We start from the raw sequence: 129,169 nt of genomic DNA, 5'->3' as shown, positions 1-129,169 counted from the left end.
GCTAAATGTCAAATATTGTCATAAATGTGATCAATAAAGCAATAATTCCTTAACGAAATGCTTTGCCCTTTTGATGGTCTTCTTCATCAACTTCTTCATTTTCTTTATCTTCTTCTTCTTATCATTATTATTATCATGATTAGTAGAAGTAGTAGTAGTAGTGGTAGTAATATTTAAAGGTTTGGAAATTTGGAGACCTCTCTCATGGACATGTGAAAATGTGTTCAACATGCAGAAGAACCTTTTGTCATGTGGGTCCTGCTTCGGACCCCTTCCCTAGGAAGATGAATCTGATGATTGTTAGTGTATTGAAAGAGTATTCAAAGAGAACCAAAGAGGATGATTTACTTATAAGGATATAAGTAAATCATCCACTATTGACATCATATCTTCATCAGTATATATTGATTATGCATTTGAGACCTAAATATCGAGCTCGGCCTTCACCTTGGCTCATCTGATGCAACACTCATATTGTATTTCGGGTCATTTTCTTTAACGTTTCTAAATACATAGCATAATTTTTTTGCTTCATATTTAATGACTTTTCCTAATTTAATGGGGACAGTGGTGTAAGCATAAAATTAACATGATGGTATGTTTTTACTGTCCTTTTGTACACACTGGTGTTCTTTGGGGTGAGTTTGACCTCAGGCTGAACACCAACATTTCATGCACACTTGTGTTGGTTGTTTTGGATGATATTGAGGTCACTATAACATGCAATTTTTCCAGTCTTCAAAAAACATCCCCTCTGCATTTGGGCCCAATTTAACATAACCACACCTGCAGTGTACGAGAACCACTGACATGGAGAATTCCCACCAGAACTTTAATATTTTCCAGAAGGGTTCATATATTGAGATGTTTTATGTGATCTGAAAAACTCCAAAATTCAACTCGACTCCTTTGACTTAAATTAATGAAATGAAATCATTATTTCAGGCTTTACAGGGGGACTCGCAGCAGCACACGCACTATATTTCAGTGTGTTTTTGTTGACTCAGTAATGCCCTTTTCAATTTTAGTAAAAAATGTCACATAGTGCAGTTTGAATGTCTGTCTATGGGCTCAAGCGTTTCTGTCGAGGTAAAGAAGAGGATAAACATACTGTGGCAATATTAGAACAGAGCGTCTAAATTAAAGCTGCTGTGGTGAAGGGCTGGGCAGATAAGGCTTGCTATTGCCCCTGGCCAAAAGTGTCCAAGCAACCCGCTCAGTTCAAGCGTAGGCTCGCAGTATTCTGACAAGCCAATACCCTTTGTCACCCACAATAATTTCCACAGTGAGCTCTGCATTGGAAGAAAGTTTAATAACTGCCTCTGGTAAGATAGAAAAATATGAATATAATAGACCATACATTGCAAATTGAAAATGGCTATTTTTGGTACCATCGGCGCTTTGAATATCGACAATTATTACAGTCCAGCCTATTCTACTGAGAGCGCCTTCCCGTGCCAAATTAAGTTAACTCTTTTTTTTTTAATGTCCTCAGGATACTTACATGTTATGCTGATAGTGTCTTCTTTTTTGAGGACAGCACAGATTCAACTGAAACAGGAATACCAAGTCATTTTGTTCAGAGGATTGAATGAATAATTTGCTTTGCAAATTGGTATAAACAAAGTCTGGGTTAACTCGGTGCTGGGGGTCAAATGATGCACAAACACAATGGTCTGTTTCTCTAGACAGAGGTGACGCTTGCTCTGGGACTTGGACTCTGCACCTGCCGATAGAGAATCCCTATTAGTATCAAACCCTTTATCCAAGAAGCTCATATTGAAACACGGCTCTACCAAACGGCAGAATTTTCCCTTCTTGAATGTGAGCATTTTAACCGTCTCTCAATTTGGAGGACAAGTACACTAAAATGAATTTCTAAGATGTGAAATTATGCGCATAACAAAATCTGAATTGAATAACGCAAACCCGTCCCGTTTCTCCTTCAGAGGAGCATGTGTGTGAAATACAGCATTTCAAAGCAATATTACCAAATTAAATGTCATAATTCGGTAGTTTATTCATAATGTTATTTAAATGGAGAGAGGCACATCCCTCCAGGCCCTTGTTTCAATGCTAATAAAAAGCGATTATGTCTATAGGCAAGGAAATATATCAGACTGCTTTATTTCCTGCAATTTATGATCTACTTGGAGTTTCTCACAACAGCATCATAATGAAAAATGCAGTGGTTTATCAAACCCCACTGACAGACTGTGGAATGTAGGGCATCAATATCTTTTTTTTTTTTCCAAGCTACGTTTAGAGTAAGCACTATTGCTCACATCAGGTTTTTTCAGATTATTTTTTTTTGCCTGATAGAATTTATGCATCTAGACTCTAGACAAGTTATTTGTATGTCACCACTTTCTGAAATGCCTGTAAAATAGCTCCACTGATGCAGTTTCCTGAGAGTAAAAACTTGTATAAAGCCTGTCTCCAAGTGGGAGTGTAGCATTTACTGTTATGCTACATTCACAGAGAATGCAATAGTTTTTAGTGGACACAATATGGTCAAAATTTCCATCTGTCTTACATGCTTAAATGCTGAGTGTGAGAAAAAGAGAGTGTGTTTTAGGTACATTAGTATGCAGGGCAGCTCCCAAAGACATCCTTGCTTTTCACAAACCAAAAGAATATTGAATTTTTTGCGAAAAAAAAAAAAGTATCAGTTGCAAAAATGAACTTGCTCTGTGCTACTGTATGGAAGAAAGCCAAAGATGACATATGATGAACAATATTCAAATTCTTGAATTAATTATTTGAGCTAACCCTCCAGCTAATTCATTTAAGATGCGGCGTACATCATGGGTCCATACTGGGCCCCATAATTTTCATTCTTACTGGCTTACTGTATCCATGTACAGAGAGGGTTTATTTGAAATCATTCTGCAACTGTGATTAATGTGGAGGATGAAAAATGATAGATGGCCATGATCAATAAGATGGCAATAAGAGAATACCCTCTGCTTAAATCAATGCTATGACTAGACCCTATTCACCATTATAGCTGGCCATTTTTCTCATTCTGTTGAAGAGAGGGAGGGGGTCCAATAAATTTAATTGCCACAAATGCACAACATACACAATGTTTGTTGGAATATATGCCATTGATCCTGTGGAACAAATGATTCTGGGGTGCAAATGAGTCGGTTAGAGCGGAGCAATACATCACACCGTATATACCTCCTCATACATCACAGGCTATACCTCTCCATACATCACTTGGTGTTGGGATGCAGCGAGTGGTTGGGAGGGTCCGGCATTAGCTCTGCTGCACTGCAGAGGAAATGAGTTCACCGTCACTTTCAGGGACAAACAGCAGCTTGTGTTACCTAACTCATTAGTTGCAAACCACATCTAAATAAAGAATCCATAGTTTAAGTGTTTGATCCCCCAGTTGCCCTCTTAAATGCATAAGGAATATGCAGATCAATGAATAAGGCCTACCAAGAGAAACGCGATGCTTTAATTCATCATTAGTCCTCCGAGATTGTGGTAGTGTGTATCCTCTGGACACTTGACTCCTGGAAGTACCTTTGCTTGCACTTTCCCTTCACTCCAAGCACCTTGTCCTCATCTCTGGGTCTTAAAGTCGAGGTCCAACTCATCAAAGCTTTTTGTGTATGAAAAGATACTGGAATAATCAATGGTCATTGATAATCAATAATCATCAACCTGTCAAAGATTTAAATAATTTCTTTACACCAGAAAGAAAATAGAACCTACATGCTTCAGATTGCTTTTATTGCTAAAGCCAGTCTATTCCAGTGTTCCGTCAGCTTTAATGTCTTTATCCAAGCGTTCGATAGGCATGATAATTCATAAGTATGTGCTATACTGTGAGAAAAATGGGTTACTGTATAGGTTATTTTTAGTCCCCCAATGTACAAACAATAAGATATACTCCCAAAGGTGCAACGTCATCCTTAAGGTTCGTTTACGTACCTGAAATGAACTTTAAAGGCACACTACATTAATTTTCCCAAGGAAAAAAGTGCATATTTATATATTTTCTTTTTTTTTTTTATTTTAACCATTTAAAATCCCAGGTTTATTACATACTGAGGTTTATTAATCAGTAATTACATCGTTCATTTGTGCATTTTTTTGTTCATCAAGGTAAAAACAATGTAAATGTACCCTAAACAGTTCAACAGCGGTTTTAAGGTCCAACTGTTTACCTTAAATACGTTTTTCATAGGTGAAAAGTATGTACTTGTACCTTTTCATAACCTAATGTTTTAAAACCAATAAAATAAAAAGCCTGAAGATGAGACGAGGTGTGTGGGGTCAGTACAACTTACATATATATATATATATACATATAAATTGATATATTATATTATATATATATAAACATATAATTTCAATGAATTATGGCACAGTTATGTCCCCTGACTAAAGGTACTGAGATGTACCCCTGAGGGTCCCGCCCCAGTCACAAGAGGTGTACTGCCCCAGTGACAGTTTACTACCTTTTTCATTCTGAGAGTGTACAGGGATTTCAGTGTAAACTGGCTGAGCTCTTCTTAGGCTATATGCCTGTGAAGTGTATGATCAACATGTGGGCCCGCTGCTGGGCCATTTAAGGGATTCAATTCAGAATTAAAATGAAAAAACCTGGAGTCTTGTATGGAGTCAATGCAACTATTATTATAAAATACTATTGAAATGCAATATGATGGTTGTGTTCATCAATGAAAGGTACTGTAGATGGACCATTGAGGGTGCCTGACAGGTTTGTACACAAGACCTGTTAAAATAATGGTCCTATATTTTGATTATACTCTTAACAGAAACAAAACACAACACTTTCACTAAAAATATTTCACTGAAACCCCTCAAAAATCAAGAGTTCTCTCAAATGTTTCTTTGTATGGAGATTTGTTGGAGAATGCGTTGTTTATGGTTCTACTTAGAACCTTTTTGAAAATGGTTCTATATAGCACCCAAAAAGATTGCGCTATTGGTACGATGTCAAGAACCCACTTTGGTGCTGTGTGGAATAATTTTCAAAACAATTTACAACACATTCTCCATCAGTCTGAAGAACCATTTCACTATGCAAAGTACCATTTTCATGATTCTCTCACACTATGGTTATAAACAGAGCAATTTATTAAAGAACCCTTCAAGAACCATCTTTTTTGAGTGTGTCTGATCAGATTGGTGAGTGTGACAATAATTAAATTTGCAAGCATTTGGCTGACGCTCTTACCCAGAGCGACTTACAGTTTGATTATTTTTACACAGGTAGGCGAAGGTGGTGTTAGGAGTCTTGCCCAAGGACTCTTATTGGTATAGTATAGGGTGCCTGCCAAGGTGGGGATTGAACCCCAGCCTACAGTGTAGAATGCAGATGTGTTAACCACTACACTAACCAACCATTTACTTGTTATTTGTGTGAAATAAACAAAACAAAACCTCTGTACCAAGACGATATGTAAGTACATGCCCATTGTAGAGAATATGTCGATAGGAGTAACATCCCCATCGGCTAAAACGAACACTTTTCAACCCTCTAAGCGTGCATCAAGTCAGGTTATCAGATAGGCCTGCTCAGTTCATACGGCTCCCTCTCTGCCTCTTTCTTCCTCAGTTATGAAATGATCTCAGTGGTCATGCAGGAACTGGTGAGGAATTCATGCTCTCATTTCCACTTCCAATCGATTTGACAGCTGAGACACCACTGTGGTTGGTGAAGATGGTGGAACTGGGCAGCCATAGGTGTTGTGTTTACAAACATGAGAAGGGCTTTATTAGTGCACTGCTGGTTCTATCTACATATCTCTAATATTTCTAGACGTATTCACACAGGCATATTTCTCATTCTCTCTTCAGTGAACTGGTTCAGCTGTTAGGCTTCCCAAATGCACTTATTTCTCACTTAGCAGGATAACTTTATCAAATCTGTCCATAGAAAATACCTACATATTCTATTTAGAAGGTAGAATTTATTGGCAACATATAACAATTTTATTTGCATACAGGCAATAATATCAGAGTAAGGCGGACAATCCTGCTGGGCAGTATTCCCTTCTGGTTAGCCAAAATTTATCCAGAGTAATTTACCCTGAAATTCAAAATACATGACCATGCATGGACCAATCAATGAACAAGTAGCCCGTATTCAAATTTACAGGGTCTTATTGGCTAGAGAACAACTTACGCAATGAGCTGATTGAGAGTCTATTGGTTAGTGAAGCATTTTTATTGGTATGTGAAAGCAGCCTGAGTTCAGAGGTCATATCTTTGACATTACTGCACAGCTGAAATCGTTTGGAGTGGACGCTGAGCAGTTGTTGTGGATTCCCGTGGCAAGTCTAGTCTCGTGGATAGTGGAAACCGTAAAAGGAGGTAAAGAAAAATGAAGTTTGCTTTTGCTTATAAGTTATGTAATCCAGATCAGAATGAGTGAGAGTGGCCGTGGCTGTGGTCTAGACAGCCCAGAGACACAATATCAGGAACTTCGGCTTAGTATCCACATGAATAAAATAAAGAGGAAAACAAACGTTTTCTCAAAGCAGCAATATTTCATCGAGCTCAGGCTCTTCTGAGGGCACAGTGCAGTGTAATGAGTCTCATTCTCACTGTGATGTATTATAATACCTCACACACATTTCTAACGTAATGCATGAATCATTTTTATTTTTTCTGTTTGTTTCCTTTCAGACAACATATTTAGTCTACAGTATGCTGGACATTTGGACAAGGCTTATGAAATGTGTGAGATTTTGAAAAATGAACATGTTTATTATCACCAGTGTTCACTGAATGTACAGCTGCATAAAGGAGTTTCTGAACTATCGGAGTCTTGAATGATTGTGTTTTGTAATGTGTGAGCCTATTACATATTATCAAAGCATAGTTGGCTACACCAAATTCAAATGTCCAGGTCATTAGACACTGAATTTTATCTGAACTTTTTATATGTAGAAATAAATATCTACAATTTCTTTATTTACTTCTTCACTTTGACCTTCTAAAGAGACATACATACATACAAGAACATTTCTGATGTAAAGACAGGATCATTCAGAAACATTGCTTCATTTAGTCTTGGAGGTGGTGAGTGTCCGTCTCTCTGTCTGTCTGTTTTTGTTCAGGACAAGAATAAAAAAAGAAAACATTCTACTAAACGATCAACCGATACAAAGAGTTCCTAAAAGTGAGTGTGCTGGTCTACATGCTTCTGTATAGAGCTAGAATCCCTGGGGAAAAAACTGTCCAGTATAGTGGACCTTTAGAATGAGAACGCTATATATTTAAGTATCCAGTGGGCTGAGATGCACTGGAGCAGCTGCACATGAGATTAAGGTCACTGTGACGGATACTAAGCGTCAGCAAAAGGGGTAGGGGGTATAAAGCTCCCCAGCATTGGGCTGTGGAGCAGTGCAGAGCTCCATCTAGTATATATGGGATGGGTTAAAGAGCCATTTATCATCCAGAACTAATCATCCAACATCAGCAGCTGATCTCACTAATACCCAATTGGCTGAATGCAACCAAATCCCACAGCAGCGTTCCATCATCTAAGCCTTCCCAGACAAGCTGCTACTGCAGCAAACTGGGTACAAGCTTCTTATTAATACCCTTGATTTCAGAAGAAAGTTTGGACAAGCTGGTGTCTACAAACTTTTGGACGTGTGAATTTGTTTAGTTGCTTAGAGAGGGAGGTAATTCTGTAGAATATGAGTGTGGATGAAGAGCAGACCAGGCAGGGCCAAACGAACAGGCCCTCACCTTAATGGAGCAGGTATAAACATGACAGCAGGCTGTCAGCCAGCGTCCTGTAAACAGGGCTTCCGCTGAGTTGAGCTGTGAGAGTTACATTAACCTGTTCTGTCAGTGCTCATCTGAATAATATATTACATATTACATAGCCCAAGGTCAGCGCATGGGAAAGTGTAACCTGGCTGTAATTTCTCTTCCCCTGACAGTGTGGGCTGTTTGTTTATCTGCTTCCTGCTGAAACCTGAGGATGAAGCCTGTGATTGTGGTGCACGGTGGAGCATGGGCCATACCAGATACATTAGCCGAGGCATCTGTGGCTGGGGTGAAGGCTGCCGCTCTGGCAGGGAGCGAGGTTCTGAAGAGAGGGGGCAGAGCGCTGGATGCTGTTGAAGCTGCTGTGAGGATGATGGAGGATGATCTGGTTTTTGATGCCGGTCAGTGGAGCAGACTAGACGTTTAACCTTTTTCAAATACTGATTTTGAACAGTGTTTTGTGCATTGTGCAATGCTTAATCAGCTTGGGCTGGAGGGGGGCTATTCCATGCTTCTCTCTGACCCATTGTTCAAAAGCGAACCTTTTCATTGGCATGTCATTGTGTGACCAGGCCTGATCCTGGAGGTCTGCCACCCTGCAGATTTTAGGTCTAACCCTAATCTAACACTCCTGATCCAGCAGTTGAAAGCTTTCAGGAGCAGGTATAGAGCTGTCATGATCATGAGATTTTAGCTGGCGATTAATCCCCATGTTGTGATATAAACGATTGCGATTAATGGTTTGTGGTTTGCAGCTATTAAAAAAAACAAGCCTACACTCTTCAAAATGATGGAGTTTTTTTTAATAAAACACAGTGGTTCTATGTAGAACAGTCAAAGAACCATTTGCAGGCATAAGGGGTTCTTTGCATGGTGAAATGGTTCTTCAGATTGAAGATATAAGTAGCACCACAAATGGTTCTTCTGTTGTTACAGGATTGACATTATAAAATCAGACCCCTTTTTGTTGCTGTATAGAACCCTTTTAACCATATACAACATGTTTTTCATCTGCAGAATTATGTTTAAGCGAAGCCATTTGTTCTTCACAAGAGTGAAAATATCAGCAAAACACTCCTTCTGCCAGCACACATTCTAAAAACATTAGAATTAACTATATAGCTTACAAATAAACAAATATTATTCAGTGCAGCCAATTCACATTTTGTTTGTCGCAGCATAATATGATTGTAAAATCTAACAATTGTGGAAAATGATTGCAATCAGCTTAAGTAATTGCAGGCATCTCAAACAATTGCTATTAATTCAAGGAATTGCAGTGAGGCGATTATGCAGTAATTGTGACCTTCTCATGCATATCTTAATATTAAAGCCGGGCATGTTAGATCTGATCTCTGGGGTGGTCGATCTTCAAGACTAGGATTAGGCACTCCTGGTGTGTTTTTTGGTAAGAATTATTATCCCTTTCTGTTTCATTAAAATACAAATGCTAACAAAGGCTTTCTGGGTAACACAGTCAGCTCAATGCAACCAAACTCCCTTCACCTCTCCTTAACCAATGAGGTCACTCTCTAAAAGCACTGACAAATAATCATAGCTTGTCTTTTGCCAGGCCTCACCAGTCACAAATGTTTTGCAGTTCAATTTGATCACACTCTTAATAATAAAGTTGCCAGAGAGGATTGATGCCATTGAAGAACCACTTCTGGTTCCCCAAAGAACCCTTCAGCACATGGATCCTTAAGGAACCATTTTTGAAAATGTTTTTAAGGTTAAGTGGGGAAATTCCACCTCCACATTTAACCCATCCGTGAAGTGAAACACCACATACACACTAGGAGGCAGTGAGCACACTTGCCCAGAGTGGTGGGCAGCCCTATCCACAGCACCTAGGGAGCAATTGGGGGTTAGGTGTCTTGCTCAAGAACACATCATGGACTGTCAGCACTGGGGATTGAACTGGCAACCTTCCGGTCACAGGGCCAGTTCCCTAACCTCCACCCCATGACTGCCCTGAAGTTATTTAGTTTAAAAGCTATTTAAAGACGTGTGAATTTATAGAATATAAAAATTCGGTACCCAGTTAAGAGTTTTCTTTCACTCTAACTATTATCTAAAATGTTTCTGAGTAGAATCAACAAGGGTTAACGGACTTGTAAGTGGAACACTTTTTGGTGCTATAGAGAACCGTTTAAAAAGATTCTTAGAAGAACCATTTCCAAGAGGTGTTCTATCATATAGAAGAACCATTTAACCAGGCAAAGAACAACTGATGCATTCAAACGGATCTTTAAATGTTTGGAGTTTGGAATTGAACCATTGTTCTTAGCAACTTTTTTTGAAGAAGCTAGAAATCTTCACTCTTAAAATCAACACCAACACAATTAACACCACTTAGCATTTAGTTTGTGCTGCCTTATTTTTCTAAGGTAAAACTGTCAGTGTCTTCTTTTCCCTTAAGTAAGGTAGTAACCTTTAAAGCTACTTAGCATTTTTTGTGGAGTCAACCTTTAAAACTAATCAAATGGTTCTTTAACCCAGTGGGGTCTGAGGGCATTTTCTTGATTTTTTTCATTAAAGGTACCTGCTTATAGCAGGATACCCATATGTTTCATATTAAAGCTCTCTTTTATCTTTCACGCAGCTTTCCAAAATGAGATGTGTCAATGAGAAAAATCGTTTAAAAAACCTCCACATATTGTAAAGGTTCTATACCGTTTACTTTTTCCTAAAAAAAACGTCCAAGCCAGGAACCATTAGGTTCTTTTATCGTAGACAAAACTGTCAGTGTCTAGTTTTCTCTTTCAGGTAGCAAAGTGACCATTAAAACTGCTCGGCACAGTGTGTCATTAGTGACTTGCTCTCAAGCTGGAACTTGGACTGTGTTTCACTGTACACCCCTGACACTTTGTTGTTAATGATTATCCCGAGAGCAAGGTGAGAGGTTCTTGAGTATTCATCAGATTACAGCGAGCCAGCAGGGACCGAACGAGACACTTCATTAACACAAGCTGCCTGTCAGGGTCTATCTCATTTGTGATGGCTAACTGCCACCATAGGTGAAATGGCAGATCGTCTTCATAGAAGAGCAGCAGAATCAGCACTTCATCAAGGGGGGGATCATTTTATACACTGGAGTAGCCCGAAGCACAGACTGATCAATAGCTGACTAATGCAGTGCTACTTAGAGAGGAGACAGGCACGGCTAGGTGTGAATGAGTGGAGCGCATATTTGGGAAGTAAGATGCTTCTCACTCAGCAAAAGAGATGAATATGAGAGTGTTATGGTGTCTGAATGGATATCTGATTATTCCTTAGCTGTTTCTGTTTGCTGTCCTAGTTGCTTCAAGTGTCACTTTGTTTTTATTGTTCTTCGATGGCCATAGTGAACGTGTGCATATTGTGCACTTACAATCTTGTAGAGATGTTTTTGCTCGAATCTTTTTGCTGCAGAATACAAAATAGGCCTGCACAAAATATTGTTTGTTCGTTTTTATCACAATACTGGCCTTTTTAATGGTGATATAAGCAAGGCTTTCAGTTTCTAATTAAAGGCCATAAAATCCATGCCAAATTGATTTTTTGTGTCAAGAAATCACTTTTTTGTCCTGCATAGATTCAATTACATATTGATCTTAATAAAAATTACCTCATTAAGCATTCATTTTAAATTAAATACAATTTTTTTGTGTGAAAAATAACATTGTCCCCATTATACTGAAGTTGTGACGAGGTGGAACATTTCTTGCAAAATCAACTACCGCTCTCCCTGGTATAAAAGCGTCTCATGTCAGTTTCCTAAAGCTGCACTATGTAGGAAATTTGTAGTACACAACATGCTGAAGAACATTCTGTAACGTCAGTTGTGTTTCAGACCATGCGTGGGACTATATTTTCATTCCCACTTATGCAAGATTTCATCCCGCTCTCGCAGAAATCGGGATCATTTGTCCCACTTCCGCCTGCAACTGATGCATTTTGTCCTGCTCCCGCCCACTAAGTTCCTTCAAGGTGACCTGACATCCAATATTTGACATAGTCTATTCACAAAGACATTATCCTCTTCTGGCAGTCAAGGTCATCAGGCACACTGTGAAGTAATCTCACCATATGCTATTTATTCCCTGTATACACAAAGCAAGAATCAGACCACAGAATGGTTATTTTGGTGTTTTGCTGGGCTCAGCAGCTGTGGGGAGACTAGAGGCTCCATAATCTCTGTAAGCTATGAGAATTTGTGTTGTTCATGTGCTCGGTTGCTTTGCAACTCTTTAGAATGACTTCGTGAAGTTTAATTGTTTTGCTGCTATCACTATACACTCACCGGCCAATTTATTATGTACCTAATAGTGCTAGTAAAAGGTTGGACCCCCTTTTGCCTTCAGAACTGCCTTCATTCTTCATGGCAGACTTTCAGCAAGGTGTTGGAAACATTCCTCAGAGATTCTGGTTGGTTATTTGAGTTCCTGTTGCCTTTCTATCATCTGGAGCCAGTCTGCCCATTCTCCTCTGACCTCTCACATCAACAAGGCATTTTCGTCCACACAACTGACCGCTCACTGGATGTTTCCTCTTTTCTGGGCCGTTCTCTGTAAACCCTAGAGATGGTTGTGCGTGAAAATCCCAGCAGATCAGCAGTTTCTGAAATACTCAGACCAGCCCGTCTGGCACCAACAACCACGCCACGTTCAAAGCCACTTAAATCCCCTTTCTTCCCCATTCTGATGCTCGGTCTGCACTTCAGCAAGTTGTCTTGACCACCTCTACAGCCTAAATGCATTGAGTTGCAGCCATGTGATTGGCTGATTAGCTATTTGTGTTAACAAGCAATTGAACAAGTGGCTGGTGAGTGTATATACATGATTAAGTGATTGTTCTACTTTATTTACTTTATTTAGTTCTGCTATTTTCATCATGCCTTCATCATGTGACATAAATACATATTATAAAGACATATGGGAGACAAAAACTCCCACAAGGTCTGATCCAACGCCGTTATTTCAGACGTTACAGGGAGACTTGCAGCATGTTTTTCCCCTCTGCCCTCAGTAATGCTACTTTTTTAGTTTAAACAAAAAAATTCTTACTACAGCTTTAAAAGTAAATGACATGACCTTTCTGTGGACATTCATAAATAGCTGTTTATTCTGTCTGTTTTGTGTGACAGGGTGGATATGTTATACTCGATGCAACTCATAAAAGCAGAAAACAATAAATTATCAATGTTAAATAAAAACAAATTTTTAAAACTTGCTCCCCTGAAGGCTGATGGGATATCACATACTCTTCATGATGCCACATCATGAGACAGTACATTATTTTTATGCCTAATGTGTAATGGAGCGGAAAGCAAAATTCAAGGACACAGATAAATTGTTTCATTTTTCTTGAAATTAATGTTTTTATATTTTATGTTAATGTGGAAACAGATATACATTTTAGCATGACAAAGGTTTGATGTTCAACTTTTATTAAGTAACATATGTGAGACGGAACTTCATTGGCTGCCCTAAGCAACATGCTCTTAATAAGATTATGAATACATACCTTTTTAGATTTTTTTAACCCAAAGCTCACACAGAGTGCACTAAATGAACACATGAAACATACTAGTATATTTCCTGTACTTTTAATTAGCCAGATATTACTTGCAGTATGAGCAGCATTATTTGCTCCTTAATTGGTCAAACTGACATTTTAAAGTTTCAGTTTTAAATAACTTGCCTATTTTAGTGACATGAATCATATAAAGTGCTACATAGAAAGTAAGAGGCAACTGGCTATTCAGCACATTGAGTCAAGCATAACTATGCTATGGCATTTAGCTAGAGGTTTAACAGCATTCAAATACATTCAGATAGCTACTTTACAGTATTTATGATATAAAATTGCCACTCAGATCTGCTGATTCTGATCTTGGTTGATTCTGATTGTGCATCTCTAATTAGCCCCTTTTTTCATCCCTTATACACTGCATCAGACACGCACTCAAATTTATGGACACTTTTTCATTGAATGACTCAGTGTTTTCATCATGCTGTGAGCATCCTGTTGAAAAGAGTAGTTGCTACACAGTTGCAGTCCCACCTGGAAGCAGATAATTTATATGAGCCTTTTCGTCTGTATGTAGCTATTCAGAATAATAAATCTTCTATGGCATCTTTCACTAAGGGTGTTCCACAGGGCTCAATTTTAGGTCCATTGCTCTTCACTATTTACATTTTGCCACTTGGCCAAATAATATGCCTTCATGGTTTAAGTTTTCAATGTTATGCAGATGACACTCAGATCTATGTTAGCATTAGCCCTGTTCAGACTACACCACCATCTGACTATCCATGACATAAAGTGATGGATGAGTTTGAACTTTTTAAAACTGAATGCTAGCAAAACTGAGTTGCTTTTAATTGGCTCTAAGTCACTGATATCTAGCTCATCTGTCCTTGGCATCAATATAGATGGGACTCTAGTAACACCTTCTCCCCACCTCCACAACCTTGGAGTTATCTTTGACCCTACACTCTATTTTGACATCCACATAAATTCTATTGTTAAGACAGCATTTTTCCATCTTCGCAATATTTCTCGTCTCCGACCATTTCTCAGTCAAGCTGATGTAGAAACTCTTGTGCATGCATTAGCGACATCACGACTGGACGACTGTCAAAACCCTCACTAAGGCTACAGAATGTTCAAAATGTGGCTGCTAGGACCATCACCCTTTCATAAAACAATGACCACATCACCTCTGTCCTTCACAGTCTTCACTGGTTGCCCATTACATTCCGTATTCTGTACAGAGTTCTCCTTTTAACATATAAAGCTCTGCACAGCCTGGCTCCTCAATACTTGACAGAGCTTCTTCATCTAGATGTCCCATCCCGTACTTTGAGATCGCAAAATCTAGGCCTCCTTCATGTTCCTTCATGAAACTGACTTCTATGGGTGGTTGATCATTTCCTGTAGCAGCTCCCAAGTTATGGAATACTCTCCCACAGTCTATTCGGGATGCAACCTCTCTGTCTTCATTCAAATCTCTGTTAAAGACGTACTTGTTTTCACTGTGTTTTCATTGTTCTGTTTATACTTGAATGTTTAACTGTATTGCCTTTTGTTTAATGTGTTGTTGTTTGATGTGTTGATGTTCTTTGATTGTAAAGCGTCCTTGAGCAGGGAAAGGCGCTATGTAAATAAAAGTAATGATGATAATGATGATCCTGACAAATTTGTGTCATCTAGCCAACGTAAATCATTTTAGTCAAAATAAAGCTGGCTTGTCTTTAAATGTCACATTAATGGTTGACCAGTACAGTTTGAATATTTAGGATATATATATGATATATAGGATATATAGGATATATATATATATATATATATATATATATATATATATATATATATATATATATATATATATATATATATATAGTACCCACTTAGGGGTGGGTAGTATAACGATATCTTATCGTTATTGTGATAAATTATGCCACAGTATGCTTTTCTGAGCATTTCATGGATATCAATAAAAAGAACACTGATTAATTACATATTTCATTACAGATTGATCATAATTAGGCCTATTTAAGTTGCAGTGCAGTTTGTAAAACTGTAAATAAACATAGTTGTAGGCTTAGTATTACTACTATTTACTTTTTGTGTCTCTACAGGTTCAATTTTGTCTGTTCTAACTTATTAAATCTCTGAAAAAGATGCATATTGTGTATCATAAAAATGTTTTAGAAATGAATAGTATTTTTTTTCCATATCACCCACCCCTAATCGCAACCACAAAAAGCAGAGGTTTAGTCACCATGTGGCATTTTGGCCATATTGTGTAGTTCTAGCAGAAAATCAGCCTTCAAGATCTGGCGCTCTCGATTTAGGCTTTCAGTGAGTGAACATACAGCAATGTTCCTGAACCATCCTCTTCACACTTCAGTCATTTCACACATACTACTTTTGGGCACTTCTCTCTCCTTAATCATTTCTGTAGAAATGCTATTTTGCCGCAGTAAGTTGACCAAGCTCTGAACAGGGAGACTACAAGCGTGAGACGGAGGATCCAGCCAGATTCCACCCGGATGATAGTAGTTAGACTTATTTCTCCCAGCATGCTTCCATTGGCTGAGTATGTCCACTCTCACACCAAGTGTTGTGAAGTTTTGGAGTAGAGTCCCTTATCAAGGTTAAAGGTCAAACTTTCCTCCCCCTGTGAGAAAATGTGCGTGGAGAGAGGGGTACGAGATGGAGCCTGCTGGAAGAATGCAGCAGGTGGAGGGGGGGCAGGGGGAGAGCAGTCATTCTCTTCAGCGTGATACTGTAAGAGTCTCCCGCGGTGCTGCCGCTGTGTTGCTGCAGGTCATGGAGCCGTGCTGAATACTGATGGAGAAGTGGAGCTGGACGCCATCATCATGGAGGGAGAAACACTGGCTGCCGGAGCTGTTTCCTCAGTGAGAAACATTGGCAATCCTGTTAGCCTCGCCCGTGCCGTGATGGAAAAGGTGCAACTTCCACCATTTCTACCCTTTCATGATTCTTCTGGTTCTTTGATGGATTAGCTGTTGTGTGACGCATTTGCCCTATTGATCAAGCTGAACTCACAGTTTCAGTTTCATGTAATTGTATTCACTCTTTCTTCTGTTGGATGTAGGACTGTGCAATATATAGTTTGTTAAAGAGCGATTCCACATATTTTACAAAATGTCTGTGTAATTAAGCAGTTTTATATACAGTGATGCATAAACAACCATTGAGAGTGGTTTAATGTGAAATGTTTTGTTGAAATTGACCAAGATTTCTCTATAGTGGTGGTGAAAGGAACCTGGTGTTACAATGCTGGCAATGCAAATATAGCTGTTTCATTTGTTATTCAAAATGACCAGTGAACTTACATGTCTTCTGAGTTATTATATGTAATGTTGGAAATGATAAAATAGTGGTAAGTCTGAAATAACTTTTCTTTGGGTGATATTTTCATTTCATTCATTATTGTTCATTTGTGCCGACTGCAACACCCTCAGTTACATCACTGTGCCATCCAGATGTACAAGCTTTGAGATAGGATGGGACCATTTCAGCTCACTCCCACTTTTCATAAAGACTCAGTCAGAGACCGCCTCAGTCAGAGACTGCCTCGGTCAGAGACCGCCTCAGTCAGAGACGGCCTCAGTCAGAGACCACCTCAGTCAGAGAACGCCTCAGTCAGAGACGGCCTCAGTCAGAGACCACCTCAGTCAGAGAACGCCTCAGTCAGAGACGGCCTCAGTCAGAGAACGCCTCAGTCAGAGACGGCCTCAGTCAGAGAACGCCTCAGTCAGAGACCGCCTCAGTCAGAGACCGCCTCTACCAGTGCAGTTTCTAAAGCTTTACCATCCAGTCTTCAAACAGAGATCCTCTTAGCTTTTATTTGGTATTTATTTTGGTATTTGGTATTTAGTAATTGTATTTTAATAATACAATTATTAAATTGTAAATACTGTTTGACCAGAGGAGGACGGGTCTCCCCTTGTGAGTCTTGGTTCCTCCCAAGGTTTCTTCCTCCAGACTGAGGGAGTTTTTCCTTGTCACCGTCGCCTCTGGCTCGCTCACTGGGGGATATATGATGTAACTGTGTGTTTTCAAACTTCTGTAAAACAGCTTTGTTTCAACATTGTTGTAAAAAGCGCTATACAAATAAACTTGACTTGACTTATTTTGCTTTATGAAACCCTGCATTTACCACCACTATGAACAATTCTGACTATAATTTTCTCCACAATGGAGCATCATTTACATTAAACCACTCTGAATGGCTTTGTTTGCTTAATGACTGAGCAGAATTTTTGGGCAAAAAATGGGAATACCTGTGCAGTTCTGATATCACAGAGGACTGTAATGTGGAAATGAGCCACTAAGAAACCTTTCCTTTTATCAATTATGTGCATCTTGACTGATAACAGACTGAGGGGATGGATGAATCAGTGCATTCATACGATCCAACAAACTTTGGTGAATTTTTGGTCAAAATAAATGTATTCTTTCCAGGCCGACCTTTAATCCTCTCATCTCAAGGTTCGCCAGCATGTTTTAATATATTGTATGACATACAATGATCGGAATTTGTTGCAGTATAATCACAATATAATATTTATTCCTTCTCATGCAGCCATTTATTATAAACCTCACTGGCATGTATGTCTGGCTCTGATATCTGCTTAGGCTGATTTGCCTGCTGTATTTCACCATGGAAATGTGGAATTATAAGAATCAGCACTTGATGTCCTACCAGTTACCTATTATATGAAAGCCTTCTTTGGAGATCCTGTCCAGATGCTGCTGAACAAAGTTAGACAACATGAATGAAACACACAGCGGATCAGCCTACATTTCTTAAACATACGTCAATGTTTCCCAAGAAGCCTGGCATTTAGATCAGAAGCTAGAATATCACAACTCTTCCTGGCTCCTTAAAGTTAAGATGTTATTTCATCTGCAGCTTGGAGATGACAGTCAGAGGGAGATCAATGCTGGCTGATTTTCAGATTGATTTCAATCAGCACTCTTTGTAATAGTGAAAATGGAAGTCTTATAATATGAATTTGCTCAGATGGAGCTCAATGATTCAAGCCATCCAATGTGCAGCTCTTCTCTTCTCTTTTTTCAGACAGCTTTGTAAGAGAAACGTGTCTTTAGCAAGTCGGCCCTAGCTCATTTCAGCAATTCTGAGAGAATCGAGCAGGGGAATGTAAAGGTCTCTTGTACTAACAGTAAGGAATTGTCGACTCAAATGTGGAAGCGATTTGAGTGGTGTGGCCAATGGGTGTCTGACTTAAGATGTTCTACTTAAGGAGTTTTCTTGTTTCCATTAAAAACAAAACATATAGGTGATCCAGTTATTGTGATATTTCGTGGCATTTTCAGGGCATCTGTTGTGAAATGAAAGAAACATTTAAAAAAAAAAACTCATTTTAAGCTCAGGGAAGACAGCAGAGAGCTCATTAACAGGAGACTAACAGCATGTCATTCTGCAATAGCTTTTGCCTTGATTTATTCATCAGACTAAGACGCTCAATGTATCTGACAGAGTTTATAATTACTTGTTACAAATAGCAGATTTCTCTCGCAGCAGCATAAATTCCACATCAATCTTTATTTATGAAAGTCAATAACAGAAGAATTAGTCAAAAATTAGAGCACTAGGATCATTAATTTTTATCCTGTGTCTCAGGAATGTTGTACCTGTTTCAGTGATTTTTCTCCTGATGTCTTTTTTGGTGCTGATTAGGATTCTGTTATTGAAATGTTTGTCAATAGAACCTCTATGAAGTGGTTTTCACACCTCTTATACACCAATTTCACCTTCCAAGGCTGCAGACACAGGGGAAACACAAAAAGCCCAGATTACATGAGAATTGATTTGGTACAGCACCTGTCTTGACTGCCCCAGAAGACCTTGGCCTTACCAGGGATTGGCAGGTCTGTATAATAGGCAGTATTAAAAATTCATCAGACCGTGATCAATGCAGCGATCGAGCTTCAGTGACCTCATGCTCTTGCCTATGATCTAAAATGCACTACATCTGACACAGAAAAATGACATTAATAACCACTTTAATATTTAAAAGTTCACCAAGCTGGACTTCATCTGTCTCCATTTTATTTCAAACTCGGATCTAAATAGGACATTGAAAATTATATTCTTTGGTATTATGGCAGTGTCGGTGCTATGGCAGTGCATTCCTTTGCGTGCCAAATACATGCATCTACATGCATATCGCTGTTGTCGAAATGTTGTCGTATCTCTAAAATAGGAACTTTACAGGAGAAGGAAAAAACCTGCTTTAATTTTAATGTAAGTCAATGGAACCAGACGTCTTTCCAAGTCATTTTGGGCCGTCTCCTTTCATCCATGCATCATGAAACTTACACACAATGTAAAAGTTTGGTTTGCATGCCGTAAATCAATAAGTACACAATGCATTTTTACAGTCACTTGGGTTTGTTACCATGTTAGCTGAGTTAAGCATGGGCAGCCAGTTGTTTTGTGCTCCAGTGTTGAAGGATGCCCTCCAAAAATGATCAGCACCCCATTCTTGGCATCATTTTTAAATGAATGTAATCATATTTGCATGCACTTAAAACCCATTTCTGCCATGGTGAGGCAATCACAGGGAAAAACGTAAAGGTCTCTGTGCTGCATGTTCTCTTAAGGGAGTTTTCCGTAATGCTTTATATGTATATATCTAAAATACTAGTTTTATAGTTCTCTTTAGATGCTTTCTAGATCTTTAACTTACATTACGAGTTTCACCAGATAGTTTATTACAATTTGAACTTCAGTAGATAATCTGTAGGAGGCTATAGCACAGGGGTGTCCAGTCTTATCCACAGAGGGCCGGTGTGGCTGCAGGTTTTCATGCCAAGTGAGCTTGAGTTCACCTGATTCCACTTATTTAGATAGATAGATAGATAGATAGATAGATAGATAGATAGATAGATAGATAGATAGATAGATAGATAGATAGATAGATAGATAGATAGATAGATAGATAGATAGATAGATAGATAGATAGATACTTTATTGATCCTGAAGGAAATTTAGGCATCCAGCAGCAACAACACAATACAGTAGGAAACATATTTGACATCTATCAAACACAGAACAATAGAAAATATATAAGGGTATAAGAACTTTTACCCTTTTATAAGAATTTTATAAGAATTTAATCAGCATCTTCAGCAGTTGATCATGTGAGTCCCTGCCCTGTTGGAATGTAAACCTGCAGCCACACCGGCCCTTTGTGGATAAGTTTGGACACCCCTGCTATAGCAGAAGGTGAGACCGAATTGACTAATATTTTAGTCAATTAAAATATGCCTTTATAGCTCAGTAAAGAGAGCAGAAAGCTCAGTTAACCATCACTGGGTACAGACCTGTGTTGTTTTTTGCCGCAGTGGTGAAGCTTGTGGAGTCACAAAATGACTGGCACTCATTATCAGCACATTTTAAAATGAATATTATCGTGTTTACATGTACCTACAAAAAGTCCTCTTTGTTGTTCATCAGCTTGGTGTTACACTCACAGTGTGAGAGAGACTTTGAAGTAAAATGTGCAAATGCTCAAATGATGGATTTGGATATGGATTTTCATATCCATGGAAAAACATGGATATGGATATTCTTTTCTGTGACGAAGTACTTAAGGTTTAGAGTGCTCTTATTTTGAGCTTACAATCAAACTGATATAGAAGAAAGAACAAACATTTCAGAGCCTTCTTTTCTCAGATTACCACTGTTTCTGGAAGACTCTTGAGATCTTTTTTTGCCGTTTGTATTTGTCATTGGGCATTAGGTGGCAACAACGGGAAATACAAGTGAAGAAAAAAAGTCCCTCGGTAGGCTTTTCAAAGAGTCTCGCTGCACTTATTTTGTGAATACTGACCTTCAGTCGAGATTCACAGCAATAGTGATGATACAGCTATGAAATTACCTGCATAGTTGACCATGAGTTGAAGTGCACATCATCCATTTTTTTGGGGTCATTTGCAGAGTTCTGATCTGCTGCTCATTATCCGAGCACCAGCCGTAGGTGCCGTGTTTTTCAGTCGGCTTGTATCAGCAAGAATGCTGGCAATTGCTTCATTTGATGTGATTTGATAGCTCCCTCCAAGCCGTACACTAGGCCACTAAAGCCCGCAGCTTGGGAATGTACAGACAAGGTAGACTGAACCGCAGCTGTGACTCAAGAGCTAATTGGAGCTGTTAGCATGCTGAGTGCGCAGGTCAAGGTGGTACATCAGTCTTATTTGTCTGTTCAGGTGATGAGGTTTGAAAGCCGGAGCTGACTTTTACAAAACCTTGTCTTGCTGCAGTCTAGGTAATTACATCACACGGAACAGCTTGCAGAATAGTGATGGCATTTTCTGGGAAATGTCGTTATTCAATTATAACACATATAGCAGTTAAAATGTTTGAAACACTTTAGATAAATGTCATGTGTCTATGTATTTTCTTTTGCTCTTTGACGTTTTAGATCATTACTGATGTTTTCTTGTTTTTTTGTGTTTTAATTTTTGTTTATTCAGACTGATCATGTCATGTTGACAGGCAGAGGGGCAAACCTGTTTGCAGAAAGCATCGGGGTGCCTACACTGCCCACAGACGCACTGGTGACAGAGGAGGAGAGGAAAGAATGGGAACATCGTTATAAGAGATATACTGTTGGTGTCAAAGAGCTCTTTAACTCACAATGGTAGGTACTTGGCCATCTTAAATTATGCCATTTCAGCTTGTTGTCGTGGTACTGACCTGTGTCAATGAATTACAGTAACATTGCTAGGGTTAAAGGGTAGTGTTAGTGTAACGCTGGGGAGCGATAAGGCGGACTCATGTGCTGAGAAAAGCAAGATTTAATTGGGGCAAATTCAGGGTTGTAGTCCAAACAGTCCAGGGTCATTGAGCCAACACGGATTGATCAATAGGCAGACATGATAAACAAGAATCAGACAACCCGAGAACATACAGCCATCAAACAAAGACCAACATCCATTGGGTAGAGGGAGGACAACAAATTGTAAACATACAAGCAAACAAAAATTACAAGGGGGAATAAAGGAGGAAAGAAAATGGTACAAATTGGGAGAAAAATAAATAAATAAATAAATAATAATAATAAATAAAAGAATGCAAATACAATACATGAAAAGGAAAAGAGAAAATAAAAATTATTATATTTGTACCCTCAGAGAATGAATTGAGCTTTAGCTATTTGTTACACCTGCCACATAAATTTAGTTTTGTGTGTGTGTGTGTGTGTGTGTATGTGTGTGTGTGTGTGTGTGTGTGTGTGTGTGTGTGTGTGTGTGTGAGACCTGGAACATTCGGGTAGAGGCACTATAGGTCGGTCTAAAAGCCGTTGGAAGTTAAGGTGGCTGTAGAATGCTGTTAAGTGTTGACCATGTTTTTCCGTCTTCCTGAGATCCGTGTTTGCGAGATGCTGAGATTTTTCCATTGCTATGTGTTCTATTAGAAGGTTTTTCCGCTGATTGATGGTGATCTTTTTTCTTGTTTTCCAGTTTGTCAGAATAGTCATTTTAGCAATGGTTAGCGCCACCAAGAGAATTCTGTTTTCTTCCTTGTTTAGATTCACTGATGATGTGTCGCCTAACAGACAGAGTGATGGGGGTGGGGAGATGGGCTGTTTTAACTATGGAGTTAGTTGATTTATAACAAGTTTTATAACAAGAAGTTACTGACTGGTGTGCAGTACCACAAAGCATGTATGTAATTGTCAGGAGTGTTTAGTGAACAGTGCTTCAGATTTCAGACTCTATTATTCCCATGTTATTGAGTCTTTGCCCAGTGTAGTGAACCCTGTGAATGACCTTATATTGTATGAGGTGGAGGTTAGTATTGTTAATCATTCTAAATGTGTTTTCAAGAATGTTTGTCCAGAGGTCAGTAGAGGGAATAACCAAGAGATCTTCTTCCCACTTTTTCTTTGGTACATAAATTGTTTGGTATAACTCAGATAGGAATTTATACAGTTTAGATAATATTTTTTTTTTGAGGAGATGTTTAGGAATTCTGAAATTAGTGGACTTTTGAAATTAGTGGATTTTTAGATATCTTTTTTGTTTTTAATTTTTGAGTTTAATATGGATCTAAGTGATGATATTCTAGATACTCTCAATGCCGTATACTTGGATTAGATGCGAAATGGTTACAAAGTTTTTTATTCTGTAGATTGTGATGTAAGTGTGTAATACCTTTGTCTTTCCATTTATGTAAAGTTGTTGTGTTTTTAGTGGCAGGAAAGTTGGGGTTGTACCATATGGGTGAATGTTTGGAGGGTGAAATTATAGCGTCAGTGATCTTGTGCAGTTTCCATCAAGCTGTCAGTGTTATATAAAAGGAAAAATACAACGGAGAGCAAATAACTCAAATTGAAAGCAAAAAAAACCAAAAAAACCAAGAATACAGAAGCAGGATTTGGTTTTAGCGGTACACAGTAACAGACCGCAGTGCGTTTTGTTGTTCTGAGTACAGCCTAGGATGTTACAGATATATTTTACAGGGTGTGTGGGTCATTGTGGGATCATGCATACATCTTGGATATCTAGAGAGGTAGAGAGATTTTCCACTGTATAAGTGTGTGTTTGTGAGAAAGAGAGAAAGAGAGAGAAAGAAAGAGAGAAAGAGAGAGAGAGAGAGAGAAAGAAAGAGAGAGAGAGAGAGAGAGAGAGAGAGAGAGAGAGGGAGAACGGGATCAGGAACAGATTTCTCCGTCTGTCCAGTATTTCCCATGGAAACTGGTCATTGATCCTGAAGTCTGTGCCTCGGAATTCTCTGCCTTTGTGTTTCTAGTGTTCAACTTTAGGGCCGATGGGTCGCATTCAATTGTTTATCTATTTTTTCCCGCCTAATCAGTGCGCAGGGTGAAATGTGATAGATGAGGCCAATTCCGGTGAGATTTTGAGTTTAGTGATCATGAAATCCTGTAGGAGATCTTTGTGGTTTTCCTTTGTGTGTTCGGAATGCCAGAAAAGACAATGTCTCATACTGCGCATCTGTAAATCCAAGATTGTTTCTTTCATTTGTTTGTTGTCTTTGATGACAGATATTTGGGTGGTGGTTTCACTGACGGTCTGCTGCAGTGTTTTGCTTTCTTTAGTTAGAGTCAGGATTTGTTCCTGGCTGAACTCTAAACTTTCACGGATTGCTTGGAATTCTTTGTGAAGCATTTTGACTAGGGATAGTTTCGCATCTAGTGCTGTTAATGGAGAGCAGGATAGGACTGACCTCTGTGCAGCAGCCTGGTGAAGTTGGCTCTTCTGTGTCTCCAGGTGAGCTGGGTGGTCAGGGTCGCTTACCGGTGGGTGTTTGGAGCTGTTGACCTTTATTTTTATCTTCTTTGTTGGGAGTGGTGGCACATTAACAGAATTCTTAACGTACCCCGACAAAAAAAGTTGCACGGCATGAAATCTGGTGATGCTGATGACCTTTTTCGTTGACCTGTTGGTACTAATGACGAATGCTCTGAGCTGTTGGAGGTTCACTGCTATACTGACAGAAACTCTATGACCCCCTCTTTCAATTGGTATGTGATTGGTACCTAGGCGCCTCACGATTCTAAAAATATGGTGTTTTGAAATCAAATTAATCTTTTTGAATCATTATGTATTTATTATATTAGCCTTGATTCAACCTGTAAATCCATTTGCTTAGTTTTTTTCAGTAGCTCATATGGAATCACAATATAAAAAAAATGAAGATGTTAATATAGTCTAGACTTTATGATAAACTATTATTGTTTACTCTAGTTTCTGAGAGAGAACTCTTTGTAAGACATTTTGTTCAATAAGCATTTTAGGTCAGCCCAGTGGTGGATCAGTTTATCACGCAGTGCTGCGTATATGTTTATTTTTAGCCCTCTTTGAACCTATTTTGTTTGACAGATTTGAATTGGCCTTGCATTCTTAACCTGTCCCATTTAGATACTTTCATGTATAGTTCTTCTTTTATCAATGGGAGTTGCTTTAGGGCCCTTGTAAGGTTCTGTGGTCAACAGGCCTGCCAGTGTGTTGGCTTCTTCAGACGTGAATGGCCTAGGAGAAGCCCAGTGACCCTGTTCTGCCTCGCAGCAATGAGCTGCACCTGTGCTGGGGCTCAAGGCTTTCCCAGCGGCCTTAAGGCTCTGCAGCCACTCCCGCAGAGTTGCTCCAGTCTGTCACCTCTGCTTCCCTGTGCCAAGAACTGAGGAGTGGGGGAGGCTGGGCCGAGGCAAGGTGTAACCCCAGCCCCGCTGGGAGCCGGTAAAAATAGTGCCGTGGGGGTGCTAAGTGACAGCTGGCTGAGCTACGGCCTTTCATCCTGCCCTGCCGCCGCACCTTCATTATTGATGGCCTCCCTGCACTCAGCCACACACCACTGTCAGTGAGCTCTTTATACGAAGCCCTTGGAACGCAATTACCCTCCACCCTTCATTTAGGATGATTATACAGCAGCTCCCACTGCCCAGTCTGCCTGACCCTGCTCATATATAACACCAGGCTGCATGTGACAGCGCTCACAAAGGGCGGGGAGCCAAATTAAAACACACACTGATTTAAATGCAGTTATAATTAAAGTCACTGCCCTGTTTCCGAGGTCAAAAAGTGGAGTCAAATACACTGTACTATGTTTGCCAATCGTTCATTGCACTTCGCTTAGTGGAGTAAGCATTTGTGTGGCCAGTACGGCCTGACTAATCTTGTGGTGGAGACCGATACCAATTTTAAGGGGCTAAAAATTCCAATAACTGATAATAAACCTGTGACTAGGCTTAATCTCTGTGTGGGAAACCAGCTCTAATAGTTTTGGTAAAACATGGCTTTTGGACTTGGTCTTGTCTCGGTCTTGGACAGTGTCCTCAAGACCAGTTGAGTGCAGTGCCTCCATCTAAAGTGATTAAAAGCAGAACTTTTTTCTGTTACTGAATTCAATGAAACTTTCAGATAGAATAAAATAGTGCTTTGTGTTCAAATCTGTTTACTGCCTGATGAAGATCGTATTGGTCCTTTCCATTATGACTTAGCTGGGTATCATTTGTTTGTTGATGATCAATCATTCCAGAATACAGACATTCCCTGAGGGCAGATCAGAATGTTGTTATTACTTATTATTATGTTTTTCTTTAATGATAAAAATGGATACATATTGGTTGGTTTATGTTCAGTTGACTTTAGGTAGTGATTCTGAGTGACGTGTCCACGTCTCTGTCTTAACTCTGAATAGACTCTAGTGGTCTTGACACTGATGTCTTTACCCACTACTTTGTGGGTACATTCTAATCCCACATGGAACAAGCAATATAATACAACCCCAATTCCAGGGAAGTTGGGACGTTGCGTAAAACATAAATAAAAACAGAATACGATGATTTGCAAATCCTTTTCAACCTATATTCAATTGAATACACTATGAATACAAGATATTTAATGTTCAAACAGATGAATTTTATTGTTTTTTGTAAATATTCACTCATTTTGAATTTGATGCCTGCAACACATTCCAAAGAAGTTGGGACAGGGGCGTGTTTACCACTGTGTTACATCACCTTTCCTTTTAACAACACTCAATAAGCGTTTGGGAACTGAGGACACTAATTGTTGAAACTTTGTAGGTGGAATTCTTTCCCATTCTTGCTTGATGTACAACTTCAGTTGTTCAACACTCCGGGGTCTCCGTTCCCAAAATCCCTAAATTCCTTGCAGTTGCACATTGAGAAACGTTGTGCTTAAACTGTTGGACTATTTGCTCATGCAGTTGTTCACAAAGTGGTGAACCTCGCCCCGTCCTTGCTTGTGAATGACTGAGCCTTTCAGGGATGCTCCCTTTATACCCAATCATGACACTCCCCTGTTTCCAATTAACCTGTTCACCTGTGGAACGTTCCAAACAGGTGTTTTTTGAGCATTCCTCAACTTTCCCAGTCTTTTGTTGCCCCTGTCCCAACTTCTTTGGAACGTGTTGCAGGCATCAAATTCAAAATGAGTGAATATTTGCAAAAAACAATATTTTATTTATTTAAGTTTATCCATTCGAACATTAAATATATTGTCTTTGTAGTGTATTCAATTGAATATAGGCTGAAAAGAATTTTCAAATCATCGTATTCTGTTTTTATTTATGTTTTACACGATGTCCCAACTTCATTGGAACTGGGGTTGTAGAACCATCAAAGCTATACCATGGTCCATAATGTCCATGTATACTATAAATGAGTTAATAATTTCCCAGAGGAAGCGTATGTACATATTTATAACTTTTTTTAACGTAGAAAAATAAGTCTGGGATCAAAACAAGAAACTCAATACAACAAAAATGTAACTGCAGTGGAATATGATACAATTGTGTTCCACCACTGTTCCACATTTGTACCCTGAAAGGTACTGATTTTTCAGAGTGTACAGTCAATCAATAGTTGTTAGGGTTAATAGCTGTAAGTTAATTACACTGAAGTGTTAATCACTTTGTCACATTTTGTCACCTACAGTTTTACCATGACTGCTCTATAAATTATATAAACTATAAAAATTCTACCTTAGAACACAATTTTCCCATGATGCACAGAGTTTGGAGCAAAGTCTGACCACCTGTGGCTCAGGATAGATAAGGAACAGCTCTGTAATTTGAATGTCTGCATGCCCCATTAGGTTGTTTATGGATATTAAAAGATTTACTGCATAATTCTGTGATTACCTGAAAGTGTGAAATACAGTCCATCATCAGGCAGCTTTAAAATGCAGTTTTCACCTGAGCTGCTGAGCTAGATCTAGCCATCACTGGTGCAATCAAGCGCCTGTCAAAAGTGATTGATGCTCCGCTTCAGAAGCCTGACAAGTGATTCCTCGCCACCTGCTTCAGACAAATATTCTTCATAAAGAGTTTGTTTGCTCTCCTTTTTCTCCCAAAGAGCATTCCGCTTCCTAATTTCACCTTGGATTGTCCTTCATGTTGCTTGGTCATAACATGCACTTGTCTTGCGATGCACAAACAATAGCACAGTCATTAAAGAGTGACATTTCTTTTTTTGGGTGTTTTGACTCTGTTCTTCAGCACAAACATTGAAACAATAACTTTGAGTTTGAGGTGCAAGATGTCCTTTAATTTAAGAGTCTTGTTCATCTGTATCAGGCAAATTATGTAGAAACCGTAGCTGTTTTTTATATATACTGCTGAGCATAGCAGTTGCAAACAGCTCAGCAGACCATGAGAGACCATATGAGTGGATGATAGAAGAGTACTTTCATGATGAAAAGCTGTTGAATAGATCAAGAACATTATATGAGTCAAAAAACATTAAAGCAACAGATATGTCAGTGTGACAGCAGCAAGTAAGGTTCACAGGCACATGCAAACCAGGTTGCTGCTTGCTAGAAGGTACATTGAAAAGCTTCTCAGACATTTGGACAGGTGAAGATTAATCAGGGTGATGGACTGAGAAAAGTGTGGAGAAAAAGGAAACTGCTCATGATTGAAAGCACACCACCTTATTTTAGAAACATGATGGCCTGAGCATTAAGGGTCTAATAGTTTCAGTAAGGGCGGTTGGGCTTATGCACACACCCGTGCTCAAATGACTGACCTTTTTTTCTTCTGAAGTCACTTATAAATTCTGAGTGTTGCAATTTTGTCGGAGGCTCATTTCACTTGACCTCAGAATCGAAAATCCAGGCAAACCTGGTTACACCTTCAGCATGCATGGTCGTCTTTACTGATGTTGTGACTGCTGATAATGAATTCTAAAGTGTATAGAAGCAACTTAACTGCAAAACTCAGTGGTTGAGACTTCACCTTGAAGCACAACAATGACTCAAGGCATGCCGCTATGGCTGCATGGAGTTGTTCAGGGCCAAAAAGTGGACTCCTCTTGACTGTCCAAGTCATTCACCCAAGCTGAACTCCAATGAGGAGGTATTTCTGGTGGTGGAGACCACACTGAAGCCAAAAAGTCCCTGAAACATGTAGAACTGCATTGCAGAACATCACTAGGGAAGGTATCCAGTGTCTGTTATTGTCTGTAGGTAGGAAACTTCAGATAGTGATTGATTGCAAAGCGTTTGAAACCAAGTACTAAACATTTAACCTCTCCGTTATTGTTTCATTCCAAGTCCCAGGTGCTGGAACACAGAGTCAATACAGCAAATTGTATTACTTTCTGGTTACTTACAGACTGCACTGTATGGTTTCAGAATAAGAAAAAACAGTTGGGTTCTTAGATGCTTCTTATCCAGCAGATGGATGTATTTTTATCATTTTTTTAAAGTGAAATGGAATATAAGCATTTTATTTTTGTGTCTGTGAGAATTACACCATAGCACACTCTTGTGACTGATGTAGTTTTTAGTTTTGTAAGGTATCCAGTGGTGAACTGTGACTGTTCGAGCTAGGCCCTAGCAAGAAAACCCACCTCTTTGATAACGCAAAATTCTGGTAGTATGTTAGCAGTGGTGGACAGTAACTAAGTAAATGTAATTAGTTACTGTACTTAAGTAGTTTTTTTCGTGTATCTGTACTTTACTTAAGTTTTTCCATTTTGGGTGACTTTTTACTTTTTACTCCACTACATTTCAGAGTCTAATATCTCACTTTTTACTCCACTACATTGCAAGAAATCTGTTGTTCCTTTTGGTTTTTGTGTGTATAAAAATGCAACATGTCAAAACGAAAGAAGCGCAAAGCATCATACCGACCCAGTGCAGCACACGGTTCAACGTCAGCGCAGCAGCTTAAAAATTTGGGAGCACATGCGTCACCTAAATGATGAACTAACCTAACTTCGTGTAAATAGAGCACAATATAGAAATATGTCCACATATGCAGTCGTGACTGGCCTGTTCCTTTTTCTCTGAATTCATACAAACACTTTCATTTTATAGTAAATTAGTTTGGGCTGGTTTATGTTTATGAACAGACGCCTACAGATCAACACAGTAAAGGAGCTCATCTGTGATCCTGAGTTTAAAGCCAGTTTTTATTCAGCTTGTAACTAATTTACAAAGTAAACATAAACTGAAACTTTGCTTGTGTGTAAAAAGTGATTTCAGAGCCACTCGGTTCTCCCTGATGGAGTGTTTTGTGCTTATGATCATTTTAATAGACGTCAGCGTCACTAATTAATGACTTTCTACTAAAAGACTGGTTTACCAAGAGAGACGCTGGAGGACTTTCACCTGAAATGAGTTCATGAAGCCAGTCTGGTTATAAAAATGAGAAAAACAGGACATCAGAGCCAGAATTACTCTTTTAGTACTTTTACTTTATACTTAAGTACATTTGAAGCCAAATACATTTGTACTTTTACTCAAGTTAGGTCTAGAGTAAGGACTTCTACTGTTACTGGAGTAATATTTTACCTTGGGTATCTCTACTTTAACTCATGTACATGATTTCTGTACTTCGTCCACCTCTGTATGTTAGTGCTAATCTAAATTCACATGAACGTTTTCTGGCCATTCTAGATTAAATATGAACATTTGAAGCCTGTAAAATACATGTTAATATAAATTCTACTTTATTTCTTGTGGCTTTACAGTTCCTCTTTCAGTAAAGACTGCTGGTAGAGGACTTCCACTGATGTTTTCCATTTCTTTCATGGTCACTGACATATCTAGGACTTTCAGAAGTGATCTAGTGATGTGTTTTCGTCACAAAATTGATCCCATCTATCATAAATGAAACCATGATTGATTCATTTCACAGTTTCGTTCATCAGTTTTTAGTTTTGTCAGTGCTTAATCTGATATATTAAGCCACCAGAGAGAGCTCACTGTTTATATCTAGATACCACAAATAAAAAAAATCTTTTTTTCAAAAATGCTGTTTGCTGTTACAATAATTTTATTTATTTTTTCAATTTCACAGAAATCATTAGGCCTATTCTGAAGGCCTAGAAGGCCCTAAAGGCTTCACTGCTGGATATATGTGGGTGTTTTTGCAGCGCTAGAATATACTGAGGTCCTCTGCAGTGTCTTTGATTAGGCATAAATGCGGCAGGAGCAGTGTCTGTAGAACTGTACAACACTTACACCCATGTTCTTTGTTGACAGATGATGAGAGGTCATTTTCAAGTATGCTGTTCGTGTCAAGAAGACTTGAGAAAATGCTAGAAGTTTCATCTCTCACATCTTTCATATATCTCCAGCAAGATCACGGTGTGCTTTTCTTGGACTCCAAACTCGAAAAAGACAATAAGAGAATGCACAAAGGCTCCGTTGGAAAGATAATAAACCTTTTTTTTCTGCTAGATTATAAATGGACCATGCTTGGCAGGATATGGAGGAGAAATCTCTGTGAAGTACAAAGGAGGTGCATTTGAATGAAAGAGTGATTAATAATTCACTCTCTTCAGCGGACTTTGGCAATGCCTCGTCAAATAGTATAAATTACAGATCTGAAAGAAAATCTGACATCGACTTATTCAAACTTACCAGATGTCTGTAATTACGCAGGGGCCACGACACAGTTGGAGCTGTGGCACTGGATTCCTTCGGTAATGTCGCCTGTGCGACTTCAACTGGAGGGATCAGGAACAAAATGGTGGGAAGAGTCGGAGATTCTCCAGTTATAGGTGAGTTACCTTGTTGTAAAATTCAGTAGCATGATATTTTCCAAATATACCAAGTGATAGTTGCCAGCTGACAAGGAGTAGCTCCTTTTAACTGGACTGTTTTGTTCTGCTTTTCTTCAGTAGATACAAAATGGAAACTATGCAGCATTGTAAGCATTAACCAGAAAGAAATCACATTTGCTAAAGTAAACTTACTATTATTTAGCTTACATGTGTTTGTACTGTTGTTTTACATCGGTAGCTCTCAGCAAATGGCACATCCTGCAGTTAACTTTGTTTTTTGTTATCTATCAATACAATTAAAGCTAAACATCAGTACTATGGTGGGTGACCCCAGTACTGACACAGTGCCGTGAAAAGGTCATAGACCACTATTCATTTCATTTCCAGGCAGAGCAGCCTTTAAGTACACATTCATTTTTCATAGAGATTTTTGAAGAGATCAGATGTAAGATGATCCACTTGTATTGAAATAAGTGAAAAAACAGGAGTTTCCTCTCAGAAATTCAAAAAATGGGACTCTTTAACATTTGTGAAAGACGTGGTAGACCACTTGACCTGCTCCCTTCAGATAAACAGTACTTAAGGCTATCATTTATTTATCGCTTATTTGAGAGAGAGGAGAAAATCAATACTCATGCTTCAGATGTTAAAAAAATGAGAAGACGACATAATGGCTCTGAAAAGATGTGTAGCTATTATGAAATCTTTACTGAGAAAATAAGAGCTAAGAGAGAAAATAATGAGCTATGGACTGCCCACCCGAGCCCAGACCGTAATGTGACTGAATGCGTTTGGGATTTTTTAGATCATGAGAAGCAGAAAATGCACAAAACTTCTAAGACTGAACTTTGGAGGTGTGCAACATATAAGTGTACCAAAATAGAATGAAAGCTGTAGTGAGTAACTTATACTTAATGGTTGTTTTGACTGGAAATTAAATAAGCAAAGGATGGTCTCTGACTTTTGCACAGCACTGTATATTGAAATAGATGAATGTTTCTCAACCCTGGTCCTGGAGATCCACTGCTCTGCTGTTCAGCGCTTTCTCTGCTTTAACAAACTCACTCCAGCTCAGTAAGGGGGCTGTTAATGAACTGATTATTTGGATCAGGTGTGTTGGAAGCAGAGAAAACAATAAAATGTGCAGAGCAGGGGGTTCCCCAGTGGTATAGATGATGCATCAGCCATGGCTTAATCCTGATTTGAGCTGGACCAGTTTTATCTGCAGATACTGTGTAATTTAATTCATTACTGACAAGAGGAGTGATTTTAACCCAGTACAAATCTGCAGTGTCTGACAGTAAGAATTCTGAATGGCCTTCTATAATAGACTGAACATGGCGTTCCCTCAGTAATAGCAGTCCTCTTCATGGAAATGTAATAACAGAACCTGCTGCTAGACATGGCCATGCACCGTGTTGTTATTGTTATTAATTAACACGGCACCTGCAGCGTAATGCTGACCTTTTAGTCTGGACTTGTAAAGATAAAACTAAAGTCTTACAGTAAAATCCCTTACAAGTAACAGAACCTACTCTGGTAAAATTAATCCAGCTCTATCATTTTGTTCCTGTCTCTAGAAAATTAGGCATTGGGTTTTAAAATGATGTAGTTGAAAACTGCAATGTTTAGCCAAAAATGGCATTTTCCTCAAAGAGATGAGCACAGTTTTGATCGATACTGGCTTGACAGAGAGCTTTCTCTTGAGGTACAATAGGTTAAGGCTGGGTATTATTGTGCTGTCTCTGTGTGATAAGGATCAGGTGGATATGCAGACAATAAGACTGGCGCAGTGTCCTGCACTGGTCATGGCGAGTCTATTCTCAAAGTCACCTTAGCCAGGCTCATCCTCTTTCACATGGACCAAGGTACAGTATGAGCCGTTTCCTTCAGTATCTCCATTTTGCTGCTCAGCAATGCCAATCACAGATGAAACTGCCTTTGTCATGCTGTTGATCTGTCAAACCAAGGTTTATCAAGCCAGCACGTTCATGCACTGGACTGATGGACATGCAGTAAAGATTACACATCGAGGAAGATGAAATGAAACACCTGACATGAGGCAGAAGCTAAATCCACATAGTAGATGTCATGGAACCTGATCTGAGGCCCAGATAGAGGAAGCGATAGATCAGTGTAGATTATTCTCCTTGTGCAGCTAGCCTAGATAAATGGCTTTGGTAATTTGCTCGCAGCAGTTGTTGTGTTTATTGATGTCAAGGAATTAATAAATTATAAAGCTGGAGGTAAAAGGGAACAGATCCAAAACATTCCCCCCCATCTCATAATTACAGTTTTAATTTTTGGCAGCTGTCAGCAAAGCAGGAGCAGCTCATGAGCACCTTGTTATTTGCACAGTTCTCTAGTGTAATTATATTGATAAGGAGGCCAATCCATAGGAAATCACCGTTTACTATTCAAATAGAGAGCATTTTTCTTTGCCCTTTATTTAATGTATTATATTTTACAGCCATAAATTACAAATCTCATCTCACAAATACATTGTGTGTTTTTTCCCCTTTCACATTTAAAAACCAGTTCAAAATACATTCCATATATGAAGTGTAGTGCAAATAAGACTCTAATGATCACACATCTGCACTTTATATTACACATCCTTGTGTTTTATTATATCCTTATAGTTTTATATTTTATATTTTCTTCCGTTTTTTCTGTTCTTATATTGTTCTACTAGCCTATATATTCTGTTTCTCCTGGCAATGGCCAGTCATTATACTGAGCGTAGCTGTGTACTCACTATGGGGTTGTTAATGAGCTGATTAGTTGGATCAGGTGTGATGGAAGTAGAGAAAACATTAAACGTGCAGAGCTGGGGGCTCTCCAGTGGTATAGATGATAAATCGACGATGGCTTAATCCCAATTTGAGCTGGACCAGTTTAATCTGCACATGTTCTGTAATTGCTGTCATTACTGACAAGAGGAGTGATTTAAATCCAGTATGAATCTGCAGTGTCTGCAGTTTTCAGTCTGTCAGTAATACTTTTGAAGTGAATGGCCTTCTGTAATTGGCTAAACATGGAGTTCCCTCAGTAGTGTTGAGATGGAGAGCATTGTTCATATAATAATATATATACATATATATATATATATATATAATACATTTATAAAATGTATTATAATTTACAGACATAAAGTACACACCTCTTCCAAGTTTTTTACTTCTTTGCATTCTGAAACGTACAAAGTACATTCAGTGTATGAAGTGCAAATAAGACTAAACACTATACACTATACACACACATCTGCGCTCTATGTTACTCGTGTAATAAAACTTGTTTTATTAATAAATGCCTATATTTTTCTATTTTTTATTTATCTTCCCATTTTTCTATTCTTATATTGTTCTTCTGTATATTCTGTTTTTCATGGCAACGGACAGTCGTATAAGCATTTCGCTGTACATTATACTGTGGATGGCTGTGTGCACAGCTACAGTAGTGGTCAATAGTTTGGAATCAATGTTTTCAATAATATAATATTTTAAAAATGGAATCAAATCTCAAGGCAGATAACCTGACCAAAAAAAAAGATTATAGAAATGTAAAGGGGGCAGTCGTGGGCTGGAGGTTAGGGATCTGGCCCTGTGACCGGAAGGTTGCCGGTTCGATCCCCGGGGCCGACAGTCCATGACTGAGGTGTCCTTGAGCAAGACACCTAACCCCCAACTGCTGCCTGGATGCCGTGGATAGGGCTGCCCACCGCTCTGGGCAAGTGTGCTTACTGCCCCCTAGTGTGTGTGTTCACTAGTGTGTATGTGGTGTTTCACTTCACGGATGGGTTAAATGCGGAGGTGGAATTTCCCCGGTTGTGGGATCAAAAAAGTATCACTTAACTTAAACAGCTAATAGTTTACCATTTTCTTCACTTCTGGTTCCGCTAGGGAGTTCTGATTATATTTTGTATACCTTTTGTTGAATAATATGTAACATTTGTAAACAAATTGGTTTGCACAAAAAAAGATTTTTGAAAAAACACAAATGTGGCACTTGTTTCCAAAGTTTTAAACAGAAATGTAAATGAGTCATGATAACATTAAGGGTGGCTGATGTGCCAGAATGTATGATTAATGTGATACATTATGTCACAGCACATGTTTAAGGATGTCATGGATGTCGTCGGTTCTTATCGATCGACCTTTATTTTGACTCGGAAGTACATTGAGGGCAGCCCTCATTTTCAATGTAGCCGAGCATTTACAAAAACAGGGCTTGACATGACAAAGAAAATAATAACTACATTTAATCATTTTAAATTAAAAGAAAATTTTAAATAACAGTGAATAAAAGATAAAAGTAGATAAAAATAGAACTTGAGATTTAAATGGTAAGAAATTAAGGATAGGAAATTAGTAAGGTAATAATACAATATCACAAATTAAGAAATGTAATGATAAAAAAAACCACTTAAAAATAAAATGAGAGGAAATAAATAAATAAATAAAAAAAAAGAGATAAAGAACCAAGGAGAACTAACACAAAAATAAAAGATACGAATAAATATGGTTAAGTAAAACAGGTGCAGGCTCTCTGTAGGTGGTTTGATATTAAAAGTTTAAAATGACTGAGTGGCACCAGTGAGCCGAGTTTTAGTGTGTCCTGTAGTGAATTCCAGTTCACTGGTGCTGTGACTAAAAGCAGATTTTCCCAGTTCAGTAAAAACTCTTGGTACCTGGCAGCTGATCCAATTACTAGAGCGAGTCTGATAATTACTGTTATTTGTATTCATCAATGAAGTCTTAAAGAGCTCTTCTTGAATCTTCTTGAATCTTAAAGAAGAGCTGCGTGTTTCAGCACAAAGATCAACAACAGTTCAACATTAGTCCTGTTTAATTGGAACTAGTGCAGCTCAGTGTTTGACACGTTGAATCAAAAACATTTTTTGGCTGTGTAAACTTAGCAAACTGTGAAAAATGAAACATTGTGAATCATATTGTGTGTTGAGAAAATGTGTCGGGGTGGTATATTTTTTCCAAATTGCACGCCTCATGTAAACATTTACAAATCGAGCACAGGCTGTTATCCGTATTATGCACCCCATATGATAGCAGTTCACAATCCATCCAGAGGAGTGAAGCGGACTCACTGGCTGCTGCTCTTGCCTGCTGGGCATTATTGATTATTGTGGGTTTTCACAGCTTGCCTTTCACTGCCATGTTCCTTACGTTGTGCATGCGACGGGCTGTGAAATCTCTGTGATAATATTCTGTTTTTGTCCCACTCTCCCACATGCCGTAATCAGATTTTGCTTGACTGTGCTGTATTAACATAAGTGGCTTGGAGATCTGACAGTGCTGTTGCCAATCATTTTAATTGGTGTGTATGAGGGGAGGGGACGGGCCAGGCTGCCGTTGTTGACGGAGGATAATGAGGCAGAGTGTGTGGAGGGGTCAGCGGGCTATTGTTTGCTTGCAACTTCTGTGGTAATGACTGCAGAAGCGCCGCTTCACTTTTTTTTGCTGTGTCTGTTCGCTGTTATGCTTTAAACACCAGCCTCTCCACAGCAACACAGCTTCTCTGCCATCCTGGAAGCATCAGTGAGTCTTCGGTTTAAGAGAAACTGCCCCTTTTTGATTAAAACATGCATCCTCGGCTTTCTCGCCACGCACAGCTGTGTCAACCCCCGTTAGATTTTTTTTTCAAGCAGAAGAAACCTTTAGACAGAGAGTCTACCATTATTCTTTTTTTTCTGACAGTCCTTTGCTCTGCCCCAGCAGTGAATGAATGCACACAGCAGCTGTGTGAGCAGCCTGCCTTATCCTGTTCCCTGAGTGACCTATGCTGCGCCCAAGGACTGTAGCAGGCCACGCTGCTTTATCATACAGCACAAGGAAATAGAAATCCTCACACTCTATTTCTGTTGCACGGCCTTCTGCGGGGAACTGACACAGTAATAAGAACAAAGAAGTCGAACTTTCAGGCCTTTAAAATTTGAATTTCTACAAAAATGGATCAGAAGAAAAATAATGTGGTGTATGTACATTATGGGCTTGCAATGCCGTAGAGGCTGCAGAGGCATGGCCATGCAGAGGATCATGCAAAGAGACTCATGGGAGCCACGCACCATGTTTTATTTTGTCTAGGTTTTGGGCATTTTGTGTTGGGCTGGTAGCCTGTGGCTGATGGTGACCTCCCACATCGTTTCAGAGCAATGTTATGTCCCTTTCTGCTGGTGTTTCAGTGAAACAGCACTACTCACAGCAAAATCACAGCCCACTCCCATGTTTCCTTCTACATTGACACCACAATAATCTGCTCTAACTGTGCTCTACAGTTCATTTCGTTCAGAATAGTCTAAATACAGCATTACATTATTTCCAGTTTGTCTGAAGTTGTTTTCCCCCTGCCATTAAAAACATGGATACCTGTTCATTTCCGTTTTTTTTATTATTCCCATAACTGTGCACTATAGTTAGCTTTGTCTCTTATGATAATCAGTTGAGCTGGTTTGCACAGAATATTCATAATAGAATATTATATAATTCCTGTTGAGTCTTGTGGACATTAATGACTCACCATTGTCACTGCCAGTAAGTGGACCTGCACTGGGAAGAATGATTCTGTAAATTTACAGCAATTTACTAGCAGCAGGGTTGCCAAGTACTTAGTGTAATTAATAGTTGCAGCACTCATACTCTGTTTGTTTATAGTAATGACATGGTGTACTGTGTAGTACAAAACGAAAAATGTGAACAGCGGGTTGAACCATTTCATTTCAGTTTTGTCAATGCAAACAGCTGTTCTTCCGAAAGGCTAACAGACTCCTCTAATAACACTCACAGTTACAGGCTTTGTGTTTTTACAGTTAGGTTTAAATATGTACTGTTCGCATATACAAAGAATACACATCTAAAAGCAAGCTCCAAAAGCCAGTATTTAAGCTAGAGCTGTAGAGTGATAAACTCTACAGTGTGGGAAAGAATCCCCTTAGCTAGCTGAAATGAACATGATAACAGTCACAGATTAAGTCCCTTATTAGTCCCACAAACGGGGAAATTTCACCTCCGCATTTAACCCATCCGTGAAGTGAAACACCACATACACTCTAGTGAGCACACACACACTAGAGGGCAGTGAGCACACTTGCCCGGAGCGGTGGGCAGCCCAATCCGCGGCGCCCGGGGAGCAGTTGGGGGTTAGGTGTCTCGCTCAAGGACACCTCAGTCATGTGCCGTCGGCTCTGGGAATCAAACCGGTGACCTTCCGGTCACGAGGCTGGATCCCTAACCTCCAGCCCACGAATGCCCTCTAATACTTATAATATACTTACAAGATACTTACAACACTGACACTGACTAATTGAACGTTTCTACATTCAATTTTGTTATATAATGACATATTTTACAAAAATATTAGGTTCACAAACTCACCTGAATATCTTTGTTACATGTTGGTACTGTACTAGGTAAGCTAGCATGATAAATAGCTTTACCATTAGTTAAGTATAAATTTGTTACAGTTTACAGAAACGAATGCAGGTCAGGAAGCTCTTTTTAATTAATTGATTCTGAGAGTGGTTTTCCTGTGGCAGGACGGACAGCTTCGGAAGCAGCTAAATCCTCTCTGCAGTTCATGCGCAAGCGTGTGCAGGGCTGCGGGGGGGCTATAGTTGTGTCCCCCAAGGGAGACTGGAGCGCCACATTCACCACAGAGCGCATGGCCTGGGCAGCCGTCGACGAGAACGTTCTCTGCTACGGTTTGAATCCTAAAGAAGAATTAAAGGAATCATTGAAATAACACATTTATGATAGTTTTATATTTTTACTTCAACAGTACGAATTTGTTTATCAAGAATCATAATGCATAGTTCTTATTTACTGTGCAGTGTAAATCTGTCACACATTTACATCAGCTGTGTTTAGTTATTTTGATTGAGGCTCTATATGTAGCTTAACCCAAGCTATGAATCCATCGTCCTTATTCTAAAACATGTTTATTCTGATTATGCTAAATTCTGTGGTGACAGTGATGCCTATGAAATGCCTGCTACAACAAAGCTCAAAGAGAATAATGAATGTTAATAAAACACAACATAATTTACTGCTGTATTAATCTTTAATACTACCCTACTAAATGGGGTGGTTTGTTATTCTGGGCAGTATCCTGTAGTCTTGGTTAAGAATTACAATGATGTTCCATCCATCCATCCATCCATCCATCCATCCATCCATCCATCCATCCACCCAACCATCCATCTTCTAAGGACACCTCAGTCATGTACTGTCGGCTCTGGGAATCGAACCGGCGACCTTCCGGTCACAAGGTTGGTTCCCTAACCTCCAACCCACGAATGCCCTCTAATACTTATAATATACTTACAAGATACTTACAACACTGACACTGACTAATTGAAAGTTTCTACATTCAACTTTGTTATATAATGACATATTTTACAAAAATACTAGGTTCACAAACTCACCTGAATATCTTTGTTACATGTTGGTACTGTACTAGGTAAGCTAGTACAGTACCAATGCGGGGGGGTGCTGGAGCCTATCCCAGCAGTCTTCGGGCGAAAGGCAGGATACACCCTGGACAGGTCGGCAGTCCATCGCAGGGCACAATGATGTTCAGAAAAGATATTGAGAATAAACATTGAACTGCACGTGTAGAAATACAGCTAACACAGCTAGCACAGACTGAGCGGCGCTGTTTCAGGACAGATTTGTTACAGGACTGCATCAGATTTTGTTCCTCTCATATCCAATCCAGCATTTTGTACATGGATTATTCTACTGAACTGGTTCAAAGTCATAGTTCAGAACACATTTTGGCCCTTCAACTGACTGGGTCTTTAGACTGAACACCTTTTTCTGAGTGACCTTATACCTTTATTACGTTTATTCTATTAATAAATGATTGAACATTTCACTTTGTCTTTGTTTCTACAGTGACTGCTTTGGCTGTGACAGTTTTAGTTCATTTTGAGCATAATTTTAAAAATGCTCCCAAGTTCATGACTAGCAAATTTATCTTTTAACAGTTAAGATAAGACAGACTTTTATTATCCCACTGAGGGAAATTTGCATTGGTACAGCAGAATACACGGAAAGCAGATAAAGAGTAGTAAGTAGACAAAGATGTGCATCATACAAAATACAAAATATAAGATATACTGTAGAAATAAATAAACAAGGCGTCTGTTAGCAGAACAATATAAAAAATAAAAATAGAATTAAGAAACTATACAAATTTACAGTTTACACATGCAGTTGTATGGATACTGCACATTCCTGAGCAGGTAATGACTGGATATTGCACAGAAATTGTAGATATTGCACAGTAATAATTATAGATGTTGCACAGAAGTTGTGTATGTATTGCACTTGTACCAATCAGCAGCTGATATTGCACATTAATTAGAGGTAGGATGAGATAACAGTTGTATACATTCATTATTTTATTAAAAGACAAAAGGTTTACATAATTGACGTGTTTTGGTAATGACAATTCTTAATGTTCCACACTCATTTTCAGACTTTGGGACACATTTACTTCAATGAGATGTAAGTGCTCACCATGTGGCCATGAGGGACAGGGATAAAATAAAATAAGGCTCGGCATGTGGAGTAAAACTGTGTCTTGGTAGTGACACGAATCCTTGGGACAGCCTTTTTTTAAATTATTTTTTTATTTAATTTAAATTCATGTTGGATCTAAAAAAGTTGGATCTAAGAAAAAAAACACAAGTATTGTTTTCAAGTTGAAATTTAGGGGTTAGGGTTTGGGACAGACACCTCCCAATAGAAAGTACCCTGTAAATTATGATTGTGATTTGTGTATAGTTATTATTGTCAAAATGAAGGCATTGGTTTTAATAGATCATAATATAATTCTTGTAAATATCTTGTAAATATCTAATATCTAATATAGATATTAACTAATATTAGATATTTATCTAATGAATACTTACATGTTTAAAGGTTTTTTTTACTCTGGAAAAACAGTTACTAAGTCAGTAGAATGGTCCAAATGTAAGTACTATACAGTCGTATGCAAAAGTTTGAACACTCCTGGTCAGATGACATGTTTTGATGATTTTCTATGGGAAAATAAGTTAACACACTTTACAGGAAACTTTTTTTTTTCTACTAATTGTAGTGCACCGTTTTTATGTATTTGAACATGTTAAATGTGCCATTACTTTTTAACACATTTTTTATTTAATAAATTTATATCATTTTTTTTTAATATGTCAAATTCAGCAAACAAACAGCTTTAAAAATATGTATATTCTCTGTTGGGGATGTGTTCAATTATTTTCACTTAGAAAATAAACAAAACATGTAATTTGACCAGGATTGTTCAAACTTTTTCATATGACTGCAGGTCTGAGACTAATACCTGGCCCTGGGTTGATGTTGTTGCTAGTTCACCTGAATATTTTTGTCCCATGTTTATTAAACATTAACACATCGGTAATAATAATATATGACTGTGGATGCATCAGTGAAAACTTAAAAAAACCAGAAAGGGATGATAATTAAAAGCTGTTATTAAAAAGCTTCAGTTGCGTACTTCGAGAAATCTTTCTGAACTTTATGAAACTTCCTTCTGCCTCAGTGAAAAAGTTGTGTTGCTTTACTGGCATAACGGCTGCTGAAGGCACAGACGTCCCTAGAGCAGCATAGCAACATCACTCGTCCAGTAAAGGGGACGTTCACTGTAGCGTCCCAGAGCCAGCAAACTTTGTACAAGTAAAACTGAATGTGCTATGGCTGCCAGGATTGAGAAACAGGACTTTGAAATGATTTCCTGTGATGTTTCGCTCTTAAAACTTGTTTCGAAAAACAGCTAAGAAATAAAACTAACTGCTAAACTATTCCAACTGGGGAAACAGGGGAATGAATAATTATAATACCCTCTTTCCAGAAAAGCTGGTTTTGCATCACCCAAAAATGCTATAAAAATGTAGGAAACCATTCTGACTCCCCAGTGGCCCGTCTCTCATCTCCTGCTCTCCCCAGAAACTGAGGCAGAACTGAAATCGAACATGCTGACACTTTGCGCAATGTGCTTGCACAGAATGAACGCTTCACATGTTTATGTCCTGAACATTTGCATAGTTGTTCAGTATAAAATCACAATCATATCATGAAGGATAGACGGTGGCGTATTTCTTGTCACGGAACAGGCTTGTAGTCAGGCTGCACATGCAGAGTGGCTTTAATAGGGACAATCCAAACTGACATCAGGCAGGGGTCAGAGGACAGGCAGGCAGGTACACAGCAGCGTTATTATACACTCTTAAAAAGAAGGCTTTTCAAGGGTTCTTTAGTAAAAAAAGGGTCTATATAGCACCAAAAAGGGTTCTTCCACTGTTAAAAGCTTCGTAACAACGGCAGAACCCTTTTTGGTGCTATATAGAACCATAAACATCACATTCTCCATCAATCTGAAGAACCATTTCATCATGCAAAGAGCCAAAGGAGAGAATCCACTGCTGTTCTTCATCTGGATTACATCTTGTTTTGATATATAATTGTATATTATGTTAATTTTCAAAAATGAAAGTAAGTCGACTAATTATCTGTAGTAAACGTTTAAAAATGCTAATTTTATGCAAATTTTGTGTGTAATTTCTGTATAATTGCTGAATTTAACGGGGGGGGCGGGGGGATAAAACAACATATTAAATGTGCCATAAACTTTATACAGCCCATATTTAGTTTTATTTTCCCCAGTATGTTAAATTCAGCAAATAAGCAGTAAATGTGCATTAAAATGCACAGAAGTGTGTTCTCATTGATGGATGTGTAACATGGAATTTGACCAGGGGTGTCTAAACTTATGCCTTTGACTGAATATCAACCAGATTTTGTTTTAACATCATATTAACTACTCCCAGAGCACTCAATTCCTTGTTTCTGTTCAAACGGCCGCTTTTATGTGTGCTACATTTTGTACAACGATGAACATTTTTTTGTGTTTAATCAGTTGTTTGTTCAGTGAGAGGAAAAAAAAAAATCAATCAAATGTTGGCTAAGACGCTGCAGCTAATTCAGATCAGCGCTGTGATCAAAGCTGGGTGTTCCACCATCACGCCTGCATAAACAATATGCAGCAAGCGACTAAAGGGTACGATCTTGAGTCAAAGGGAGTAAACAGCATGCAAAATTAATCGCTCTGTGGTGGAAGAAAATAAACAATTCTAACATTAGAATAAACACATGAAGTAGGTCATGAGCTTGCTTTCCCTCTAGGATACGATGGTTAGCAAACTGGCAAACTGAAATGGGATGAGGCCCCAGAAAGCTCTTTAGGCTGTTACACAGTCCATGGCTTTGGACTGTGAAAGGCCTACTAAGTGGAAAGCCTGTCATAAATATCAAGGGTGTGAGTTAATGATGCACACTTATCGTGTTCTGTGGCCTCCTGTCTCTCTGTCAGTGCGGGTCCTTTCTCCTGGCATGATTTTTGACTCCTCATGACACGTTTATACATTTTTAGCTTTCTGTCATTTGCAGAAGGAAAAAAATCTAAACTTTAAATGGAAGTGGCACAACATGAAAGGCAGCGGCTGTAATTAAATTATGACAATAAAATTTAAAAAATACCAAAACTGAAGGAGTGGTGAAGGTTGGAAGTGAGTTTGGAGGTGAAATGAAGGTTTTGTCTTAATAGTGATGATGTACTCACTCCCGTATACACCGTATACACTGTATACACCGCAGTCACCAAGTATTTGGCCTCTTGTGTTTATTCTTTTCCACATACATAATAAAAGTATTATGCAGTAGTTTCTAGTACTTATTTAATTGTAAGTACAGTGGTATGCATCTATAGGTTGAGCACCCATGGCCAAATTACACTTTGTTGACTTTGTTGAAAATAAGGTAACTTAAATATGGCTTTTTTGCTCATTTTAATACACAATTTCTATTCATTTGCTGGGTTTAACATATTGGAAAAAATAAAATGTGCCATAATGTTTTCATAGGCCATGTTTTATGTTTTATATTTTTTCCTAATATGTTCAATTAAGCAAATAAATAGTAACGGTGTATTAAAATGTGCAGATGTGTGTTCCCTGAGGATGTGCTTGCTTACTTATACTTGATAAAGTCGACAAAACTATATTTGACCAAGGGTGCACAAACTTCTGCATTCGACTGTGTGTATACGGGAGTGAGTACATCATCACTATTGAGACAAAACCTTCATTTCACCTTCAAACTCACTTCCAACCTTCACCACTCCTTCAGTTTTGGCATTTCTTTTTAATTTTATTGTCATAATTTGATTACAGTCGCTGCCTTTTATGTTGTGCCACTCTCAAGTTTTGATTTTTTTCCTTCTGCAGACTTACAGCTTAACCTTAACTAACTTTTATTCCGATGGCAAAAATATGTTCATGTGTTTAACAACTTGACTAAAGCACTTGAAGCTGTACAGGCTGTAAAGGCTGAGTGTGTAAGGGGTTCATAATCTTACTCCACACAGAACCTCTCACACATACACATCAGGAAAGTTTGTTAAACATCTCATTCTAAAGTCATAAGCATTCAAATCAAAATCATTAGGCATAATCTACAATACAGACATAGTCAGCTTTTTCTTTATTGAAGGCTTTCTGTGTAAAATGATGTGCTTTTTTTGTGATCACCTCCTCCGGTGGCACTCCGCAGTTCTTTTTCCAGACAAACCGCATGGTGAGGACTGAAGCTTTCAGTTTCTGTACGTTCAGCTTTTTTTATGCGCCAAGATAAAAACAAACAATTACTGTTTCTTTTTCAGAAATAAAACCAGTTTAGATGCTAGCACTTTATATAAAATTGTACAATATAACTTGCAACAACTGGAATCTGCATTGTATAGAATGGGAGAAAATCAATCCATTTCCAGTGGATGCTGCTATTTCTGCAACTTTTTTACACTGGAAGTTGATCTTTTATTGTTATAAGTATTTTCATGTTTTCCTGAATTCTTGAAACATTTATGCACATACGGATTTTTTGGCATGCCTGCATGATGAATGTGGTAGTGTCCTATTGCAGAGTACTGTTTTACTCCCATTGCAAATTGCAGACTGCATACATACAGCAACAAAATGCAAAGTACCTAAACAAAAATTTCTATTAATTACACCATTTTCACCAAAGAAAATTCATGAACTTTCTCATAGCTGTAGGGATTTGCTTCCATTCAGCCACAACAGTATTAGTGAGGTTGGGAACTTACATTGGGTGATTTGGCATTCCAGTTTAGTGCTTTACATCACTCATGTCAGCGCTTGGCATTACGTGTGATGGCCCTGGGCTTATGTGCAGCTGCTCAGCATGGATGCCCAATCCATGAAGCTCCTGACAAACAGTTCTTGTGCTGATGTCCAGAAGCAGTTTGGAACATGGCAGTGGATGTTGCAGCCATGGACAGACTCTTCACAACTGAACCGAATGTGTCCACTGCACAATAAAAGCACTTACGGTTGACTGGGACAGCTCTAGCAGGGCAGAAATTTGACAAATGAACATGTTGGAAGGCATCCTATGACAGTGCCATGTTCAAATTCTACTGCTAATGGTTGTTCATGGAGGCTGCATGGCTGTGTGCTTTATTTTATGTACCAGTTAGCAGTGCATAGGCATTCAAATCAAAATCATTAAGCATGAACTACAATACAAAAACATTCGCTTTTTCAGAGGTCAGTAGCATTTCTACAGTTATTGCTACGGCTGAAGCAGCCAAACCCACTGATTAGAATTGGAGTGCACATTCTTTTAGGCATAGAGTGTGTATGTAATTTGTCACAGTTCAGTTCAGAGTCTGTAATTACCAAATCTTTTGTGCTTTATTATGTGGTATGTGGTATTAAATAGAAGTCTAGAGAGTCAGCGGCTCATCTGTGCCGTCATTAGAGTTCTCTCACTATTAAGCCATGCTTTTGACCTCTCAGCAGTGTATTAAATATCCCAACTTGAGTCTGTATTCCATTAGAAATTGTCCTTTTAGGATAATGAGGAACATCTATTTAATTATATTAGTTTTTCTCATGAAAGACTCGGTTGCTCTTTTGTGCATGAAATGTAGAATGCTGTCCTCATCTGTGACTGTCTGCACTTAGTGAAACTATTTTCTGACCTGTGCTGCCCTCGTGTGGACATACTGCGATACTGCAGTAGTTAAAGCCAGCAGTTTACTGCAATGGTGAGACTGTACCCACATGTCAGAGACTGCATGCTTGAACCATCAGCTGCATGAAGCATTACGGAACTTTGTGTTCCATAGGTGATTCGGATAATGGAAATCGTTAAAAGGACCTATATCTTAAAAAATCTAATTTTCTTCACTTTTTTTCCTTTAAAATAGCAATTTGGTGTACTATGCAAGCATTATTAGAACATGCCACTCACTCCTCAGAACATACCACTCACTCCTCAGCCCATGTATGGAAACTAAATAGCAAAATGGTCTGTTTCAATTTCCTTGTTATTGTGATGCCAAGTAAACCAGCTCATTTGCATATGTCCACCTATTCAGCTTACAGCAGCTTAGCCCCACCCATCGACAGTGAAGTTATAAGAACCGTTTCAGCCTGGACTGATTTTTGAGTGAGGCACAACTCAGGGCAGCCAGTCACAACAGAGGGTCATTTACACATATCAGTAAGGGATAGTAATAAAAACGGCCTGTTTAATTATAAGGGATAAAGAGAGGTTGGAAAAAGGTCATGCAAATCCAGCAAGTGAAAATGAAAGAGAGCACTACAAATAAGCTTTAACTTAAGCCATAATATAGGCCCAAAAAACATTTCATTTGAACTTAAGTCCAATTCAGAAACTGCTGGAACCGCAGCACCACAGCCTGAGGAGTGCCTTTGGATTTCCTTAAAGAGAGTGCGGCAAACTTAAACACTCTTGGATGTGTATTTATTTGAATGGCTACCGTACTAAAAGAGGCTTACAAAATGAGTGTTTACCTTCATAATAAGAGCGCGGCAATGAAGACACTCCTTTTTAGTCTTGTAGCTGCTGTGCATAAAGATTTTACAGCAGCAAAAAGACAAGCATCTCGTTTCCTTTAAAGCTGAAGGGGGATGTTCAGCATCGGCCTCAGATTTATGTGGAGCGCAAGGCTTTGGATCCAATTTTTACCCGATTCTAAAGTTCCATGTTGGAAAACGATCAGATAAAAGGCACTCATTGTCATGTAAAAGCGCTTGAATGAGAAAAACTCAAGAAATGTGTGACAGTTGGAACAACTTAAAAGAACACGAAACAGTGTGGCTTAATGCTGAGGCACAAACTTCAAGACAGTGTCTGAATGTCTGCTTGAGAAAGTGTCTCTGGGAAAAGTCAGACCAAGAGTGAGTCCAAAGCTGTAATATAGTTTATTAAATATTGCATAATAACGAAATCACAGCAGTAAATAGTGTTTTAAATCCAATAGTGTACTGTAACAGCACTGCAAAAAAAAAAAAAAAAGAAAACAACAACAACTGCAAGGTGAGCCTCTGCATGTGGAAGATCACATCGTCATCATTATGCACTACAGGCATTATGTCACACGCTTTATTAATAAACTGTTGCGTTCGCAGTCAGGATCTCGGTAACTGTTTTCCATGTGCTGAAACAATCATCATATCCTTCAAAGGAACATTGGTTTACTTAAGAACGAATCAAGGCAAAATAAAAATGAGGCACAGTTAAATGAAGCTATGAGACAAAAGGCATCTCAGTCCTAGCACAGTGTCAGATATTCTCACTCGTTCATTCGGGTTAGAGCACCTGTGCCAAGCAACTCTGTGCTTTCTCAAAAGTCTTCATGTGGTATAAACTGCTATGTTCATAGAGGCTGTTGTGACTTCAAACACTTTCATTCATTCATTTAATATTATACATATTTACAATTATGAAAGGAGAAAACTAATTCGCTTCTTTGCTCATATCCAAAGCACAGGTTTCTCAAGACACTATATTCTTATGCTTATGCTGTATATTGCATGACATTATGTGGAGCCAAACAGAATAAAGGCATGGCAAATTTATGTTATGTAGGGTAAAAACCTAAAAATGAATGAGGATGAAATCATCGTCTTAAGCTGCTGAAACCTTTGGTGATAATAGCGTATCAAATACAATCCAAACAAGGGCGCACACCGACCGGCCACTTCATTAAGTACACCACCTTGTACCAGCTCCACTTACCATATGGGTGCAGCTGTTTGTAGTTCTACAATTACAGACTATAGTCCATCTGTTTGTCTGGATACTTTGTTAGCTCCCTTTTACCCTGTTCTTCAATGGACAGCACCACCACAGAGCAGATATTACTTGAGTGGTGGATCATTCTGACACCGACATGGTGGTTAGGTTAGGTTAGGTTAGGTATGAAATGGACAAATAGTGTAGAAACAAGGAGATATGTTTAATGAAGTGGTCAGCGATTGTATCTTCAGTCCTACTGCATTCAACTGATGAATGGCCTTTCTTATGCATTTGTATCAGACAGAAGGCTCACACACAGATTAACATCCCTCTGATGAGACGCTCGTCTCATGCTCACCAGCGACACACTCTGGTATGGCTGCACAATACCTCAGAGAGCAGAAGCATTCAATCTTCCATAAGCTCAAACTCTGCATGGCTGTCAGAGAACACCAGCAACCCATGCATATGTCTTTACCACAGTTCTACACAGTAATGGATTAGTTTACCTTCATTTCTATTGAAACCACACCGAAAACGCAGCTATAGCAGAGAAAACTAATCTTGTGTGAAATTATAAATAGTTTGTCGAGCATCCTGCATCCCGATTTGGAGCATTTGTAGCTTACTCATATAAATGGCACTTCAAGATTGGAACTGGAAGGAGGTACGGCTTTTCATTACCTATCACACATTCCCAACACAGCCGTGTATCACACATTCACTGTCTGATGTACCACCAGGCACGTCACTGTCTGATGTAGCTGGCAATGATAGTATAAATTTTGTTAATGCATGCTGTCCTTCATTCTCACAACATTCTCTTAAAAAAAAAGTCTAATATCTCACATAGGTCTACAGTGCAACAGTATTTTAGGGCAGTCCATTGGGCCACTTTCCAAGTAACTTAACCTCCATATTTCCAGGACATAAATATTACAACATTAAGTCATGTTTTGCAAGATTATAAGAATGAAAATAAACTTTTTTAAACTTTTCAGATCAGATCTATTCATTTTTCCTGGATCTGATACTCCAGGTTCACTACATCTGCCACACGTCTGGCCCTAAAACACTGTCACAGTGTATGAGCTACTGGAATAAACAGTATTTGGTTGCTATACTTACATTTCCTAACTGCAAGTATAATATGCAACGTTAGTCACACTACTAAGTGCTAAGTGTTTCAAAATTATCAGCCGTTGGACACCAAAATAAAGCATAGTCTTCCCTTAATTATCAACAGAAAAATTAAATCATTCTTTATGTCTAGTAACAGATGCGCTTCAAAATGCTGCCATCACTATAATCAAAACGCGAGATGCCACAAGGGATAATAACATACCTCCATTATTCTGTTTATATGGAAAGAAAGCCAGTCAGGATGGTTTTAGAGCAAATCAGAATGTTTCTAGAGCAGAATTCTGGGACCAGTGCTGGTGCATTCAGTTTATATTTCAATGAAAAAGCACTGTCATCAAAAATATGACGTTCTAAAATATGGAGATTAGGGAGTTTGTAACAGATTCCATCCGTTATTCAACCAAGCCCACAGAATCAGTTCTAAAAACGTCCTGACTGTAGGGGTTGCATGACTACTCATTTTTACTAGACAACCTTTACCCTGAAGACACACCACTTTGTGTCACTGTATGCCTACATATCGCTGTCGTCCGAAGAAAACCTTGTATCTCCATTTTTGACGTTTTCAGTTTTTGACATTATTTAAAAATGCCTGTTGCCCTTTGCACTGCGTGTGAATTTCATGATGAATGGACCAAAACAAACGACCCAAAATGACTTGGACAGAGCTCTGGTTCCACTGACTTACATTAAAAGTAAAGTATGTTTTTTCCTTCTCCTGTAAAGTCACCATTTTGGATATAAAAGCTTTTCTTCTGAGAACAGCGATATGGTTGAAAAGACAAATGAAGAAGTCATAGACCACTGTCCTCCCTCAATTAGTTGCCAACAGCAGTGAGTAGTGGATATGATTCTGAAACCAGTCCTCTGGGAGTCCATGTTCTTGTTCTATTTCTGTGTTGCAAGTTAAATTGCAGCAAAAAATCTGGACAGTCTGGGGGTCCCTGAGGGCTGTTATGAGAATCACTGATGTAGTTAGACTAGTCAACTAGTCTGCGCAGCCCCTACTTGATTTGGTTCTCTAAACACTAAAACATTAGGGTCTCTGTTTCAGTGCATTTGAAAGCCATGTCTGTACAGAAGCTGTGACCACACAAACATTTCAAAATTGCTGTCAAAGGCAGGGTGTAGACAGGAAGTCCAAATTGATTTTCAATACTGAAGTATTTCTTAGATCCGCATGGGGCTTTGCTGACCTTTGTCCGGTCCGTTAACCTTCAATGGTGCCAAACTCCTTTAACTGCCTTCAGTCCCCCTCCGACACCTTACAACACACTGCAAGGCCCTTATACATTCAAAGCAGAGGAACTGGGAGTCTTCCATGTTTTTAGTCTGTTTTGTGTACTTCAGAGTTACTAGTCTCTAGTGTGTTAATGTCAGGTATGTGATGCAGTAAAAACATGCGCCATAGTTTAGTACTTTCATCGATGAAAATGTAAAATTAAATAACTTAAATATATTGCAAAGTATTAAGGACTGTTAAAGGAGCCTTTATCTTACCAAATAAATCAGCAAGAATTAAACAGAAGAAATGTAAACACTGAAATGCGATCTGCCATTGCAGTTGAGTTGTCCTCGCCGACATGCCGCAAACCTTACTGATCACATACCTGGACATTCACCTGGGCAAAATACAATACTGAAGGGGAGCAAAATCAAACACTTGAGCTCATCTGTAATGGTGTCCAATCGAGGCTGTTAGAATCTCTACATACAGACCATATGTCACATGTTACAAATGAACGGCTTTCACGTAGTTCCCTGGGAAAGTGCCGAACTGTTTAGTCCTCTTGGATGTACCTGCAGAGACAAACACACAAACACATGCAGAAGAGTAATGAGTCCGAGTCACGGAAGGATGATAGGGCAATGTGTTGCTGGGCTGTGGTTGCTGTGCTAAGGGCTCTGCAGACAGACTGATTTAGTAGCACTGTAACTCTATAAGGCTCAGTCTGTAAGTCATCCAGCTCTGTGACTAATGACATACCGACAAACCAGCCGTCATCGCATTTCTCCATGACGTTCACAAGGTCTCCCTCCTGCAGCTCCAGCTCATCGTCATTCTGTGGCACGTAGCTGTACAGGGCCTGGAATCTGCATGGCCCCACAACACATCACACACATGGGGCACAAGTGTGTTTTAAAGTTATTACACATCTTGTATTAGGTCAAGGAAACAAGCAGGCAGCTTCTTTTGGACTTCAAATATTGAGCTCTTGTTCTAACTATCTGAGACAGGACAGATGTAAAAATGTTCAAAGTTAAGTTTAATATACACTTTACACAATATTCAGAAACACACTACTGGTCTATAAAGACTTAGAAAAATAATATCAGCAAAAACAAGATTGATAGTTTTGTCTGCTGACTGGAGTGGTCGCTTCATCAGAAGCCATGATGCATAGTTGGAAGAGAGCTAGTACACATAGTTGGACAATGAAAAGTTTGGATTGTACGTTATTCCCATGATGAGATCAGCCCACCTAAAAGTCTTCACTGCTGAACAGTTACATAAGACTATGGAAGTGTGTGTTTTGAGTTTCTTTTTCTAGAAGAGCTTTTATTTTTAACAGGTTAGTTTTAAGATGAATCCTGGCATTTAGCATCAGTGCTTTTTAACTTCACTTACTGTCCTTGTTTTTAGTCTACGTTAACCCTTAGAAGTCACGTCAAAATGGACCAATTTTGTTGCAGAAAAAAAAAAAGATTCAAATATGTCAGTCCTGTCACCAACCCTGGTCTTTGAAATCTACTTTCCTGCCGAGTCTCGTTCCGATCACAATCTGCCACACCTGCTAGAGCTAATTTGCTTCGATATTGGCTATATCAGATACAGGTTGCAACTAAATTCTTCAGGAAAATAGATCTCCAGAACCAGCGCTGGTGATGACTGATGTAGATGATTCTGAAATGACTTGGAATGAAGTTAAAATAAACAATCAAATCTCATTATGATCAAATCTGAAGGCAGAAAACCCGACACTAAACAGAGAGTTACAGTTTATGATTTATCATGTACTCAAGTCCCAAGGACGTGGCTCTGTAGTGTCAGAGTGCTTAATTCCTGCACTGTTTGGTGATCTAATATGCTGTAACACACGATTCATTATTATGGCATGATAAGTGTTGTGCACAGATGGTATACAGATTGTGACGCAATACTCACATGCCGCAGCTCAGGCGTCCAGGTTCAGGACTGCTACTTTGTGACTGGGGTTGCTGGGAAATGATGAGAGAGTGTTTACTGAGGAGGGGCATCAGTCTGTGGGCGGAGTCTAATGGACGGGACAAAGTGCTGCAGTACCTCACTGAGGTCTCTGCTATATTCATGATCTCATTACACACTGCCTCCTTTTGGAGGAGAGTCAGCAGGAAGAGGGTCCACAGAGGAAAGGTCAGAAAGGGTCAGTCAGTCAGATGGAGATTGAGTGTGAGGAAGGGGCGGGCAGGTTAGAGAAGACAGCAATGGAAGTCCAGTGAGTAACAAGGCAGAAAAGAAGGGTTGTCCATTAATACCACGAAAGCCAGATGTGGTGAGAAGGATCCACGGAACAGGCATGGAAGAGTAAGACAGTAGAGTGAGTCCATACAGATAGAATGAAGGATTAGATAGATTTATTTTACAGAGTTTTGGCGTGCATTAAAGGAAGGAGTTTTAAGTATTAGAAAACTTTCAAAAGAAAGAGATGAAAGATGGGTTCAGGTGCTTCACAGTGATTTGATTTAGATCATGAATTCCTCATTTTACAGTTTGCACTGTTTTCCTCAAATATAACAACAACAATCCATCTATGCATGAATTATTAAATGGCTTTGTTTTTGCACATGTGGATGTGTTACCGTGAATGAGTTGGCATTCATGTTGTTATCCTGGATGTCGAATAACATGACCGGACTTCTTGAGGATCGCTCATGGTAGTCTCCTTCATTCTTCAGAGGCTGAGGAAAATGACACTAATGGTCAGCTACAAAAGTCAAAGAGTTTAAACTGGACTTCACATGAATCTTGGTTTAGAACTTCACATGAGGGAGCTGCGGAGTGTGAGTTAGTAACAGCCACCACATTTCTTGTTGCAGTCACACGAAAATAACAACAACCTGCAAGTCACACCCACATACACTAACCAATACGAAACGGAAAAGCTTATTCCAATACTACGAATACTAGTGAGCACTTAAGGGTATATATTATATTGGAATTGGAACCCCGATGATGTTAAAGCAAATTATAAAAAGGAAGCTTATTTTGAACACAGACAAGTTTTCACAGATCACATCTGAATCTCTGTAACTGTCTGCGGTTGGCTTGATTTCCATCTGCAGGTATAACGTTCAATTCCCTTTAGATATTGAGATCCAAACTCCCCATGCAAAGTTTCAAAAGAAAGCACTGTAACTGTTTTCTGTATATTTGTGTTAAACAAACAGCTCTCAAATGTCTCCATGCAGCCATTTCTTCCTCAAACGTGTTTTCTCGCCTTGCATGTGTGTACATAAGCTCTCATCACATCTCATTTCAGTCACAACACTGTTTCTTTAAAGGGCCCATATCTAATGTTTGTTTTGTTGTTGTTTTCCCCCACTTTTGCCTAGCTTTGTATACCAAAACAGCAGTAATTTATTTTCACATGACAATTTTCCAACCTCTCTTTATCCCTTAGAATTAAACTAGGCAAGATTTCTTGCTTTGTTTTTAAAACTGATATATGTAAATTACCTCTGTTCTGATTGCCTCACTAAAAAAGCAGTCCAAGTTGAAATTCATGGAACAAACTGTTCAAAAGGTTCAGAGTGAAATCCTCAGGGACACTGAAATAATCAACTTCAGTCACTCCTTTCAAATATCTTGATCCTTCAGAAGCCGGAAATATTTTATTTGCTTCCCATCAGCCGTGAACAAAACAACATTTTATTGTTTTCTGACCACTTCCACACTCCAACAACTAAGTGGCAGACTGTGGCAGTAACAACACTCTTCGTTTCGATATGAATTTGTTGTTTTATATTTGTACATGTGGTTCATGGTGGTGACATCACAACCAAGATTAATTAAAAACAGTTTGCATTAAATTTGCTGTGATTTTCATATATGGACTGTGTGGACCAGAAACTTAACGGAAGGTTCTGAAACTTCAAGTATGTAGAATACAATCAAACTAAAAAAGAACAGAAAATGGGATTCTCTGTGATATGGGCCCTTTAATGTAAACATTAGGTCTGAAGTCGATGTTAGTGACTTAAGCTTAGCTACAACACTGGTTGCACCTGGAGTAAGCATTTCACACCATGCAGGAGATACCTCTGCTGGGCTATTGCTCCAGCTGCATGGAGCCTTGTGGAGGCCGCCAACCCTGTCTAGCTCCACCCTTTCCCCCTGCTGCAGCTCGTGCTCCAGCCTGCTGCTACCCCCACCACCCAGCCAACCCTCCAGGCCAGCACCTTTGCATGGACTCAGGCTTCGGGACAGGCGGGGCGAGGGGGGGCATAGAAGGAAGTCCTCGCCCTGCGGCGGGGTGAAGGTGAGGAAAGGAGTGGCTGAGCTAGGCCTTGGTGGATAGGGTGGGGGCAGGGGCGAGGTGGACGGCGAGGCTGCAGGGGAGACGTAGTAGGGACTGCTGGTGATCGGAGGCACAGGGCTGGCAGAGTGGGATGGCGGCAGATACTCGCCCAGGCGGTAAGTGCCGCTGGGTAGGGGCGGGAGTGGAGGTGTGGGGGCGGCTGGGGGGCTGCAGCTCACCCCCTCCACAGTGAGAGAGATCCACTCGCTGGACACGGCATGGACCTCAGGTGACACAGAACGGGAAGGAGGGCGGGGAAGGGGCAGGGGAGAGGTGGTGAGACGATTACGGGGCGGCTTTGAGTCCACATAGATCAGGGTCAGGAAGACGGATACGAAGAAGAGAAGGAAGAAAAGTGTGAAGATCAAGTTGGGAACAGACAGTGAACCATCAAACAATGAAAACAATAATGGATGCAACTAGAAAATAAAATATAACTTTTAACTTGTTTTTTTAATCTTTCCTCAAAAAAAAACGATTCGCTATAGCAGTTCACATTTTTCCTTGCTCTAACATTCTCAAGTCAAAAGATCAATTTATTAACAAATTCTTCGTGAGCTGAAGGAGGTGCATTAGAGCAAGGAAAACACTACAATGTGCAGGGCAGTGGTACTCCAGAATCAGGGCTGGGAACCACAGCACTAGAGTAGCAGAGCAGCCTGAGTGTTGCTCACCTGTGGCGAGGCATTAGTGCTGCGATGAGGGGAATGGCTAATGGGAGGGTCAGGATAGTCCACTCCATTTTTAACACGAGGTCTTTTGTGCACCTCTACGTAAGTGACGGGGAAGATGCCTTGCCGGTTGGTGCCTGAGATTTTGCCCTCATACCAATTCTCATCCACCCTACGAATCAATGTGATGCGCTCTCCCTGCAGGCAAAGAGAAGGTTAAACAGAGCACTTTAAAACAGCCTCTAAAAGAGAAATAGTACTTAAACAGAAAAGAACAGACTTTTGAGTCTTAGGCCAAATGCTGTTTGTTTGTTTTTTTACTCCAGCAGCTATAGATTTCTCATTTTAAATAGAGCTTTTAAATGGCAAAGTCCCTGAGCGCTCGCCTGATAAAACCAAAACTACTACCACTCTTGCTCTCAATGGACATTAGTGATAAACACAGGAAACAGTATCCACCCTACTATCATGTTCACTTCACGTTTATGTGAGTTTTATGTTTGGTTTGTGTAAATTCCATGTTCACACAATAAAAATGTTATTGCTGAATATTACTGAAATTAATAAAATCATAATCAAATGCACTAATTTTAAATTGAAAAATAACTCTTTAAGGAACATTTTGTGCAAGAAGTGGGGGAATGTGATGAACTGCAATTATCTACACAGATGTAGGCAATCATCATTAATTATTTTAACTGTTTAACAACCCTAATATATGTATATACAATATATGTCTCCAAACATACACATTCTTACAAGAGAAGAAATGGAAAGGATAGATGCTTTGTAACAGTTATGTACAACCCCATTTCCAAAACAGTTGAGAAGCTGTGCAAAATATAAAGAAAAATAAAATGCAATGATATGCAAATCATTTAAATCATATATGTAATTGAAAATAGTACAAAAACAACATATCAAATGTTGAAACTGAGAAATTAAAAAAAATATTTGCCCATTTTGAATTTGATGCAAACAACACATTCCAAAAAAGTCGGGACGGAGGCAACAAAAGCCTGGTAAAGTTATGCAGCGCTAAAAAAATCAGCAAGAGATCAGTACCATGACTGGCTGAGTCTTTCACAAGTAAAGATGAGGAGGGGTTCACCTCTCTGTGAAAGACTAAGTGGGCAAATAGTGCAACAATTCAAGAATAACGTTTCTCAATGTGAAATACTGCAGCATAGAACGTTTGCTTTTCATCATCTACAGTACATAATATCATTACCAGATTCTGAGAATCTGAAGAAATCTCTATATGCAAGGGACAAGGCCAAATACAGTATTTGCTGGCTGTGATCTTTTGGGCCCTGAGACATGACTCTGTAGTGGAAATGACTGCAGCTCAGGAACACTTCTGAAAACCAATGTCTGCTTCCACAAATGCAAATTAAAACTCAAGTTAAAACAGAATCCAGAAATGCTGCCGCCTTCTCTGGGCCTGAGCTAATTTAAAATGGAATGAGGGAAAGTGGAAAAGTGTCCTGTGGTCCCACAAATCAACATTTGAAATTCTTTTTGGAAATCATGGACATGGTGTCCTCTACCTGTCCAGGCTAAAGACAACTCAGCTTGCACAGTTCAAAAGCCAGCATTCATGATAGTACAGGGGTACATTTGTGCATATGGGTGACTTACACATCTGTGAAGGCATCATCAATGCTGAATGATACATACATGATTTGGCAACATATGCTCACATCCAGATGACATTTTTTAGGGAAGGTCCTGCTTATTTCAGGAAGACAATGTCAAATCACACTCTGCACGTATAACAGCAGCACTGCTCCATATTAAAAGAGTCCAGGTGCTAAACTGACCTGTCTGCAGTCCAGACCTGTCACCTACTGAAAAAATTTGGTGCATTATGAATTGAAAAATATGATAAATGAGACCAAAAGTGTTGAGCAGCTGAAATCCTGTATCAATCAAGAATAAACATTTCACTTTCAAAACTGCAGCAACCGGTCTCCTCAATTTCCAAACATGTAGAGTGTGGTTAAAAGGGCAGGTAGTGAAACACAGTGGTAAACATCTGTCTCAGCTTATTTGGAAAGTGTTGTTGGCATCAAATCCAAAATGGATATATATTTTCCAAAAAATACTCAAGTTTCAACATTTGATATGTTATTTTAGTATTTTCCTTTAAAATATGGTTTACATGATTTGTATTTCATTGCATTCTGTTGTTATTTACATTGTGCAGAGTGTCCGAACTTTTTCGGAAATGGGGTTGTGCTTCTAAAATTAAACTAGATTATAAACTAAAACGTATCACAGATGATATAAATAAATATTCCGTTTAATCACTGTCCATACACTGATTTCTGTCATTTCTACCTTTCTGAAAGACATCTCAACAGCAGTGTCACCAGTGAAATTAAAGCGGGCGAGGGCCTCTCCATACTCCAGCACTTGAACGGGAGCGCTCTTCTTGGGCTGTGCTTTTTCTGTAGGGGGCAGAAGCTAGAAAAATCCAGCACACAAAACAGAAACGAGAATGATTAGCATGAGATGAATATAGTCTGACCAGACCGAAATCTTATTTTATACATGTGAAAACTAAATATTAGCGCAAGCAAATGTGCACACCTCAACGTAGTTGCGAGGGAAGATTCCAACTCTACCATGATGCTCTCCTTCATACCAGTTCTGATCCACTTGCCGATAGATGTACACAATATCTCCCTTTTGAAATGGCAGCTCTCTGACAGTGAGAAAAGTCCAGTTAAATATTGTATTATTCTCATATTATATAAACATTTTAAATGATTTATTATCAATAATCAATACATCTTATGCATTATCTTGCCACAATTATCTTGCAATTATCTTGCTACAAATATATGATGTATTACACTCACTTTACAGTCTCTGCTTTGAAGTTAAACAGGGCCAAGGCAGGTGTTCTCTGTAAACATACGTCATACAGATGCTTAAAACTGGAACATGATGCCCGGCACCAATGCGGTCAAAAATAATACAAGCAATACATCATGGCTGTCATGTAGCTATGTGTCTCACGGTGGTTGTACGCCCTATTGGGGAAAATATAAGCCATACTTCCTCAAAAAAGTCATCCTGCTAATTAGTCAGTCAGTCGGTCACCTCTGGTCCAGATTTCCTTTTCTCTGTGTCACTGATGGTAAGCAGGTCCCCAAAGCGGTCATTGGTGATGAACTGCTGATGGGTCAGCACCAGGCCTGCGTGTCTCCGGGATGCTATATCCGCTTCTTCCTGCTCTCGCTTCAGGCGCCTCTGCTCCTCTAGAATTTTCTGGAAATACATTGCTGCTGTCATGTAACTTTTTTAACCTATTTGAAAATGCCAGCTGCCTTTTATACTATATGAAAGCTTAATGAGAAAAAAAAAAACAAAAACACTAAACAAAAAAAAATTCTAACATACATTTAATTAACAATATCAGATGTTAAGAAATGTGTTAAGAATGTTCTCTCCTATAAAAATGAGTCTGACAAAGTAAAATTTTCTCATGATAGCAATGTTACCTGGCTTACAAAAGACATTTTGTGTCCACTCACAAAATGAATGTAACAATTAACAAAGTTGATACAACACAGTCAACTTTATATGCATATACAATTATAACATACAAATGGTTCCAATACCTTTATATCAAAGTGTTCTTCCAGCACTGAAACAACAGCCAGTTTATCCAAATTCACTGTCCGATATTATGAATAATTTTCAAGCATTTAAAAAATGAATGTGGAGAATAACTGGACAATATTTTCCATGTTTTAACAAAACAGTCAGTATGTTCAATACAAACACCAAAACATAACCTGTACCTCTTTGTCTCCATAGCGTCTGCGGACCACCTCATCTGTGCTTTCTCCCTGGTCTCCTTGACTTAATGGGTGTGAGGATTCGGAATCTGTTTGAGACAAACAAGAGTAACTTACAAAATAAAATTTATGGAATACGTTTTCAGCATGATGGCTAAAAAATGTACGGAATCAAGAGAACTCTCATGCTAATTCACCACAGTCTAAACACTACCACCACACAACAATAAACCAAAAAGTTAATGAGGGTAATTAATGAAGGATCTGGCATGGATAATGCAGTTGGAAAGAACACACAAGTAAACAGATCACCAAACTAATGTGAACACACAATGGTCTCCATGCTTGATTCAGCACTGCAAACATCCGTTTATATAAAAAATGTTTGAATGTTAGTCATGGTGTGTCCAAATAAAAGAAGGTATTAGAAACTATAAAACATTACATATGTGAGAATATACATTCACATTTACAGTGTGCAAATGTATAATACAAAGAGATCACAATGGCAAATGTAAAACAGTATGTATTCATAAGGTGCAACGAGATCAAAACAAACAAACATTTCAGTCGAACTCTATGGGTGTGCAGGATTAAGCTATTTTAAACTATGAGTCATGGCAAGGAACGTGTTTCATTAAAATAATAGTGTTAAATATTAGGTGTAGTTTTATGATTGAAGCTTGTAAAGAACTAATCTTATTTATATTAGCTCTTTTCTTTGTTCAGTAAGGCAGAAAACTCTATAACAGCTGTAGTTGTTAATATCTGTGTTATTATATTCGGCTGACATTCAAAAATGTTAAAGATTTGGAATCGAAGGTTGCCACAGCTCAGTTCTGAGGACTGCACTGACAGATCAATGTCCATTCAAGATTGCTTAAGATTGCTTAAGTGAAAAACAAACTGACCACAAAAAAGGTCATATAAATAAATCACATTACTGATATGAAATGACACACTTTCAGACAAAACCAGCACAACTGAAAACAGAGATGACTGTGATATCTTTGCCACATACCAAACAAAGTAGAATGGATATCATGTCATTTTGTCACAAGAGCACACAAAGTTGGCCACACACTGCACACCACTGAGATGGAGAAAGTAAAGTCATTTGGTGGTGAAGGGATAGCGGACAGGAGAGGGGGATCAGAGGGAGATGAGTGATCACAGACAGCCATGGCGGAGAGTGAATGTGGAGAGAGTAGACTCAGTAGAGTCGCAGCATAGCCACCTCCACAGTGGTTTTTATTGGCGTCTGAGCATTCCCCGTCCGTGAGCTGATGGGCTTCCCTCCCTTGGCACGGCGAGCTATCGCCGTTACTGAGCCTCTCCAGGACCTCCAGAGAAGAAAGACGTTGAGGGATAACAGGCTTGGGCCTGGACGAGAAGATTCGACCATCTGCCATGTCTCCGGCCAGGGCTTTGGTGGCTGAGAGAGTCTTTTTGGCCTGGTGAGTGTGCAGCGTTCTACGTAAGGAAAACGGTGCTGGGCCCATCAATAATAAGTTTGTGGGAGGGGTTGCTCTTCTTTCCGGGACAAAGATACTGCTGGCTTGCTGGCGCTCATGCCTGCGGATGGTGGTGAAGCGGGTGTAGGAGGCAGGACAGGAGCCTTTACACTTACTGGGTTTGAGGTGGAGAGGGTGGAAGGGAAGATGGTCATGATGATGGTGGTGATGATGGTGCTCTGATGTTGGGGTGCTGGCCACTGACGGACCACTTAAAGTATTCTCAGCTGCAGCACTTTGAACACAGCTGTTTTCCAGTTCTGCTCCTTTGCCATCTGTGTGAGAGTGTGAGTCAGTTCTTGAGGTATGGTTCTGATTAGAGGGGTCCATGCATTCTACTGCTTCTCCACCTGAGAAAGAAGCTTCCTCTCCGGACAATTTGTCCTCTACAGGCACTAGCGGACAGTCATCTGTTTGTGTCGGCCCTGGCACGACCAAAGACTCAGCAGAGAGAGCCGACTGGAGGAAGCAGGATCCAGGGGCTGGACTGTGGGCTGGGCTTGGGCCACTGGGTAGGGTGGGCATGGAGGCAGAGCGAGTGGGTGCCGTACTGGAGCGCTGAATGATGCGTTCAAACTCCATCACCCGAAATGTCACAGCATCCCGTGGAACGTTTCCTGACCGCTCCGGACCACTGAGCTCGTCCCCCGGCTTCTCAAAGAGAGAGGCCAGGCTGCGGACGCTGCCATGTGGGCTGGAGCCCAGTGAGCTGGGCCTTTGGATGTGGTGCATGTTCCTGTACAGGGCAGAGAACTCCGCTGTGCTCCTCAGAGCAACACTGAGAGGACCATTTTTCGGAGATGTCCTGCTCTCAGGCAAACAGTTGGAGGCTTTGGAGTGAGAAGCTAACCCATGATCACTGTCTGTTGCATCACCGTTGCCCAATACACTGCAGGGCTCCTGGTGCAGATCCTCGCAGCTGTGCGCTTTTGGCCGAGATGCAGGCTCAGCCCTCCTTTCCTGGCCCTCATCAGCAGAAGAAGAAAGCTTAGGCTTGAACTTGGAGGGAAGGATTTGAGGGATGCAGGCTTTGGCAGCAGACAGAGACTTTTTACTCTTATTCTGATTACCTAGTGCGTTACTGGCAAGAACTGAGCGACTATTTACAAAGGAGCATGGTGAAATCATACAGCCATTCCCACCTTTATAATCCACTGGCAGGCATGCAGGGTAACAGAACAAAAAGCAGGTTAGATTACTCTTGAACTAACTTAAAAACACAAAAACACATTTCATTGTTTCATTCATCAGTAATAGAAAATTTTCTCTGAAGAATATACAACAGTAGAAATAAGGTATCTAGAGCAAACCAGAACTATTACAGTAAAATATCTTAAACCACTGGTTATACCTAACCTTTTTCAGGAGTATGATGAGCACATAAAAATAAAATAAACTGTCATGCAATGATCATAAAAGATGTAATGATACAAATAAACACATTTTACTTAAATTATGCAACTAACAGAACTAACTGGTTCAGAGAGCACTAGAAAATCTCTGGCATCTTAAATATAAAAAAAGAGCTGAATAGTTCTCCTCTATAAAATACCAGAGTCCCCCTTGAGAACACTAGAACACAACCAGCACATCCTCTTTCCTTATTTAACCCATATTGTTGTGTAGTTTCTTAACTGAAGCTGCAGCAAATACAACACAAATCCTATTCCTTCAGTCAGAACATCAGATCTAAATGTATAGAGAAGTAATGTGTCAGTAGTCCTGGAACAATGGTATTTGCTATTTCTAATGAGTTTCACTTGAAATAAATCATATCGTTTTTGACCCTGTCAAATAAAATAAAATAAAGTTTTCCCTTATTACTTCACTTACATATTTACTTCATCACTTCAATCACAATGGGAACTTGGCAACAAGGTCTATAAGTAGACCAGATGTGGTTATTTCTTATTCTGAAGTCTTTTCCAGCTTGAGCTGCCATGGGTCATCCTATGACCTCTTACACAGTCTGCACCAAGGCACTGACACAGAGGTTACTGTTAAAATAAATAAAGAAAACTCAGATTTACATTGGCGTAAAATGTGAGGAAGGCAGTTCCTTCAGGTATATGTGCTAATCCTGGGGAAGAATCTGAAGATTACATGCTGCAGAAGGCATGAATGCTTCTGACTCCAATCCACAGATTTTTACAGAGTGCTTAAGTCAACTAATGATGGCAAGAGACAGATGAGTTTGGAAGTGTGTGGGAAATTCCTTTCTGATGACGTATCTGACCTAAACTCTACTGACCTAATGTCTGTACTTCCTTACAAGAGCTTCTGAAACATACTGCAGATGTGCCTCACAATCCAAATGGCTCCGTTTATACCTAACGTGTATGTGTTACTTATTGTGTATTGCACACTTATTGTAAAATAGACAGTAAAATGATCACAGAGTACAGCACAAATACTTGAAACCACAATTTGATGGACATCAATCTCAAATGGATCTCTTTGATGGATCTCAATCACAAAAGCCAACAGTCAACTAAATTAGGCAAGACAAACTAATATCACGTCTACATCTGCGTCTTAAAGTTCAGGCTGTGTTAACTATTAGCGGAAACAGGCCTCATACCGCCCCCCCCGCGTACCCCCTTCCAAACTCCCTTAAAAAAAAACACCCCAACTTCCCCCAGGTCATGTGTGCTGGCATTCCATGAGTCTGACAGCTGACTTCCTTATGCTTGGCCACCCCTGCATGCCCTACATGTTGATCCCACCCCCACAGGTCCAGCCACAAACACTATATCCCTGCATTTATCTACAGTGGCAGCCCCTTTCCTCACACCCCAAGCAACAGAGCCGGGCGCCAGCCTCCAAAGCCCCCTTTCAGCCAGTACCACAGACGCCCAGCCGGCCCTGACCACCATCCTCGTCTGGCGCGGCTGGACCTTCTGGCCAAAAGCAGCCAGCCTCCAGTGAAGACAGAGGTGACTAAAGGTCAGGCCAGACATCTGTTATGTGTCAAGTGTGAAAAAAAAACAACAACAAAAAAAAACAGGCACCTTCAACAGAACACAGGAAGACAAATGACTGGTGTTGCTCTAGTGATACTGTGGCAGGAGGAATGTGCTGATGACAAGATGAGCAGGGTTAAAAGGACAAGTCATCTGCTGCAGCTTAGCAGACCATTAATGTGAGCACTAACACATACAAACCTGATGCAGCCCTACTCGAAATACATGCAGTAAAGTCTAGTTCACAAGAGACTCTCATAAGCTTGAGTATTCAGTATTCCTGGCCACAGGTTTAACCATGACGGAGAGTGAAGGCTGCCTACCTTTAGAGGAAGTGCTGGGATGGCGTTTGTTAAGCGCACGCAGGCCCTGCAGTGGGATGTCGCCGCCCTCCAGGACACTCTTGTAAATGTGCCGGTCGCATTCTGGGGCCGCATGCTCAGTGGAAGCCGGGCCGCCCTCCTTCCCCGCCACACCAGCACTTGCTTTGCAGGCCGAGCTGACAACAAACAGAGAAGGAAATGATCAGATTCACCCCATAAGCCTGATTAGCACAGAGTGAGTTATTACTTTAAGAGGATCACAGAGAGGATTCTCAGAAAGGTCTGGAAAATAGAGAGAGTTTCTTCAAGTATTCTTGACCATGTTCATATGACCGCCCCTTCATTTCTGTTAAATTGTTGACCTTATCAATGGAGTTCCAATTTAATCACAAATAAATGTCTATATATATATCCAGCACTGGGCAATGCTGGGAATTACTTTCAGACCTTCAACAGCTAAACTGTTTTCTGGGCATGAATACAAAGCGAAACACTTTGGGTCTGCAGCCAGCCTTAGCCTGAGTGCTCGCACCTTGATATTGATGAGACAGAAACAGCTGCATTAACCCTTATCAGAGCATTCCTGAAAGGCCAGAGAGACAGCTTTTTAAAAACACAGCTGAATCTCCCTACATGGAGCTCATGATAGAAATGTGGACTCTTACAGTGAATGTTATTTTTGATGTAAGTTCCACAAGCACACACTGCTTTGAATGTGATTTTACCATGGTATAAACTATAAACAACCCTAGTAGTAAAACCACACAGTAAACGGGTAAATATGTCAAAATGTGACATGCCTTATATAATAATAGAGTGCTGCACAACAGAGAATAAATCAATAATAGCATATGCCTGGAGGCAAAAAAGCCATACTATAATTAACCTGCAAACAAACAAAACAGTGGGCCTCATGTAGGCCATAATCCAACAAGTGATTTGGGAAGGGATTTTAGGCATGAAGAGGATTTCAAGCATTAAGTTAGAGTGAATGGTCTCAAACATGTGCTCTTCCCTCCCTGAAGGCTGCTTATTCACCCGCTGTAATCAGCGCAATATTTAGACCACATCCCTTGAACACACCCTCCTTTCATTGCTGGACACATGCTAAAATGTTCCAGGGTAAAACTGTTTTGCACATTGAAATTTCCCTGAACTACTCACTATTCAACAAAGGTGTTACTGTGTCCAAAACACAGCTTTTCTGAGATCTGTCCTGTGATGGTCAAAAACGTCCTAAATTATTCCATAAAAGCCCAGCTGGGTAGTAAAAGATTGCAGATTGTCTGGATTACATAATTACATTGCGAACATAAAACAAAGCTGCAGTTTTCAGAAGATTTCGTAAATATAATTTGGATATTTTGGCTGAACTGCACATTTGGAAATTTTGTTATACTAATAATTTAAACCCTCATAACATCCGCCTATCAAAATGTACATATGTGTATGTGCATTTAAAGTATAATACAATTACAAAGCATGTTTTACTCCAACAAACTCAATATAAATAAGTAATTATAGCCACACAATCTCAAAATAATACAGTTTTACTTTTTAGCAACAGCGTTCAGTAAAAATTACTGGGCATTTCCAGTCAGCCAATTTGTAACGACTGCCTCATTACATGTTGTGTGTAATCCACCAGGCACTAAAAGTGACACAGCCACATAAGTGACACTAGTGACAACTCCTGGAATGCAGATGCTTTCCGGTGAAGCTGTGTACAGTGATCTGTGTCACAGCAGACGCCAGGGGCTTCAAATGCGGGAACCTGAGCGGCTGCTGACCAGCTGCTGGATTGGAGATGATCTTACCAGATTTACCTTTGCATTAGATATCGCTCACAGTCCATTGTAGATACATATATCAGAGGAAAACTACTTTCCATACAGGTAAGGGTCCAATCTACTTTTATGAACAGTCTGCTATACAGAAATATAGCATTGTCTGGAGAAAAGAAACTCCTGCAAAATTAAGGGTTTCTGTCTCGAGGCCATGGGAGCATTCTTTCACCATGTTTAGCACAGAGTGCTAGCCGGCCTCATAGTTTATAACAGGGAAACAGCTCTGAATCATGTGGCTTTAGAAAAAAAAACACAAAACAATAAAGCCTTTAAAAAGCTAAACATCCTCTTGCCATCAAAGGGAAAGCAAAAGATGAAAACCAAATGCCACAGATTCTTAAGAGACAGTCTCAGAACATCTCTCAAAATCGTTGTGCTGAAAGCTGTACCTCTTGTAAATAATATTTCAGAGACATTTCTGTGATTTGTAAGAAGTAACAGTGATACTTTGTTTCTATAACTGATGTAAATTAACACAATCACTGAATCTTCAAACCAAAAAAGGCTTGAAACAATCTTGGCAAGCAAACTGTAGACTTTATTGATCTAGCTTGACTACTGCAGGTTTTTCACCCAGGAATGGAATGTTCTCCTCACAGCTTTTAAAAGATGCTTGGAGAACTTTCTAACATTGGGCCATGAAACCATAAAAGCACTGACTGTGGCATACCAAGGATTCACTGAAATTTGTCCCAATGAAAGCAACAACAACATAAATCAGCATAGGCATAAACAAAGCCATGTGATGTAGGAATGTGCCCGGTGATGTGGCTGCTACCTAAAAACCCTGTCGCACGGAAAACATTAGTCTAATAAAAAGCCCTTAGTGCACTCCCCCGACAGATGAGACTGAGGGAAATTCTGTGGAAGCGATGGGTGGGAGGGAGCGCTCTCTTATCTTTCCACAAAAGACATCCAGGTTTTATTTTCAGACACTGGTTTCAGCATGGAATAAATCATCACATACTGTCCATTCCCTCTCTTCCAGCAAACCCCCTTGCTCACACACATGCTTCACACCCACTCAGACACACACACCCACAGGACAGACTGTACTGGTATTGCGAACAGGCGTTCAGGAAACAGGAGGGGAAGCAGGGGATGTCTCCACAGCCCCAGTGACAGCGCTGAGAACACACAGCTATTCAACATCAGCACTGAAAAATGGTGGCGAAGAAGATGAATATGCGAAACATAACGAAAAAGAAGGACGCAGAATATGGACTTACTATTGCTGCAGGTCGGAGGGTGTTTCCAAGGGGCTGAAAGAGGGGGCACTCTGCAACAAACCAAACAAAGAAGTCATTGATAGCTCCACAGGCTCAACTCTCTGGCAGTTAGAAAAGGAGAGGGCACATTAGAGTCGGTCAAAGCTGCTGAACGCCACGGACTGGTCTCCTAAGGTCAAAGCTGAAACTCCGAGGTCCTCCGTACGAAGTGTAGCGTGGAGGAGCAAGCGAGTATTTTGGCCTGCATGCAAGTTAGGGGGGGGAAAACAAGCGGCTGGAAGCAAGGGGCGGGGTTAGTGGGGGCTCTGAGGGGAGCCCATGTTGGGAGGGGGCTGTCAGCGGCTCAGCCAATCAGCTCCTGTCTCTCTGTGTAGCCTCTCTTTTGTCTGCTATTGAGTCACTCTCATTACTAGCCGAGCAGACCAGCAGACAATTAACCAGCTGGTGTGGGAAGCAGGCCAAATTACACAGGCATAGACGCACACACACACACACACACACACACACAGAACACACACTCGCATTTTCAGAATAGCATGCATTGCGTACAGCCATATCCGCCATCCGCACAGAGGTGACATTAATAGTATGCGAGAGGAAGTTTTCATTTGGTCGTGCTTTGGCGGCTCATGCACCGGGCCAATAAGGAGAGCGGCTGTTATTACCAGGCAGCAACTCCAAACGGAAGAGTAGAGGGCTGCTGTGCTTTGAATGGTTTAGAGTCGGCTAATTTTAGGTCACTGTTTCTGTTGCTTTTCCCCAAGTGGTGGTCACAGAGTACAAAAATAACAGAGCACCTCAGAATAAAAGCACAAGTGTAGTTTGCGAATAAGATTGCACAATCACGACCATCCCTTTTGAGGAAAGTGGCCCGTGTGTCCACTCCCCCCGAGCCAAGGGATAAAGAGATGGGCCCTATGCTCCTGACCACAACATGTCCCATTGGTTGCTAGGGGGAAAAAAGGATCACAAATAACCTTTGGACATGAATGTCAAGCTTTGTATTAGAATTTCAATCTGGCAGGTCTAAAGACTCTTCTATTTATAAACCCTCATGTTCCAGAAGCTTCATTCTTCAAGGGTAACTGACACATGAAGCTACTTTTATCAGTGGAAAATGGCCCTTCTGTTCCCATCCTGTCTGCCTGTTGTGGAACTTGTGAAGGAGAAGGCAGTGTGCGTTTGTAGGTCTTAAGGCCTGAGCGGTTAAGTGAGCCTGGCACTGGTGCAGCAACAGGAAGCACGCGTGAGGGCCTTATCTGAAGCAGCACACATCTAGCACCTAGATACTGAGATAGCACAAACGCACCGGTAATGATGACTGAGTGAGGGGAAACAGCAAGAAAGTGAAAGCCACACTTTGTAATCCCACCCTTGCTATAATAATAGTAAATATAAACCCACTTTGACTCCTCTGTATCTACAGCCATTGCTGCTGACCAAAAAGCTTGTTGGAACCAGAACATCCAGAATGCATCTTATTTCAAAATCGGTGGTCAAATCTCAAAGCATACACACAAAAAAACTGTAAATAGATAATTAAATAATCATAATAGATTATGTACAATTATTTATCATTATAATAGCTTCTTTTTCATCAAATACTGAATAAATAACTAAAAAGCTTTTAGCGTCTAATTTACAATACTTAAATCTACATTTCTTGTTTATAAAATGATGAAAATGAATAATATCACAAGTGATGACAGTTTGGTAAAATGTCAAATGTACAACGATGTATAAAACTACAGAAAAAAGCCTTAAGCTACTATTTTCAGGTGTAAAGTCCAGCATGTAATCAGACTGAATTCCTTACTTCATCTTTAGCTAGCCACAGTTAAAATGAGAGTTTCTATGTTGCAGGACCTACAAATGTAGATCCAATGACCTTACAGCCAATGAAAATTTAATCAATGAAAGGAAAAATGCAGCCTTTGAGATTTAAACCACTAAACCATCACTTAAAATGCCGACCTAACATTTTACATGTCTGGAGTCTTGGCTAAGATGGGAGTACCTCATCCTCCCTCTATATTAGGATTTAAGGTGATAAGAACAGAATGTTACTCCCTGATAAACATTTAAGTCTGCTATGAAACATGTAATATCTCCCTTATTGCATAAGCCAAAGACTGACCGTGCTGCCAGCAGTGACCTAACACTGGCTAAAGTCAGTATGGGCAAGGCCCAATGCCATTCTCTCTGGAGCTTTCACCACAGCCTGCTGCTACCAGGCAGCACAAACAGTGTTTCTCCTATTCCTCTCCTTCTCCATGCAATTGTGGATGCAGCAGCACCAAACAGGGAAATTACTGTTGCCATGGTTGGTTTAAAAAGACAGATTCAGATTAAAATTAAGTATTTTTAGCTGGTGAACAATCAATCAAGAGTCTTTTTTACTAACCAGAATTGCAATGTCTATGAAGATCGACTGAATACTGTGCTGAATCAACTCAAGCATAGTTCAGCAGCTTTTCATGCACAGCCATGGCCTACATAGCTGCTCCTTTCCTTGTAGCCTAAAAGTCCATCTTCATGACTACAAAAACACTTGTTTTCACCAACTTTATAGCTGAAATCTTACTTTTTAAAGAAAAGAAAGAACAAACTGAGAATCTAATAAACATGTATTGAACTTTGGCCTTTTCCTCCAACTAATATTGTAAGTTAATGACATCACGTATTATTTAGTATTAAAATGTTTTTCATATGTAATATGTGGTTCTTATGGAAGATTAGTCACTACTGGACACTCAACATCTGGGAGATAAATTCCTTTGCTCTGACTATCAAAGCGAGTCAAGGGAACACTGTGTTAACAATGTTTGCCTGTTTTCATGCGCTAGTTTCCTAACAGGTGTTGGAGATGACTCAACAAAATTTACTACTTTTCTGCTGTATAAATAGCATGTAAGTCAGAGTGCTATGCTGCAGCCTCACACACAAATAGGAGCCAAGGCTCTCTCTCTGAAACGTGGCGCTTAAAATCACACATTTTGCTTTTTCTTTTCTTCTCAATAAAATAAGGCGTTACTCCCAGAAAACTGTACCTTCCCTCTGTGTGCTGCCAGTGTGATTTAAAACAAATGTAAACAAACAACAAGATGGGAAAAACAGGCCGCATATGTAATAAAGGTGGTATACCAGATGATGGTGAACATGATGAGTAGCCTCAGGTGGCACGCTATGTTGGTGGTGGTGGGGTGGGGGGGGGGGGGGGGGGGTGTTTACAGTAAGGGTCAGTTCATAGATCTCTTAAATAAGTCCCTCCTCCACATGCATATACAAGGGCTACTTCCTAAGCGGGGTATCTTCAGAGATTAAAAATCTGTCACATTTGTTTAAACTGACCAGACTGCTGGTTAACATAGGTGCCTGTGCCAGAAAGCTATTTGCACATTGTCTTACAATCATGTTCTAATAATCTGTTCTGTACTCAGCTGTCATCTAAGATGGCTTTTCTAGTTGTGGTCCTGCACATAGTAGATTTCCCTGCTCATACGTATCCCCTCTTAGGTTTAAAATGGGTGTGTTAGAGCAGAAAACACAAAAAGTGCAGGGACAGAAAACAGCTTTATTGGTCTGGAATAATTTGTTCGTATGAAACTGTTACGGAAAAAGTTAAAGTGCCTTGAAATTATACAGCTGCTGAAGTGCCTCCTTTTGTCATATCGTTGTGTGATACCTTAAAAAAGCCTGACACTATTCCTCATAATGTGGGACTAATTTGGTATAGACTTGCTAATGATGTCACTGACTGTGCAGGGAAATCTTCACAAGCTCCCACCATGGCACATGCTGCAGGGAAGAACTGCCCTCAGGATTCTGACATCATACGGAAGGCTGGACTCTGACTCAGGCCTGCAATTACTCATGACTACTGAGCATATAAGAGGAAAATGTTCCGTCCAGTTGCACCAAGGCATCATTCAGCCATTCGCCCCATGTAAGGCATGTTTGGCATCTTAAGTTTGCATCTGAAATTTGCACTGAAGCTATAAGAGTTTTGTACCTTACACATTACAGTGTCTTATAGCAATCTCAATCAATCTATTTGAGTCAATCTCAATTAGAGATGCTTGTGTGGTTTCTGACACACATCGATATACTATCTTACTAATTACTACATTTGGGAGCAAAAAACAAAAGAAGCACACTTTAGACACCAAATAATGTCACACATTTTTCTTTTTCTACACTTCTTTATGAAATGAACTGCTGCATTGACAGAAGCTGCTTTTGTCTTCCTTCTGTCATCTGTCATTGAGGTCTAAAATAGGTGTAAACGTCTAAATAGGAAAAATGGAGCCTCCATCTATAATAGAGGTGGCATACCAGATGATGATTAACATGACAAGTGGCCTTAGGTTGCACACCATGTACTCTGTGAAGGGTCAGTCTACAGCAGCCTCAAATAAGCACTTCCCTACACACAAACACATATACACTACATACAAACAAGGCCTTTTCCCCTAAGCAAGGAGTCATCTGACATTAAAATATCGGTCACTACATTTGGGGCGTTATGTTTTTTGCCAAACTCTCACTTTGACATTTCTGAATAACACTTTTTTTTTCCTTTAGTGTTTAACCTCAGTGTGTAAACAGAAGCTCCTTTATCAAAAATTGCACTGACCTGATCAGTTTGGGGGGGTACTGTGTCCTTGAGCAGAAGTGCAGATCAGTTTGCTATTTACTCACAGGTGCTGAGTTGCTGACAACACTGCGCAGGCACACTGCCACTGATTGCATAGTGACAGCCATTCCTCCTGCATCATATGCACTGACTTCAAATGTCAAACATGCTTTTGCTGGGCCTGAAAGTTTACCTGTATCTGCCTTCAAGGACAGATGAAAGTTAACAGTGCATACTAGAAACTAATGATTACATTACAGTGCTATTACATAGAGTATAGCACACAGAACCAAAACCAACATGGCTGTAAATTAAAGATTCCAGACAAATGGTTCTCGTTTCCGACTTTCACATTGATGTTCTTACGTCACACCAGAGAACAAAACTGCTCTAGAGAGTTTGCTTTACATTTTAAAATACATAGAAGATTGAAGTCTGTAATGTGATGCCAAATACAACTAGACAAGACAATGAAATGGAGAGGGCAAGTAAAAAAGAGAGAGGGTAAAGTCTGAAACTGAAATCCTGAAAAGCCACACTGTGCTCCCTGATATAGCACATGTGATTCAACTTACCAGCAAATTACCAACTCCTTTAAAAGTTCATTTGGGCTGTGTTACAGTGGATTAAACACCAATCTCTGCAGGGTTTTCCCTGCTCTAACATATCTGAGCGAAACAATGAGGCCTTCCAGGACTGGAGTTTAGGACACTTGTTTGTATGAAAATGTGGAGGTGGAGTTCTCAATTTTTAAAAACAGACATTTTTATCATAGATCCAAACAGAATTTCCAAAGATCACTAATAGGTATTTCTGCTATTTCCACACATTTTTCACTAAACATTCACCCTAAAATTCTGATTATTGATAAAACCACACCTCCTAATTGCACAAACTGTGCAAAAATGTCTCAGCCTTGAGAGTGAGAGATAACATCAAGCAACGTGGACGAGACAGGGCTGATGAAATGAGGAATTTTGTCGATGGGGTGAAGCTGAAATCAGGTAGAGGCAGAGGCTGTCCTCACAGGCAGACGCAGGGATGTTTAGGGTGCCAAATTAAAAAGGTATGACATGCATTTGCTCAAATATGGGTCACTTTAACTTGGACAACTTACCGCTTTGCCAAACTCCATCTCTGAAAAGAATCTATACCATGGTTCATTCTCTAAATCTACATCTTCGGGGCTTAAGTCCTGAGTTTACAAAGGCATGGCCACGAGGAATGGAGGACAAAGAAAGAGAAAGAGAAAGAGGACAGTTCAGAAATACAAAGATCATGAAACCGAATGATGCATTCTAAATGAGACACTTGTGAAAGATCCTATTTCTGGGATCTTTATATATCATACCAGGCAGAAGGTTTCTAAGAAGATGAGGCTCACACAGCTAATGCTGAATTGGATTAGGTTTCTGCTTGATAACTGATTGAATGTCTGGCTTCTGTCAGTAGCCATGAGAACAGGAAACAGGAAATGAATTGCTTCTTTAGACAATACAGTAGTGACGGAAAGAGGCCCTTTGAAAACTCCTTATGGAGTTTACACTATGTAGGCAATTAGAAAGATATGAGTACTAAGCATACATCTGTTCTCACAAAGTGCATCAAAAATCTTTTTTGGTGTTGCTTCTTTGATTAAAATACACTGTTTGGCACTTTTAGTGCAACTATGGCACTTTTCTGCGCTGTTCAGAGCCGCATTATTAAAGAAAACAGAAAAGACTGTGTTGTGCCCTAGATAGAAGCTGACCAGAAGCCATTATAATTACCTTTCTGATAATTAGACACTAAAGAACCTCAAAGGCTCTTTCTCTGCCTCTAATGTGAGCACTGTGAATGAAGAGACTCAGAGCTGTGTTGTGAAAGACTTGTGTTGTACTGTCTCCAGAAAGAAACTCTTATTGCAGCTCTATGTCATCAGAGGTATTACATAAAAACATCCATTCGCACTCTGAGTCACGCTTGCAAAGGCCTGAATGGCAGAAAGCACAGCCTAAAAAATGCACAAAAGCCCTGGCAAGCTCAGGGAGGGAGGTGCTCGTTTTCACAGAAAGCTGACTCCCCTACTACGCCTCCTCTGCATTATTTATTCATGATTTCCCTCAGCGCTGAATAAAGTGTAATTTTATGTCTGCAGAATCCTTTCTTAAACACAGAATAAGGGTTGTTGGGAAAAGCCACAGTGGTTTGTGCAGATCTGAACAAAAACACATCAAAAGTAATGTATGAATCTTATTTGACTTGTTCATGTAACCCACTGGAGGCAATTAACCCTTTCAACTCTAAAGGACCTGTTGAAAAGTCCAGAAGTCCATTTCTGACTTTTGTGGCTACAAGATTTTTTGTTGCAAAAATAATAAAAATATAAATTGTGGACACTATGTAACATGGTTAAAACCTTCCTTGTAGTATTTAACCTAAATAATCATGCGAGTGCCTTGATTCCTCAAAAGCACTGTGACTGGTCAGGATTCTCACTGCAATTAAATATTTTTGATAATGGCTAGGCTAATTTACATATTGTAGGCCTCTACAATATCAATATTGTAAAGGCTGATGCTGAGATTACAGTTAACAAATGATTTTGTGCAGCCCTAGTGGCCATAGTGGTTACTGAATAATTCATGGTCATTACTGAATGAGATTAATAACAAGCCCAGAGTTCAAGGGGTTAAGACTTTTAGAAACGGCTACCAAAGCATAAACCACATCCCTGTAGCTGACAAGGTCGTGACTCATTCAAACAAGATTACTGATAGGACTGGGGAACGGCCTCAACCTGTGTGGACGCGGCCGTGTGCACTGCCCTTGTAAGCAAATCAGGCAAAAACATCAGCTCTCATAGCGTCACACAGCATGCACACACACTCCCCCACCAGGTCGAGCACACGTACGACATGCACGGACACAGAAGCATCGTACCGGTCTCTCCACCCTCAGGACGGAAGACTTCCCCGGCTCGTAGTCGAATATGCTTCTGGGCTCGGCCCGGTACTTCCTGGTGTCTACTTTCTTGTCAGGGGGCTCCCACTCACTCCTGCAGGGAAGCACAGAAGAGAGGGCCAATCCTGCGTGAGGAGGAGAGTTGCCATGGCGACCAACAAGGGCAAGTTATGGTTGAGCATCCTTCTCACTGAGGCTTATGGCTTCATAGCTCTGATTTCTCTGAGAACAGAGCTTAATAGAATAAAATAGCTACCTTCACATCATGCAAATGAAGCACAGAAGTGTTCCCGTGTAACAGCTTCATTGTGGTTTTTATGAATACTTTAAATGCCTGTTCATGCTTCTACTTTGGTTTGCTTTTTAAATGAGCTGTTCTTGTCTTTATTGGTATGTTATGGACACAACAACGGTGGCATGAAATTCAACTTTCTCCAGAAGAGAAAACTTGTAAACAAGGTCTTGGTCTAGAAGGACGAACCTCTCTGGCCGCAGCGAAGACGTTCGAGTTGGCACAGGGACCCTTCGGCCTGATTGGGAAGTGCCCATATCCACTGCACTTTTAGACCGTGGAACACTTCGTCCTGGAAAATAAGACACAATAATCAAAAGACTCACACTCAACAAATACGCGAATACAAATACCTAGATTTAGATCACCAGATGACAGCTGCATCATTAAACCCTATTTTTTCTGCATTTTTTCCCCCTTGGGTTCTGCCAAAGTGTATAATGTATAAAGACAAGTGTGTAGGTTATTGTACAAATAACATTCAAAATTTATTCTTACATGACTATTTTCCAACCTCTGTTTATCCTTCAGGATTAAACTGGTCTTTTTTGTTACTGGACCTTTACAAGTGATATATGCAAATAATGTATGTTCTGACTGGCTGCCCTATACACTGTTAATAAGGGTACTGTGCAGGTATACTTTTTTATTAAAGTACAAACAGTGTAAATGTACAAAGTTACAACAGTGGTTTTAAGGTTCAGTTGTGTGCCTTAAATATTTTTTCCCATGTGAAAAGTACGTATTTGTATCTTTTCATAACCTCATTTTTTAAAACAGAAAAATAAAAAGCTTGGAGATAAGATGGGGAGTGTGGAGTCAATACAACTTATGGTACAGTTATGTTCCTTAACTAAAGGTACTGGCCCAGTGACAGTTTCATACCTTTTTTCTGAGAGTGTATGTGCCTCATTCAAAACACAATACAGGTTGAAACAATCCTTTTAATTTTAACGTAAACAGATGGGGCTATCCTATAAGCTGAATAGGTGAATATACGTAAATGCGTTAATTTTCAGGACATTACAAAAAGTACAATTCAAAACAGACATGGGCCGTTTAAGTAATGACTTTCTCCACTCTGGCCATCAGCCTGCCATCCAGACTGCATGTTATCCTTTGGGCTACACAGGTAAACACAGCACACTCACCATCAACACCATGTGAAGGGCTTTCATCTGAAAAAGAGACGAAGATCAATTAGAATCACTGCCTCCAGTTTCTTTCTACTATTCAATTAAGTGCTGAGTAGCTGTGGTGATTTTAATAGAAACACTGAGAAAGAAAGGTGTCAATTATTGCTCATTTATGTGATTACAAAAAAATAACACCACAAAAAAGATATCATGTTTCACAATTATTTGTTAACAGGCCTGAAAGCAACATCTCACATATCCACTAAAGCTCAATCGTATGCAGAATACATATACAGTGCACCTAATTTACAGTAGGTGGAAACGGCATGGATTAGCATGGCATGTAGCAGTCATTAGCAGCTAATCAGCACCTACAGGATGCAGCTCTTATATTTCAAGTCCAGTCCAGCCAGCAGATGGCACTCCTGCAGCAGTGATGGTCTGCAACAAGCACTGCCTTGCCTGGATGTTAATAAGAAAGTGCTGTGGGCATGTTTGCCCTGTTTGGTTTAAAAGGCTCATATCCTATATTTCTTTCACTGGGGTCCACTTTCTGTGTGCACAAGTTCGTAGGTTTATTGACCAAAACCAGAAAAATCTAAATTCACTCATTTTTTCAATGACTTAAAACGGGCTGTTTTGTTACTGTGTATGATATATGTAAATGAGCTCTGTTCTGATTGGCTGCCCTGTACAGCATCCTATTCAAAAAGCAGTCCAGGCACTCCTGAAACACTCCTCGCAACTTCAGTGTAAAAGAGCAGGGCTAAACTGCTTTAGACTGAATAGGAAGACGTATGGAAGTGTGATGGATTTCATGACATTACAGAAACAATGATTTCAAAACAGGCCATTTTTGCAGCTTACTTTCAAAGTACAGGCTGTATAGGCTGGAGAGTTAATTCTCTGTTTCTAAATTCTAACACTACTTACACATAACATGAAATGATTTCATTTAATATAAGCAAGGTTTTAAAAACATTATATTTCCTTAAAGGCTGTGAAGATGGGAGACAGTATCAGCAAAGTCAAACAAGACACTTCATAAATCTGCACCAGAGGAATGCAGACCAGTGCATATCCTACCGCTGCATGCCACTTCAGACACACATTCAGTTCACTTACTTTACTTTGTTTAGAGTGCAACAGTTACTCTGAATCCATTAGGTCTGTCCTGTTTCAATAATTTAACAGAATGCTTCACTAAAAGCAGAGCTATCTAAAGCACTCCATATGCATTAGAGCTCTAGGAATGGAAGCAATAATCAATGAATGACTTTTAAATACAGCGGTCTCCTTGGAAGCCTTTAGTAATTAAAACTTGACAGACTTATGTTTTGATCAATAATTGAAATGTCATTTGATTGACAGGAGTGGGCATTATTCACAATGGATTCCATATACAGCATCGGTTTTTGATCAGACTTGAAAGGCTGTGTCCGCAAGGAGGAGCCATGCAAAACTTCAGACCTACAGACGAGGTCAACATTAAAGTCAACAGTGCCATCTCGCCTCCTTCTGCCTAGCAAGAGCAATAATGCCAATTTTTTTCCTGTGGCAAATTTCAGTGACTTTTTAGGATAGAGTGCTGACAGTGTACAGTACAATGTAAAGCAAGAAAACAATAATACAAAGGCAATGTTTATCAGTGCTGATAAGTATAGGTTTGCATTGACAAATTCACTGGCAGGGGGAGAGGCTACTTAAATTAAGCCACCAGTACAAGAATGTCCTGGGAAATGCTTTTCCCATTTCTGTGCTGGAACACATGCAACAGAAGACAACAGAACTGAAAAAAGTTGCACTGTGGCTGAAACTGGAAAGCCATGAGACAAAACTCTGACAAAACTGCATGTGAAGGAGAGTTTAGGATGAGCAGATGAGGCTGACTTTAACTAGTGGTACCTCTGGTTTTCAGTGGCCTGTCATTGCTCTCAGGGAATATGTAGGTGGGACGGTATGGGTTTTCCTCAACAGCCTCTGAATAAGGTGGATGACAGACAGAACACACACTGAACAGCATGAATGCACACAAAGAAACAGATGCAGTACAAGTCTGATCTCACTCAATACACAACGGTACATGGGAAAAAAAAAGCAGCAGTCATGGTCATGGGAAGAGCTGTTTACCTGGGACTCTGTGGATTTGTTTGAACATGTTTTTGTACCAGTCCTTGGACTTCTCTGTATTCTGTAAAACATTATGCAATGAGGGTCACACATACACCTGGTGGTATCAAAATTACAACCTGAACTGGACATAAGGGTATGAAGGTCACCACCACAGCAGGTCTACTATCACTTAAAAATTCTGCTAAAATTCTCAACAAACAAGTTCTGATAAAATATCTAATAAAATTATAAGGTAATTCCATTCATTTTCAAGAATTCTGCATAATTTTAGGTTAAGATGTAAACAAAGTCATTCAGAGTGGCTTGATGTGAAATGGTGTAGAGAAACTTAACAAGCCAGAATGGGTGAAAGGCAGCAGGCATCCACCTCTAAAAGCTCTCTCAGAGTTCTTAAAAGAAATGGTTATGAATAAGCCGCCTAAAGTGTCCGTGACACTATTTTACAATAGTTTTTTATGACCTAAAACATCATTCGTAAAGTACATTCATGGTGTAAATACAAGGAGATACATGGAGTGCACCATGAGGTAAAATAGCTACTGAATAAAATTTATTTTTTAAGATTTTCCACTACATCTAAAAACCACAGAAGACACAAAAGTTCAGTGGCGGTTTAGGTTTAAGATAGTAAATAAAATGGCTATATTTGTGTTGACACCTGGTTCCTATCACCACCTCTGTAAAGAAATCAGTCAGTTACTCTACAACCAACCATTTCACATCAAACCACTCAAGTGATGAATGCATTTTGATGACCTCTGTGAACATCTATTCTGAATGATGTAAAAACTATTATTATCACAAGTTATTCCAAATTTGCGAAGGGTAGTGTACAGGTAAACCTGGCCATCCAGCACGTATCGAACAAAGCGCTACTGGGGAAAAAAGCAAACAAACAAATCCAGTGTGTTATGAGAAATACTTCACATCTCTGATGACTTCAAAAGGTTTGATAAACCTGAACTGAAAACTCATCCCTACTGAAGCATTACATGCCGGCAAAAGCCCTCTTCTCTCTTACCCGTACAGGGACTATAGGCTTCTCTGGTGGGGCAGGGCACGGTGAGTGCATGGTCATCCTCATTCTCTTGCCCTCCATCTGGCCGGAGGGGCTGTTAGGGCCTTCAGGTTGTGGCCTGAGCTGGTTCTGAGTGGAGCTCTGATCACACACTCTGCTCTGCTCCACTGCAGCGTCTGCAAACCAACACTGCACACTGTCACACTCAGAATAAAACCACAACTAATACAGACCAATCTGGATTCACGAAAGGGTCTTAAGAAAAAAAAACTTCTTAAATGTGTGTTATTTCTTAACATCATTTCTTAACATCATCTAAGTTTTCTTAGAATAATTCTCAGAACAAGTGGTATTCTTGAAAATATTATATTGTTAATTGTTTTTTTAAGCTTACACACTTGTCTTGTCACTTGTCACACATGGCTATAAGAGTTAACAAGGTCAGCATCTAAATTTAACACGGACACCACCTACCGCTACTCCTGCCCATCCTCGCCCGTCAGCCCACAATTATCATATTTTTCAATGAGAACTTTTTCCCGTTGACTATTTCTTCCACCATTACTTTTAGTTCTTGTTTGCACAAATTTTTTAAAAGCTTGGTTTGATGTTTAACCCTCCCTTTTGCTGTCCTCTCTGTGGATTAAACTAAATAACAGCAATAACAGCTAATACAAATTCAAAATGTACCTTGTGTTGTTTATGGTACATGGTAAAATGCAACGTGGCCAACATAAGAAAACCTAAGACAATAATTAAGAATTTCTTAAGAGAATATTTGAGAACATTAAGATTTTATATAAGAACTGCATTGAACTGCACTGAGTGTTTGTTTTAAGAACCTTCACCATTTTTTTATTAAGAAAGCTTTCATGAATCTGGCCCCTGTAGCTTACCACCAGACTCCTATTGGTCTGATTAATCGTTGGGTCTTTAATATGCCTCTTTGACTGACGTGTGGTGAACAGTTACCTACTTGAAGTGTGATTTTCTAACTATTTGATGCTGATACAATATGATTGATAGGACACAGCCCTCAAAGCTACAATTCTGTATTCATTTAATATTGATTAAATGCTCCATTTGCGTAACTACACAGTATATCTACTGTATTATTAGCTACCATATAAATAACAAAAACATCAGAATACTGGACAGCAAAATGACAAATTAACGCCGATACGCATATCAAATATCACAATGAATTCTGACAATAAACTTTGTGTTATGTTTGCTTCAACAGATATCTAACATCTGCTAGATGTATATTTTGAGTAGATTGGCCTTTACCTCCGCTGTGCTGCAGCAGCACGATGGTTGGGTTTACGCTGCTGGTGGGTGGGTATGAGGAAGACCCCCTGACTGCTGATGTGAGAGCACTCGGAGGATCTGAGCTGGAGGAAAGGTGAGACTGATCCGAGCTTTCAGGACACTCAACCTGAATAGATTGTTACAAGATGAGATGAGTATAAACAACCACATCTTTACATCCCAAACTGTTCCTGAGTATTTTTTTTAATGTCCAGTTGCTTTTTACAGGACACACACAAAATAGACCAAAGACAAAATATTGCTTTTTTCCATATTTTAAATGCACTTCACCTTAAAAAGAAATAAACCACACAAAACAGAGAAAACTTATTCTAACATTTATCCAGCCAAGTGAATGTGCAAAGAATATCATATCTGGAGTACACTCATTACATTTATAAAATATAAATCATTTCCTTATAATTATTTGACATTAAATCTAGTTCAGTTCTCTTACACAAGTGACATCTTTATAGAAACAGCTCAACTAAAAAGAACAATGTTTTGACAGAGTGACTTACCTGTTTTGGAGCCTTATTGACCTGCGCTGAATTTAAATTAGTTCTGATGCCTTTTAGCTCTTCCTCTGCCAAATTGGTTTCTGTGGCATCTCCGTTGACTGCCTCAAGCCACCCACCTGTAACCAGTCCAAACAGCTTGGAGTCTAAAAGAGTCCATAAATCTCCCCAGAGCCTCTTTACACTTAACAAGGCACAAACATGAAACACTGCTGTCTCCACTTGGCAGTAAACCTGTTTGTTTTCAATGTTAACCACAAAACTACCCCAGAACAAAACTGTTAATCCTCAGTTGAAACGAATCACCAGTCCCGTCTGCCAGTATGGACTACTTCCCTGAAAAGGTCTTCATTCTCAGAGATGCAAATTTCCCGTGGCTGGGAACAACGATTCTCTCACAATCTGTGAACTCTGTCATCAGAACAAGAAGACCATTGACTCCACTGTAAGAAGTGTTTGTTTCACTGGCCTTTTTATTCTGGCACAATAATTAAAGCATCTCCCCCATGTCCTGGCAAAAGGCCAGCATAGCTCTAATGCTATGATCACCAATAACTCCATGCTGCGGTCCCAGCACCCAATGTGGGAGTTCTAGACAAAAGCTTTCTGTGACAGATCCCGGTAAATATGAGCTCTCATAGAAAGTTATTTGCGCTGCCGAGCAACCAAGCCACCCATCAAATGTTGCTGAGTGTGTCCTATCAAAACACTCGGGCACTTTTAACTTGGGTGCTCAGAGATGAATTCAATGGACCAAATTATTGACTGTCCTTATTATTGATCAAATTAATTACTAATACACACACACACACACACATATACATATATATGTATGCATATGTGTGTGTGTATTAGTAATTAATTTGATAAATAATCAATAACACACACACACATATACACACACAAGAAAACCTCGTATTTCCAAAATGAGAACTTTACAGCAGAAGGAAAAAACCTACTTTACTTTTAATGGAAGTCAATAGAACCAGACATTTTTCCAAGTCATTTTGGGTTGTTTCTGTTGGTCCATTCATCATAAAATTTACACACAATATATAATATCATGAGTACTTTCAAATTAGTTAAAAACTGAAAAAACATCAAAGGTGGAGATACAAGGTTTTTTTCCCGACAACAGCGATATATATATATATATATATATATATATATATATATATATATATATATATATATATATAGAGGTTAAACAGAACCACTGAACACAACACTGCATCAGGCACAATATTATGCACATCATTCATCATTCAGAAAAAAGAACTAAAACATGGACGGAAACCCCTTCCAACTCACACTTGACTGGGTTTGTGGCTGACTCTTGGGGGATACAGTCTTCATCGTCAATGTGGACTAGTGTGGCTCTCAGGGTTACAGCACCCTTCCCCTTACACACACGCGTGGGATCCAACTCTATGGGGCAACAGCACAGAGGAACCAGTAAAAGGCAAACAAATGAGATGATGAGATAAACTGACTGTTAAAACAAGCTTATTCATTATCTCTAATACCATATCAGGACTGTGTGTCACTCAACATGCTTTATTGAGTGTGACTTCAGACATAAACTCTGTGTTTGTGGAGTGTGAGAAATAACAAATGCTCTTACCAGTGGGCATAAGGTCAGGGGAGCTCTTCATGTTCCTCAGAGGAGTGACCCGCACAGCAGAGAGGCTGCGTGGACTCGTAAGGAGTGGACGTGCTGCTAGATACAAGCAACCAATGCGTGAGCATAAATGAGAATCTTCAGACAATTAGTATTACTCAAAACTGATTATGCACTATATTGTCAAAAGTATCCATTCGTCCGCATTCGTCCTCCACGCATATGAACTTGAGTGACATCACATTCTTAATCCATAGGGTTTAATATGATGTCGGCCCACCCTTTGCAGCTATAACAGCTTCAACTCTTCTGGGAAGGCTTTTCCACACACAAAAAAAAAAAATAATAATAATTTTTGACCGTTCTTTCAGAAGCGCATTTGTGAGGTCAGACACTGATGTTGGATGAGAAGGCCTGGCTCGCAGTCTCCGCTCTAATTCATCCCAAAGGTGGGTTGGAACAGGAAGGGGCCGTCCCCAAACTGTTTCCACAAAGTTGGGAGCATGACATTGTCTTGGTTTGCTGAAGTATTAAGAGTTCCTTTCACTGGAACGGAGGGGCCGAGCCCAACTCCTGAAAAACAACCCCACACCATAATCCCCCCTCCACCAAACTTTACACTTGGCACAATGCAATCAGACAAGTATCGTTCTCCTGGCAACCGCTAAACCCAGACTCGTCCATCGGATTGCTAGTTGGAGAAGCGTGATTGGTCACTCCAGAGAACATGTCTCCACTGCTCTAGAGTCCAGTGGCGGCGCTTTACACCACTGCATTCCACGCTTTGCATTGCGCTTGGTGATGTACGGCTTGGATGCAGCTACTCAGCCATGGAAACCCATTCCATGAAGCTCTCTACGTTGTTCTTGAGCTGATCTGATGGCAGAAAGTTACCGACCTCTGCGCACTCTGCCCCTCAGCATCCGTTGACACTACTATCATTTTACATCACCGACCACTTCATGGCCAAGTTGCTGTCATTCCCAATCGCTTCCACTTTGTTATAATCCCACTGACAGTTGACTGTGGAATATTTAGTAGTGAGGAAATTTCACGACTGGACTTGTTGGCGTCCGATCACGGCACCACACTGGAACTCACTGAGCTCCTGTGAGCGACCCATTCTTTCACTAATGTCTGTAGAAGCAGTCTGCAGGCCTAGGTACTTGATTTTATACACCTGTGGCCATGGAAGTGATTGGAACACCTGAATTCAATGATTTGGATGGGTGACTGAATACTTTTGGCAACATAGTGTATGCCATTTACCATTGCATTACATCATCTCATAACGTACACTGGAAGTAAATAAAGTGTAAAAGAATATTTAAAGGAATTTAAAAAGTGAATTTTAGCTGTTGCAGCGTCTACTTGGATCATTTCTTATGTTGCTGTTTAGATCTGACCAATACTTAAATGACTCTGATGACGTATGTATTTATGGTGTTAAAAAGGCCTGATTTTTATTAATATTGCTGCACTAATAACCCTACAGAAATCTATTTTTCCATTATGCTAATTCATGTGGGTTTAGCTCCAATTTTTACACTTTCAAAATGTTTATGTATCAGCAACAACAGATATGTTCATGAAAAATACAGCACATCCCAACCGTTGTACACCTAATATTCTTTCTAAGTTTTTAATCTGTTTGCATTTCCATTCTAACCCCTCTCTTATTCAGTACAAAGTACTACAAAGAACAAATAAACACCCCCACTGTCAAGGGAAAAAAGCTAAGACATGAGAATGAGCAAGGAAAGATAGATGAGTTGAAGGAAGCAGCGGTCCAGGCAAAGCGGAACACAAACTCAACAATACTGTAATGCAGCAGGGAGCACAGAGAGAGCCTGTGTGTGTTTTCTTGCTCTAGAGCCTTCCTACAGCAAGAAATCAACTCTGTGTCAGAAAGGATGGGTGATTAAAAGCACTGTGAACAGACTGTATGTATTGACCAGAATGCAGACAGTGAATTACAATGGGCAAGCACTGAAAGACTTCAGACAGCACAAGTTTACCCATTAATAATAATATACATTAATATATAAATAGTTCTTCATTTAGAACAGTCAGTGGAACAGATATCTAACATTTTCAGCAGGAACACTAAATTTCAATTAAGAATTTTAATGTTTCAACTCTACACTGGTGGAAAATTATCCATAGGCCAAGCTACACTCCTAAAATAAAAAGAATTATACACGGATTGTTAGGAATTCTTCTGATTGTTCCTACAGAAGAATTATCAATGTATTATTCTAGCAAGTGGGATGAGCACGTGGTCCATCTCAGCTAATTCGGTTAGTGGTTGGTTAGTGTAGTGGGTAACACCTCTGCCTTCTACACTGTAGACTGGGGTTCAATCCCCACCTGGGCAAGCACCCTACACTATACCAATAAGAGTCCTTGGGCAAGACTCCTAACGCTGCCTTCGCCTACCTGTGTAAAATGATCCAATTGTAAGTCGCTCTGGATAATAATTTACTACTACTTCTGCTGTCATTGGTATTGTGAGCCTTCAGCCAGTAAAAGCATTTGAGGAGCTGCTTAGGAGGTCTGTGTTCATGGTTAAATGTTGCTGCTCCCAAAACTCAGAAACCTTATGAATAAAATCCAGTAACATACAGGCAGAGATGAAACAAAGTATGAAAGACTCACCAGGGGTGGCATCAAATCTCACTGTGCCCCCTACTGGAGAGCCCTGTGAAGAGGGAAAGGAGATCAGACATGGGAACAAAGATGCAGAAGGGGTTCTTCTCTTCCTTGAAACTAGACGTGACAAAACTGAACACTGGACATGATAAAGCTTTAGAAAGACTTTGCCATAATCTCTGCATGTATTATAAGACCATGGGAGCTGTTCAGAACTAGCCTGGCTAAATGTACAATTTGAAACAAATAATTTAACCCAAGTTATTTAACCCAAAACAGATTTAAATCTTAATGCTCCACCTTCAGCTCCTGGCTTTAATGTTACTAATTATCAAACTAGCCAGTGAATACTGAGGTTCGTTGATGGACAATGAATGATCAACCATCCAGTCAACTGATTTGCATGTACAGATTGTTGCTGATGAATGTTTTTCATATTGCAACAAGATACACATCAGCTACCTAATAACCACTGTAAATGAGACACATGATTAAACTGCTATAAGCCACACCAAATTATATATATATACCATTATATATATCCTATATATATATATATATATATATATATATATATATGTATATCCACCACGTCAGTTTCACTGCAGTGCTAGGAATGATCTACCACCCAAAAATACAAAGTGCACCTTTATGGTATGTGGAGCTGATAAAATGGACAATATGTGAATACATATTTGACCATATGTGAGACATACTTGACCACTGAATCACTCTCACCCTGTTCTTCTTCAGAAACGCAACAGTGGCCTTATATGTGTGTTTTGGATCATCGTCATACTGGAAAAGTGCACGACAACCAAGGGCATGGTGTGATGGTGACATCTTCTTATACAATATAGAGCAATACATCTGTGATTTCATGACACCATCAATGAGACACCATCAGCTCACCGACACCAGCAACACTTATGCAGCCCCACATAAGGACACTGCCCCACCATGTTTCACTGTAGGGACCATGCATTTTTCTTTGTACTCCTCACCTTTGCGACGCCATACAGTTTGGAAGCCATCAGTTCCAAAAACATTTATCTTGGTCTCATCACCCCAGAGTCCCAGTAGTCTTCATCTTTTTGACTATGGGCCTTGGCAAAATCTAGGTAGGCTTTTTTATGCATGGGCTTTAGCAGAGGCTTCCTTCGTGGACGACACCCATGCATGTCATTCCTGTGCAGCGTATGCCGTATTGTGTCACAGGAAACAGTCACCCCAGATTGCCTTTCTACTTCTTTAGCTAACTTTTCATCAAGGCTTCTCATCAGAAGACGCTCCTGTTTAGGTGATAACTTCCGTGGACGGCCTGGACGTCTTTGTGAGATGGTTGCAGTTCCATCTTTGTTAGAATTTTGTAGTCTAAACTTTAGCTGTGCTCCTAAGACTTTCATTGGGGTGTACTCATTTCTGCAGCATGGTCTTCAATGAATTTGTTAGGAAAATGACTTTTTTTGTGTGTGCAAATTAGCATATCTTGTTTGCAATCAATGACCCACATTTGTGTAGTATAGCATTCCATAGAAAATGTTGATTCTGAAAGGAAACTATAGGTTTTCTGACAAATCTGTTGGGGTGTACTCATTTATGCTGAGCATATATATATACACACATACATATACACACACACACACACACACACCCACACACCTGTCACTCAAAATCTGAAATAACATTGAATTATAAAGCTACACTCACAAAAATGATTACCAAAATAAATAAACCAGCGAAGTTAATTTATTCTTACCACAACAAAGGGTCTACAGGCACTTGAAATATTAAGCCTTTAGAATGAATATTAACAGCAGAGCTCTGATTAGCACAGTCACTGCTTTGCATAATCCTAAATGGAAATGGTCCTCAGTCACTGTCTCAGACAACCAAATATATAACAGCAATTTATAATGCAGTGAAGGAAAAAAGGGTGTATCAAACTGAAGTAGAGGGATAAACATTTTATTAATCTTCCCACCATTTACCAAATATCTATAACACAACAGCGATTAATGTTATGTGCATATACATTTACTGAGCACAGTTACCTATCCTCATGCCGTCTGCTATGAAAAGATCTAGTTAAATTCATAATTTGCTTCTCCTGATCCCTTACAGTGGGTTTTCCTTAGTGCAACACTCATAAGGTCCTTGTCCAAAGAGAGAAACACTATTTTAAATGGTCCCTGTTTGGTGAGGCTTGGATGGGAGACGGCCTTACTTTTCTCTTCCAAGGACTCAACCTTGACCATGCTTTGATTGTTTCCACACCCCGACCACCAAGATGGACCTGTCACCACTTGCCACCTGGGAATGTAGCACCTACTTAACATGTCTAGACCAAATTACAGCATCAAACTCCTCATCCCCACCTAACATACCAGGCATCCGCGTGATAGATAGCAAAGATCTCATACCTTCTCAGCATTCAAATGTTCATCGTGTAGACAGCCAAACTGCTGTTCAGGAGAGTCTGGAGGTTGGGGAACAAGGCACAGCCCAGACTGGGCACAAACCATGGCGTTATTCTACAGTCAACACCAGCATGAGCTCTTTTGTTAGGATCACAGGCACCCGATCAAGAGCACCAAGGGATAGCTCATCATATTTGCCACTCACTCGTTAGAGGCAGTTAGGGAGATTTCAGTCCCCAGCCGGTCTGCCACATTCCAGACTGACATACGCATAAAACAAGTGGGCCTGACAGGCATGCCACAGATAGAAACCTAGTGATGTCAACAGTAGGATGAATAAAGGTTTTCCAAATATGAAAATGACAGAGCATAACACAATACATACGCTTGAACGTCAGAATGTAAAACTAGAAAAGAACCCTGGTACTAACATTCCCGATTTCCTACTTTAACCTTATTTTGAAGGTCTAAAATCAGCCTGCAACAGCACAGACTTTAGAGCAGTCCAGAAATGTCCTCTAACATTCAGCACAAGCTTAAGGAAAATCATTTAGTTTTGGGTTTATTTCTAATATTTATACTGAATTTTTGCTCAATAGCATTACTTGATGATAGTCTAATTACATTATATGCAGAAACAAATACATGCTCAGGCCACCTTTATGCTTATGTTTCAGAGGGATAAGCATGATCTATAACCAATGGCCCTTATTTAAACATAATCAGGAGACTGTCCTTAAACTGGGTGTCATATATGGTGTCATGTCTGTGATCATGTACCACAAAAAAAGCAGCAAAATCGCTCCATGCTAATCCAGAAGCCTCTAGAATGTCACTGTAGAGCACTGTCTGCATCCCTGCTTGCTTCTTCATCTACCATCAACATCTCAAAAGGAGGCACATGGACAAATTTACTATGATATTCAATCCAGGAGTCTCTAGAGGATTACCTCACTCTGAAAAAGAGCACTGCATTAGCACTCAAAAGAGCTGTAGAAGCAGGTGTATGCTGTACGCAAAGAGAGAGAGAGAGAGAGAGAGAGAGAGAGAGAGAGAGAGAGAGAGAGACTAGTTACGTAAGTCAGCGTTTGGCTTTTGCTTTGTCAACAAATGGCAGTGGGGGGTAGAGATAAAGCAGGGCCACGCTGGATCACAGCACACAGCTCCAAACATGGCTCTAGAGGAGTGCTGGAGACCAGCAGCCGGACCGCTTTAATTAAGAAGACCTCCTCAGTACCGTAAACATCTTCAGCAGACACGCTGGCCCGCAGCCTGCACTGACGCGCTCCAACTGTTCCAGCTTCTCAGCTCATCCACTCTCCCAGCAGTAACGTTTAAACAACTGCAGCGTAAAAGGAAATGTATGCACCTCCTGCATTTTCCTCAGCTAGCCTGGATCTGTACATGCCTTATTTTAGCACACCACAGTCACTGTCAGCCCAGTGAAAGATAACAAAACTAAAGACTAAAGATACTGGATGCAAAGCTGTCTCTTCAGTTCTATTTAAATTCTCCTTTAATCCCTTACATCCAAAGGGCCTGTACAGGAGCCCAATTCCTCACTCCAGCTCCAGAATTCACATATTACTTTCATACTAGTCACTGAATAACACAGTAGTTACTAATTCATAGGTCTTAAAATTGATAACTGAGTGTAGCCTGCAGCTTGATAGGTTAAATTAGATATGGCCAGTGCATCCATATTCATCCTAACTATTATTCCTATTTATTCCATATTTATCCTGACTCTCTATTTGCATTTCTCATTTGAGCTCCTCTGGCTGATCTTTCATAATTGTAATCTTCTACAGTACTACACAAAAGTCAGAAACCACCCTTCATTTATTTTGCAGTCAAAGCGACCCGAGTCAGAGTTTCAGTGCTAGAAAAAAAGAAAACATATGTCAACTACACAGAAGCCTCAAAAATGTAATATAATGTCGTTTAATGAGTGTTTAGTGTGTTCAGTGGTTGCCTTATTTACGACTTTGACTTTGTTTAGGTGACTTGCTTTCAGTTTTTCAAAGAAATCCGCCGGAATATTTTCCTATTTTCTACCAAAGCTGGTTGTATTTTCTGCCCCTCACGATCCGAGCAATACCAAACACACTCAGAGCTGTTGAGCTGTGGTCTGTGGGGCAGTCAGTCCACTGTTCTGACAACACCAGCAGCTTCTTTGTTTGATCTGCAAATGTTCTTCTTTTATCTATTTATCTATACACATCCTTTCAGACTCATGGCGCTGAGTTTTCTTCTCACAATGGAAGGATGGACAGAAACACCAGTGGAGTTTTTCAGATCTACAGCAACACTGGAACTTGATTTTCTCTTCTCTCTCAAGGATAAAAGCTAGTGCTGTTTATCTGATGGAGCGTTGTTAGCAGTCCCACTTTCTCTATCGCTTTTAATGTTTGCTTCTTGTAATAAGTTTCGAATCATACGTTTCCCTTCCTTGTGCAAACTTATACATCTTGAAAAATGAAGAACCTGTACTTAATGGCTGTTTTGACTGCAAATCAAGTAAATGGAGGGTGGTCTCTGATATTGTCTACTCCATTTTTGTGAAACCAATGGCATTTTATAATTTACACTCTCTGACATATTAGCCAGGAGAAAGTGCCCTCTGTAAACAGTCCCTGATGTCATTAACCACACATCAGTGCTGACCGCCAGACCAATGCTGATCTCTCAGTGACCAAAGCAAAGCACAAAGGCTATTGAGGTCTACCAAAGAAACCAGATCAAATGATACGGCCACGAACCACAGACTTACTATGCAGTTCTTAACATTAACACTTATTATTCAGCCACTACTATGGAACTGAAACAAGCTTAAATTTAGTGAGAGAGAGAGCGAGAAACTGAAGTGTGGGCTCACATACAGGGAGGCTTCATTGAGAGTTCATAGAAACATGCATGCGTGGTGAGTAAACAGCAGCAGAGACGAGTCAAAGGTTCCTGGCATGGCTCTGGTCAGCCCGGGGAGGCACGGCAAGGACAACAGGCATTCATACAGCAGAGCGGGTGTCTGAGCATGCGCAGCTGTATCACTGTCCAGCCCTGACAAACAGCCTTTATCTACGATGTAGATATCTCACAAAGTCGACCAGGCCAAAATGCCACAGCCCAACAAGGTTTAAAGACACTTCTTGATTAAAGGCAAAACTGCATTCGATGAGTTTTAATTATGGATGATGGAGTAAAATCAATCAAGCAAGCAACCTTTATCAGTACACTGAGGGTGACTCTCATTTACAATGTAGCTGAGCATTTTAAGCAAAACAGAGGACTGAAAAGAGAAAATATAATTTCATAAACTAAAAGTACAGCATAGAAAATAAAATTAGGCCAAAAATTCTTATTTAAAAATAGTAAATAGAACAAATAAAAAATTTAGGTTTACTATTAGTATACAAGAATAAAAATGTCATCCTTAATGATTTATAGTTTCAAAAACTTTTGACATATATAAATCTATGGACCATTCATAGCTAAGATTTTTTTCCTTCTCCTGTGAAATTCATTTTGGAGATATGAGGTTTAGCTCTGGCAAAAGTGATATATTTGTATTAGTAGTATCAAAGTTAATGCATGAATAATGTGATAAATGACTGACTAAACCCCCTTTTTTAACGCTGTTAACGCAGTATCCTAGTTTGACTCTTCAAACCATCCTTAGTTCTGTTCTGAAGCACAGCTGCTTTTGCTAATACTCTGTGACTGTAGTCCTTCTGTTCAAATACAGCAATTAAGCAGCAAATTGGGGCAGTCGTGGGCTGGAGGTTAGGGAACTGACCCTGTAACCCGGAAGGTCGCCTGTTCGATCCCCAGTACCGACAGTCCATGACTTATTAGTGTCCTTGAGCAAGACACCTAACCCCCAACTGCTCCCCGGGCACCATGGATAGGGCTGCCCGCCGCTCCAGGCAAGTGTGCTCACTGCCCCCTAGTGTGTGTGTTCACTAGAGTGTATGTGGTGTTTCACTTTACGGATGGGTTAAATGCGGAGGTGGAATTTCCCAGTTTGTGGGATTAAAAAGTATCACTTAACTTAAAATGTTCCGAGACCGTTATCTGGACCTCGGTAGTTTAGAAGGGGTTTTAAAACTTTCGTATATTCATGAGATTAAATGTAGAAATGCTATTATGATGAAAGAGTCTAGAGTAACTTTACCACAGTAACTTTGACTTTTTGAGACGTTCAGGTACGCAGGACATATGCTATATGCTAACATACAACACAGCTATGGTAAAAATGGTACAATTGGTAAAAATATCACTAAATTTAATGGTGTCAAAGTGTATTTTCAGCTGAAAATAAACATATAACAAGTAGTTAAATTATTCATTAAATACACTCAAACAGGTTAGGAGTCAAATCAGTTGGAACAGTAATAGCAGTTAATGGAAGAATGGAGGGATGGTGAAGGAGAAACTTACAGTTGGTGTCCTTCTCATATTTGACAGTTTCTTATGTAGGTAATCTTTTTGCAAAATGAACCTCATTAAATTAAAGCTATGACCCTGCCTGTAAAGCCTGCAATAATCTTTTAAAGGCGTCAGGTCCATTTTTGCAGGATTTCTTTCGAACCATGTCATATGTCTTTATGTTTTCATGTCACAAGCGCAGACACAGAAAGACTGTCCGACTGAATGTCCAGGTCTCAAACCCAAAATTGTCATTATACAGATAAAGGTATGACGACAAAAGACAGTAGATGATTCACTAACATACTCAGATGACGTTGCTGTGTAGAAGCAGTCAAAAGAGGCAAATAACTACTAACCCCCTTTATTCTTTCACTCCAGAAGAGTGTGGAAGAACAGAACTCCTGCAAGAACTAATGTACTTAATAGTACATTAAGGATGTACTACATGCAACTGCACTGAATTTACCATGCAAACAGAATAATGTACATGATATTGCTACCTCTATGGTACTCTAACAGAATGGTTTACATTATACATTAATAATATTTAGAAATATAGATTTAAAAATATCCTTGGTCTAATAAACTGATCCTAATGGAGGGGAATGCTCAGGGCACTGCAGACTGTAATTTGGTAAAAACTGCATCCTAAAGGGGGCATCCACAGAGTAAGTCACAAGCTATAAATATTTAGGCATTTGGATTAATGACTAGGATTCTGAATGCCTCACTTTGGTGACAATTGTTTATATGAATGTTTCAGCCTCAGTGTTAGAACCGAATGACGCAGTTAACCATACCACTCTAACCCTAAGTGAAGAAGGTGACTCGTTCCTCACATCACTGAGGAACAAATGTTTCGCATAACGGTTGTAACAGCATAACTTGCTTTTCGTTTACAAGGCCTTTGAGAAAAAATGACTGGGCCACATTCCAATTCTCTTAACATTTAGAGATCAATCTTACTTTCTAGCATCGGGTAATGTTGGTAGTGGCATCTACTAACAAAAATATGTAGAATGTTTTTGCCGTTCACAGTTAGAACAGCTAAAACATGGAAAAGAGTGTATCCAAATTTATCCTCATTGTTCTCATCTTTAGCAGGAGTACACGTAATAACACACAAAAAACTTTTTTTAAAAAAAGAAATAATGAAAAATAAGAAAAATCTAAAGTAACAGAAACCAAAAACAGCCAGGAATTCTGTGTAGCTCCACCCATAGAGCTATAATACTTATTTTATCTCAATAAGTTATTTTAGACTGTGAGTTTTTGCTGTGACAGTTCAGAACTTACAATCATATCCATCAGCAAAGAGCAGTTTAACTAAAGGTACTGAAGTATAATATTAAAATCTAAAATACACGATACAACTACAAAATTATATTGGCTTACATAATCAGTTACCGGAATTTTAACCTCTTTAAAAACGTATCATATCAGCAATAAAATTCTGACATCATTCGGGCTCTAGCCACATGCGTTGTTTCACAGTAGGGCTTGGCAATATGACAATATAAATCACTATCATGAACAATTATGTCACACTAAAATACAGTATGGTTTTCTAAATATATTCTGCATAATCATCATTACTTGTAGAGCACTGACCAACTGCATGTTTCATTATAAAGAGAGCAAAATTAGTCCCATTTCACTGGATTTAGTGCAACACAATATGGCAAATATTGAACAGAAATCATTGTGTTCAGAGTTTTATATAGATATAGATAGCATTTTTGAAAATATAGAAGTGCTGGTTCTTTTCTCTCTGTCCCAACTGATCAGATGTCTGAAAACATATTATGATGACATATCGTGTCTTGTGAAAATCTGTGAAAAAATCACGATGTTAGACTTCTGCCATGTCACCCACCTCCATTTCACAGTAAACAGCACTTGGGTCTTTACTAAACTCTTCTGTGCTACAGTAAAAGCAACAAAAACACCCACAAAAGCTCATTCAGCTCTCTCAAAATAGAATAATGATCCTGACAAAATCCATTCTGATATGATAATTAGATCTCACTACTGCCCTGCTATGATAGCCGTGATGCCAGATTGCTATCGCAGGAGCCTCTACAGTAGACATTTCTGAGTTAATGTGTGGAATGCAGACTGTGACAACTGTTTCGGAGCCTTCTGTTATGCGAGCGAGGACCGATAAGTTGGTCGAGGGGATGCAGACTGTTCCGTCACGCCTAAAAACAGCTCTGTGATAATCCGGCCATTTCAAGTGCCTCCACAGCACCATGACAGAAGACTCTAAAGCTCACTATTGAGTAATGCTGCCACTACGCTACCTTTATAAAGAACGACAGCACACTTATGCAACTATGTGAGGCAGGCACACACAAACACCCTTGTGAGCCAGTGTGAACTACCAGCACCCTGAGAAGACTCTGAGAAAATCAAACTGCTTACTGAACTACTGAATCAACTTGACCCTTCACAAAGTGTCAGCTGTGGGTTGGATAATAAAATAAACTGAACAAAGCAACTCCATATAAGCACATGATAAGGACTGGGAGCGGTCAGTGTGATCTGCGTCTTTAAGCAGAGGACTTCCGAGCCAAACAGCCCTCCGCCATCTCTGCCAGCTGCTCTACAATCTGCTAGGCCAGCAAGAAGTGAAAGGAGAATTCTGTCAGCGCAGTCCAAACTCAACCATAAATTGTCTGTTCGATGTCGTGTTTACTTTAATTCATTAGCATGCTGCTTTGTGCGCAAAGACCTTGAAACGCATAGCACTAACAAAAACACGCTCGCACATAGACAAACATGTTGAGTACCACTCTCACATCTACCGCGGCCAATCGGGGCGAAGGAGGGTGAGGGGGAGACGGACGGTTGCTAGGCAACGTGGGGTAACATTAACACACTGTGGACAGAGAGAGTCAGGTATCTGTGGTAGAAACATCCGGTGGACGACTCCTCAATCATTGCAGTGCTGATGGGTGTTTATAGTGAAACGTACGTGCCATTACCAGATTGTTCTCAGCCCTGTTCACGCTACATAAGCAGGATCAAACAATGGGTTTCGACCATCAAACCATTAATATGAATGAGGAAAGGAAACCAACTACTATACGTCAAAAATCTAACTTATTTGATTCGTAGAGAAAAACGGCATCTGATCTGAGCATGTTTGTTCATCTTTTCCCTCATGCAACCTGCTCTCATGCGTTATTACCTATTTGTAAACATACCCTATTCAGATAACGCCCATGTTTATAACTTGATAGTAAATGCTAAAATTCCCATGCTCTCAGAAATAAATATTGACATGTAGGGGTGGCCTATTTTATGATACACAATGTATATTTTTGGTTTGAGAAGTTGGAACAGAGAAAAAGAAAACAAAAATTCAAAGATTGTTACTGTATTCACAAACATCACCACATTGCGCTTCCTGTTTGCAAATAAATTAAGGCTGAGAAAATATCTTCACATCTTCACATCTTCATTGATGTTCTATTCCTCTGGAGTTCTGTTAAAACCCCACTTAAATCCTGAAACATCAACGACAGCAGGACAGCTTGATCACACTGCCTGTCTGGCATTATTTAAAATTTTTATCACCCATAAATTTTGCGAACACACATACAGACTCTGTCACGCTAGTAAACAGCTGTCACAAAAAATCTGTCGCAAAAAACTGAAACTATAACGAATGGTACTACAGGCTGTCAATGCCGAATCCTTGAAGCTGCATTTCAAGACGTTTCTGACTGTCTCCTCAGAACACTGGACACACGTAACATGATTCTACACAACGGTTATAAAAAATTAACCAACCAACACAAATTATTCATCAATCAGACGAAGGGGACGTTAGCCAGGTAGGCTAACATTGGAATTTCACCCAAATGCTGGAATCTCTCACACTCTGTCTATGACACATGGTTTAACCTGAGCCTATGAGAGCCCATGTCCACAACACATGCACGGATGAACTGTCTATTTTGAAAGATACTCTCCACTGTAACATAACAATTAAATAATATTAAAATACAAAAACAAAAATAATAAAATATAGAAAGTCAAAGTTACATAAGAGTTTTCTGACTGGCATACATGCGATCATCAGAACTGTTCACTCACTACAGAACTGAAGGAATTTGTCCTCCAGCACTACAGATACAGGTCAATACCACCGTTTCTGTGTTTGCTTTAGAGCCAGATTACAAAGCTCAGAAGATGTTTTACCAAAGAGCATCTAACACCTTCAGTGAAGGGTGAAATGAAGCATGAAGAGTGCAAAATGATGTCTAAATGAAGTTTCAGGGGCTATCTCAGAGAGGCACCATCCACAGATACTCTGAATATAAGCTCCATCAAATTACAATGACGTTTAAAGCTTCAGCATTTCCCAGTGGTCCACCTGAGCGAAACTTAAATCACCCCTTTAGCCCCGCTGACATTCCAGAATTACCATATTACGTGCAAATACAAGTTTATCCACTAGGTGCCAATTACTAGAGCTGCTCGACTCTCAGATGCTGCACAGAAATGATCTCGCAGCCATCCGTTCATCAGCTCCCTCACCACATCTGGGAAGTTCCTCTGTCCCATGGACCCAACTGGAGTGATATTTTAACATTTTTAAACAAATGTGTTATTGAGATAATCCAAGATTTCCCAAGACATGCTTAAAAATATCCCACCACAGCAGGTATGTGACAGACCAAAATGTTTTCCAAGCCATGTCCATACAAGGTGTAGCACTTCAACAACTTCTCACATTGCTGGCCAAACACATGACAGCAAATCATTCAAAGGTATTAAAGGAGCGGTGAGCTGAAAACTCTAATTTACAATGTTTTCCCCTTACACCAAACAGAATTCATCAGCCAAGACATGTTTGAGGTTCACGGTTTCCTTCTTTAACTTCGCTCCAGAGTTAAGAGAATATAATATAATAAGATATAATAATAATAATAATAATAATAATAATAATAATAATAAGGCTAATATAAGTCTTCCATTGCCTGTTAGTTGCATTAACCTCATATTTGCCATTACAGTTGGGTACTATGACAATACATCCTGTTATCACAATATATTAAATCACAATATGTGACAATATGCTTTCCTGAGCACATCTTGGATATTATTACCTATCAACTGCATGGATAGAGAAAAAACAGAGCACAATTAGCCCTGTTTACCTGGATTAATGAAGCACTGTGTAAAATGTTGAATGCAAGTAACTGGACTCAAACATTTTTGTAGTATTTTTGAAATGTGGCACCACTTTTTCAGTTCTAACTTACTCTCTGTCAGAAATAATAAATATTTTGACATGAAACATTATGTATCATAAAAAACCCTGATGTATCATGATAGTGCATTCTGCCATATCGCCCATCCACAGCTCCAGTGCCAAACTAAAGAATCAAACTTCAGACAGCAAGTATGTTGTGCATCCGTGATTTTCGACATTCAGAAGATACATAAAGTGAGTGAAACTCCAACAGCATTTCATTTTTGCTCCACCTTGCCTTTTGCAAACTGCCTTTACTGGTGATCCGTGTTTTTGCTTCATAATGTACAAGAATGATACCATCTACTTGTGCTTGGCAGGCAGATCCCACAGGCAGCCTACAAGTGTAAGCCAGAGTCGGCACATGATTTATTCAGGCAAGGGTGATGAGGCCACATTGTCCAGGATTAACAGAAGCACGTGTAGACACTGCTACACCCATTAAAATTTCAGTTTATAGTCATTTTCTTAAAAGTTGGCCCATATATGGCTGCAAGTTCACGCCAGATGCTCCGCTCAGCCCATGCCGCAGTGTCTGCATCCCATTAGAGACAAACCAGGTTCCTGTAACACATCCAAAGGCCACTTCTCATTCAGCACTAACGAGCAGGAATGCACACGGGCCTATAGGCAAAGGGGCTGACTCAGTCCAGGAGCAGCCTCACAGGTAAAGGCCTATGAAGTGTCTTAGTTCTCTCAGTCAAGCTGGGTCTCAAGCATCTTAGCTGTGCCTGCCTTACCTAAGACGTGGCTCTGCTACTCCTTATTTGGCTGCATGAGAGCTGCTTAAGGATGAGCACATTTCTGGGCCCTTTTTTCTGCAGAATACAAACTAGCCAGCCTCTGTCTACTCTACTGACGTCAGCAATCGCTCCCTCTCTCCTCAGAGACACACACACACACACACACACACACAAACACGCTGAATAATAGTTTCACACTCGGTCTACATCACTTATAGTCAAGACAGCAGTAACTACAACTGAAGAAAACTACCAGTAGAGGAACATTTCGAGGCTGTCGGTCGTGTTTAGAGTCCTCTGGAAGCCCAAAGTAGCCCCAAGCCCAGCACTGTGAGGACGCTGCCGTACTGCACTTTGCAGACGCTGCACATTCGCCGCAGAGCACCAGCAGAGAGAGAGAGAGAGGAGAGTGGGGTTCACGCTAATGAAGCCACCCGTCTACAATGTTCAGACGTCCGTCGTTTTCAGTCGCACTGTAATTGTTCATGACCGTACTGACCTGCCCGCGGAAACACTCCAGCTTTCCCGCTGTACCGTCGCACGTTTCTCGCAGCGCTGCGCGCACCAGCGGCTCATTTAAACACGCTCTGCCCGCCGCTATTTATCCCCCCCCCACCCGTATTCGGACAAGCCCCGCCCCCTGAGCTCGGATTGGGGGCTAAGGTCCTGCCTCCTGCGCTGGGATTGGCTGAGCCTAAAGCTCTAATCAGCTTGACTTTCAATTGAAGATCTGCAGCAACCTTGAAGAACAGAGCAGATGTACAGTCATCAGAGTTATATCAGAGTTTAAACAGGCCGAGGTGGGTAAAAGAAGCCTAAAATAGGAAAAACAGTAAATCAACCAATGAAATAAATGATCAAATAAAAACTCGAGCGCTGAGTTCACAGCAGAGCTGCAGCGCATTCAGCATCTGTCAGCACAGAGACTGAAGTTTAGGAGGCCCTGTTCTTCTGCTTGGGATCATTTTGGACCAACTGTCTTTAATAAAGAACCCTTGAAGAACCTTGTTTTTTCAGGGCGTACATTTACTTGAATTTGCTCTTTCCTCAGTATAAGTAAATCATTTAGAGTACTCAGAACAAATTCATCAGGCAAATGTATGCTGTTAAAAAGATGATTTTCCAAGGATTCTTTAGTAAAGACAGTAGGTTGATACAGAATGCTCAAAGAACCATTTGCTTAAATGTTTCTTTGCATGGTGCAAAGTGAAATGGTTTAAGATTGAGTGACCCTTATTAGTCCAACAACAGGGAAATTTCACCTCCGCATTTAACCCATCTGTGAAGTGAAACACCACATACACACTAGTGAGCACACACACACTAGGGGGCAGTGAGCACACTTGCCCGGAGCGGTGGTCAGCCCAATCCGCAGCACCCTGGGAGCAGTTGGGGGTTAGGTGTCTTGCTCAAGGACACCTCAGTCACATGCTGTCGGCTCTGGGGATCAAACCGTCAACCTTCCGGTCACAAGGCTGGTTCCCTAACCTCCAGCCCATGACTGCCCCCAGTTCTTCAGACCGATGGAGAATGTGTTATATAGAACCTTCGAAAAGGTCCTATATCTAAAATGGTTCTTCTATTGTTTTTGGTGCTCTATAGAACGATTTTCAAAAAAGGTCTATATAGAACCATATACAACACATTCTCCACCAATCTGAAGAAACATTTCACCATGCAGAGAGCCATTTCAGCATGCAAAGGAGGGTTCATGGTTCTGGAACTACTGTCTTCACAAAAGAACCACTTGAAGGACCATCTTTTAAAAGAGTGTAGTCACTATGCAACTCTAGCCATTACAATCTTTCTCAGCATATCTTCCTAAACAAATTATGAAGCTGTTTTTATGACATGTAACATTTCCATAATGTTCCATTGTTGATATCATTGGTCACATACTGCTGAGGTCACTGGGCTTTAAAAGTTCACTGCAGTGTAGCACTATTGGCACAAGATTGCTATATCCCCACTGTACGCATACCTACATTCTCTAGGCCCTTTGTTTTTCATTTAAAAACACATTTCTGCCAGTGTTCTGGGATATTCTTGTGAAATATGGCCCTCTAAAGTAAGCTATAGTGCAAAATTGCCTCCCATAACAATAAAATCATTCTTAATGACTGTGATGTTTAAAATATTTTTTGGAGGAAAAACCTTGGACTATTCTTTTAAGACTCAGCAAAGCTGGCCCATTGTATCTCAGTGGCACTGACTACTAATTAAGTCCAGAAGCTGGAAACAATGACACGAACAACAAGTACCCTTAAAATTATGAATAAACCATCCATAAACCAGTGACTTAGGGTTAGACAGCCAGAGGGCTGGATTCATGTTTCTCCTTTCTCTCTTTCTATTGTTCCTCTTGCAATTATATCAAGTTCAGTTCAGTCTGAATGCCACTGCACGGAACAAACAGCTTGGTTTTCTTACCAGCTCCCAAATCTGCACATTATTCTTACATTTATTAAGTCTCACTGTCTTTTTCAAGCTCCACTCAGTTTTACTTCTACTTTTCACCACACTGAGCCAAAAGTGATTTGATTTGTGAATAAATACAAACAAAAAAATGATTTTCTGATAAAGTTAATATTGATTGGACTGTATTAATCATGACACAATTCCCATCAGGCCAAAAACATTTAAAAGGCTTGGCTTAATAATTGTTAATATGTGCAGAAGGACTTAACCACAGACAGAACCTGTGATCAGTTTATCAGTGAGTTAATATATGGACTTAACCACAGACAGAACCAGTGATCAGTTTATCAGTGAGTTAATATATGGACTTAACCACAGACAGAACCAGTGATCAGTTTATCAGTGAGTTAATATATGGACTTAACCACAGACAGAACCAGTGATCAGTTTATCAGTGAGTTAATATATGGACTTAACCACAGACAGAACCAGTGATCAGTTTATCAGTGAGTTAATATATGGACTTAACCACAGACAGAACCAGTGATCAGTTTATCAGTGAGTTAATATATGGACTTAACCACAGACAGAACCAGTGATCAGTTTATCAGTGAGTTAATATATGGACTTAACCACAGACAGAACCAGTGATCAGTTTATCAGTGAGTTAATATATGGACTTAACCACAGACAGAACCAGTGATCAGTTTATCAGTGAGTTAATATATGGACTTAACCACAGACAGAACCAGTGATCAGTTTATCAGTGAGTTAATATATGGACTTAACCACAGACAGAACCAGTGATCAGTTTATCAGTGAGTTAATATATGGACTTAACCACAGACAGAACCAGTGATCAGTTTATCAGTGAGTTAATATATGGACTTAACCACAGACAGAACCAGTGATCAGTTTATCAGTGAGTTAATATATGGACTTAACCACAGACAGAACCAGTGATCAGTTTATCAGTGAGTTAATATATGGACTTAACCACAGACAGAACCAGTGATCAGTTTATCAGTGAGTTAATATATGGACTTAACCACAGACAGAACCAGTGATCAGTTTATCAGTGAGTTAATATATGGACTTAAATAGAGACAGAACCAGTGATCAGTTTATCAGTGAGTTAATATATGGACTTAACCACAGACAGAACCAGTGATCAGTTTATCAGTGAGTTAATATATGGACTTAACCACACACAGAACCAGTGATCAGTTTATCAGTGAGTTAATATATGGACTTAACCACACACAGAACCAGTGATCAATTTATCAGTGAGTTAATATATGGACTTAACCACAGACAGAACCAGTGATCAGTTTATCAGTGAGTTAATATATGGACTTAAATAGAGACAGAACCAGTGATCAGTTTATCAGTGAGTTAACATATGGACTTAACCACAGACAGAACCAGTGATCAGTTTATCAGTGAGTTAATATATGGACTAAAATAGAGACAGAACCAGTGATCAGTTTATCAGTGAGTCAAGAAATTGATTTTTCAATTTTGTAATTAATATTGCTTCATTTTCAAGTGCTTCTCATTTTATAATGTTCTATTTCTGTTTTAAATTGTAAAATGTGCTAAAATCTCATTCATGTTGCTGAAGAAAACCTCAAAAGCGCCATAATACTTGTCATGCGTTGCGGTAGTCCTTTACAGTTGTCCATTCAAAGTTGTGGCCACTAGAGGGCAGTCATGAAGAGAAGTCTATGTTCCATGGCTTTCTGCTTCTCTCATTGTGAAAAGTCCTTTTTTTTCACAAATCCACAAGCTTGTTATAATTGACATGAAAGCAAGGATGATGTGGCGGTCACCGTGGCCGCCGTGGTACAGGTGGTGGAGGGATGGGCCTCTGTGGAGGGACTTGGTTTAGAACACGAGCCGGACTTGATACGTAACGCTCATGTAGCATGCTCTCTGGAAATCTGGAGGAAAAATGGGCAACAGGTCAAATCAGCTCTGATGATCTGGAAATAAAACTTATCAGAGCTTTTTCCTACTCAGACAGTCCTTCTACCACAGCGCGGCTCACTGTGAAATGTGAGGCTCTTGAGGTGTCACTCACAAATGTCAACCTATCCAACTTACCTGTGTAAAATGTGGCCACATCTGGAGTGTAACTTACTTAAAAATGCATTAGCAAAGATACATTTGCACCTCAATCCCTCCTTACAGAAGATACAACACCATCAGACTTTCTCTTCTCAGGATGTAGCCTGGCTCTGCTCTCTGTCTTCGTCTGTCTTTCTTTCTGACTGCCTTTAATCGTGTTTGGATGTATCTTTAACTGTGTGACAGATTGTTTATCTGTAATTTTTACTGCTAAATTAAGTAATAATACATTTTTGATTCTGTGTGATGTACAATTCCAATTTCAAAAATGTTGGGACGTTAGGAAAAATGTAAGTAAACACAAACAACAATGATTTACTAAATATTTTTACATGTATTTAAGTGAAAACCACATTTATATATACATATATATATATATATATATATATATATATATATATATATATATACAAATACAAAATATTTGTGACAGGAGCATGTTTGCCACTGTCTGACATCACCTTTCCTTTTAACAATGTTCAGTAATCGTTTGGGAACTGAGGATACCAATTATTGTAGTTGTTAAAGTGGAATTTTTTCCCATTCTGCTTGATATAACTTGAGCTGCTCAGCAGCCCAGTGTCTCTGCTGTCATATTTCATGCTTCAAATTGCGCCACACGTTTTCAGATGTCGAAAAGATGTCATCTAGATAGCAACATATGTTGCAAAATGTATATATACCCCTAAGCATTGATAAAGCCTTCACAGATGTGCAAATTACCCACTGACACACCCCTACTATGACAGACTCTGGCTTTTGAGCTTTGCGTTAGTAATGATCGGGATGGTACATTTCCTCTGTGCCCCGGAGAACACGACATCCATTTTTACAAGAACAATTTGAAAGGTGGACTCATCAGACCAGAGCACACACTTTGCATCAGTCCATCTCAGAGGCCCAGTCCATCTCTTTAGCCCAGAAAAGTTGGCGGTGTTTCTGAATGTTGCTGATATACAGCTTAGTGTATACTTCAGCTTTGTGTGTTTGAATCTTAGAAGATGTTGCTTTAAACTGTGTCTACTGGCAAGGGTTTTCCGAAGTACTTCTGAGTCCATGAGGTTACATTCGTTATAGAATCATGTTGGTTTTTTACTGCAGAGCCGTCTGATGGATCGAAGATCTTGGGCATTCAATATTGGTTTCTATATTGGAATCTCCGGATTCTCTGAATTTTTCAATCAAGTTATGAACTGTAGATGGTAAATTCCTTGCGGTCATGTGTTGAGAAGCAGTGGGTGTCATTCACCTCTAGTTTCATTAGTTTTTTTCTTAAATTTGTTCTTGAGAAAAGTCCTGAGAAAAAGTCTACGTCAGATTCATGGCATGCATTTATACTCCAGAATTGTTTGCACCATTGTGTACTTGAGTGTGTGTAGATGACCTAAACACAAATCTGAAATAAGAAAGCATTGGTAAATGTCAGGATCTTTGTGAAAACTGCGTGGATTCTAAGAAGAATTTTCTTAAGAATTTCTTTATTATTATTATTATTATTTGAAGATATCTCCATCATATTAATTAAATATAAGAAAACAGTTAAATATATCATAGATCTACACTAAGTTGATTTCAAACCTATTATATCCTGACTCAGTCTCAAATACAGAAATTCCTTTGTGTTAGCAATCACCACCCACCTGATGGAGAACCCGTGCTCATTAAGCTTCTCTGAAATGCACACAAGCTGCTGGAACTGCAGAATAAAATATAATCCGCTGTCTGCAGGCGTTCTGGTGTACAGTTTCACTTAATAGTTTGCAGTAAGTATTTGTGGTCAGTGGAGTTTCTGATTCCTATCTTGGTTTGCCACACAGGAGAGAGTCTAAAACCAACACTCCCTCTGACTACGATTGCATGTGTCGCTTATCTGGAGCAGAGAGCAAAGCCTTTTACATACTTTACACTAATAAATTGCAACTATATGACATTTGTATAAACGTCTTGCTTATTATACTGCATTTTCAATATCTCCAGCTTCTCAGAGGTCTCAGTTTTGAGACACTTTTTCTGTCTCTTGCCTATAGTCTCATTTGAAGCCTGCAATTTTGAGGGGCTTGTTTGTAGTTCACCTTATTTTTTTCGGCACTTCCTCTCAGCTTCCGCTCCTCATGCAGCTTATAAAACACTTGTACGCTTACCAGAGGTGTCTATAAACCGCTGTGAGAACATGTTGAGTGTGTGACACTAATGTGAAAGTCCCTTTATGATATTGGCTCAGATTTTGCATATTATCAGATAGAGTTCTAGAAAATGACATAAGAGGATCTGATTTTGGAGGACTAATCTTCGACACACTTCAAATTCATCTTCAGACGTCTGTAGGTTAAGACACAGGTGCGTAAAAGTGTGGGTGACAGAAACGCCTCACCGTTCAGGTGTGCGTGGAGGGACTCTGGGTGGGGGGAGAGTGGGCGGAGCTTCCGCTATCGGGCGTGGAGGCCGAGGAGGAGGAGCAAACTCTGGAGTCTCCTTCAGCCAAACAGGATCAAAAAAGAAAAACAGACTGGATTTTCAGATTTTCACCACAAATAGACTTCACACCACAAATATTATGGTTCAAATGACATTAAACACAAAATTGCATCTTGTAAAAGGCTGCTACTCCAGCAGTTAGCTGTTGGACCTTTTTCCATTAGAGTGTACAAAGTAATGCATTACGAACTAAACCTGTTACAATGATGCAATTACTTTTCTGTAATTAAGTCATTTAAAGCATTGCAGTTTGAATTTTAGTTCAACTGACAAACGTAAGCACAAAACTCAAGCTTCATGATTGCTGTTACTACTGTTTAGCTATGCAATGCACTTTTTGACTCTTTGTAACGCAGTACAGAGTAAGATAATAACAATTATTAAAAGATAATAAAAATGACAATTATGTATTTTTTCCTGTAAGTAATGTAGTAAAGTATATATATATATATACACACACACAGCCTGTCCTCATATATATATATATATATATATATATATATACACACACACACACACACACACAGCCTGTCCTCATATATAAGCAAGTATGTGGGAGAGGTTGGGGTTATGTCTTCTACAGCATAAGCTGCTTATTCGAGTGATTAGATATATATATATATATATATATATATATTGCGCTCGTGCCTGCTACTTGAAACAGTTGCCTACGTGACTACTGACTGTGAACGTGAGCAGTAAAGCGTGAGTGTGGAATGCACTGTAAAATCTTTTGAGGCATCTAATCACTCGAATAAGCAGCTTATGCTGTAGAAGACACAACCCCAACCTCTCCCACATACTTGCTTTTCATTCAGAAACAGTTCTGGAAGTTTACCATTTTATTAATGATATTAATAAATAAATATTAATTAAAATGATTTCAAGGCAACTCTTTTTGAACTGTTTCTATGGGCTAGTACCGGCTAACAGCATCAACATTTTAATCAGCGTCACTGCCTGTGCCTTGCTAAAAGGCAGGGATACTTACAAGTCTTTAAAATGATTGTCATTGGCTGTATCTTTCTGAATAAATGACCACTGGGCCTTGTGCGGTTGGTACAAGCAGGTTTTACAGAGTAATGTAGAAGTAATAAGATTCCTTCTTCCAGAAGGTAATAAGTAGCATAATTCCATCACAGCTGGAGAGAAGTAACTGGTAATTTGTAATGGGGTTGCTTTTTTGAGCAATCACCCCAACGCTGATCAGAAACCATTTGCCTAACTCTATTTAAGATCATCTGATGGCTGAATGTGGGTTGAAGAAAGTGTGTTATGATTCATGTATGCAGTTTGCGCAATGCAAATTGGTGGGATACAAGCTTCCATTGCGTGATAGTTATGTTAGTCTAGAAGTAGGCGATATGGCAAAACATGATATCACAATAAATGTCACAATATATATTTTTTCTGATGTCTGATAAGTTGAAACGGTGCCACATTTGAAAAAATATCCAATTACTTGTATCGAACATTTCAGTCAGTGTGCTGCGCTAAATCCAATTAAACAGGATTAATTATGTTCTCTTTGTTGTCAAACATGCAGTTGGAAAGTGATCTTTAAGTACTGACAATATCCATAACATGCTCAAAAAAGCATATTGTGATATATTGTGATATGCACTGTGACGTAAAAAGAATAGCTTAACCAGTTTGCAGTGAAGTCCTTGTAGTTACTGAATAATAAGCCTTAGTATACAATAGTCCTTTGATTTTAAGGGGTTAAACTATTTAAAGTGCTAAACCAAAGAAGCCAACTTTAAATGTTTCGTTATCTTAGATATACTGAAAGACAGTAGTTAATATTGTGGTTCTTATTAAAAAAACTGACGAAAGGAAGTTTGCTCACCTCCAGTTCGCCGTCGGCTCCGCTGCTGTAGCTGATTGTGCTCAGCGTGCTCAGCCTGTTGCTGCCGCTACCTGTTCAGGACACAGGTACATGTTACCATACTGCTGAAAAGCAGCACATGCATGATCATCATTATAGTTTTATGGCCTTAATAAGAGAATTTACTCTTTTTCTTACCTACATTGTTTACAAAATTGTGAAAAGAAAATAGTAAAAATGTCTGATAGCAACATTAACAGAAAAAAAAAAAATAAACAATAGCTATACCTATTTAAATGTAATTACAGTAAAATAAAACACAACCTTCCTGTTTTTTTCCAGGTTTTCTGCTACTTTAGTCATGTTTAACATGTTTAATATTTAACACTATTTAATAGAATGTATTAGAGAAATCAGATTATACATCAATGTCTTAGACGAGAGGAGAAATCGAACAATATTACACTTTAATTAACAGCAAATAACATGCTAGTGCTGTTATTTTACACAAATAAGCAGATCTTTTTTGCATTTTCACTTGCATGTGTATGGACTCTTACTGAAAAATCGTACTGTATATATCATCACTGTAGGAAATCAAACACCGCAAAATGGTAACTTTACAGGAGAACAAAAAAACCTTCTTAACTTGTGATGGAAGTTTTTGGATCATTTAAGATGTTCATCTTAAAATTTTAATCTTCACAAGTGACCATTACATTGACTGACTGGCATAAGTACATAAAGCTACTAGCTAAAGGGAAACATTAAGATAATGGTAGTAAATGCTCTAGATTGCTACATACAGAACTCAGTAGCGTGGTGCATTCTTAAATACAGGCCTTTATTATCACTGTAATGAGCGCGCATTAGACGTCAGAAGCTTATCAGTTCTGGGAATTACTGGTCTAAAAGTGCTCGACGACTAATTCAAGCGTCTAGAGCTTAAATGATGAGATGTGGATGTAACCAAACCACAGAGAAGTACGCTGCAAAATATCTGCACCAGTCAGCTACTTTATCACCCACAGATGGTGAAAGTGCATAATGTTGTAATTTTTGAGTGGTTATTCTTAGTGAAGTGCAGTCAATCATGTCTATAATAATTCAGTAGTAACAAACTAGACACTAAAGCTTGATGTCGAATTCATTTTTGTCCCACAACAATTAGTGAAGTCAATTATAACACAAGTTCTCAAAAAAACATTCAACTGAGCATATTTTGCTGCGTTTACTCACTGAATGGGATCAAGCATAACAAGAAGAGTTTATGGTACGAAGATGTTAGCAAATCCAAAGGAACTGCGATTTTTATAAGGTTAACTGTAAGTAAGATGGGAAATTACATGGCTCATTTTTATCAGAAGCCAACATGAATGCAAACATTTTGTTGGTGCTACAACAAAAAAGTCAGTTCAGTTGAACTTCAGTCGAAACAGTTCTAAAGAATGATTCATGCTCAAGTTGGTCATCACTACTGTATACTCCTCACTCCCTCAGAGTGGTGACACAGACAGAAGTTTACAGTTCTTGGAAGACTTTACTCACTAGATGTGCTGGACGCACTCCCTGTCTGCCAGGTTCCTCTCTGTGGGGGTCTGCTAACGGGAGGTGGCAGGGTCACAGAACGAGGGGTGGGTTCATACACCGAACACTCCACATTTATATGAGAACCCCACTGGAGGCTTCTCTGCATGGGAGCGGTGATCTCCAGATCTGATCAAAGCATGAAGTAAATGGAGATATTACGAAATAATGAATATAGCACACAAAGATCACTCACTTCACTTTTTTACTGTACAAAATACCACATAGATGAAGAGTAACATAGCATTTTTAGCATATATCCCTCTAAAACTTAATGTTGCCTCAGGGCAACAAACTCATGATACATTTTAATGACAGTTAAATGGTTAATAATGAAGGGAAGAGTTTGAATAACTGAATAAAAAGCTTATTCTTGGTCAAACTAATACTTGGAGGTCATTTGAACCTTTTTTGGTTGTGCTGGGAGCTTCATGATGTTTCAGTGGCCAAGCAGCTACACACAAGTCTAAGATCACTATGCACAATGCCAAGCAGTTGGCTGGAGTGATGTAAAGCATAAGACTGTTGAAATATAAAATTAATTTTTAAAAATTTTTATAACATATAAACCCTGAGTGAGAAGTGGCTTAGAAGATGTGTGTGTGTTTTTATTATATAAATTATTTTTAATTGCAGATATATATATGTTGCCCAGACACTTCGGGACAGTACATACAGCCCATAACAACACACTTCTATACCCACTTGAAAAAAACACTGTAGTTCTTATTTAGTTTTTAATTAGAAATGTTTTCAATTTTATTTTTTAATTATTTGTGTATTTGTTTTTATTTATGTGAGAAAAGTGGTTTATTTTTCTAAAGGTGTATGCAATATTAGTGGCTACAAGCACATTCTTATTCATTCTATCATGTAGCAGCCTATCATCACAGTTCACAGTTCACAGTACTTTATTAGTCCCCAGAGGGCAATTCATTTGCAGCCTTCTCGTCCACACACACACAACTATACATATATACACATATACACATATACACACAAACACTATATAACTATCATTTAAAAACACTATTATCCACAATTAACAGCTTGATAGCAGAAGCAATAAAAGATTTGGATCTATAGCGATTTGTTCTACTGAAGGGCATGATATAACGCCGACCTGACGGCATTACCGTAAATTCACTGGACAAAACATGATCACCCTGAGTGATGATTCCTTTTGCTTTCTGAGCTACTCGTTTCTCCCACAGGGAGACCAGGTCTCTCTGTTGAACTCCAATTATCTTTGAACAAATTTTTACAATGCCTTTCAGGCTATTCTTGTCCCTCACCGACAGCCCATTAAACCAACAAATAAACGAAAAGGTTAAGACACTTTCAATAAAAGCCTGGTATCATGCATGTTTTGCTAGTGCCATCAGTTTGGATAAAAAGGTGTGATGAAAGCCAATTATATTTACTTGAAAATAACCTGATTATTTTGGTTTTACCATGTTTTTAATTGTTTATTGTGTTCTTTTAATGATTGTTTGGTTTGCAAACTTTTGCAAAAAATCAATTTTTTGAAACTAAAACATTATTTGACAATATTTCATTATGGCAACATGGTTTCTTTGAAAATATATTGAAATAAATAAATCTGTTCTCATTATCATTCATACTATTTAAAGATGAACAAATTGTGTAGTTGCTCAGTTTTGTTTCCAAAGTTTAGATGAAGAACAAAAATCTGTTTCGTACATGATATTTGTATGATTTCTTTCAACTGCCTCAAAATATTGCCAGAAGCCACATACCCGAAAAGACCCAACACACACATTTTTTTTAATTGCTTCAAATATTAATAACCCTGTGCCTCTATTGCCTTTTATTAAAAGTGAATCAAATATATTTTTAGACATTGCGCACATAATGCTTGCAATACACGGATATATCATTGAAATCCAACTTTTATATGATATGAAATTCTTACCCTCCACCTTTCCACTTCTTCCTTTCTCTTTGTGCCGTCGAGTTATGCTGTCTCGTAATCTTTGCAAATTGTCCTAGAGGTGGAAACACACAGATACAGACATATGAAGATGCCTCTTTTAGCTTTTTAGCTTTGGGCTACAGCATAGAACCACAAGCTTTCGGTCAAGTGCATAAACCATTAACCTTTCCTGACCTGAATCACTTTGCATTATCACTGTCCAAAGAAAAACAGCCATCTCCAAAACGGCAATTTTACAGGTAAGGCCAAAAATATCATTTGTTTTTAGTGTTAATTCATGTAAAGAGATTTCATTCCAAGCAGTTTTGGAAAATTCTTGTTAGTCCGGTCATCATAACATTTTCACACACTGTTAAGGCAGCTGTGTTCAAATGAAGTAGAAAAAAAATAGGAAAATAGGAGACACCTGGGGTTTTTTGGACAGTTGCATTATGCTATGTGTGAAGCTTAGTGCTGACGGCTTATCTGTACCTGCTGAAAGCGAATGGACTGAGCCCGTTTTTCCTGGTCAAACTGCCAAGCTTTGAACTCCTGCACAGCCTCTTCCACGGTCAGCGCCCCCACCTTCACCCTCTCCTGCAGGGAGATGAGCTGCCTCTGGCCTGGAGTCTTCATGCCAGCGTAGGGGTCATGAGCACTGCTGAGGGTGTTGTCTCTCACCGGCCACACTGAAGCTGGGGGAACAGGTGAGCAACTCCTTATATACTTCAATTTCTCCTTCTCATAACTACATAACTTACATATTCGTTTCATAGTAAGTTCAAAATAATACATGTAGATAGGGTTAATACCTGAATAATGAATATCACTCACATATTCATTTTGAAGTAGTTATGACATCATTTATACTAGTTACTGAATATTGAAGTTTACTGAAGTTTTACAGGGTTAATCTGTGGAATGTCTAAATGATGTTTATTTTCAACATTCATTAAACTGACTGCAAGCTTGTTAAAATATCCTACCGTTCGAAGGCTGGTTCTCTGTGTGGCTGCTTACTGAGTATAATGATTCCTTGGAGGAGAACACTGCAGAAACATGATAAAGAATGCAGAGAATGAGCTAAATGACCCACCAAGTTAACTTTATCATATGGCACAGAGAGGATGTTTAACATCAGATTCACAACACAGATTACAACACAGGGGCAGTCGTGTGCTGGAGGTTAGGGAACTGGAACTGCGACCGGAAGGTTGTGAGTTTGATCCCCAGAGCCGACAGCACATGACTGAGGAGTCCTTGAGCAAGACACCTAACCCCGTGGATAGGGCTGCCCACCGCTCCTGGCAAGTGTGCTCACTGCCCCCTAGTGTGTGTGTACTCACTAGTGTGTATGTGGTGTTTCACTTCACGGATGGGTTAAATGCGGAGGTGGAATTTCAAAATTTGTGGGATTAAAAAAAAAAGTATCACTTAACTTAAGATCAAATGTTCAATAACGAACAGTTACATTTTAGAAGTAAAAATGGGAAAATACAGCATTTCCATCCAGCTAGAAATAAAGAAAATGCTGATTTGCAGTCAGAGGTGAGTAGAAAATTTTACCCAGTTATCTGTACTCAAAAACACTTTTTTGGATGAACACATTCCAGGGTATTTTAATACTGAAATAGTAATATGTATATAACAAGCCCAGGGTTTTACAGGTTAAATCACCAGCACACTTAATAAAACATAATGAAGCACTGAAGAGCAAAACCAAGGACTGGATGATAATGCCAAATAATACTGGGCTGCCCCAAGGAAAAGTTTTAAAATGGTAGTATTTATTGTAAAATTTGTGTTTTCTGAGAAATATCTTTTACATCTAATATACTAGTTAACCCAAGTTACTCGACCCGTGTCTGGTTATAGTACATTTTTGGGTCCTACCGCTTGCTATGTAGGTTTTGCATTCATCAGGCTCAGATAACGCGGCCGGCCGAGGAATTGGGGCTGGTGGACGATTCAGCACTGCAGAGCTCTCGTGCTCATCTACAGTGTCGTAGATTTCCTCTGGACAGCAGATCTTATACGGATCCTCCTCCTCTTCCTCCTCCTCCACTGCATAGATGTCTATATGGTCATCTTCCTCATCAGCTCTTGTGCCAGGATAACCATTACTCACCAGATCTTCTTGATTGTTCTCTGAATACTCCTCTGGTTTTACTGAATGAGTAACAAAACCTTAAAATTATAATAGTGCTTATACATTAATAATTAGCCATTATTAACATTAGTTGCATTATTTTGCATTAGTTTGATGCACAAATAATCAAGTTCAGTGAAAGTATAAGTAATTATACATCATTCTTGCCTTTATAAATTCTAAACATTTAGACTGCATATATAAGCTATTTAAAAACCAACTTGCAATATCATTCCTATGCATTTTCATACAAAAGTGAATATGCAACCAAACTTGCCTTTTAAAGTTACAGCATTAAGCAAGGAACTATTTTTGCTTCACTTTAAAGCGTATTCACCCTCATTCAGAATGAAGATAATCTTTTAGATAAATATTCTTTCATATCCTACCCAGAGATAAGCCAAAGCCACCTCAAGCTCTGGCAGGACATATTTAGACTTACCTTCAAAGAATTTTCTCAACATAGCTTCTTCAGGGTTATCAGCCTCATTTAAGGCACAGCTCAAGTCCTCATCTGCAGACAGAAAATATTTACTTTTAATTTCTATTATTTTTCAGTATGTATGAAATACATGCATATTCACTGGTTAGTCTCGTTTCCTTTTTGGTTATGTTGGAGTTTAAAATCAGTGGATAGTGCAAACTATGGGTAATTCTATAGTTATGTGCATCATACACTCAAGAAAAAAAACACTTAAGTTTATCATTTAAGTAAATTAGACAAAAATTTATGAAAGGACACTACATGACCAAAAGTATGCGGACGCCTTAAACTCCACCCCCAAGTTCATCCCAAAGGTGTGCCTAAAATCTTTGTTTGCTTTGCATGTCGTTGTATGTTGTAGCAACATTACCCTTCACTGGAGCCAAGGGGCTGAGCCCAAACCCTGAAAAATAGCCCAAGATCATGATCCCTCCTCCACCAAACTTTACTGTTGACACTATGCATTTGGGTAGGTAGCATTTTGCTGGCATCCACCAAAGTCAGATTTGTCCATTAGACTCTTAGATAGTGAAACATGACTCATCACTGCAGAGAACACATTTTCACTGACACAGAGTCCAGTGGTGGTGTTCTTTACACCACTCTAGTCCAATCTTTTGCATTGTATATAGTGATCTTAGACTTGTGTACAGCTGCTCAGCCATGTAAACTAATTTCATGAAGCTCCCAGCATACAGTTCTTGTGCTGATTTGCTTCCAGAGGCACTTTGGGACACTGTAATGAGTGATGTAAAAGAGGACAGGGGGTTTTACACACTACACAGCCCTTCTCTGGGGCTAAGCTGTTGTTGCTCCTAGGTACTTACATTTCATAATAATGGCACTTATTGTTTTCAGGGGCACTTATAGTTTTCAAACCGACCTGTAGCAGTGGTGGCATACTAAAGCAGTGCCATGTTAATGCCATGTTCTCTCTACTGCCAGCGTGTGTCTATGGAGATTGCAAGGTTATGTGTTACATAATATATAACACATTATATTATATATATATATATATATATAATCATATAAATAATAAATAATGATTTTCTGGATGTTAGTGTGCTTGTTTACCCATTTCCAATCAGTGCTTCCGGAAACTGTGCTCATGATGTAACTGATGATGTTAACAAGTATCTGTTGTGGCTGTGAAGGTGTGAAGGAAAAATACAGACCCAAGAAATTCTTGTTACTTTTTGTTGTTTTTATGTTTATTTGAATTATGAGTATGTCTTTATTCTAATGTATGTTGTGATAAAAGTAAATTTGCTTAGATGCCTAAAACTTTCACACAGTACTGTATATACATACACTGTATATACAAGCACAGCTGGGATAGGCTCCAGCACCTCCTGCGACCCAGAAGAAGAAGCGGCTTAGAAGATGTGTGTGTGTGTGTGTGTGTGTGTGTGTGTGTGTGTGTGTGTGTGTCTACACACAAAACATATATTGGTATACATTAGCAATTAGTTACATTTCTCTCATCATAGTCATCCTATACTTGTTGTATAACCATAAGCACTTCTCAGTCAGTGAGTTTTACAATTAAATGAGCCAGCTGCCCAAACGCAGCTCTGTTAAATAAAACAGACTTACACAACTCCATCTCCTCCATCTCAGGATTCAGCTGCATCATGGACTCGTATATGTCCTCCTGGATGGAGTACTTTGTGACAAAATCTTGCGAGGTGTTCGCCATCGGCTCATAGATGTCTGCATCAGCTGGATTATCTGTGGTTTCCTCCATGTGAGACTTCACCAAGTCCACAGTCTCCTGGATACACAGAATCATCATTAATGCCTTGAAGCATATTATTTTTACTCTGTTGCACATTTGAAGCGTAAATTCAGTATCTGCTATGAATCCAATATATTATGCAGCTTTGAGAGTGAGGAACTGAAACTGTCCCCTATATTATTAAAAAAGATTTCTTTGGTTCTTTGGTAAAAAGAATGGTTCTATTTAGAACTATGAGTATAGCTATGAGTTCTACATGCATGGTTCTTTGTATGGGGAAATCGTCCTATATATTGAAGGATGTGTTATTTATGGTTCTATATAGAAGTGTTTCTATATAACACCAAAAATGGTTCTTCTATTGTTACAAGTTTGACATTGTAACAATAAAAGTACCTTTTTTGGCGGTACATGGAACAATTTTCAAAAAGGCTATATATTCAGTAGAACCATATACAATCAGAAGTGAGTAGAAAGCCTAAATCAATACTCAAGTAAAAGTACCCCATACTTGAATAAAGTATTTACACAAGTAAGAGAACCTTCTCAAAAACTCAACTTGAGTAGAAATATGAAAGTAGCTGGTCAAAAATGTTTTTAAATGTTGATTATCTTATAGAACTGCAGTGACACCAGCATTTGTCAGCACAGGAGATGAAGATTGTATGGCACTGTTTCCCACTTTTTGGGAATCTTTTGTACTAAAATGCAATGCTAAAGCTCCAATTTTGGAAATGGGACCAATCACAAAGCAGACCAGATATCGCCATCATTAAGACAAATTAAGTGACAAAAAAAGGAATTAGTAACTACATATGAATGACTGAAGTGGTCCATGAGTAGAATCTTGAGTAGAATTAAAGAGTAGAATCCTTTATTTACTAATATACTGGAATAGAAGTACTGTGATTAGAAAATAGAAAATGAGTGCAAATCCATATACATTCACTTGAGTAAATGTAACTAGGTACCATCTGCCTCTGTATGTAACACATTCTCTATCAATATAACGAACCTTTTCACCACACAAAGGACCATGTAAGCATGAATTCATTCTGTATGGATCTAAAGTCATGGTTCTAAATGGAACCATTCCCTTTACTAAATAACCCTTGAAGAACCATTTTAAGAGTGTAATGTTATGGATAAACTCAATGTTTATATGGTTAATACAATTAACATCAACCATCAAAATACCAAAATAATCCAACATCCAAATGAATTGCTCCAAAACTACTTGAAATGTAACTTCATTACATGAACTTACATTACAAACTTTTTCTGGAGATGCATGTTTTTCTTTGGACAGCTACGATGTTGCATAAATTGGTAAAGGTCTCTGGGAGATACAAACGGTAAAATGAAAACTAAGGTTTGTATTTGCGTTATGAGCCATAATGTGTTAGGAAATGACAAAAAAGTGTTTAATGTTATCTTCTATTGCACACTTCTGAAACTGAAGAATAACTGAATTAGTCTGCACTGTAGTCCATGTATAAGCCTCAGGATGTAATAAGCCTTTTAAAAAATGTGTTTTATTCAGTGAACTTTGTACACAGACGGTACAAATCGGCCTGCTTCATAAAACCAAATATAATACTGCACTACCTCCTGCGTTAGCTACTGCGAGGTAGCAGTACATACATCTTTTTCTCTATCGCTCTCTCACACTCTCTCTCGCTCTCTCTCACTCTCTCTCTCTCCCTCTCTCTCACTCACTCTCTCTCTCTCTCTCTCACTTTCTCTCGCTCTCTCTCTCTCTCGCTCGCTGTCTCTCTCACTCTCTCTCCCTCCCTCTCTCTCTCTCTCTCTCTCTCTCTCTCTCTCTCTCTCTCCCTCTCTCTCTCTCTCTCTCTCTCTCTCTCTCTCTCTCTCGCTCTCTCGCTCTCTTTCTCTCTCTCTCTCTCTGTCTCTCTCTCTCTCTCTCCCTCTCTCTCACTCACTCTCTCTTTCTATCTCTCTCTCTCTCTCTCTCTCTCTCCCTCTCTCTCTCCCTCTCTCTCTCTCTCTCTCTCTCTCTCTCTCTCTCTCTCGCTCTCTCGCTCTCTTTCTCTCTCTCTTCCTCTCTCTCTCTCTCTCTCTCTCTCTCTCTCTCTCCCTCTCTCCCTCTCTCTCTCCCTCTCTCTCTCTCTCTCTCCCTCTCTCTCTCTTCCTCTCTCTCTCTCTCTCTCTCTCTCTTCCTCTCTCTCTCTCTCTCTCTTCCTCTCTCTCTCTCTCTCTCTCTCTTTCTCTCTTTCTTTCTTCCTCTCTCTCTCTCTTTCTTTCTTCCTCTCTCTCTCTCTCTCTTCCTCTCTCTCTCTCTCTCTCTCTCTCTCTCTCTCTCTCTCTCTCTATCTCTCTTCCTCTCTCTCTCTCTCTCTCACTCACTCTCGCTCTCTCGCTCTCTCTCTCTCTCTTCCCCTCTCTCTCTCTCTCTCTCTCTCTCTTCCTCTCTCTCTCTCTCTCTCTTCCTCTCTCTCTCTCTCTCTCTCTCTCACTCACTCTCGCTCTCTCGCTCTCTCTCTCTCTCTCTTCCCCTCTCTCTCTCTCTCTCTCTCTCTCTCTCTCTCTCTCTCTCTCTCTCTCTCTCTCTCTCTCTCTCTCTCTCTTACACACACAAAATATATACTGCTGGCTTTTTCCCTTCGCTCATATACTCACTCACTTAACATGTTGTCGGCGTCAGAACAAAACCATTTCACTCCAAAAAATAATTTTCCCGGAGAAAGAAAAAATGTTCTTAAATATCAATGTAATTTAAGACCTTTCAGAGCATTCCTATTGGTCCATTTGTCATGAATGTCTGACACAATATAACTGGCATCTGACAAAAAATTACAAAAATGGATATACAGGTCTGTATACAGGCCTTAAACTACACTCTAAAAATTGAAGTGTTAGGTAACATTTAAATTAAACATTTAAATACTTTTGTGTCATTTTGTTTTCTATTTTAACACATTCTATGTCTTAAAAAAACAAAATGTGTTAGCCAAAACTGGGCACAGAAATCTATCAGCACATTTTACACTAAAAGTAACAGAAAATGTGTCATCTCCACCTGAAAACTCTGATGTATCTAGTTGGAGATAGAATGTGTTGGTTTTTAACACATATGGGCTAAGAATGTACAAAAAATTCCCTGTTGCAGACAGATACATTGTTGCTCTCCAAATACTCCAAAATTGCTTGATTGACAACCCAAAGTCTGTTAACATAAATTTACATTAAAAATAAAGAATGTTTGCCTTCATTTCTAAAGTTGGCACATTAATCCACTAAACCAATGGCACTGTTTCTTACTATTTCTGCCTATGTGCATGCCATGTCAAAAAGCCTGAGATCATTAGTGAAGATGCTCCTATTTTGCATCCTTTTCTAATCAATATAAAATAGTTTTTATGAAATACACTGAAAGTACACATTATGAAATACACTGCCAGCAAAACAATTTGAGTGAAAAGTAGTATATTTGAAATTTTTACATGATAACTGATAACTGGGCAAGTTCTAGGTAACAAGCACAAACGTCATAGTACCAGGAAAAACTAAAGTAACTAAATTACTCTAAAAACCCCAACAGGTTAGATATTAAACATTTACATGGTCAGGGCCGCCCAGGAGGCCCAAAGTTTTATTACACAGTCTAAGAATAGTTCAACCAGTGTGTAATGAAGTCCCTGTAATTACTGAATAATAAGCCTTAGTATGTAATAGGTCTGGCACTTTAAGGGGTCAACAAATCAAGTGTGTGGAAGAAACTCCAAAGAGCTGTGTGGCTATTTTGGGTAAAAAAAAAAAGTACCAAAACAGTCTCTAACTGAATTACACTGGAACACTTAACTGGTTATACAACCCCAATTCCAATGAAGTTGGGACGTTGTGTAAAACATAAATAAAAACAGAATACAATGATCTGCAAATCCTTTTGCAAATCCTTTTCAACCTATATTCAGTTGAATACACTACAAAGACAAGATATTTAATGTTCAAACATATAAACTTTATTGTTTTTTGCAAATATTCACTCATTTTGAATTTGATGCCTGCAACATGTTCCAAAGAAGTTGGGACAGGGGCGTGTTTACCACTGTGTTACATCACCTTTCCTTTTAACAACACTCAGTAAGCGTTTGGGAACTGAGGACACTGATTGTTGAAGCTTTGTAGGTGGAATTCTTTCCCATTCTTTCTTGATGTACAACTTCAGCTGCTCAACAGTCCGGGGTCTCCGTTGTCGTATTTTGCGCTTCATAATGTACTCTTAATAGCACACTCTTTTACTACGAAGCCACGCTGTTGTAACACGTGCAGAATGTGGCTTGGCATCGTCTTGCTGAAATAAGCAGGACGTCCCTGAAAAAGACGTTGCTTGGATGGCAGCAGATGTTGCTCCAAAACCTGTATGTACCTTTCAGCATTAATGGTGCCTTCACAGATGTACAAGTTACCCATGCCATGGGCACTAACAGCCCCCCAGACCACCAGAGATGCTGGCTTTTGAACTGGCTTTTGAACTCAGGCCCAGAGAAGCTGGCGGTGTTTCTGGGTGGTGTTGATATGTGGCTTTCGTTTTGCATGGCAGAGTTTTAACTTGTGCTTGTAGATGGAGCGACGAACTGAGTTCACTGACAGTGGTTTTCTGAAGTGTTCCTGAGCCCATGTGGGAATATCCGTTACAGAATGATGTCAGTTTTTAATGCAGTGCCTCCTGAGAGATCGAAGGTCACGGGCGTTCAGTGTTGGTTTTCTGCTTTGCTGCTTACTTGCAGAGATTTCTCCAGATTCTCTGAATCATTTGATGATATTATGGACTGTAGATGATGAAATCCCTAAATTCCTTACAATTGCACGTTGAGAAACGTTGTTCTTAAACTGTTGGACTATTTGCTCACGCAGTTGTTCACAAAGTGGTGAACCTCGCCCCGTCCTTACTTGTGAACGACTGAGCCTTTCAGGGACACTTCCTTTATACACAATCATGACACTCACCTGTTTCCAATTAACCTGTTCACCTGCGGAATGTTCCAAACAGGTGTTTTTTGAGCATTCCTCAACTTTCCCAGTCTTTTGTTGCCCCTGTCCCAACTTCTTTGGAACGTGTTGCAGGCATCAAATTCAAAATGAGTGAATATTTGCAAAAAACAATAAAGTTTATCCATTTGAACATTAAATATCTTGTCTTTGTAGGGTATTCAGTTGAATATAGGTTGAAAAGGATTTGCAAATCATCGTATTATGTTTTTATTTATCTTTTACACAACGTCCCAACTTCATTGAATTTGGGGTTGTACCTATTAAGTTAATTAAGGTCATAGTAAAATATTTTATAAGTAGAAAAAGTATCATTTTTGGAGTTAAAAATGTAATAAATACAAACACACAAACTAAATATAAAATGTCATTTTAGTGTCACATATTTAACCAGATATGTATTATAATATGTAGATATTGGAAACATCTCTTAGTACCATATAACACAATTATTTGGGGTGAAATATGACACAAACACATCAGTCTTTATAGTGTGTATTATGTACTTATATGTTATCTAGAAATGAAGCTGAATCTCAACTGTAAAACAAAACAATCTTACTATAATTTTACAGAGTTTTTAGCATTAATATATTTCTTATTTGCTTACCTGATAAAAAATAACATTGCAGTGCAAGTTAGTGCGTGTTTGTCTTATCATCTTGTTACTCCAGACAATTATATGAATATAAGATATTTTACTATGTCCTTTACCTGCGTAATTGCTAGAACTTATTAGATGCTTGAGCACCATTTAGTCGGACTATCTCAGTACTAATTCTCATTTTACCAAAAATAGCCAGTTACCCGGTTAACCCTTAAGATCCCGGATCAATGACTTACTAAGACTTTATTATTCAGTAACTACAGGGACTTGAATGCAAATAGACAGAACTATTCTTAGATCATAGAAGTGTGTAATAAAACTTTGAGCCTGATGGTGAGTCCTGGACACTTAAGGGTCAATGTCTAGAACGTGCTGCACATTCAGTGCTTCAGTTTTATTAGACTGTAAAAACTTGGAACTCACTATTATGTTACCCAAAATAATTATCTAGTACTTTGGAAAATGTACCACACACGTACCCTGTTAATACATGGAACTTAGGGGACTGTGAAATAAAGTGCTATTACATATAACATGTTCCATGTTCAAAAAGAAAATGTAGCAAACATTGTAAGCATATAGTACTACATCAAAACATATCCTAAAGTCAGTGACCTTAATGCTTATTTTTCATAACTAAGATGAGTTGAACTCTAAGTGCTGATATCAAGTCTTATGACCTGAAAACAGAACCAGGCTTCCTTTTAATTAAGCTTATCACTCATTGCTTCTCTCTGAAGCCTGTCAAAGGTTTGTATCTCCCAGAATACAAAAAGACATTTAAATTGTCTTAAATTAAATATCAGCCCTTAAAAAATAGACTGGCTTTGGTGAACTTTGGTTCTTCAGGAACCCAGTATACATTGAATGGAGGTGAACCATAGGAGTAAATCCAAATAATCTAAGGACTCACATACACAAATCTGAAAACTTACGACGTAGTTGTCCATGAACTGTCTCAAGTCAGAGAAACCACTCTTCTCTGCCAGAGTGTTTGGGTAATCCCCATTCTTGTTCACTACACTGTAGGCCTGCAAGGCTCCAGGGCATTTCAGCAACATGCTGGTCAGTTTCTTTAACCCGTACTTGGCTGAGAAGTGAAGTAACGTCGGGAGTTCAGAGTTCCGCTGATCTGAAGATGCCATGAGAACGAATTTTAATATACAAATTGTTCAGTTACTCTGTATCGCAAACATGTGATATTAACTCTAGTTTCATCATTTCAAATGCCAGAACTACCTCTAATCATAATGCATTACACTGAATTTATGTCACTGAAGCATATAAATGTCATTAACACATTCATAAAATAAATAACATTGGCACAATTATTGCCAAAAGTGAGTGAACCGAAAAAAAAAATGTATTGATGTGATATATTTCCAACTAAGTACGTCGCTTTCTTCAGGGCATCACACACATTGTGCACCAATGCATCATCATTCCATGCATCAAAAAGAAAACGCAAAGTCTCTTACTTGCCAGCGCATTCTCCTGTTCAAGCTGACTAACTCCAAATACTTGTAATCCATTCGCAGGCATCCGATTCTTGAGTGAATTTGTAAACAAATCATCCAATGCCTCAGACGCATTTGACGAAATTTGAAATGCCTGGAAACGAAAAGCCATACAATACTGTACTGTATCTGTGAGCTTTGTATACACCAAAAATAGCCATAATTCGTTTGTACGTGGCCATTTTCCCATCCAATTTTTTATGCCTAAATTAAACAGCGTGTTGTTTTTAATGTATCTGATGTATGTAAATGGCCTCTGTATTGTGCCTCATTCAAGAAGCAATCTGGTTTGAAACACTGTTTATCTTTAGTGTGAACTGGCAGGCTAAACTGCTGTAGGCTACATTTGGGGGATATATGTAAATGTAATGGTCTGCATGACATTACAAAAAATGAATTCAATACAGGCTGATTTTGCAGCTTAGTTTACATATACGGACTGTTTGGACTGGAAATTGAATGATGTGCTTTGAACAGTGTTTACAAGCTACATCACACTGCTTTACTTCAAATAAGGGAGAGAAACAAAATTTGTCCTTATAAGAGCCCCATAAAGCCTCACAGAGCATCATCGTTTCAGATAGACAGCATCCTTTTCATGCATAGGCAGACAATCAGATCACATTTTACATTTCACAGATACATTTTAAAGTCTAAACAGGGTCTGTGGATCTTACACTTGAAGTCAGGCAACCATCAGGTGCAAAGGATTTGCAACCTAGCGAATGTAATAGTTTGTCTGCTTACTTATGATCCACTCAAATGGGAGGTTATGGAGGTTATATTCAAAAGGAATGAGCTTCATATATGGTAAACAATATAAAAGTAAGAGTTTTAACTTAAGGTTAGTGGAGGGGCAGTCTCAAATCTTTTTAATTAATTAAAATTCAAAATCAACTCAACAGAACAAAAATCCATGTTTTATATCCTTCGGCTTATTATTTGAAGTTCAAATAACTTAATATCTTAAAGCAGCATGGACACTAATTTTTATAAGAAGTTCTAAATTCCCATTTTCTTTTACAGTACATGCCAATGACCAATTACCTACAGTATAAATCTATTATAATTTTGTATTTGATGACAATTTTATGTCACAAAATGGCAAAAGACACTGGATCAGCCACTATATAAGCTATATGTGCAGACCTCAAGTGATGATCAAGATCATTTATGTCACATATGACAAGCCAATTGGGATTTAAAGGCTTGCTACCGTGATAAAATAAAATAAATCAAAATAGATGACCATTACCTGACACATGAACTGTATGGGATCCATCACTTTCTCAAGATAACTGCTGATTTCCTCCATTTCGGTGAAGTATGTCACAGTCGTTGAGCACAGAATTGACTCATTAGTATAAAGATGTAATGACACATCTCCAGCTGGCATATCTGAAAGCAGAACAATACAGATTTAGAATAGGACTACACTTTAACCCTTTAAGCCCAAAGGACCTATGTGTGCACCCACACTTCAGTTCCCAACTCTAACGGCACATCATCACAGTCAGAACAAAACCTTGCGTCTCCAAAATTGTAATTGTACATGAGAGACAAAAATGTAATGTGACTTAATAATTCAAGGTAAGTTAATGTAAGGAGATAAATGTTTCTAAGTAATTTTGGACCATTTCTAATGGTCAGTTTGTCCTCCCACATTGTAAACAGCAGCTGGAATTTTCAGACGTCAAAAAATGACAGTACAAATTTCTGAAAGTGACCCTAAAGTGACCGATTAAGCAAGAAAGCAGATTTTATCTATAAAACACATTAAAGACAGTGTGTGTCAACCAAATTGCTGTGACAAACAACAAGCAACTGCGTCCACTGCCATTGTCCACAGACATATGGAATATAGAATGTAGAAAAGGCTAACAAATTGACACTATTTTAAGTTTTGATGTCAAGATGAAGCATATCTAAGATCAGCTGGACTAAATACTTACTAACTTACTAAATAATAATTGTATAGCAGTTACTGAGCAGTATTTTCCAAAGATTACTTCATTAACTGAATAATAAGCCTAGGGTTGGAGGCATTAAAGCATTTAGTGTGGAGTTTTAAATGAGTAAAACAGTTGCAAGATGCAAATTAGTTTAAAAGGTGAAAAGGCAGCAGAGAGGAACTTAAAACTTAAGTTCCCCTTTCTGATCTTACACAAAACAGCCTTAAACCTACCAGGTGACTGAGCTCTGACAATGCAGTCGTTCACAAGCACTCCAGGCACACACTTTGTTGAATGTTTACAGCGAAATTCCACTTCCACACTGGCCTGACTGTCCAGTTTCTTAACCATGATGAGATAAACATCCACCTGAGCCTGAAAGTGCAGATGAAAAGCTACTCAGAAAATGTTTCTCATGTTACACTAAAGCCGAACACTTATTCATTTCACATTAACGAAAAGACCAACAGAGCGTAATGTGTGAAAGTCACAAAAAAAGTGTGATACCAAAAAGCACCAGTGACATTGCAGCTATAGCAGCCCTGACAGTTCCTGGAACAAAGTCAGTAGGCCGTGGAGTCACACTAGACTGTAGAAGTAGATGTTTATTACACAAGGCCCAGAGAAAAATAGGCCGAACATTGCTCGACTCATCCATATTATCTGTGTTACAAAAGCAGCTGAACCTAAATGTCCTGAATATACTTACCCCACAAAGTATTCTGTGTGGTTGGACAGTGAGAAAGCCCTGCTCTTCTGATGATACTGCAGTTGGACTCACAGGTTGTGTTGGGTTTCCGTCTGAGACATATGGATCGTCGTCTGGTGGGGGGAACTGGTGAGACTGTTCTATGTTTTCTGGTTCCTCTGAGGCAGTCACATTATTCTCTGAGGCAGCCAGGCCATATTCTGAGGCAGACAGGCCATATTCTGGGGCAGTCAGGCCATACTCTGGGGCAGTCAGGCCATACTCTGGGGCAGTCAGGCCATACTCTGGGGCAGTCAGGCCATACTCTGGGGGAGTCAGGTCTGTACTTTGTTTCGGTGGTGGGATTTCATAGTCAGTCCTCCATTGGTATTGGTCTTGATGTTGATCGTGATGTTGATCATGATCTTGAACACACTCTTTAACATTTTCTATGACAAGAACAGATCCAAACACAAAGTAAATAAAGCCCACATGATTCACAGTCCTCCTAACTAGCATTATCCCATGTTTACTATTAACTAACCATCAAGGTCAGTTTCACTTTCAGGTACTATTAACTAACCATCTAGGTCAGTTGTTGTAATGAGCAACTTCCACATGACAGTCTTACAACTTGCCCTTAACCTTGATGGTCTAGAGGTATTAGAGTGATTACTATCAAGTTATGAAATAAATTACATTGACATGAACTACAATTATCTTTTATTTAGACTGACTCAAGAATGAACTCCAAACACATTTTGGTTCATTTTGATGTCAAGAAATGTGGCAAAAATGTTAAGAATGGTTTTACTTTTCATTAAATGAGGCTGGTAACTTTTCATAAAATACAAAACATAACAAAACATAACAAAACATCTCCTCTTCTCTTTAAAAACTTGAATGTGGTATTGATTGAAAGTTTAGAACATGCATTTCTGAAAGTTGCTTAAATTACTGAAAACACTCCTAAAAATAAAAGTGCCAATAAGCGTTATTTGGGTGATGCCACTAAAGAACCACTTTTGGTTCCCTAAAAAACTCAGTACATAGCTATTTAAGGTCAGAGTACAGCAACCAGACCCAAGTCCTGACCCGAACAAACACAGTTTGGCTGGTGTCTCATTTGACTGTTAAAAGCTTCTAGAATGTTCTCATTATGAACTCAATTTATGAACCTTCAGGGAACAACTGTCAACATTTAAACATTGAAGTTTGTTCGCGTTGGTACAGTCGGGTACCCCAGCCCAGAGAACCATGGGTTCCCTGAGGATCAATTTGAGAAATAACGATATAGGGAGCTGAAAAGAACCCCATATCACTCAAAGAACCCCTGGTGGCATTATTTCTGTACATAGAGTAATTGATTACAGTAAGTGCGACTTCTAATGGTTAACATTTGACTCATCCTAAAGTGAGGGCTACAGTATGCTCAGGACAACTTAATACTGTGTCTGAAGTTCTACTACTAGAGAACATGAAGATTTCCTACCCTCAGCAATAACCTCAAGGACTGTTGAGACATATTTTGACGGCTCATCCTCTGAATCCAGCTTCCGCCAAAGGTCCCACTGCTGAAAGTAGTCCATTAAGCCATCGCTCTCAGACACCCCACACATAAACGCTACAACTTTACATGGAGGCTGAAGAGCATTCTTCAAGGTGTTCTGCGCCTCTGGATTACTGTGCAGGTCTAAGAATGCCATTGAGACCAAAAGCATGATGCATTTGCTGGAGTGAAAAATCGAATAATCATCATCCTGCAGTGATTTGCCTTCATCCACATGATAAAAAGTAATGGAATCCTGAGAGAGGTGATGCGATGCCTCCAGGATGAGCCTCAGATATGTGGCCCAGTCCTGGGTCTCACTAGTGTGCACAATCAACACCGCACACATGGCAGAGCAGCCAGACTTCCCTGCAAGGAAAACATTATAACATAATATTAAGATATCATATAAAAGTGGCCAAGTTTCAGAAATAACACAAAATATCATTAAAGTCCTGTTGAAAGCTGAAGTGCATTAACGTAGAAGCTATCAGTATCATATGTTGTTTCAATAAAGAGTGTCCTTCTAAGGACTGAGAACCGACTTGTTGAAATGAAACTAAAGAGATGTAGCCAGAAGGACTTTATCTGAAAGCATGAACAGAGCCATTGTTCCTTAGTAACCTTGGTAAGTCATCAGAATACACGATCAATACTGAGTTAAGCCAACTGCAAGGCTGGCGTCAACAGCCAGCTTCTCAAACCCACATTTTTAAACTGCCTGTGATTTCTATTATCTGACAACCCCTCTAACATCAGCTTTCCTACTTTCTAATTCCTATACTTCCAAAGATTTTGATGGCAGTAGTTTAAGAGCATAGTTTCTGGGTAAATTGTTACTGTGGTGCACTGTTTTCACTGATGAAATACTTCATAGTGTTTCATAGTGTCATAGTGCTATGACAGTGGACAAGCCAGGTCTAAACTTAGTCTCACTGTGTCAAATTAGAGGAACAATTCTGGCTCAACTTCCTTGTTCAAAAACTCTTTGTGTAAACAGTTCTTTCATGCTACTGAAATTTGCATTTTTCTTCTACATAAAAACCCCACCAAAAAATAAACAGGCAATCTGTCTTAACCACATTGTTTAAATTTCTTCGCCCGAAGTGTACGGGTGACCTGGCCAAAGCTCCAAATCTTTAAAAAAGCGTTTATCCATAAAGAATGACTTCTTACTAAACAGCATCAAAAATAAAACCAAGGCTTTGTTTTGAGTAACTCACCTTATGTCCTGATGAGAGGCATTCAGCTGTACTAAAATCTCCAAGCACCTCAAGCACACGCTTTTCACCAGCACCTGCGTTTGTGATCTAGACGTTTTTCTGCGTCTTCTGCGCTATATTTGGCCGCCGGCCTGATCTGCAACCTACGACTTACACATATTAAAAGAAGCACTGTTTCCTGATGGTGTGTGACCAACGTCACTTCCTAAAGCACTTTGCAGCGCTTTGCCTAAAATGTCTATCTGACTGAGGCAGAGATGTTTTGTGTTAACCTACCAGAGTTGAACTGTAACTGTAAACTCACTTCCCACAACCCGAATCCGGCGGTTATGCAATACAGTACTGCAGCAAAAAGCACCCCTTGAAGCAGAGGACTCAGTATGATCAAAAACATTGTTAAACTCACTTTAGTGAACCAGACATGAAAGGGTTTGGGTGGTTTATATTTGAGCAGTTCCTCAGTGTTTAGAGACGGGTGTCAGTTTCCATAGGTGTAGTTTCCACTGGGGGCATGTTCCCCCACATTTAAAAATCCATATTTTGCCCACAAACACCCCCCCACCCCCAACCCAACTGCCCCACCACCCCCTCCCCTCTCCACCCCCTACTATCAAAGTTAGCTTGAGGTTGTGGGGGAATTACTGAAAAGAGTGCGACCACTCTTACTGCAAAAATGTAAGTGTAAAAAATCAGATTTTGAAAAT

At 39.3% G+C, this 129,169-nt stretch overlaps 3 protein-coding genes across 9 annotated transcripts; 1 reads left to right on the top strand and 2 right to left on the bottom strand.

Annotated features, from left to right (window-relative positions):
• Positions 1 to 6,249: 6,249 nt before the first annotated feature.
• On the top strand, positions 6,250 to 40,715 carry si:dkey-103j14.5 (isoaspartyl peptidase/L-asparaginase). 2 transcript variants are annotated; one of them, XM_037538945.1, is made up of 8 exons: positions 6,271 to 6,360; positions 7,110 to 7,171; positions 7,944 to 8,171; positions 16,090 to 16,232; positions 21,796 to 21,962; positions 31,705 to 31,823; positions 33,584 to 33,694; positions 39,376 to 40,715. In XM_037538945.1, exons 3-8 carry the CDS (start codon positions 7,985 to 7,987, stop codon positions 39,579 to 39,581), a joined length of 933 nt encoding a protein of 310 aa, XP_037394842.1. In that variant the 5' UTR covers positions 6,271 to 6,360; positions 7,110 to 7,171; positions 7,944 to 7,984; the 3' UTR covers positions 39,582 to 40,715. The 2 variants fall into 2 exon arrangements, with proteins under 2 accessions (XP_017580064.1, XP_037394842.1); XM_017724575.2 differs by lacking the exon at positions 7,110 to 7,171 and having other exon boundaries at positions 6,250 to 6,360.
• Positions 40,716 to 50,846: 10,131 nt separating this feature from the next.
• On the bottom strand, positions 50,847 to 99,755 carry LOC108443736 (sorbin and SH3 domain-containing protein 1). 6 transcript variants are annotated; one of them, XM_037538895.1, is made up of 27 exons: positions 99,671 to 99,755; positions 86,318 to 86,360; positions 83,663 to 83,758; positions 83,350 to 83,466; positions 82,042 to 82,157; positions 81,500 to 81,647; positions 80,213 to 80,385; positions 79,189 to 79,249; positions 78,964 to 79,038; positions 77,074 to 77,100; positions 76,112 to 76,214; positions 75,610 to 75,724; positions 73,805 to 73,882; positions 68,052 to 68,101; positions 64,976 to 65,151; positions 61,413 to 62,843; positions 60,179 to 60,264; positions 59,475 to 59,642; positions 59,231 to 59,277; positions 58,959 to 59,073; positions 58,707 to 58,832; positions 56,367 to 56,561; positions 55,434 to 55,988; positions 53,975 to 54,073; positions 53,301 to 53,485; positions 52,122 to 52,228; positions 50,847 to 51,934 (listed from the first exon to the last, which is right to left on the bottom strand). In XM_037538895.1, exons 3-27 carry the CDS (start codon positions 83,691 to 83,693, stop codon positions 51,867 to 51,869), a joined length of 4,452 nt encoding a protein of 1,483 aa, XP_037394792.1. In that variant the 5' UTR covers positions 83,694 to 83,758; positions 86,318 to 86,360; positions 99,671 to 99,755; the 3' UTR covers positions 50,847 to 51,866. The 6 variants fall into 6 exon arrangements, with proteins under 6 accessions (XP_037394792.1, XP_017580068.1, XP_037394793.1 ...); XM_017724579.2 differs by having other exon boundaries at positions 53,301 to 53,353; XM_037538896.1 differs by having other exon boundaries at positions 83,663 to 83,755; positions 99,671 to 99,752.
• Positions 99,756 to 101,970: 2,215 nt separating this feature from the next.
• On the bottom strand, positions 101,971 to 128,727 carry pik3ap1 (phosphoinositide-3-kinase adaptor protein 1). Its single transcript, XM_017724580.2, has 17 exons — positions 128,466 to 128,727; positions 127,186 to 127,611; positions 125,715 to 126,142; positions 125,239 to 125,380; positions 124,309 to 124,451; positions 123,015 to 123,147; positions 122,472 to 122,668; positions 115,775 to 115,952; positions 114,137 to 114,208; positions 113,439 to 113,714; positions 112,532 to 112,594; positions 112,038 to 112,240; positions 111,546 to 111,618; positions 109,571 to 109,738; positions 108,044 to 108,114; positions 106,091 to 106,191; positions 101,971 to 103,532 (listed from the first exon to the last, which is right to left on the bottom strand). Exons 2-17 carry the CDS (start codon positions 127,589 to 127,591, stop codon positions 103,418 to 103,420), a joined length of 2,769 nt encoding a protein of 922 aa, XP_017580069.1. The 5' UTR covers positions 127,592 to 127,611; positions 128,466 to 128,727; the 3' UTR covers positions 101,971 to 103,417.
• Positions 128,728 to 129,169: the final 442 nt, after the last annotated feature.

Source organism: Pygocentrus nattereri, chromosome 5 (assembly GCF_015220715.1).
Source record: "Pygocentrus nattereri isolate fPygNat1 chromosome 5, fPygNat1.pri, whole genome shotgun sequence".
Taxonomy (NCBI): Eukaryota; Metazoa; Chordata; class Actinopteri; order Characiformes; family Serrasalmidae; genus Pygocentrus; species Pygocentrus nattereri.
Note: the sequence above shows the minus strand (reverse complement) of the source record. Positions and strands in the feature narration are given on the sequence as shown.

Excerpts from the sequence above, each read along its gene's own strand:
- si:dkey-103j14.5 (XM_017724575.2), top strand. The coding sequence starts at position 7,985 with ATGAAGCCTGTGATTGTGGTGCACGGTGGAGCATGGGCCATACCAGAT. Across the intron at positions 21,963-31,704 it reads GAGCTCTTTAACTCACAATG|GGGCCACGACACAGTTGGAG; the intron begins GTAGGTACTTGG and ends GTAATTACGCAG. Across the intron at positions 33,695-39,375 it reads CCTCTTTCACATGGACCAAG|GACGGACAGCTTCGGAAGCA; the intron begins GTACAGTATGAG and ends TTCCTGTGGCAG.
- LOC108443736 (XM_037538895.1), bottom strand. The coding sequence starts at position 83,693 with ATGAAGAGCTCCCCTGACCTTATGCCCACTG. Across the intron at positions 83,467-83,662 it reads CCCTGACCTTATGCCCACTG|AGTTGGATCCCACGCGTGTG; the intron begins GTAAGAGCATTT and ends GTTGCCCCATAG. Across the intron at positions 54,074-55,433 it reads GGAGCAATAGCCCAGCAGAG|CCTCTGAAGAATGAAGGAGA; the intron begins GTATCTCCTGCA and ends CATTTTCCTCAG.
- pik3ap1 (XM_017724580.2), bottom strand. The coding sequence starts at position 127,591 with ATGTGTGCGGTGTTGATTGTGCACACTAGTGAGACCCAGGACTGGGCC. Across the intron at positions 113,715-114,136 it reads GTTGAGAAAATTCTTTGAAG|TAAAACCAGAGGAGTATTCA; the intron begins GTAAGTCTAAAT and ends TTACTCATTCAG. Across the intron at positions 111,619-112,037 it reads AGTCCATTCGCTTTCAGCAG|GACAATTTGCAAAGATTACG; the intron begins GTACAGATAAGC and ends TTCCACCTCTAG.